Consider the following 141,097-nt stretch of genomic DNA (forward strand, 5'->3'; position numbering starts at 1 on the left):
AACACATTCATATTTATAGCTTATAGCTGATCTATCGATGAATTAATCACTGATACGGCCATTAGTTTATAAACCCTTTATAACGGCCGAAAGTGATAGAATAAACTTTATTGATCCCATGCAGGGCAGTGAAGCCTCACAGCAGCGTGAAAACTTCTACCGAACAGCCAAACTGCAGTGAAGTGAAGTGACTAACACACGTAGAGCACAAACAGCATGTCCTGAACACGACCTTACAGTGTCTCAGTGATAGTGGTTTTGTCCTTTTGTCCTGAGGTGTGCAGGTTTCAGTACATCTGCGCACCTGAAATGTCAGAGTAGCCACTATAGAGACACCTGCTGGGAACAGCTTTATGAGCTTCACTTAATTAATTTATGTGGCCAAAACTACGTGTTGCTCAGGTGGAGAGGGAGAGAGATCCCATGACAGCGTCCACCCAGACGACAGTTACATCGGTGACTCACTCGGTCATGAAATTAGATGTGACAGCAGCCGGTGGAGTCAAACTCAGAGAGCTGCTTCGTGTTTTAAACTTTAGATCACATTTGCTTGACAGCAGTACAGTAATGATGCTCATTAATCATGGTCTCATTTCACATCGATGACTTGTGAGACTCCAGATACAGCAATTAGTGATGAGTCACTACTGGAATTAACACCCGACCCTGATGGCGCTTTGCTGCAAGAGTTGGCTGGTATGCCATCTGATGACCAATCAAAAACCAGCGCTGAGAAGACATATTGGAGTGTGTGTGTGTGTGTGTGTGTGTGTGTGTGTGTGTGAGTGAGAGCTACAGAATAGCTGTGACGTGATCCTCTTATATCACCTCATCTTCCTTCTTTCCTTCCTCCCCTCCTCCTCGTCAAGGCTCCATTTGAGGTGTTTTCCGGAGAGGAGACGTTCTTTGCTAACAAGCCAGCTCGGCGGCAGTCGTATCGGAGTGTGTAATTAAGGCTGGGCTGTGCAGATAGATGCCCCGCTGAATGGAGTTTCCCCCCTCTGCCAGTCTGCCCTCTCTTTTCTTTCTGCTCATTCACTCTCTGCCCTTCCCTTGACATAAAACTCCCAATTTACGCAAAACAAGATCTCAAACTGCTTTTAGGGAACAAAAACAGAGGTAGACAGGGGAGTAATTACGCCTCTGGGATGGACTGCTGCAGCATAACAGAGGGGGAGATATTATATAATCAGAAAATATTCATATAAGGAAACAAATAATTACTCAAGCTGGACCGTAATCCTTGAAAAGCCCTTCCAGTCATTCTGCCACCTCTACCTCAACAAATTACTGCTGTGATGGAAAAATCCACCATCCCACCTACACTGTTTATGTTTTTTCTTCATTTCACGCAGAAGAAAAGCACAGCGGACAAGCCGAAAGCAAGCGGGCTATTTTTAGCTGCTGAAAAGTTGACATTTCGGAGATATGAGACCACAATACGAGGTTTTTATCTAAATGGTGGGACGCCATCGGGGAGCTGAAACATTTGTAAAGGTAGAAGAAGAGATTTTTAGAGCCCAGCGCTTTCCATTCAACACGGCAGAAGAATGCACAAACACAAACACACACACACACACACACACCTGATTCGATGCCTCTTTAACTAACAGCTATTGGACACACTGGAAACAGAGAACTCATTAGAATTGTTGTCAATTAATTGAGCAAGTCTAATAAATTTACAGGGCAGCGTTTTGACCTGATGGAGGAACCACAGAGTCCAATTTTCCACAGATTAAAGGAGAATAAACGGGTGAAGAAGCAGAAATGCAGACGCTTCCATGCAGGAAGTCCCTGCACGGTTCGCTCAGTGTAGAAATGAGGTGAGTCATGGTCTCAGCACAGTCCCACGGCAGGTTTTGAGCCACCGCCATCAGCAGAACAAAGAGCATTTGGGGATTCATGTTGGTTGTTAGTTAATTTGTCTCCCATCTGTATCTGAATTGATTATTTGTTTCTTTATTGTGAGGTATATTGATACCATGTCATAAATACCGGAAAGCACTGAGAGCACTTAACTCCTACAAGACCTCAGTGTTCAGATTTGGATCCAGATCTGTAAATAGGGACAGACAATTAAGGGATACATGTGGTTTAATACACGCATCAAGTCAATCAAGCCTTTACGGTCACTCAGTCCTTAGATTCCTTATATATTCCTTCCTTTTGTTATAAATCTTTTTTTATTGTCTATTTGTTCTATTTCTACCTCTCCTGTTCAATCCCTGCTGCTGTAACAAGTAAATTTCCCCAGCGAGTGATCCATTAAGTCTCACCTTATCTTATCTTACACCTTCTGTTTGAATAAGACAAAACATTTGATTAAGGAAAGAGGAAGAAATCTCACGTAGAGCTGCAGAGGAAGAGGACGGTCCCGCATCTGGACAGACAGATGTGCAGTAGATGTCGTGTATGCAGAGAAAATTAAAATGACCGTTACTCAATAGAGAAAAGGAATGACAGTAAACAAAGTGCAACCACACAGTAAATGAGGAACATGGATCTGTGAGTAGGTGCCATCAAAAGTATGAGCGGCTGACTTAAAGTGAATTTCTCTGCTGGGTGTTCACGACGTCGCCTCTCAGCTCAGCGTTACGCTCCTTCTCAACACATCTGTTATTGCTGTTTCTGCTTCCTGCTGTTTGCTGTCAACAGTAAATTCTCACCATCACCAGAGCAACAGGTGGGCTGCACCTGCTGTCAGGAGATAACTGAATCTGGCTCTGCACAGGGACACAGCCGACAGCCAAGAGGGCGAACCCAGCAAATATCCCTTCAGCTATCAGGTGTTATGAAATGACTATTTGTTTTAGCTACTTGCTGTCGAGCATGTAGCTGGAAGTTTTATCTCTTGTTGACATTTGGGCTTCATTATTTCAAGCTTTTTTCACGAGAATGGCCAGATCACAGCAGTTTCACACATAGTTTATCTTTCAGGTGTGTTTCCCAAAGTTCACAGATCAGACGGCTACATGGAAAATCTGGAAGGTTGCACTGTTGGCTGAGATATTTCCTGCAGCACAAAAGGATTTTTGGACATGGAAACTCTAAAAATATGAGTAGAATTCTGCAGTTCCTTTGAGCTCTTTTTGTCGTCTTTCAGCTCGTTGTTTTGGTTTTACTGCTCTGATCCACTCCCTTCACTCTCATCAGCCTCCTCGGTGATAAAAGCTCTGATGAACCTGCTGCACACTTCCTGTCCCACGCAGACAAAGCTGAGAACATGAGATGAAAGTTGAACATTGATATTTTTCTCAGGAGACCAAACAGAGCTACGAGGAGAGTGAATATTGGATTTAGATTCATCAGGCTGACAGAAACGCGACCTTAAATGAATGCTAATGTTACTGTGTGTCTGCCAGTTGAGTAAATATGGAACAGTTTGTTAGCACGTTAGCCGTAACATCTCGATAAGGTGATGATACATCAAGGTTACAGCTGATTCTGCTGCCTGCAAGTGGCCAAAAATTAGTGTTTGTTGGTTTAAAAGTAGAATTTGTTCTTCCTTACATTGATCTTTGTGCTTTAAAGTATGTCCTCAACATTACACTAAAAGCGGCCGAGAAGCAGGTCAGACCAGGGGAGAGTCTCCAGCTGAGCTGAGGCTTTGGCAGATGGTTGCTGGGGATTTGCTACGAAACCTAATGAACTCGTGGCTGTGAATGAAATCGCTTGGTTGTTGTGAATGAAATATCAAATTGGCGTCTCCGTCATTAAAAGTGGGGAGAGAGACACATGAGTCATGCAGCCTCGAGCACAATCAAAGCTTCCTGCTCCTCCATCTCCGTCTCTGCTGATGGCCACGAAACAGGCGGCTGTGAAACAAGCGATCAATGCGGCAGACCCGGATAACTCCGGCACAGGATTAAGAGAACAGGACGGCAGCAGTCAGCAGTTCATATTGTCTGTAAACATTCATCCTTTGCATTGTCACAGCGGGCTCAGTTGCATAAGCGGTAAAATGATATCATGGTGGCTGAGGGGTGCACATGTTTGATCAGTGGACGTGCTTTGTGTGCAGCTGATCATGCGTGTTTAGTCAAATCTGAGCGTTTACTCAGTGGAATATCAGAACGGTTTGCTTTGCAGTGTCTGTCTTCTCATTTCCTTCTGCTTCCATTTACAGAGTCATTTACGTCATTTATCCCTGATATGAAGTTCAAAGTAATTATTCCTTTAATTTGCAAAATAATTATGTATTAATTATGACACTATCACTGTTTAACTGCACCGACACAATTAATTACATTTTTTTAGCATTCAGCTTACTTTGTGTCATAAAACATTAGCATTTCCAAACTCTAAGTGAAACAATACTGTATAACAAGCCACTGTAAATATGGACAAATGTGACGCGTCTGTTTGTGGCTGATGAGAGGAGCTGCCACGCAAATGACTTTATCAAATCACCATTTCTCTCTCAATAACAGCTCGATCACAGCCGGCAGTCAAAGGTCAGTTCAGGCTTCGGGCCCTCGGTCCCCGTGTGTCACATGAAAGGTGAAGTCTGGAAGTTAAAAAGGCTTTCAATGTGAAAAAGCTGTAAAATCAGTGAAGTCAGTTTAAATCACAGCAGCCTGCTTTGGTTTGACGGAATCAAGAATAACAAGGCGTTCCACAGCAGCCCTGTTTGGTTTTCTTGATCATTTACAGCAGAAAGAAGTGACTGAGTCACCAAGTTTCAACGCAGCAGAGGCTGAAAATGCAATTCTGAGGTAATAATGGAAAGGTAATGTATTGCAAGTTACTGCTGATCCACATGGAATACTAAATGAAGCTCAGACTTACTGGGTGACTGAAGCGCATCATTGCTCTTATTTAAAGTGAAACTGATTCCTCGTGGCTGTAATCCAACAGAGATTTGCATTGAAGTGCCTGCAATCAATAAAAATTAGCCTGACAGTCACAAACACCAAACTGCAATTAGCCCACAGCCTCACTGTTTAACAAACTTAAGAGAGATGACGTCATCAGGGTTAAACCCTCCGAAGTCCGTCCGAGTAACGAGTAATCTAATCCATTACTTTGGGAGTAACGACCCCTCGCTGCGCTGCTGTTGTTGTTGACTTTTTGAGGCATATTTTGCCCAGCAACTTTTACGGGATGACTCACCCAAGGCGGCTGTTACGCATGACAAAAAGAAAAAATCAAAGGATAAGGTGGAGCGAGCAGATGGCAGGAGTCAGATAAAAAGGTGTTTGGCGCGGGGGAGCGACTATTTGAGACGGGAAAGGGCCACACGATGCCGCGCACCGGGACCATGCGGAGCTCCAGGCTGCTCAGCGGGGCGCTCCTCTGCGCACTGCTGCTCTCCAGCGTCCAAGCCCAAGTGCTGGACGCCGAGTCCGAGGAGGAGCTGAGCCCCAGAGCCCTGCGGGACTTCTACCCCAAAGGTCCGAACCTGACCAGCGAGAAGCAGCTGGTAAGACTGACATCTGCGGGCATGCAGCAACCAAGAGAAGTTTCATTATTTCACAGGATTATTTTGTGTATCTTTTGCATGTTGGTGTGAAATGTGTTAAAGACTAAATGTGGCCATCAAAGTCCAGTCTGTGACCACTTGAGAATAAACCAGATTCAATTCAGAAATGCATGAATTTAAGATTTTCCCTGTCATCTCTTCGCTTTGCGTCCTTTTAAACAGAATTGAAAGTCTTATATGTAACTACTTATCATCATCTAGCCTTTTTGCAATTATTTATTTTATTGTAGAATCATGTTGCAGCTCCGTTGATCAGCTCCTCATGTGACATTATTATTATTTTTTTCATTCTTTAAACTCGCTCTTCTTCATCCGCTTCCTGGCAGCTTGGAGCTCTCCAAGAAGTTCTTGAAAAGCTGCAGGCTAAACGGCTGCCTTTGTGGGAAAAGAAATTTGGCCAAGTCCCAACGGTACGGTAGCCTCACTCTTAAACATGTTGCATGATGGCTGCATGTGGCAGCGGGGAGAAATGAATGAAAGCTCTGCTCTTCTGCTTCTGTCTCAGTGTGATGTCGGGGAGCAGTGCGCCGTCAGGAAAGGCGCTCGGATCGGGAAGATGTGCGACTGTCCCCGGGGAGCTTTCTGCAACTTTTTCCTGCTGAAGTGCTTATGAGCCTCGCCGGATCTGAATGTAGCGTTGACATGCGGAGAAAAAAAAACTGTCACTCGATTCCTTTGTATGTACTGTCATATTTTTTATGATACAGCCGGGGAGCAGGTGCGGTGACCGCCCGACCCTTCCTATAAAGAACTACAGTACTTCTATGATAAGCATATATTTTAAAGTATATTATATCACAGAAAAAGTATGAGCCTCTGTCAGGATATTACGGTGACGGACAGGAGACGAGAACACCTTAAAGAACATAAAGTTCCTGTAAATATTCAGAACCAGTTTGTGTCTGTAGGAAACCCACAGGATCATTGTTGTGATGTGTAGGAGCTAAGAAATGACCCACAATGCACAATAAACTCACCCGAGGACCACGCGCACGCTGTGAAGTGTCAACAGCAATATAAAAGGGGCAAATCCGAACCTCGACCTCGTCTGTTTCAGATGGATGTTTGTGTGTGACTCATGGTAACACTAATAAACTGTGATCATCTGGTTTTGTAAAGCAGTGGAGTGGCCGCTCGTTCTTTCACATCTGCCCCGTCAGGGAAGCAGCGCGCGCGGGCTCCATTACATAAGGCGCGCGTGCCGTGACGATGATCAGGAGCTCAGTCAGTGTTTGAACAATGACGTGGTGGTGACGTCACACCCCCGGCGTCTCCATTGACACTCAATGCAGCTGCAGAGGAAGGCAGTCGGCGCGCCAACAGCCTCCCGTTCACTGTCAATGGAGCGCGGGGATGACGTCACGTGCCCGAGAGACGCTTCACCTGGTGCCAGTGAATTCAGATTTGGGGTGACGTGAGACTAAAGATTCACGGCACGTGCACAGGTAGACATGTTTACAGCTCTGCAGTGATGTGCGTGAAGGGTTTGACTGTTCACCTGCTGAAGAGGGAAAGTTTGTCTGAGCTCACCTGTACGACACGTGCAGGCCTGAGCATTCATTTTGAAACCAGGAGAGGAGACTTAAACCTCCAGCTTCAATATGTGACCTTGAGTTTAAGGTACAATGAAACAATGATTCTCCAGTAAATGTAAAAGAAAAATAAAGGAGCAAAGTAAAGATTTTTTTTTAATCATACATAAATAATCATTCAGAGTCATTTAAAGTATCTCAAAACACAGCTGAGGTGTGTTTGTTAGTTTGATCCGAGCACCATCTGATCATGAGTTCATGACGTATATCTTTTCTACAATACAAATGTATTGATGTATAAAAATAAAACTAAAAATCTGGTCCAGCTTCTTATAATGGACCAAAGTTAAACATGAATTGCTCCTCAGTGTATATATAGTAAATATAAGTACATTTACTTGCATTTCAGCTGTAATTATTTCCATTTTCTGCTACTTTTTGCTCCTTTATCTTTATCTGATGGCTGTAGCTCCTCAGCAGGTCAAGACCGAACATATGGTCAGTTTTTAAATCATAACTGCAGTGAATAAAGTCTTAAAATGAGCTCCGTCTCAACCAGCAGCAACATTAAAACGCACTTTCTGTACTTTTACCACAGTAAACTTCTGAGGCCGGACGTTAACGTGGTGTCACTAGTTTTACTAAAGTAACAGATCTGAAAACTCCTTCCATCACGTCTGTGTGTCCACATTATGTTTTTTACTTCTTGTCATGGAGTTTAATCATTTGTGGCACATGAAAAATGGACAAACTCTCCAAAAATGAAACTGAATGGAATTCTAATCAGTTCTATTCAACCGATAAACACTCAGCATCATCACGGATCATTAGCTCATTGAAGTCATTGCCTGAACCTTCCTCAAGTTATATTTTTCTGGACTCCTCACTGATTATAGTTTAGTTGGAACTCCTCAGCTTCCTCAGAGTCCTGTTTTCTTTTTTTTTCTTTTGTTTTTTTTGGCACCTGGGCAGCATCATCATGTTCCACATGTCTCTTATCCAACCTTCCTCTGTGCGTCAATAATGCAGAAGAAACAAGTACAAAATGCTAACTTAGTTCATCTTTGCTAGGCTGTGTGTGTGTGTGTGTGTGTGTGTGTGTGTGTGTGTGTGTGTGTGTGTGTGTGTGTGTGTGTGTGTGTGTGACCGTTTGGGACGTCGTCATGGACCTAAAGGCACACTGTGGTTTGTGCTGTCAATCAAACTGACAACACACTTCCTCCTGTTTGCCTTGTTATTTCCTGGAAAAGCGTCATTAATATTTCACAGACTGGTGGAGGGACTCTCAGAGACATGAAGGACAAACTCGCAGAGTTTTCTCTCCAATGTGAACAAATAACTTCGTACACAGACTGACTTTATTCTAAGTGACCATGTGTGAAACTGTCAAACCTCCTGGCTGCAGCTCAGGACTCAGGTTTGATCTGCAGCTCCTCCTGTCCTCATGTCTACGTGTCCTTGGGCAAGACTCTGAACCCCAAATAGCTCCCAATGGTTAGGCCAGTGTGTGTGTGTGTGTGTGTGTGTGTGTGTGTGTGTGTGTGAATGAGAGGCAAATTGTGAGGCACTTTGGAGTACAGGGTCATATAATAAAAGCAGTCATTTACCATTTAAGTCTCTCTGACAGCAAACAGCCGGACAGCTGAGATCACGTTCGTGCTCCACTGAGGAAGATCTTTCATCCTGAGGTGAAATTAGATTTGAGCTGTGGCTCCATGGACGGCAAAGTCCTCCAGACTTAAATATCTAAATATAGATACGGATGTATGAACAACTATGGGGTGGACTGACATGTTGAGATTTTGTCCCTCCTGGTGGTGCTCGAGGGCATTCAGGTCACATGATGCACCGAGTAGATGTTGGCTTTGTACATATATTAAATATCGACACACTCCATTACATCTGTACGACTATTATGTGCAATATTACATATTTTTTACTGTTATATATATTTTCTACCATTCAATAGTACATCCTTCACAAGGAAATATTATAGTTACATAGTGCACATATATAGTAGATTTTATTTCAAATCCTTTTCATTGTCTATTTGCTCTTTTTCAACGGTGTGGGATCAATAAAGTTTTATCTTATTTTACTGGATAAGTGACACTCTGACTGCAGGTGGCACTAGAGGAAAATTCAGGAGATCCTCAAAGTCAGGAAGATTCATCTCGTCATGCCATGAAAACATTCTTGTCCCTGTCACGATGAATCCTCACAACTTGGCTGTTTCTCTGATTTTCATCTGGCTCCACCATCAGGTCAAAAACCTAATTTGTCCAACACAAAACGAGTGCTAATTTACTGCTAATCACAAAATGTCAGCATGCTGACATGCAAAACATCAGCATGTTAGCATGGTCATTGTGCGGGACATACATGCTAACATTAGCATTTAGCTCAAAATCCAGCCTCACAGATTTCTGGCTGTAGATAAGGAAATCTTTTTGCTCTTGATATATATGTAAAAACAACTCTTGGTCCTTCCATGTTTTAAATGCACCTCAGCGACTGAATGCACATGTATAGACTGAGGAAACCATTTTGTCTCTCACACTATTAAAAACTACTGGACCAGCAGAGACATTGACGGTGGCTGAGCCGACAATAAGACGGTTAATCTTAGTTGCTGAGCAGCGACACTTTCTCCAGACAGCGAGGATTTGTTATCGATTCCTTGAGGAATTACCTCCAATTCCAGTAGAGATTGCACGTGTGGTTAAGCTTCTCTCCACATGTTGACACAGTTCAGGGCTGCAGCAATCAGCCATCGGGACACGTTTGTTTGTGTGAGATGATTTGACAGAGACGTAAAGGAAGACAGATAGCGGCGGCGGCGGAAACGCTGAGAAGCTGAGGGACAGAAAGAGGAAGAGGATGATTGAGCATGTGATGGATGAAGATACAGAACAGGTGACAAATGATACAGTGTGAAACAGAGACCGCTCTGAGAACGACGTTGTTGGCTCAATACGTCAACACCAGGCGATGCTTCAGGCATGAAGTTGATTTATAACACGTTAGAAAACCATGTGGCTCGGTAATTACTGGAGCCTCAACTGAGCAGAACTGCGTTTTTATGAATTCACCTTTCACCTGGTGTTGTCGTTCATTGGGGCAGAGTGTGGTACTACTTCACATGTTGTGTTACACTACACTGATAATTTCGGGTGTGATACTCTGACAACATGGTACTGCTGCAGTACTTTTAATGTTTCTTTGTGGGATCTTGTGATACTTAAAGTTCTCATTAGTCACGATAATCACTGAGGACAGGAGCAAAACATTTGAATCACCATCAGCATGGAGACTCTGCACTGACATAATGCATTCCTTAACCTTTACCTTTACCCTAAAACCAAGTATTAACCCTCAGAAAGCTGTCTGGACCCCCGGGGACCTCCATGGGGGCCTCACGGTGGTAGGAGGTCCCCACTGTGATATAAAACAACAAAACCACACACCAACATTTCTTTACCTCACTTGTGGGTTCATTAGATAAACTTACATTCATTAGTCCTGACCCTAACTTTAACCCAAGTCTCCACTATAAAACTGAATAATGTGGGTTATGGGATCCAGCATTTTGGTCCCCATAAAGTCCACCTTGAGTGGGCTTTTGCTGTTTGGACCCCACGAATATAGAAAATCAGGCAAACACACCACAGGGCAGGCAGTCCATCCTTAAAGTTTAAAATCACATATAAACACTGCTGCCCTCTAGTGGTGACACCTGACACCAACTATAACAAACACTGGAAATACATAAATGCCACAGTGGCAGGACAGAGTATTTTCACTCTGTGGTACTGCTATTTTTATTTGAGGTAAAGATCTGAATATTTCTGCCACCACTGCATAGCTGCGAAACGCAAACTGTCAACCTTTAGTTGAAACGAGCTTTTTACAGTTCCCACATTTCAGGTCTATAAGGAGGCTGGAATAAGCTGGAGCTCCAGTCTCTGCGCCTGCCTCCTGAGCTGGTGGAGCAGCTTATTTTCAGCATCAGCCACATTAGAGATCATATCAGTGCCTGAATTCAGACTGTCTAATGAAGTGAAGTGCACTGACGTGAATCCGGTGCGGTCAGCTGCGTTGATGAGGCCGACGGCGTCCTGCTGATATCAACAATAGCTCCGTTTCAGCCGTGAGGGGAGGTCAAGCATGAATGTCGCTCAAATCGCTGAGAGTTTCTAATTATCTGATGGGCTCTGCTCGCGTCTATTTAACCGTCTCTAATGAGGATCTGGGTCAGGCATCTCAGTTGTGCCTGAACTCGCCAATTACCATAAATGAGAGGCAGGAAGTGACACCGTTCAACGCGGCGCACTTCAAGGATCACGGTGTGTGTCACAATGTTTCCCTGTGTGACATCAGGTCGTTACGTTGGTGATACTATTAATGTCTGTCTTCAAAGGGCGGCTGCACACAACCATCAGGCCGCTATGAAAACGCTGTTTTCTGCAGGCAGAAACCAAATGAACTTTACTCAGTTAAATTATGTTTATTAAAAAATATAGAAACAGGACCACTGGTGTAAACATACAGAGACATGGAGCAGTGTGGACACTCACACTTCAATGCAACCCTGTTCACCTTCAAGCCAGAGTGAAAAAAACAAACTAAAAAAGCACATCACAGCAGCACGTTACCCTCAAACACATCAGAACTGTACACACCGGATCGAACCGTGTTCAAAGGAACGTATTCACCACCACACCTCGTTACTTTCAACATGTTGTGGGTCTCAGTGGTTTTTAGTCCGTGAGATTAAAAAATGAAAGAAAACATAAGCCGTCAGTACTTCTGTGTACAGTCTCACAGGTACTGCAGTTGGCAAAGTGTTTGAGAAGAACACAAAAGCCCAAACCTTTGAAGTGCACCTCGATTTTCCTTAAACCTGCTAACAGTAAGAAAAAACTTCCTCGTCACGTCTCCGGTCACCATCACACCAAGCATGTCTGGAGCAGTTTACAAAAACAGAGGAAATTTTACTACTTTACTTTTTCTGGATAAACAAGAAAAATGAGAATTAAACAGTCCTGCTCCAGAACAAGTGAAGTGTGGGTCGTTAGAAACTGCAAAGGTTAATGGGAACAGTTAGAAAAATAATTGATATCTGACATCCAACAGTCACTTATGGTTGAAAAAACTGAAATATCAAAATAATGTCTGGATTTATACAATACTTCATACTCAGACTAAAGGACAGTCATATTTCTGTAGTAGTTTTTACTGCATCCAGCTGCCAAACTCAAAACCGTCCAGAGAAAAGTTTCTGGTTTGTCCGCGTTTCTTTTGTTTCCCTTGCAAATGAGCAGTTTGAATCTAAAGCAATAGAGAAGCAAAGTCGGGTTATCGGCTAAAGTTTGGAGAAAATGAAACTAACTGTGGGTGTGACTGCACCCACTTACACTCGTTACTCCCCAGAATAAAACCTGTCACGCAGGAATGAACGAAGGGGAGAAATAAACACGTCATGGCCAAAACCTTTTTTTTCATTTTGCTGGGACAAATAATCACACCAACATAAAGCAACACGTTCTCCTCCCACCCTGAAGGAGGCATTTTGTTCTTCCTTTATTTTAACTCTCAAACTGTTTTCTGGAAGTTGAGCTTTCTGCCTGTTTATGGCTGTCTGACTTCTAAATGATGGCACATGCTCCAACTCCGCGCTCTGTCAGACTGTTTCCTGTCTGTAAAACCGAGCAGCTGAAAATGTTGTTAATACAGTAAAAGACTCATTCCTGCTGTTTTAGTGATATTTCCCAGACATTCGTTTAATGTCACCTGTGAGTGTTGTTGGAAAAGCATCGTGATTCCAAAGTCTGGTTATGATGTTCAGATGCAGAACGGTCTGGTCCCGACACAGCCTTGAATCTCTTCAGTAGCTCCATTAAGTAACCGTCACTTCTCCGTGCTCCCGACAGGCATCACAGCAGGCCGAATGTCACAAGCTGTCGGCTCTACGAAGACGCGTCTTCCAGCTGCTCGTCCTGAAAAGGGTAGCTGAGTGCAGGAGGAAAGCCCTGACTCCGAGGCTGTTCGTCCAACAACATCAAATCCTCCACGTCTTTGCCTTTGTACCTCCGTCGGCAGATCTTTACTGTCACTTTTCGCCCCTGAAAGACTTTTAGGGCCTCTTTGGAAGCCATGGCTTTGGCGGCGGACTCATCGCGCCCGTATCCTGTCCCCATGTAAACAGTCTGACAGCGGATCTCGCACACGTGGCCTTCCTTCTGAGTGCGACCCGCGGGGAGGCCCGTAATATCCTTCAGTGGCACAAACACACAGGCCAGGGTCTGTTTACACGACTCTACACAGCTACGAAGTATCTCAAAATGGTCCAAGTTGGGACCGAAGCCCCCTGCCGACACCAACTTCCAGGCCACCGCCTTGTAGAGGCGGTTGAAGAAGGGCTGGTGCTCTGCTGGAGCCTGCGGAGGAGGTCCTGATTTCTGACCCATGGGCCGCGTCGCGGTCCTCCCAGCAGGTCGACTGTCGAGCTCATTAGGCCCACATTTAGCTCTTTTCACAAAGCTGTCAGCATCGCCCTCTGGAAGTGATGACACAACAGGCAGGACAGTGATGACTGCACAAAGAAAGTGCATTTAATGAGGAGACAGACTGCAGCCTCGGGTGTGGGTGTGTGGAGGAAAAAAGAGCATGTAAGTAATAAAACTGAAACCATGCTCGAACAGAAAATAGCACGGGAACATGTCGGTGGTCCATAACAAGCTGTGGAGACGCTGTGAGGATGCACAGAGTCCTTCCTGCTGTCTAACTTACTCACAGCTTACAAATACTCACATTGTTTATGAGGACTAATCAAGAGGGTGATCAACAAAACAGCACTTCTTATGTCTGAATGTCAAAAAGACGACACATAAACGAAATTGAAAAAATGATGTGATGAAGTTGTCTTAGGGAAAACGTTTGAATATTTGCAAACAGAATACAATAATCAATAATACAAAAAAGTTATTCCTGTGTCCTGCAGGTTGTCCTTTATTGTAAGGACGTATACAGTGTTATGAAGAGTTAGGGATAAGCTATTTTAAATATATACACATATATCTTAAAGCAAACACCAAACATCAGTAAGATGACACCATGTTGTGGATGACCACCTCTGTCTTTATTTCAGTTTTTGTTGAGACTGAGAGGCGTTTGTTGACCTATTGTAACCTTATCTTGCGGTGGTTCTGCACGGCATCATGTTGAAACGTGCTTCCAATATTTTGTCAACCCACGTTTAAATATAAGAGGAAACAAAGAATAAGAAATAATGAAAGTAATGAAATTCAATGCAAAACCAACATTGGTGGTACAGTGCCATTTTCCTCAATTTTCCTGCCTCTGTGTATCCTAACAAGCTAAAATTAGAGAGTAATGACAGTGTGAAAACTGTGTGTGCTTAGTGAGCCTGTCCATAATTGTTACTGGTTAATTCAAACAATCCAGCCACATCAAACACTAACTGCAGTAGTGTGCTTTCTTTAAAATGTGCACCGTCTTACCAGTCGTGGCACTCCGCTTCCCTTTGGCCAGGGCTCCGTCCATTGTTGTTCTGTGAACTGGGGCATCTTCCACAACCATCCCCTCACTCATCTCCTTGATCTTGTCCATTACCGCCTGTGGATAGCTGAGGGATGAAGAGACAAATGGACTCACCATCTGTACGCCTTGATCTTAGTTTCCTGGGATCGTCATTCTGCTCTGTAGGTGTTTCTTACCTGCAGCCGAGGAAAACGTGATTGGCCCACACCATGGACAGAGACAACAGCCTGTCCAGACTGCTGCTGGGGACTCCTGGCTCCACCGTGGGGAAAGCCTCCATGTTCCTCAGGATGAACTCTCTCCGAGCTAACCACTGTTTGTTGGTCTCACAGTAGCCCCTCAAAGTGTCGACCCATTGGGCCAGCTGCGGGTTCTGGCCCAGGTATTCTGAAACTATGTCCTCTCCGCTCCTCTCCCCCGCCATCCCTGCAAAACAAACACAGTACATAAGAAGCATCGAACACACGTTAGTGGCACCTAAGTTAGCTAGCTTGAAACACGCTCATTGTACTAATGACATCTAACTTGATATAGCCGTGTACCTACTAGTTAGCGTTTTTAGACGGCATACAACTGGTGCTTCGCGGCTAACTTGGCTGATAATGGCGTTGTTAAGATAACAGTTACTGTTTCCCTGAGTGCCACTAACAAACTGCATGTAGCAATTAACGTTAACACAAACGGCTAGCCGACTCACAACAGCTCTGCTTGAAACCACGCTGATAAGAATATAACGTTACCAAGCTTAGAAAACAAATCGAGTAACGTGATATCCTTGGCTGAAACAAACGCGTGAAGTAATCAATTTAACTAGCTAGTAACTACGACATACCAAACTCTCTCCGTTGCGAGGTGTTCCTAGCTAGCTACATGACCGAATGATGACGCAAGACTGACGACGCTGCCTTTTAGCGGAAGGAACTACATTTCCCAGTAGCGCAGTGCTAGCCACAGGTTGCGACGCTTGCTTTTATTTACATCTCTCGCGGAGTTCATTTAGGACCTGAAGCAACTAATGTGACTTGCTGTCATCTTGTGGCACCAAAAAACCGACGAATGGTCACTGAACGAAAAGCAAACACGACTGAACGCAGCTTCCCGCCGGATAGCAACCGCTTCATGTCCCGTGATGCTTTGCGTTGTTACGTAAACAACCTGCGACAGCTCGGGCGGCAGTTTGTTTTGGGAGATAAATGGAAGCTCACAACTGCGTTTCTAATTCAATTCAATTCAGTATTCCTGTATTAGTCAAGCAAGGGGAGATTCCAGTTTACAGCAGCACTAATAAAGCGGATAGAGTAGTGTAGTAGTGTAACATTTTTAATCAATTTGTGTGAATCGACATGATTCATGAGCTGTTGTTGGCGTTGAGTGGATACCCGGGGGCGATTTTTACATGGAACAAACGAACAGGTTTGCAGGTAAAACTGAAACACGGTGCAGCTCTCTGGCGAAATAATGATGATAACGTTAACATGGTAGCTAAGACATTTTGTTATGCTAATCTTTTACAGGCCTGGCATATTGAAATTCTAACATGATCTCTGCTGGCACTCTACCGTTAGTTATACCGTTTGTGTTAGCATAAGTTGGTTTACAGTATTTGCTGTTTGCTGTTTGTAGCTTCATATATCACACAAACAGTCCCGAGCTAAAAAAAAATGTTTTCTGTTCCACTTTTCTGCCTCACAAAGTGTCTTTCAATATAAATGTATTGCTCATTTTCCTGTGCAGAACATCCAGGGCCATATGAAAAGGAATGAACATTTGAAGTGAAGCATTGCGATCAAGAAGTTTTACAACAAACATTTTTTATTTATATGTAATGCGGGACTACATACGGGACTGTTGATATGTTGATTGACAGGAACACTGACACTGGCGTTCTAAACCAGACTGGTCTATAGTCAGAGGAAAGAAGGTGTTGTGGCTTGTGCACCACATTAGAGGCTCACAGTGTTTCTTTTCACAGTTACAATTAGTCATTTGACAGACACTTTTATCCAAAGCGACGTACATATGAATTCACACACCGATGGCACAGCATCTGGGCAGTTTTTGGATTCAGTATCTTGCCCAAGGATACTTCGGCGTGTGGGCTGCCGAGGACAGGGATTGAACCGCCAGCCGCTCTACCTCCCGAGCCACAGCCCAAACATGGTGCACTTTGTTTCACCCACAGGTGTCCCAGGACCTGCCCTTCCTTCACCCCAGTGAGACCAGTGTCCTCAACCGGCTCTCTAAACTGGGCTCAGATTACATTCGCTTCACAGAGTTCATAGAGCAGCACACGGGTCATGTGCATCAACAAGTGAGTACAATCCTTTTAGACTTGACAACATTTTAGGTAAAAATTTCAATTCTAAAATAACAGTTTAGAGATTGACCTTTTTAGGAAGGCTCATCATTCAGTCAGTGTAGTCTTAACAAAAAACTAAAGCTGTATTTTTGTGGCTGATGTTTGGCTCCATCTGTAGTGTTGTTTTACGAACTAATACGTTAAGTCTGTTAAGAAGAATCGAACCCATCCCAATCTAAGACCGAGTTTCTCTGTTAATTACATGAATTCATTCCTATCAACGGTTTGTTCTTCAGGAGCATCACACCAACCAGCCCAGCCAGACCGGACTTCATGGAATTTACTTGCGGGCTTTCTGCACAGGCCTGGACTCTATGCTGCAGCCGTACCGACAGGCCCTGTTGGACCTTGAACAAGAGGTAAAATCATGACTCCGCCAACAAGAACAAAAGTCGAAGCATGTGACAGGATGCTCATCGAAGCTGTGTGTATGTTTCAGTTCCTTGGAGATCCACATCTGACAATATCACACGTGAACTATAAGCTTGATGAGGTAAAGCATTGATGAATCCTCTAAAGAGATCATTTTAACATTTTTGTCATTTAGTAAAAACTCACAGTGGAAAGTCTTTCTGCAGTTAAATATCTGTCTGTCTAACACTGTTCTTGTTCTTTGTGAAGTTCCAGCTGCTGTTTCCGTCTGTGATGGTGGTGGTGGAGACTATCAAATCACAGAAGGTAAGAGCTGCTTATGAAGGAGGTCACCAGGAAGTGTGAGCTCAGGGTGGAGCACAGTGCTGCCGATGTCGCCAATGATTAGGAAAGGATTAAATTATACAACTGGAAAACATTACAGGCTTCACCAGAGAGCCTCAGAAAATAAAGAACAAGATGTCGGGGTCGCCTGGAGCTGCAGCGTCTGTCGATGAAGTACACAGCAGCTTATTAAATACACAACAAGACACTGTCTCTGTGGATCAAGAGACCAAATGAATTTATTAAAAGTTGAGAGAAAACACACATTTGTTCGCAGGTGGAAAGCAGCGCTGGCGTGCCGTGATGTGTCAGTCACTGATGCTGGATTAATTCTGACTCTTTAGTCTGTTTGTATGAAGGTAGTTGACAGAAACACACACTGAGTCACGTGTTGTTTCTTTTTCATTTAATGTAAACACAATAAACAAAAGGCCTGACCGATACGTGACCGAACAGCTGAAGCAGCACTGTCGCCCTCCTTGAAGAGAACGTGTAGAAAACGTGATCTGCTGATCCAGACGAACGCCTGGAGAACAGAAGTGACCGTTCTTTTGTCTTGTGTGCGGATGCAGATCCACGGCTGTCAGATCCTGGAGACGGTCTACAAGCACAGCTGTGGGGGGCTTCCTCCTGTTCGCATGGCCTTAGAGAAGTAAGTCCATCCATGTTCTCCTGTGATATGTAACTGATTTAGAAACACAAAGAAACGCTGATTCAATAGATGTTTGGATGAAAGACGTTCAGTAAGAATTTGAATGTTTTCCATTTGATTTGCTACCATGAGACACGTCTGATCATCCTTCAGTCTGACACTTGATGCCTGTTTACCACTGGATGGTGTATGTGTGTTAAAATGACGCACTGTTTGACCTTTGAAGTGTGATTTTTTTTTTTTTTTTTTTTTAAACATCATTTCCATTCTGGTGTCGGACGTGATGATAGTGATTGACACACAGTGGAGCTGTGACACATTATTCCACTCCAAATGAGGGACGAGTTTCTGGGTTTAAGTGTTTGATTCCATTCCAGCTTTTAGTGAATTTACTTTGAACCTTTGTACGTCATGAACTCTGTACTGTCTTTAGCACATTTGATTTGTCACGTTAAGACTTGCGTTGTGTATTTTTAATGCATCCTGCAGGATTCTGGCTGTGTGCCACGGTGTCATGTACAAGCAGCTTGCGGCTTGGATGCTTCACGGGTTGCTGCTGGACCAAAGCGAGGAGTTTTTCGTGAAGCAGGGGCCCAGCGCAGGAGGAGCTGCTGCCAACCAGGAGGAGGAGGAGGAGGACCTGGGGCTGGGAGGTCTGAGCGGGAAACAGCTCAGAGAACTGCAGGACCTGGTGAGAGCTGCAGTCAGAAGCACATCCGACACCGGAGCAGAGGTCAGTGCGCGCTTTCAGGAGGCTTCATGATGTGCTGCTGTGTTCGCCGCAGAGGCTGATCGAGGAGGAGAACATGTTGGCTCCGTCTCTGCAGCAGTTCTCCCTGCGAACGGAGATGCTGCCCTCTTACATTCCCATCAGAGTGGCCGAGAAGATCCTCTTCGTCGGAGAATCTGTCCAGATGTTTGAAAACCACAACCACAGCCCATCGAGAGCTGGTAGTGCATTTTGCAGCAGCGTACGTTTGTCTTCATGTCAGTAAGCGAACCCCACACATCATCGCTTTGTTGGTTTCAGGCTCCATACTGAAGCACCAGGAGGACCTGTTTGCTGCAGAGCTGCACAGACTCAAGCAGCAGCCTCTTTTCAGCCTGGTGGATTTTGAAAATTTGATTGATCGCATCAGGAGCACAGTGGCAGAGGTGAGCTCACGTGCCGCTGCATCACTCTCTCAGCTGAACGACGTTCAGTGTGAGATACCAGTTCGCTCCGTGTGACAAAATTAAAGGGTCGCCGTCTTTCTGTCCGCAGCATCTCTGGACGTTGATGGTGGAGGAGTCAGATCTGCTCGGGCAGCTCAAGGTTTGGATTCACTCTGATTCTGGATCACAAATCGGTGCTTAATGAAAAGTGCTGACTTGCATCTCTTGCAGATTATTAAAGACTTCTACTTGCTGGGTCGCGGCGAGCTCTACCAGGTTTTTATTGACCTCGCACAGCACATGCTGAAGACGCCTCCAACAGCCGTCACTGAGCACGGTAAACTTCAGTATCCGAGTTCAACCAATCGTGCTTGCTCATGCTTGCTTGCAGGTTTTGTCAGGTGAAAATGAGGAAATGAACCTGAACTACGGAGAGTCAGACAGTGTTTTTACATTCAGGGCTCACTGACAGCGTGCAGTGACAGCTGCGATAAGACCTCCACGTATTTCACTGCCGTGTGTTTTCTGCTCCGCAGATGTAAACGTGGCCTTTCAGCAGGCGGCTCATAAGGTGCTGCTGGACGACGACAACCTGCTGCCGCTGCTGCACCTCACGGTCGACTACCAGGGCAAAGACAGCAAAGGTAAAGCTGACTGTTCACCGGCCAGGAGGCCATGAGGAGGGAGGGGGGGCACACAAATACAAACCTGTTTCCATTGAGAAGATGCTCTCCTTCATTTGGTCTTTAGCACCATCCAGTGGTTTTATGATGTAACTGACGTCACAGTCACACAGTTCATAGAGCAGCTCACGGGTTGAGGCACATGGACTCAGCATCAACATTCACTAAACTGCCTCCAAACCAAATGTGCTGAAACATCATTACAGCTTCTTGAACTTGAGGACTTGCTGCTTTTCTCTGATGTGTCTTTGGAAATTCACATATCTTTCTTTTTTTTTTTATTTTGGACTTTTGTTCAGACAACACACAGCGTGTAGATGTCACCTTAGACATGTGATGGGCCGTTTATGGACCAAATTATTGATTCGTTTTTAAAAAAGTGAGTCAGTTTGCATTTAACGATGAGTCAGCAGTCATGACAGGATCAAACCAAACCTTCAGGCAGTGAATCCTGAGTCTCGTTCTCCTGATCTCAGGTATTATCAGTGTTTTCAGCCTGGTTTGTCAGCAGAATTACAGAGAAACAACAGGCCCGATTTTCATGAAACTTGGTGTACAGGTGAAGCCTGGACCAAGGAACAAGCCAGCCGCACCCCTGTCAGAGTGGTACGTTCCACCTCCCTGCTGCAGTGCATGAAGAGGCCAGTTTGGAGTTTGTTTACTGAGCTCCAGCAGATGGTTGAGTGGTAACTCGGCTCCTCCTGCTTGTCTCCGCGTTGTGTGCTTCACTGGCTGTATTTCTGCCTATGCTTATCGGTTTTCTCAGAGGCGACGGGCCCCAGAGATGGAGCCACTCCTCCACAGGACTCCTCCCCTCGTGAGGTCCCGCCCACAGGCTGGGCAGCTCTGGGTCTCACCTACAAGGTTCAGTGGCCACTGCACATCCTCTTCACTCCTGCCGTGTTGGAGAAGTGCGTTCTCATTCAGCTCCTTATCGAAGCATTTCTTCAGTGGTGCGTTCAGTGCAGCCGGTCAGCATCCTCTCCTCCTGTTTCCTCCTCTGCTCTGTTCAGGTACAACGTTGTGTTCAGGTACCTGCTGAGTGTGCGGCGGGTGCAGTCGCAGCTGCAGCACTGCTGGGCTCTGCAGATGCAGAGGAAACACCTGAAGTCCAGCCAGACAGACGCTGTGAAGTGGAGGCTCCGCAACCACATGGCCTTCCTGATCGACAACCTGCAGTATTACTTACAGGTAACGTCACGATGGAAGAGTCACAGGAAAAGAGTGTGTATTCAGTTTTTTATGCGTCTGGCTGTGATTTGGCTTTGCTCCAAAGGTTGTGGTGCAGTGTGTGATGGCAGCTGAGCGATCGCTGAGGCCTTTTCCTGTCGTTTGTCTCCAGGTGGACGTGCTGGAGTCTCAGTTCTCTCAGCTGCTTCAGCAGATCAACTCCACCAGAGACTTCGAGAGCATCCGACTGGCCCACGACCACTTCCTCAGCAACCTGCTCGCTCAGTCCTTCATCCTGCTCAAGCCGGTATGAATAACTCGGCTCATAACGGCGTCTGATTCCTCACCGAGCGTCTGCTCAGTAAACGCTTCCGTCCTCAGGTGTTCCACTGCCTGAACGAGATCCTCGAGCTGTGCCATAACTTCTGCTCGCTGGTCAGCGTGGCGTCGCTGGACGAGCGGGGGACCGCCCAGCTGGACATCCTCGTCAAGGTGCGTTCACTGACCTCCTGCGTGTCTGATGCTGGAAAATGTAAAGATGTGTTTTGTAACAGCACCAAGTTCATATTTCAGGGCTTCAGGCGGCAGTCCTCCGTACTCTTTAAAATCCTGTCGAGTGTGAGGAACCATCAGATTAACTCTGATCTGGCTCAGCTGTTACTGCGATTGGACTACAACAAATACTACACGCAGGCTGGAGGGACCCTGGGCAGGTAGGCCAACGCCAACCATTAGCTTCTTAGCTTAAAAATGAATCTCATGAACTTCTAACCATCACATTTCATTAGGTAAAGTGTTCAGGTGAAGAAAATCCACGACACCTGACACTCGGTTAGAATTTACTAATCAAAGGGTTAATCCAAAAATTTTAATGTCTTTCATTTCAGTGTTTGAGAGCTCAGAGGATGAAGATCTGGATCCATCTCTGCTGAACTCACACTGAACAGACGCCCATCGGTCCTCTGTCCTGTTGATCTTTAAAGGGTCCGTTCACTCCATCTCATCATTCTCCTCACTCGCCTCCAGCGGCGTCTTCCCATGCAGACAGTTTTTTGGGATCAGACTAATTCAAGCCTGGTTCAAGGACTGTTCATGTATTTAATTAAGGGAACGGTTCAACATTTTGTGCCAAGTCATTTTCTTGCAGAGTTCCATGTAGACGGACGCTACTTTCACATCTGCCTGTGAAATATGAAGCTACAGAGGTCAAAACTCCAGCAAAGCATTTAATATAAACATCACATCTGTCAGGTCAGTGCATCCGAGCCACAGCCAGGCCCTTTGTGCTAAGCTAAGAGCTAACGATCATCTCCTAACTCTTTGCAAGAAAGCAAATAAGCACATTTCCCAAAATATGCTACTACTCCTGTAAAGTACTCAAATATTTGTACATATTTTGGAGTCTAAATGACTAAAGAGTCCAAAAAGTTTAGGATTTGGTCCAGTGGATCGCCTCAGACACCACGTCTGGATCTGAACAAACCCTCGGCTGCTCCTGGTTAAACGAAAAGGATCTTACCTGCGAAAACTCTTCTACTCCGCTGTCAGCTGAGGTCATCTACCGGACCAGTTCCAATTAGTCATTTAGACGCCAAATTATGTAAAAGTAGGTTTAAAAATTCAGCTCAGAGTGAAAATGCTTTTTGTGCTTTCTTTTGGACCCTTCGGCTCGAGCTCGCTGTCCTTGTATAAACTGTAAATATCAAAACCTCGTATGTTCCACCTGCTGTAGAGAAAATAAACTGAAATGTGTTAAAATGAAACAAGGGTCACAGTTTATTATCCCATAAAAACAGACAGGATAAAGTTATATACAGCAGAGGCATGCAACAGAACCGAAGCTGAACACTCAACGCGGCGTCTTGCGCACGCAGGCTCGGATTATGAGGAGTAGTCGTGGCGATACTGAGGCTTGCTGTGGAAACCCAGGCACTCCCCGAGGACGACGCTCTGGATGAGCCACTCGGGAGACACCAGCGGGACTTCCTGTGATGTCATATGTGTCTTTACCAATGGTGGACAGGCATGGTCTGTCACCACAACATCAAACTTGCCGGCAGGAACGTCTGCGGACGAAGGAAAGGGCAAACTGTCAGTATGTGTCCCCGCGCACGTCATTTGGACATCGCGTGGTGGCGTCCGTACCTGAACTGTCTTTGTCCATCTGGAACTGTCGTACAGAGGAGCCTCCGCCCATGGTGATCAGCTGCGCCCAGAGCTCCACCGGCTTCTCGAACACCAGCAGGACCCGCAGAGCCTTGAACGGGCTGCTGCGAGGATGCCTGATCGGAGAGGAAACAGTACAGACAGTGGATTTCTCTTTCTTAGCTCTGGGACGTGAGGACTCAAACAACCCTCGATACTCTGTCAGATCCATCCATCAAACCCAAACAAAGCTTCGTCGTACCATTCGACGATGGCGTCATCTGGGCCCACGCCGGCAGGCAGCAGGTAGTTCCTGTAGTTCAGCAGCTTGTTGTCTTTGCAGCAGTCTCGCACCCAGATGTGCGAGACACACGGCACGCCGCTGGCTAAACACAGCAGGTACTTCCGTGTACGACAGTGCTGGTCTGCAATCAGCAGGCTCTGGTAAGCAGCTTTACACTGAGGAGGAAAGCAAACAGAAGAAAACATGAAGTACAAACCTGCTTTATTCCCGTTCTGCAGCCTGAAGTTCTCCAGTATGTGTGCAGGTTTCAGAGGTGTGCTGTTTCCAGAGCTCACCTGTTCCTCGTTGAAGTCTGGCAGGACGAAGCCTCCACCTGCCTGCAGCTGCGACTCTGTGTAGGCTTTGTTATACGGCCCCGTCTCCACGTAGTCTGTAGAAAGAACAATTGAAAACAATGAGTGCAGCCATTAAAGGAAGCCGGCCAGTCGTCCTCATCTTGTCCTCGGCCGGCTCACCCTCCTCTTCGTCGCTGGTGAGCTTGTTGGTCAGCCGGTCGCTCTCGGACGAGGCCGTCAGCATGAAGGCGAAGCCCATGAAGAGGGACGCGTTCTGGGGCAGCGGGCCGTGAGTGTCGGCCACGTCACGAGGCCGAGGGGGGAGGTCGGTGCCGCTGCCGGAGGTGTTGCAGACGCCGACGCGCTGAGCTGGAGACGGAAAAACACGTTAAAGCAGAAAAGACTGCGAGAGCAGAGATCAGATAAACGACAGCTGGGACTCTGAAAGGTCTGTTCACCCGAATCACAACATTTTCTCTCTCACGTCAATTCTGTCTCTGCACGTTTCAGTGTTTTATCAGTCGATGTTTTGAGATTTGTGAAATTGTTCTCTTTAAAGCTGCTGCGTGACCTGAGGACGATCCAGAGAGGACAGTTTCAACCCCGCCCGAGGTACGCTGACAGAGAAGGCTCTGTTCTGTAACTTGGCTGAACCGACCTTTAGAGCTTCACATGAACACACTTCACAAATCCACCCGTGACTTTAGAGACACACACACACACACACACACACACGTCATCCTCCCTCCACCTGTGGACCCACACCGTCGGGATGCTGGTGCTTGTTGTTAGTTACCAAATCAGCCTCAGCGGCAGACGGCAGGCGGCAGCGGAGGGCGAACACACACCGCATGATGGAGGTGGAAATGTCTCAGATATCATTCAGTACAAAAAACACACATTACTGACTCCATAAGAACACCTGACAGATTCATCAAGTCGCTTCACTCATTCCTCTGAATTATGACAGAAAACAAGGATTTAAAATGTCAACAGGTTAAAAAACAACAGCTTCTAAAAACCATTAAAGTCACACTGACGTTACATTAAAATCCACTGACAGGAGAATAATTCATGATGTTTACAATCTAAAACGACACAAACTAAATAATGACACAGAAGCTTCAGTTTAGAGTCAAAAAAAAAAACAAAAAAAAAAAAACATCAAACTGATAAAAACTGAATTTGGTGTGTTTAAAAGCAGCCGCCGTCACGGTTTTTCGGCGAGCGGGTCTCCGTACCGGCTCTGGCGCCCCTGCGGCCTTTCTTGGCCGGCGTCCTGTCGTCCTCGGAGGCCATCAGCTTCCTCTTGCCGGAGGGGCCGGGGGTCCGGGGGCTGCTGGAGGAGCTGCGGTTGGGAGTGTTCTCGCCCCCGGGGGCTCCTCTGCGCCTCCTCTTCCCCTCCACCAGGTTATCTGACGACGAGAATGTCAACACCAGGTTTTTATTAACTGAACGCAGGAGACGAGTTGTCTTAAAGGCCCAGCTGCGGCGTCTCACCCAGGCTGATGTCGGAGGCCTTGGCCAGCGGGGTGGAGGGCTCGTAGGGGCCGAGGCTGTGCTGCTCCCTCAGCTTGTTTCCCTGCTCCAGAGACAGGATGACGGCGGTCCTGTTGTACCACTGCCTCTGGCCGTCCTTCTCCACGCTGTAGAACAGGTCCTGGCCCTCGGTCTTATGGCCCCGGACAACACCTGCAGAGACAGACAGGAGACAGACGATCAGCAGGACGTCTGCTCTGAGACTCAGTACAAGTATTCAGAGGAGGAACAGTGGATGCAGGGTCGTCTCTCTTCCAGACATTCGGGGTGCATTCAGAGGTTGGATGAACCTCCACCTCCTCCCCTCACCTATGCTGAAGTACTCGTCCTCCAGCAGAGCGGTGACCTCCGTCTCCAGCGGGATGGGATCACACAGCAGGATGTCCTTCCCCGCCACCTCGCACTCGTAGCCGTCGTCGAACCGCAGGCGGAATCTCCCCTCGCCGGCGTCTTTGATGATGCGGCCCGAGTAGAAGTAGCCGTTGGACGACCACTTGGCCACCACCCGCAGGCCGACGAAGCTGCTCCCGGCCGAGCTCGCCTCCTCCGGCGACGACCTGAGGGAGTCGGAGCGGCTGGGCTCCGCGTCTGTGGGGCTGATGGGGAGGCGCGGGGGGAGCATGCGGGTGTAGGGCTCGTCCTCTGAGGAGGACTGCGGCTGGCCGTGAGCGCCCAACCTCTGATGTGAGCCGACACCACCTCCCCTTAGAGGGACAAACAGAGTCTGTTCAGGCAACATCAGACGCTGACTTAAAGGCTTCCTGCTATCAGAATTCACCTTTTCCTCGACGTCTGTTCACGTATTTTTAGATTTAAACGGCTTCAATCTCAGGAAATGTGTCAGAATTGAAACATCCAATCAGGTCAGTGTGCAGCACCTGAGCTGGAGCCTCGATTCAGCAGCGTCATCAGAATGAGGAATTAAATAACTTCAACTGTCAACATCTGCCACGTAAAAACAATAATCCTCTGATCTGACGTGAAAAGCGCTGAATAACGAACAGAAACATGTTTGATCTTTCATGTCAAGCGACAGGTTAGCGCTCCAGCGTAGCGAGCTCACACACGTGCTCCTCTCCTCCATCTGAAAATCTTCAGTCATCAAACTGCTCTTTAAATGCTGCTGACGAGTGTGAAGCTGTGCACGTTAATAAATCACTAACGATGAGTTTCGTCTTTTTGGACAAACGAGAGGAGCAACGTTTAATCGACGGGTCGACGGATCGCACACGTCGCTGATGATGATCGATCGTTTTCACTGTTTTCTGACGTTCACAACAAACAAACAGAAAGTGTGTTAATCAATCAAGTGACAAAACAAACGAATCTCTGCTGACATAAATCATTAGTTGCAGCTGAGCGGGAGGGTTAGTGGAAAGAGGAAGGTGAGGCGTCGTTAGGTGACGGTGTAGGTGGTGTAGGCGGTGCTGCTTCATGCTGTTTGCCTCTCGTCATCGTCGCCTCCGCCGTGGTTTCTTTAAGTGCGGCGAGCCTCAGAGAGGACTCACCTGGACAGGGAGGAGCGGGACGGGGGCCGGCCCCTTCTAGCCCTTCCTCTGGGACTCAGCGGGACGAAGGCCCGGGGCCCCAGGGTGCCGTAGCCTCTGTCCATTGTGACCACTGACCCCGCCCTGTGACCCCTGTGACCCCTCTGTTGATGCCCGCCTCCCCTCCTGGGACTGCAGACACACAGAGGGGACGAACGCAGCCGGTCAGGTGGCACAGGCACTGATCTGGGGCCACTTTCAAAATCGACGGCACCCCACGGAACGAGGGCCGTCTAGCGGCCCCAGACTCGTGTCTGCTGGATCAGTGAGCCACTGAGACATTAGAGGGTTAGAAAGAAGGTGAAGGAGTGACAGCATGCAGCGAGTCCAGACACACAGCAGAGACACCATATTGACAGGAGCGAGGACAAAGTGACAGCTTGATTGGCGGCGTGGAGGCGGAGGCAGTACCTGATGGATCTGGCGCCTCTGCTGGGCGGCATGACGAAGTCCGGCCTGCCGAGGCTGCTGCTGGTTCCTCCGGAGCTGTGCTGCAGGCTGGACGCTTTGGACGACAGAGAGCTGATGTCGGCCAGGTCGCCAGAGGTCACGGAGCTGCTGCCCGTGCGGCACGGAGAGATGTCGCTGTCCAACACCTGGCAGTCCACCACGGGCTCCTCGCTCTCCTGGTGGCGTCAACAAAGAGCGGCGAGGCTCATTTTTAAGTTTCAACACATTAAAAAAGGCCAGAGGTGCTGATAATATTCACAAAGCTGAATTTGTGACTGCACCTCGGAGACCTTGCGCTCCACCTCTTTGCCGTCCTCGTAGTACACGTCTGTGATGATCCGCGTGATGGTGGTCCTCACTTCCTGGATGGTGCGCACGTGTCTGCGGTGGGAGGGGCCCGTGGCTCTCCTGTAGGACGGAGACTCTCGCTCCCCCTTTAAGACAGAGCACAGGAGCGTCAGCTGGGCGATACACACACACACGCACGCATGCACACACACCAGCAGAATTTTCCTTCTCCACATGCAGCTGAATCTGCGTACCCTGCCGGCTGGGGAGCGCAGCCCAGGCGCATCGAAGCTGGTCTGCTGGGAGACTGTCCGCTGACGGAGCTGAGACACACAGGACAGAGCGATCAGCACCACCATGACATGTGTGAGGACACCTTAACAGCCAGCCGGCGCTCACCAGTCCCAACAACAACCGTTCAGAAGAGCAGAACCTCAGCGCTGAACAGTGCAGCCGATGTTTTCAAAGGATTTTTAAAGCCTTTAAACTTATTAAAACTCAAAGATCAACTGAACGTGTTCAGACTTTTCACTTAAATCGGATAATGTGAGAAGCAGGTTGTGTTCTCAATCTCAAAACGAATGAATTAAAGTCTTTATGTTTGGTGTTTATCAGCCTTGACTTTAAATTCCCCTGCAGAATAAATCTGAAGTTAACTGTTAAATTTAAGATTTTACTGTAAGTTTCGTGTCATTGCCTGTGTTTTGTTATTTTTATATATTTTTTGTAAGTCCTGTCAGTGACATATTTTAATTTCGATACAACTCATCACGTCTGTCTTTATTCGGGGGCTCTGGTCCCATTTTCTCAATAAACTCAGATTTTTGTGTTCTCAGCACGTGTGCGAGTCTGAACAGTGAAATTCTGTATGAAGACGTCACTGAGCCACACGTAACATACCATAATACCCACGCTTGGTAACCATTCGGTGTGAACAAACACTGGTGCTGTGAATCCTCCTCACAATAACTGACGAACCTTGTTGGACGGGCTGGAGGTGATGATGCCGTCAAAGGTCTGCTGGGAGACCCTCTGTCTGGCGTCTGTCCTGACCGGGCTGGACGGCTCTGGGGCTCCGGGCGGTCCTCGCCTGTCCTCAGCCCGCTCGGCGGGGCCGGGAGCATCCTTCGGGGTCTCCTGCGCTGCTGCCAGCACTTCCTGTGGTGACGTGTCTGGCTGGCTGTTGAGGAGGCTGTTGCATCCCGGCGAGGACGCCTGGGAGCTCCTCTGTGGGGAGGCGAACAGCTCCCCTCTGCAAAGATGTTAAAGGGCACAAATAACACGTCAGGACACACCTTCAAGATTCAATCACTCATGCAAACAGCAGGGTCTCCAAACTGTTTGCTGCAAGAGTGAAGCGGACGAAAGAGAGAATTCAGCTGCAGACATTTTGTAAAACGACCTCACTGTCAGAGCGGAGGACAAAACCACACCTCACCGCTCCTCCTGTCCCCTGTGAGCATGCAGAAAATAACCATCGTCCCACCGCCAGGCTTACAAAGTAGGTCTCTCACACACTCACACACACACACACACACAGATCAGTAGCCAAAGTCCTATTTCTGTCTACTAAAATACATTACAACAGGGGAACACTATTCATACTTCCTGGGTCAAACGGACATGTGAGGCTCCTGCAGGTCAGATGGTGCCGATCTCAACTGAACGCGCACAAAATGAAAGTTGGAACTCCGAACTGCTCGGATGAAAACTGTACGAGCCGTTCAGCAGAGTCAGCACTTTAGAGATCCTACACAGGACGTCACAGATCTGAACTGAAAAGCTCAAAGAAGTGGAGCACCAGCAGGCCTCTCCCCCTGTGCGTTCAGTGTGTGTGTGTGTGTGTGTGTGTGTGTGTGTGTGTGTGTGTGTGTGTGTGTGAGACATCTGCAGCTTCCTGCAGATCTACGGTCACAACAGTGAAACACATTTAGCGTTACACGCATGAAACCCTGCGCTGTGACAGTGAGTGTGCTCACCTGACAGGTGTGGTGTCCTCCTCTGCGTCCTGCTGTCTGTGCACCTGCCTGACCCGACTGAACACCGACGGGCTGCTGGGACATAAAACATGGGTGCACTTCTCATCAGCCGGACCTTAACTTATCGTCCACACCTCTGACCGCTGACCCAGATCACGTGACAGCTGAACACCTTTGTAAATATCCGAATAGGTTACCTGTTTACAGCCTTGGCAATGGGGTTAACCTTGACCCCGGCTCCGTCCTCTTCTGATAGCGCTGGCTCTGGAGAAAGAAATGCATTAGTGAGCAGGTAATGAGAGCACGCAGCGCCGCCATGAATACCATCCTGTAACTCCTAAGAGGATGCACATGAAAGCGTGAGGGAGGCACGGCGCTCACTCTGCAGGCTGAAGCGCTCCGAGCTGCCCTCCTCCACAGGCGTCACCAGCTTCATCCTCAAACTCAGCTTCCCGCCTGCTTTCTCCGCCGTGTCCTCGCCGCTATCGCCCGACACGATGTCGCTGGCTGCCATGGCCACGTCCGCAGAGACATCGCCCACCACGTCTGACTTCTCAGAAAAGGAAGTGATCTCTGGAGGAAAAAGAAAACCACCGACGAAGCTCAGCATCAGATCCTGTTGTGCTATTTGACGTCCAGCAGACAGGTGAACGTGAACCCACCAATGGGAGTGCTGTGTCTCAAAGTCTGCTTCAGCTGGTTGATTAGAGGGGGCGTGGCACCCACAACAGGACCAATCAGTTCCCCTTCTTTAGGAAGCGTGAAGTGGAAGGAAATCTCTGTCGTAGAAAAGCAGAAATGGAATCAGAAAAGATCTTTTTCAGGGAACGTTTCCTGTCAAAGCTGAAAATCCTCGTGTGTCTGACACCTGAACACCACCTCACCTAAACCCTCCACCTCTAAAGAGGCTGCAGACCAAACATCACAGAGCAAGATGTCAACAAGCCTGAATCCCTGTAATCCACAGCATTCAAGGCAGAGTCGGACTTTTTATATCAAAAACAAAAAGCTCGAAATCCAAGAAATCCACAAAACACAAACACACACAGACACGTGACGGGACGCAGCTTTGTCCAAGTGTCCAATCAGGTTTCAAGGCCTGAAAGGATGCAGCTGAGTATTTCACAACGAAGAGGCAAAAATTATGGAAAAGACAGAAAAACCTGATGATCAGAATCTGTGGACCCACTCGATTCGCCTCACGACTCCCTGCAGGGGCCCGGCCCTCAGGTTGAACCCCTGCTTCTAACGAGCTGATGTTGCACATTGACTGCTTACCTCCTGAGCTGTCACTCAAGCTCTTGTCTTTGTGGCCCTCTGCTCCAGGCCCCGCCCTCTCAGTCTGGGAGAGCCTATCAGAAGCGGCGTGCACCGTCTTCGCCTCAGCCTGGGACTCGTGGCCGTTGGTGGAGACTGTCCCTCTGATTGGCTGGGAGCTGCTGGTCTTTGACTGCAGCGTCACGTCTTTCTGAGGAATCTGGGAGTCCCTCTCGCTGTCCGTCACGACGATGACGCTGTCCTCTCCTCTGTCTTCGCTGTCCTCCTCCATGGGCTCAGGAGACATCAGCTGGCTCTGAGACAGAGCCAGAGCCAATCCTGAAGCCCCACCTCCCACCGTGCTCTCCTCCCCCTCCTCCATCAGCACCTCCTCCTCTGCTGCTTCACCCTGCTCACACTCATCCATCACGTCTTTGACTGCTTGACTGTTACTGATGTTTCCACACGTCTGTGACAGAGATTGGACAGACTGACTCTTGGCAGTCCCTCCTCCTCTCAGGTCCACAGCGGACGTCTGACGAACAATGGACTGCGATGACAAACTGCAGGGCGTAGCGTCCGAAGGCGTCTCCTGCACGCAGCTGTTAACCGTCAGATCGGCCGAGTCAAACTTGGCCTGAGAGCAGGTCACCTGGTCGGCAGCGCTCGCCTCTTTGCCGTCACTTCTGTCTTTTACATTCACATTTGGTACATTCAAAGACGTCTTTTGGTGCGCGGCACACTTCTGAGACAGATTGGACTCGGACTGCTCGTTCTTGGCACGTTCGCTGTGATGCTTTGGTGACTCAGCAGAGGTGGAGGCTTTGGAGCTGGTGGCAGTTTGCGACTCCGCCGGGATGCCGTTGCTCTCGGCCCTCCGATCGCAGCGTGAAATGACGGCGTCGCTGGTGTCGACGCCGGGCGGCTCCTCCAGCTCCTCTATCTGCGTGGCCTGGCTGTCCTCCTCAGCGTGTTGCTGCTGAGGAGGGGGACAGCTCTCGGTGTTCTCAGAGAGCTGCAAAGGCAAAGCGAAAGAAGCCGACTCCGGATGCTGAGACGGTGCATCAGGAGGCGGCGACGCCGTCTTCTTGTCTGACTGCTGAGGGGCCTCCTGGCTCTGCGTGGGGACAAACACGTCCTGAGGAAACAGAGGAAGACACACAGAGAAGACAGTGAACCAGGACTGCAACTGAGATTATTTTGATTTCAGATTAACCTGTTTATTATTATTTACAATTAACTGATTCATCGCTTGTCAAAGAACACGACCAACACTCCAAAATCCACATACAGACGAGCAGAACATTCTCCTATTTTGAGAAGCTCTAACCAGCGAGTGTCCAGAACTTTTGTTTCATAAATGACTTAAATTATTACCAACCATTGAAATTGCTGACAATTATCTGTTGCATCTCAACCAAAAACAATGAAGCAGGACAAAAATGAACAGATCAGTGCTGAAAGAATAAGTCGATGAGGCAATTAGCTGAACAGAAACAAAACCAATTCATTATTGATTGAGTCAAATCTTCTCTTTGTGCAGCTCAGGAGGAGCTTTCCCTGATTTCCTGTGTTTCACATCACCGTTAACTGGACGTCTTTGGGTTTCTGAGTGTTGGTCGGACAAAACTACTCAGAAAATCATCAGGCTGATTGATTAAAAATGGGAAAAATCAAAGTGCATACATGAGAGAAGTCTGGCTGGGACGGTAAGGAGAGAGTTCGCTCTAACACGAAACCAGGGGAATTCTGGGATATGGGAGTAGAGGCGGATGGGTGTGGCTTCGAGGAGGCCTCCGTGTCCATTGGCTCCTCCTTTTCCCCCGCTCGGTCCTCCGGGGGCAGCGAAGTATCCATCGGCTCGTCAGCACCTGAGCAAGCAAATGAATTTTAGCTCTATTTACCAGCCTCTCAATCTAAACCCAGTCATTAAGGTCGGCCACGTCTTACCGTGCTCGTTCTCTGGTCCGGTGGGTGAGCTGGGGACAATTAAAGGGGTGTGGGTGAAGTTCTCTGGGGTGGGGGCAACGTAGTCAACAGAGCTCCTGCAAAAAGAGGCAAAGAGAGCAGAATATGAGGTCCCTTCGGAGGCTTTCTGGACGGTGTGTGGACTCTATCTGTTACCTGTCCTGTCACTTACTGTGACAGACTCTCCTGCACCAGCGTTCCCTGTCCAGACAGGTGCAGCAGTCGCAGGGTGCGGGCCGGTGTCGGGGAGGGGTCACCCTGCTGCTCCGGCTCAGACACTGTGCTGTCTACTGCAGCAGCTGAGGCGAGTCCACAGGAAACATACGAGACAGAGAAGAAGACAACAGTCTGACTTTCCTGTTCTGAATGTGCTTTTCTGGAGCCACTGGTGCTGTGTGTCACCATGCTCCACCATGGTCAGGATCCATGTGATTACAGCACAGTAAAATAACTTAGCGTGGGGCCTCTCTTTAAGTGGCCACGTGGGCCACATATGCGTGCATTTACCTGTCTTGTCGGTTTCAAACAGATCCTCCTGCGAGGACAGGATCTCACAGTCCTGCTGGTCCCGCTCACCAGAGGCCTGCGGGCCCTGCGAGTGCAGCAGAGCCTGGACGCTGAGCTGCCTGCCCGACTGACCCGGAGACTCCAGCGAGCTGCTGGAGCTCACCTCAGATCTGGAGGAGGAGGAAGGGGAAACAGCGGTGAAAGCAGAGCCGTATGTGAACTCTAATGAGCGCAGAGTTTAACCACCACGTGGAGCTCTACCTCACTGCTTTGTTGTCCTGACTCTCTGAAGTCCTGGGGCTGATCTTCTGCTCTGCTGGAGATGAGAAGAAGATATAAGTTAGACTGACTCTTTAAACCATTTGATGTCAGCACGAATGCTCTGATCAGATAATAAATAATTAACTGTTACAGTCAGCTGTCGAGCCACATCCAGCGGGATTAGGAGACTATTTCTGCTCTGACTCACACACACTGTGCATGTGTGCATTTCAGCAGCAGCAGCAGCACGAGGTGAGCCATGAAACGCCTTTAACGCTCAGCATAGTTCATCCATGCATCTTCAGCTGTAAACGCAACCAAGACGCTCTGGAGCCACAGACGAGTGACAAATGACAGAGCAACATGAAGGTGACTTTGACAGCCACAACATCTGACTCACATCGTCTTCATACTCGTTAAACCAGTGAGCGTATGGAAGCATCTTCATTTGTTGTTTCTCATTCGTTCAGGATTTTCCTTTTATTTGTCGCCCATCAGTCGATTCAAATTGAATTTCTTCAGTGACCCAGGTACCAGGCCTGACTGCAGCCTTTTAAATACGGAGTCATGTTCTCTGTATCAATTCAAAGGAGGCCCATTAAAGGCCTGAATGACAATGAAATACAAAGAGCATCTATAAATAAACGTCTTAAAACCTAATTTGGGGCGTCGCTCGCTGTTTGGCTGAGGTACGATGTCTTCGTCGTCTTCTTCCTCCCGACTGTTCGCCGCTTCACCGCACAGATCCTGACTCTGAGAAAGCTCGAGGAAGCCAAACTGAGACATTCCCTCTGAAACACAGACGCCATTACACTTACAAACACGAGGTAATATGTCATTCTTAAAAAGTGCTGCTCTTCCTTAACACAGGAGAAGGGCTCCTACCCTCAGACTGAACGCAGTGTGTGGTAGAGTCAGCTCCGGACTCCATGTCAGCGTCCTCCGAGGCACACCTGACCCAACAGAAAACAAGAGTCAGAGCAGGAAATCACCCTGAGCACCAATCAGCCGAACGTCCGGTCCACACATACTTCTTCTTGTTGTTCGGAGGAGGGCAAATGTTGAGAACTTGACTCTCCTCCTGGAAAGCCGAACTGGGATTGGCCGCCGTGAGAACGCCTGAATAAAGAAAACATGACTGGTTTTGCTGGATACGTGATGTATTTGTACACATCGTACCACGCTGTTAGAAAAGCACTGACCGGGTTCAGCCTGGTTGTTGCTCTGGGAGCTCTCTGATTGGCTGTCAGTCTGAGAGTGTCTGCTTCCAAGAGGGGACGATATCAGTTCCTGGAAAAGGACAAATATTCAATAGTTTCACAAAGAAACAAATTGACACGTCAAATTAATTCAAGCTTTTAAAAAGTAGCAAGAGTATTGGTGACTCAAAGTTCAGATTCGGTGAGTAACGCCGTACACATGTGTACTACACAGGCCTAACTAAATACTTATGCTCGAGTACTGTACTTAAGTGCAGTTATAATTACAGTTATTTCTGTTTCAGAAGAAAATACTGCACGTTTTTCTCCACTACAGGTATTTGAGTACTTTGACTTTCAGTACTTTTTTGCTGATAAGTACTTTTACTTACGTCAAATGAGGCTGGAGGAGTTTTACTTGTACTGGTGTATTTTTACTCTTTGGTATTGATACTTCTGCGTCAACAAAACACCTGGATACTTCCTCACCCACTGCTGTAAGATCAGATCTAAGTCCAGTTTTCAGCTCACCAGAACCGGACTGCGGGCGGTGGGCTGCAGGCTGGAGAGGCGGCGGGCCAGCAGAGCTCGGTAGCTGCTCTCCGGATCGTCCTCCAGAGCGACGCTGTCCGGCTGCGAATCCTCCACGATCAGACACGGGTTCTCAGGTTGAGGCAGGCTGGAGTCCAGTTCACTTCCGCCGGGATCCATGAGTTCAGTCCGGGGGCAGGAGGCGGGCTGCTGTCAGCTAGCCGAGCAGCAATAACACAACGAAGAGGGGCACGTGAAGCTAAGCCCGTGTATTGTTACCTGATGTTAGCTGTTAGCTAAAGTTAAAGGCTAACAGCTAACGTTGCTGCTCCGCCCAATAACAAAGCTCGAGGCTGCAGCTCAGAGGCGGAACCCCCGCAGACATGGAGCCGAGTGTCTCCGCCGAAAGTTACCAAACTCTCAATTCATAGCTGCTTTTTTCATTTTATTTTATTTCGCTATCAGCTCCTTTCTTTGCCAAACACTCACACCCCCCTCCGGTTCAGCTCCGCTCCTCGCGGCAAAACTCACCGGAAGTGATTTCATTGGTCAGTTGGCGCGATGACGTCACTCGAGAGCCCCGATTAGTTTTACGGTTGCAGGATGTTTTTGTTTGTTTTTTTGGCACCTTTTTCTTGGTAATTATTGCTTCATTTTAGCTCTAAATGCTTTATTTCGTGTTCTTGTATTTGACATGATTCGGAAAGATGAATGCACCTTCTGACCTGCTGCTGAATGATTGCTGACACATTTCTTTAAAAACTTACGAATCCTTGTATTTCATAATATTTTTGCTTTTTAATTCAATGAAATGTCAGTATACAGCCACTTATATATACACACACACTGTGTATACCATTAAAGCTTCCAGATACTATCAACAACACAATTATTGTAACTTGAAATAAATAAAATTGATTCTTATTTCTATTCTATTATGTTTTGTCCTTTTGCATCCACAGTGTTAACACCATCTTGACTATTGTACAGTTTCTTCTATCTTAAATGATAAAGATGCTTCCCGGTTTGCTGTGCTATACTACAGAGTTTTACACTCTGTAATGTTAAATCATGTGAAAGAGAGAAATCTAGGCCATTGTATCCCATAGTGGGATCTGAGACATTCAGAGGCCCTTGAAGGACTTTCAGGGACTCCAGCAAAATGAGATATAGGCTAACCTTCACAATCATTTACCTCAGCTAAGACTCACTGAGTTTGTCTGCATGTTTTTTCCACATATTCTTCCTCCCTGCTGTTATCTCCTCTGCTCCTGCTACCTAAGTCCACATTTCAATCGTCACTAAGGCAAGTTTTAAAGAGCAGGTATATCTACTCTGTTCATCCTTCACAGTTTTCTGTAGAAAACTCTCTTCTTATCCTCTGGAAAGTGGGACATGTTTGTCCATAAAACACAGAAATCTCTATCTGTGCGTGAGTGTGACTGAGATTAAAATAGTCAACAAGCGCAGGTTAGATCGGAGACATTTTGTCAGGAGCTTTTAATGGTGGGATGCTCACAATGCAGCAGATTAACAGGCGGCCTTTCAAATATTAACATCACTTTGTCATCATCATTTGACAGCCTCAGTTTCCATGGAGACACCACATTTCCTGTAACACCGCAGTCTATGCAAATGCAGATCACAGTGAAATTGGCATAAAGCAGCAATCACTGGATTGATTGAGAGCTGCAACAAACCCAAACCCGGCCGGACTAAGTCACGCTGAGACTTTGTTGGAAACGAAAATCACATGTTGGAGTGTCTCCTCACCTCAGTTCACATCTTCCTCAGGAGTGAAGAAGACCCTGATGAGGAGTCGTCACAAGCAAAATGCTCTAACTTACCAGTAAAGACCAACAGTTACCTAAGAGTGCGTGTTCGAAGGGCTTTTGAAGGATGCTTTAGCTGTAAAATGCCATCCTGTGAGGTGAGGTTAAACAACATGAAGCAGGACGGGGTCATCTGAATTCACCACAGACACACTAACTTCTTTTAGCAACATCAGAGTGATTTTCAGGGGATATAAAGACAAGAAGACAATTTTCTGCAGCTTTGTGCAGAATCTGACTGATTTCAGCTCACAGAGGCTCATCTGTGTGCAGCCTCATTTTGTGTTTCAAGCCTCTGGGTCTTTATCTGTTCTGCTCAGAGTCAGCTGAAGGTGTATCCTGGCAGACGGCAGCCAGGCCTGGTCACAGCTCTGCTTTAGGAAAGCAGCGGCAGCAGCAGCAGCAGCAGCAGGGATGTTACTAGCATTTCAATATGAGAACACAGAGGTGGAGACGTCCTCCTGGCTGGGAACAATGCAATAATGAATACCTCATGCTGCTAAATGAGCAGATATGCAGCTCACAGCGCGTCTGCTCATGACAACAAAAGATGAGGATAAATCATTTCCAGCTCCAGCTGGATGCAGGCGGGCATCAGCCGCCTGCAGACAGCCTTGCCGGGTGGCACCGCAAAGTTCAGCGTTACGTCGTCATTTCTGCAGGTCGGGCTGACATCCACATTAAGAAATGCGCAGCCACTACCCAAAATGTCTAATCTTAGCCACCTCTGCCGGAGCTGACAGACACTGAAACACACTGGAAGCATATGCTGCCGCGCGTCCTCGTCTCATCTCCATTTAGCGCTTTTTCACCTCAATGCCAAAGAGAAACATAAAGAGCTTTACCTTAGAAATCAATATGTCAGCTCTTGGGTCTCCAATTTGTTTCACCGTCCCGTCGGTTGCAATAATAACGCGTCCAACATCGCTCAGTCCTTCCTTGCCTCTGTTTTGCTGAGAGTCAGGGTGTGGAATACACACGCATGGCACGTAAAGATGCAAAGGCATTTTTAAATGTAGATACCATGCTCATTTCCTCTGGAGTCACACACAGCAGCTGCACACAGATGATGAAGATGATGATCAGCCTCACATTCGTTCAGAAACGTAAAAATGAAGCGTATCGTTTCATAAGGAAGCTTACTTCAAAATAACTTTTGAAAAGAGAGCCGATAAAATGACTTTAATGTGCTCTCAGTGTTCAGAAATGTTTGCTGTGTTCATTTGTGGCACATTTGCACGGATCTCTCAGTTTCGTTAAATCAGTGTCAGCAGCTCGTCTGTGTTATTTCTGCGGTTAAATCAAAGTGGGAGTTTTGGCAGATGCAGTGTTTTGAATTATTTCTGCTGTGTTGGAAACGTAAGTGTGTGAAAATAAAGACGGACTGGAGGAAATAAAGTGTGCTGGGACTCCAACCAACTGAGGACGGTCAAATGAAACTTGGAGTTTCTAAAAGTCCTGATCTGATAGAAGAAAACTGAGTTTCTGTTCTGAACATTTATGTTTTCAGCTCCAGCAGTTAAGAAAAACACAAGGTCTGTTTATTCAAGTCAGTTCATTATTCATTATTTTTAACTAAACTATCACCGTGAAACATGATTAAATGTTAGTGATGATGAACATGAGTGCAACATTAAAGGACAGGATATTTAATGCATTTGTTGTTTGTCCTTCATATTTTCACTTTTCGTTTTTTTTTTCTTTGTTTTTTTTAATCTCACTCTCATTTCCTTGGATCTATAATTCCTCCCTTATATGCTTTTAAAACAAAAGTTCTTACAAAACTATATATTCTTTCATCTCTGACAATATTTCTTCACAGTTTCTTTGCAGCTAAATGGTTTGAAATGATTTACCTGTAACTGGGTTTTTGGGTCGTGAACGCTGGAGCTGGATCGGGGATGAAAAGCTGCTGCTGTAGTTCCCTCTCCTCCCAGCAGAGGTCACTAGACCCTCTGGAGTGTCTGGCAGTGTAGTGCTGACTCACTGCTGCTCACACACATCTTCTTGAGGGGAGATTTACAGAGACAAGGGGCGAATTAAAGCCCACAGTGATCCATCACCACCGCAGGAGATGTCACACCAGCAGCACCGCCGCCTCTGTTCTGGAACATACCGAGAAACCAGCGCTGACAGGGACGGAGGGGATTACAGAGACCAGAACGAGACTAAAACATGAGAATACAACACCTGCCTTCACATTTCAGTGAGAAACAAACAGTTCGGGCTGGTTTTCTTTCCTCAGCTCAGTCAGCAATAACATTTCCTTTAACAAATCACACATAAACCAGGCTGAACCTCATGTAGTCCAACAGTCCTGCAACAAGTCCTCCCTTGAGGTGTTTCTATCATTTTGTCCACCCCTCTTAATAACAGAAGCAGCTCCAGGTGTGATGACAGACAGGAGGTTTCACACGGTAACGAGGAACATGTCGTCCGGCGTAACGACGTCGTTCATGATGCGTTTGAACAACAGTGCAGCTCTGTGGCACAGAGGAAGAAGACATGTCCGGCTTTAACTGCACACAGCACACAGATCACGGTCGTGTTTGCTGTATTTTGCTGATTTTGCTCTTTTCAGTGTCACCTTCCTTCAGCCTAAATACTGTTATATGTGTAATATTAGTACAAACTAAAACTCAGTGGGTTAGAAAGTGACCCAGCGTGGGTCAGTATGGCACCAGTACTTCAGCACCAGCCGGGTGTTACGGGTTGTTTTGAACCAGTAACCAACAGTCATGCAAAGATAGCACCGACACTGGGTCAAGCGAGCCCGCTGCTGCCTGGGAAAGTCAGCCCAGCGTCGAGTCAGTGCTAAATGGACCCACGCTGGGTCACTTTCTACGCCACTGAGTTTTAGTGGGCTTTTCATTCCACTTGCACCACCGCTGTCAATACAATGGCAGCTTGCAACCTTTGTGCTGAAGAACGAGCTTATTCAAATGTCTGATTGGGCCTAAAATAAAGTATTTTCTGTGCTGTTGTCAGTGTTGCTCTCTGCACAGCTAAACCCTTGTTGTGCTCGCGGTGGGAACAAAGACGCGTCCGTTAAATAACCAAAGCACATTGCCTGGTACTTGCAGTGACGCTGGTATAAATAGAAGCTTTGTGTTCCACAAACGCCTTGTTTTCAGCCTCTTCTGTCTCCCAGAGTTTAACAAAAGAAGAACGACACGAGGGTCACTGTCAGTGGCATTGATCCCACTCAATACCCCACAATAATGATGTTTAAAGACGATTATTTGGGCTCACTGAGGTTTTAGAAATGTTTTCTGTGCATGTACGTTCATTCTGGAGTTTTTCTTTTTCTTTTCTTTCTTGGGAAATGATGTAGCTCCCAGTCCTGCATGAAATAATATCCTCATCTTCATTGACAGCGGGCTTCAGCGGTGTCATACTGGAAATATGATGAACATAAATTCTCATATCCCTCTTCCTCTATCGTCCAATCATGTGCTGTGACATCAAATAGCCACATAACCTGCGCTCCAATCAAATACCCACCGTCCACAGAGCCACGCCCACCGGTCCTCCCACCTCGTCCTGCACTGTCATGGTGCTTGCTCCGGATGCAGTTGTCATGGAGATGGAAAAGGGCTCAGCGTCCACCGGTGGCACTGTTACCATGGAAATCCCCATCGCAGCAGCGGCTCCAGCGGAGCGCGCAGAGCCGGAGGAGTCTGTTCAGCACCATGGACAGCAGCACGCCGGCGCCGCGTCCCAGCACAGAAACTACCGCATGCTGATTGTGATCGGAGAGGTTTCCGCCAGCCATCACCTGGACGCCGCCAGGACGCAGATCACACAAGGTAAGCCAAAGAGGTCAGAGCACCTGCTGCTGAGGTGAGGCGGCGTCTGGGCGTGAGCCTCGAGACGCTGCAGCTGGAGTCACCTCAGCGCTCTGTTACCCTGTTTTCCTTCATCTTCATCTGGAGGCGAACAAGCAGCCAGTCACTCAGTCTTTGTAAAACGTGAAGGATAAAATCCCTGAAAGTCTCATATTGCCTGTGAAAAGCTTCAGTTTCTTATTGGCTGTCTGGTAGTTGAGATATTCTCAGCCTTTACTTAAGTAAAGGTACAAATACTGTGATCTTAAAACACTCCAGTAAAAGTCCTGAATTCAAATGTTAATCAAGTAAAAGTTAAGCATCAGCAAAATATACTTTAAGTAAAAGAACTCATCATGCAGAAACGGCTCATTTCAGTTTTACATCAGACTGTTTATTATTCCTGATCAATACATGTAAGCAGCATTCCATCAATGTGGGTACTTATACACTACTGAGTATTTCAATGATAGTACTGCCTCATATTTCATCATATGCTTTGCATGTCAAAATCTTAATCTGAAAAGTAACTAGAAAAACAAGTTTCTGATAAATGCAAAGGAGTATAAAGTAGAATATTTCCCTCTGCAATACGCTTGAGTAAGAATATGAAGTATAAAATTAAAATAGTACCACAAATTTACAGTACAGTGTCTGAGTAAAAGTACCTACTTTCCTCTGCAGCCACATTCACATCACGTCTTTGTTTATCTGTAAAGATGATTTTAAACTGCAGTAAATCCTTCAGTATTTGTGTTTTGATACTAACCAACAGTTTGAACTTCTTCTTATCTTTGAAACAAACTTCAGATACTGTGCGGTCAGTGTTTGGTTTAAAGGCTGAAACTCCCGTCTCAGATCCAGTGCAGCTGAATACTGCATGAACCCTGCAGTCACAAACTTCAACCACTGCAGCCACGAGAGAAAAGAGCAAATCAGTGAATGTGGTGTTTTCCTTCAGAGTGCAGCTAAGTGTTCTGTTTTCAGGCCGTAGCTGTTGGCTGTTGGCGTCCGGTTCTTCAGTGGAACATCGTGTATGTCCTTCGGCGCTCATGCTGCTCTCTCCTCCACAGGTTTGCGTTCCTGGAACGTTGATCTGACCGTTTGTGACCTGAACAAGGAGCTGCAGCTGTTTGAGAGCAAACACACCGCTCAGTTTTCTTCACAGGTCAAAGGTCAGTCTGAGTTCACTGAATCAATCTGCAGCAGTGACTGTATTTTACAAGATGTCTGCGTGCCTTTGCCAGCTCTGAGGTGTGATGTTAACAGCAGCTGGAGGGATTCATGCGTTGCCAGTCTGCAGCCGTGGATGCAGCTCACATTGACTCTGTCTCAGATCGACAACATGTCCTTTCATCTCTGCATCTCCTCTGTCCTCTGTCTCCTCGTGCATGAGACAGTCCAGGAGATGCAGAGGTGGTGCGGCCTGTACTGATCAGGCTCAGTCTGCAGACTGTATGTCAGAGTGTGTGTGTGTGTGTGTGTGTGTGTGTGTGGTGAATGGAGTCAGTGTGAGTGTTACCTCTGTGAATGTGACTGCTCTCTGGCTCACTGCGTCGTATTTACAAAAAAAACACTCGCATTCATAATCACTCTTCAGCATTTACCGTAGCTGAGTGGGGTCAAAGCAGCAGCTCAGGCGACGCCGTGCATCGGCCGAATGAATGGAAGTGAGCGCTCGCTCAGCAGGGATTTTAAAAAGGAGCAGTTCGCTCTTGGTGTACGTTCCTCCGCCCACACAGCTCTTTGGCTGGTGGTGTTACGTAAAGAGTGGAAATAAGCACATCTGCTGGTAATATAAGTATTACAAATAAGAAACAGGATGTAACCATTTTAGAACCAATCAGCTGTTGATGGAAATCCATCTTAAAGCTATAATCCAGTCGCTCAGTGGGTCTGCACCATTACCACGCCGGCGTACGCCTGCGGTGCGCCGAGCAGGTGGAGTCTGCACGCCATTTTCCTACTGTAGCTGGCAGATGTGCCCGATACGCTGCTAAACGTTAGCAGGGAGAGAGGCGTTCACGTCTCCACAACCACATGGCCCACACAAACACCTGAAGGGAGGATGATGAGACGGAGAACTGCTGCATCACATGTTCATGCTGGCGGTTATTTGTGAATCTTAAATCTCTACTGAATCTTAAATCTCCCATAATGCAACCAGTTCAATTTCAGAGCCATGGAGGATAATATACAAGTGTTTTCAGAGGCTGAGTAGATCAGAGTGCATCAAAGTGAGCTTGATAAGTCATTAAGGTCAAGTGGAGACGAGGTTTGAATGACACTGATGCTTATTACTGAGAAATGTGAGCATTACTGGTGTTGATAATATAACACTGAGAATTCAAAGGAGTAGTTCTCTCATGTCATCGCATTAGAGCTGCAGTAACTGAATTTTTGGCCGCTTGTGGGCAGCAGAAACACATCCAGCACTCACAGAGCAGCATTATCTTTGAGCCATGTTTGCGTTCAGCTGGTGAATTAGCTCCGTTTTTGGTCTCCACCAACCCCTGAGGGGGATATCTGGTTCTTTAGCTGCTCAGTGCTGCACGATGTTCACCAGCTGGTCTCTAACTGTGCCTGTCTGCAGTTTGCTGCTGAGCAGGTTGCGTAAAGTGAGTTTTTAGAGCTTATTTTCTGAGAACAGCTGCCTGCTGTGGTGGAAAATGGCACTATGACAGCGATGAGAGTGAGCCAGAAGAGTTAAACAGTGATCATACAGCTGAAAAATGAGCTGACAGACACTGTAAAGCTCCATAAAACCAGAGTGAGCTGCAGATTGACCTGAAAATTAATCTGCAGGTTCGTCACTATGAGTGACACCTTTCACATCATCATTTGATAAATTGCTAACAGCTTTAGGCGTGAAGCTTGAGCTGAGATGAGATAACCTTAGCTTGACTGGAAGCGTATAGAAACAGCCAGCGAAGCTCTCCACAGATTAAAAATCTGCCTACCAGCACCTCGAACATTAATTAACACAGACTGATCCTGGTGCAGGAGGCGTGAGTGTCAGCCTTGACAATAAGAGGAGAAATGCTGAACCTGGTAAACCCAACGTGAATCACATGTTGTCTCACCTAATTCTGACTGATAGATTAAAAAAATGTTGAAATGCTCCTTTAAACTTGACCTATGTAGTCATTAAGAATCTGCATTTGACTAATTGAATTTTAAATGTGAACTTCAACCTTTAATGTTTGGTCAGAGGTCAAACGAGTTATTTGATGCTCCTTTGATCGACCCAGCTCTGCATAATTTTACATTACGTCATTGTCTCACTCTCATAATCCACTCAGGACACACAAATCCACAGCCTCCCCTGGACCTCATGTTTCTGTTACCCTCACACAGCAGCAGCACAGGTTGTCAGTTTTCTCAGCCGTTAGAGCGTGTCTCTCTCGCCTCTCATTGTCCTCTGTTCAAGCTTTCCTGGCAGCGTATCCTTTGCTTTCTTCTGCCTCACCTCTGTCACAGACTCATCCCTCCCCTCTCGCAGTCAGCACACTCTTTTCCTTATCTCTGGCCTCGTCCTGCTGTATTTCTCTCCCTCCTGAGGTGGTGGTTTTACTGAAGCGCAGGCAGAGGCTCAGTGCTGCTGGAGAATCAGAGATGGCTGACAGGGAGCATCATCGGGGCTCCGGCCTGAGCAGACATGCTGAAAGGCAGAATATTTCTCCTGGTTGTGGAGTTAACCCTGCAGTTACCAGGATCAAGCTTACTCCCAGCCTTACAGTCATGTGTTTAGATGTGTTTGTAATCCTGTGCAACAGACATGTAGAGGCTACAACTTCCCATAACAGGAATCTGACTGGCTGCAACAAGTAACAATATAAAATGGTTTGGGCAAAAAATTATAATTTTTGCATTTCTGTAGTCATTTGCATGCATGTGCTGCTTGGCTGTAGTTGTAATTTCCATACATCAGTATCACTTCTTGACAAACTACCTTAAAAGAGTCAAATTCTGTGTGTGCTTCAGCTTCTTATACAGCTAATAAAATAGTTTAACGTCTGAGCCAACACTAACGTTCAAAGCACACACGCTCTGTAGTAACGTGGTTCCTGCTGGCTGTTTGCAGTAATGTGATTTAATGAACGTCATAGAAGTCTGTTATCTGTAAATGGAAGTAGAGATTATTGTAAGAGAATTTCTGCAGAGAGGACGGATTTCTTGGCCACGTACAGGTAGATTTCTAATGAGGTCTTACATGCATGTATTTGCATGACAAGGACGTTAAAGAGGTAAAGTACAGCTGTGACAGCAGTGTGGTGAAACGAGAGGAATAATCTTTACTCATGGGAGGTAACAGAGAAATGGACAATGAGCTCAGCTGACACAGCTGAACAGAAGGCTGTTTGTAAAATTCAGGCACGGATGTGAGAGAAGCCACAGTCTGTCGCTACAGAGCCTCAAAACAAAACCTAAAAACTCCCAAACTCGAAGGCAGCATCAAAATAATGTACATGGAAAATAAATATTCAAAGAATCTGATGGGCTGCTGTGTGTGCTTTTCAGTAATCAGGTTATTGCAGCTCACAGAAACTAATTGATTTCCTGCTTTAATCTGATTTGTTGGGCTTTTGCGTGCATGGAAATCATTTCTAGTGCAGAAAGAGAGAAACTCTGTCGCACAGCTGCTATCTGCACAAACTGTATGACGAGCTGCTTGAGCACAGCCTCACAGACGCTGTTGATGATTACTGTCTGTCTCTTTGTCTCTGACTGTTGGTGGACAAGTGTCCACGCTGCCTCGCTGCTCACACAGACTGAAATCTGTCCACATACAGTCTTTGAACCCACTGCAGGGAACCATGCGGGTAAACACAGAGAGGGAAGCATCACATCAACATATAGAGATGTGTGTGCAGCAGCCTAAAGCAAACACAGTACAGTATGTCCTGCAACACACACACACAGACACACACACACACACACACACACACACAAACACAGCTACAGGATTGTATTTCAGTAATGAGCAGGATTAGACGCTGCAGACAAGCAGAGAGAATATCAACCTGTCCAGATTCTCATATTAAAGAAATTTAATATGATGTCAGAGATGATTCTTGCATTTCAGTGTTCCAGAAAATTGCATTAGACCACATCATAGAATCCACTCCGCACTGCCTTTGTTCAGGTATTGTTATCATGTCGTATTAGCAGTTATTTTCAACTAATTCCTGCCTACGAGGTGTTTTCTTACCAGCGGTGGAAAGAAATAAAACACGTTCTAACCTAAGCGTGCACATCCTTACCATTCCCTGTCCTGATAAACTGGAGGATGGAGGGACGAGTACAGCTCACAGTGATGAGAGCAGCTCAGAGACGACGCACTTAAAACAAATGCTCACAGTGACACTGCTGGCATTCTGATGTTTAGCATGTTCATCATCTTAGCTAAGCGCGTTAGCATGCTAATATTTGCTAGTTAGTACTACAAAGGTAGTCACATGTGATAAAGGTTTGGAGGAATCTTCATGTCTTTGGGGATGCTGCTTCCAATCAGGCTCACACCAGAGCAGCTACAGTAACACTTCAGTTTGAGCGAGTCTCACTGTGACTGAATTTGAGAAAAGGATTGAAAAGCTGCTGCGTAATTTCCCCTGAGTGCACGCAGGTTTTTTTTTTTTTTTTAAGTCAGTAGTCTTCTTTTCTCTCTAAAAACAGGCAGAATTTTAATAACAGACACACAGAAACAAGAAAAATGTCTTATGGAAGAAGAGAAGAGCAGATTTTTCCAGGTGAAAACAGCTGGACGCTGCAGCTTTCATCAAATTTTGATTAATCAGGAGGAAATAGAGCATTTGTTGGGGACTATTTTCAGCGGTGGATGGATCCACATTTGTGCTTTAGTGAGTGTTTGTGGCAGCAGGAGGGTGTGTGTGTGTGTGTGTGTGTGTGTGTGTGTGACTGACTCAGAATAAACTACAGTGTGTGTGTCCATGGTGATGGAGGAACGACAGTGAGGCTCACTGATGTGTTTTTAATAGTTTTTGGACGGAGCTCCGTGGATCAGAGGGCATCAGGATGTGGAAACACACACAATGCTTGTTAGTTAGGATCAATTCATTACATCAAGAGATAACAGCAGCACAGAACATCACCAGCCTTTTCCTTCAAACTGAGAAGAAATTAGAGGATCTTTAAGAATCAGTAGATGGCAGGAGGCGATTTAATTTAATCAGTTTGAATAAAAACGAGTGAACCGAGACAGTAATCAATTTTCTTGCGGGGGTGGGGTGGGGTGGGTGGGGGTGTATGAGATACAGTGAGGGTAATAGCTCAGAAAGTATTGACGTAAAGGCGCCATGAGAAGCTGTGAGAGACTGCGCGGCCATGAAAGGATGCTTATCTCTATTATTAAAACATTTCATCCTGCTCTTCCAAGAAATAACATGTTTCATGATGGGCTGGCTTCTCTGTCGCACACGAGCCTGACGGGAGCTCGATTAAGTCGGCGGGGGTTCACAGTTCAGCTGCCGGAGCACGAGGTGGGATGACACATCAGTGTTCTGCGTGGCTTGCCGGCGTGCAAAGGTCACATTGGAAAATTGATCAGATCCGAGCTGTAAAAATGTCCATTCAGAAGTGGGTGCACCCTGAAATTGAAGGTCAGTCCTTTTGAGCACTCCTCCAGTGGCTCTTTTCATAGCAGTGATGCTCAGAGGGTTTAGAGACTCACTGCTGATCATTATTTACTTTTCAGGAAAACCTCTCACAGCAGCCACAAGGCGTTTACAGGATTGGCCTCCCTGCCTGTAATACTATGGCTCCTCCTTGTCTGTGCCTCGAATACTAATACGCAGTCGGTGGAGGAGCGCACAGTCATCATGGCTGACAGGCTCACACAAAGACAAGACGATGCAACCGAGACGGCAGGATGGCTTTTGAGATCAAACGGGACCAGCCGGCTTCCACTTACAGCAGAGGGCGTAATCAGGAGGAAGACGTGCAGTTTATCAGCGTTTGGAAAAGCATCGTGGTTATTAATCGATGATGTTTGCTTATAAATCTGAATCTGCACGTAGATCTTAAAATCTGTCAAGCTCATCAGCAGAGGGACGGATTCAGATGCAGGACAGACAATGATCAGTCTTCATGTCATCAGTCCCACTAAGAAAGCTTTCCTGGAACGGCCGTGTCACTGCCTTCAAGCTCAATTGTTTTTTAAGCCGCGGGGACATTTTTCATCAACATCTCACTCGAGTAAAAATGTGTGAACCTCCAGACTCGAGCCCTCTGACGCCGGCGAGAAAGAGCTCAGGCAGCCAAAATGGCAGTGACCTCCCTGGTGGGTGGCATATGTGCTGAAGGACAGCCAGTGCCCTCGAGTCTCGCAGCCTTCCTGAAGGCCCTGCTCCGCCTGCCTGAGCCAGTGTGGACATACACACTCGAGTCTGCCTTAACACACAGCACAGACAGCAAGACACTCAAAGCAAGGCGACTCAGACGGGGGGTTAAGGAGATGAGACGCGGGGGCTGATGTTGTCTGGCTGAGGGGAAGTGTGAAGACAACAGTGGTTAAAGAAAACACCCACCAGATTGTGACCATGTGACAGGAAATGTTTAAGCAATGTAAGGCAACAACAATAAAGGCCGTTTCAAGCCCTCAGAATCAAAGATCGTCTTTATTTCTAAATCATCCATTAATAATCTGCTGCAAACACATCAGCACGAAATAGATGAGATATCAATGAGCCCGTAAGACACAATGGATTTTAGTGAATTCTTAATGGGTTCTGTTTCGGTCATGTGACGTTAGATTCAGACGGAGGGCAGGATGTGAAAAACACAATGATCGAGATGAAGGAAAGTTCTTACTGGGCGTGTTTCGCTGCTCCTTGAGACGTCGTTCTGCTCTCGATAACAAATGCTCCGGGATGACTGTCGTTTGGTTTTTTCAAGGGTGTGTAGCTTTTATTGTCGATTGTATTGATTAAGCGAGCAGCAAATGTTCAGCGCCGCGGTGCTGATTGTTGCTGTTTTACGTTGCGGTTGTTTGCTAAGTTAACGACTTGCAAAGGTCTGCTGAAACACCACTAAAGACGTGGATCGTCTCAAAACAGTTCTCCATCTGCTCACAACTAAAGAGCGATGTGACGTCATGTGCAAACCACTTTGATTTGTCCTGATTGAGAGACCCCTAGTGGCAGAAAAGACATACTGCGTGCTTTGACACAGGGACGTCTCCGGTCACTGATAACGGTGAATCTTTTTACAGTGCAGCCAAACAAATGGCGGGCTGTCAGACGTCATCACATCATGTTATTTGAATAGAATCATGTCCTCTGCATCACTTTCGTGAATTATACAGGTCACATAAAATCTTGTCTTCTCTTCCTGTCAGTTTAAAACCCACCATGGCCTCTTTTTAGCCTCCTGAAGACGCTCACAGACTCCCAGAGGAGCCATGCACGTTGACGTACTCTTTTGTGTGTTGCGTCATGATGAAATGGATACAGTATGACACATACAGTAGGTAATCAGCGCATCCATCACTGTACCTCCATTAGTGTCTCAGTCTGCAGCATCTCCCCTGTAACAGCAGACCATTTCCTGATTGACCGATGAGGCGCTGGGACAGTCTGGCAACATGAAAGATCACGTTTCATCCCAGGAGAGGAGGAGGAGGGTGGCAGTAATGTCTCCATGAAGGCAGCTGTCGCCCACATGGTGCAATTAATAAAGACTCAGTGGACCTACGCTGCAGACGGATAGCTGATAAACACAACCCGGTGCCTCAGGAAACCCTCAGGGGACACGTGGTCAATAGCAGGCAGTGGAGCTCAGAGGCAATAATTCAGTATTATTGTTTATTGTCTTGCACTGGAATCATATTAGAAGGTGACCGCATTGTGTTGGCACTTTAATTTGTAATTAAAAGTAATAAAATCAGTTGTGTGATGTAATGCAGAAAACTCCTTATTGAACTTCAGTTTGATTATTGTCTCTGATACATTTCATGATAGATAGTGATATTGAAATAAATAGTTTCATTAATATGATACATACACTTATATAGGACCAATTAGCAACAGCTAATAACGTTTTGTAGGAAACTTAATGCCAGCTGAATGACCTTTTCTATTACATAATGAGGAAATGTTGTTAACTGAAGTTGAGCTTTTTTATGGTTATGTCCAGGCACTGAGAGCACTTGGCTAACATAAGGGAAAGATTATGGTCAGTTTTAACGCAGAAAAAGTCACCAGCAATCAAGAGCTAAGAGTCTAAACCTGATCACAGTCTGGATGTGAATCCTGGTTCACACCCAGAAACCTTCGAGTCTCACAGTCCTGCATATAAAACCACCCTGTGACTCCGGCGCGTTACATAAAATCGTTCATTCACTCAAACAAACATTGACTCTGAACATCATCCAGGTAGCAATTATGCTTGTCAGCACAACATAATCATGAACACAAATTAGCTGCATATAAGGGTAATTTCTAGGAGACGTGGTTGTGGGATGGTGTTTTCATCCATCTCACCCAGCCCTACTAACTGAATGCAATATGTTAGGAGCTAACAACCGAGGAGCTAAAAGGAGCTATTAGAAACTAACCTTTTTTCTTCAATTTCACTGTTTTCTTTCATGTTGTTTCCACTTTTGTTGATGCAAATGTTAAAATAAAAATGGGAAATGTCCCGTAAATGTCAATATACTCCTGTCGAGCTACCTTCAAACTAGTGATTAGCAGTGTTCAGTTTCTTGTAGCTCATTAATCTGAACCTGAATTCAGGGGCTCTGGTTCAGTTCTCAGTCTGTAATCCAGCCTGCAGTCATGGAATCAAAAAACCTCCAGTTTTCTCACTCAACATCAAAAAATTGTCAACAACCATGTTAGCAGCTCTGGGCTGCACTAACTGCTTTGAGCTAAATGCTAACTTTAGCATGCTAACATGCTCAAAATGACAATGATGACAATGATGTTTAGCAGGTTAACCATCTTCGTTTAACATATTAGCATGCTAACATTTGCTAATTAGCACTAAACACAGCACAGGCTGATGGGAATGTCATTAGTTTCACTGCTATTTAGTCATAAATCATAATGTCAGGCAAATTGAAATTAATGATGATGATGATGGTGCTGCTCAAGGAAAAGTCAGAGGTTCCTGTGGGGGACATGAATGTCTGAAGCAAATTTTATTGCAATCCACCTGCAAGTTGTTAAGATATTTCATTTTTTTTATTTGTCTGGACCAAAGCATTGGACAGGCCGACATTGCCATCCCATAAGCTTAGCCTGAATAAATAAATAAAAGACTCATTTATGCTCTCCAGCAGCTTATGAATAAAGCGAGTGTCAACAACACGAGTGACATATTACTTGATTTTCCCACAAACCCACAGCTAAAGGCTGAGCGGGTGTTCACAGAGCGTGACGGACGTAACAGCAGGCCGAAGCTGACAGGCAGATGAGTGATGGCTGCAACAGAAAAGAGGCTGTCAGGAAGCTGAGCAGCAATATTAAAGACCCTTCACACACACACACGCACACACACACAGGCACACACAGGCACGGACACACAGGTATAATGTTATCCACTGCTGGATTCCCCTCACGTCCACACAACAGACATGCTGGCAGGGAGACAGAAGGGAAAAAGGGCAGAGCAAACAGCATCCACGGTAATGCTGGAAGATGCATCATGAGTGGGCAGTCGTGCAGTGCTGCAGTGTCAGCAGGTGTAGTTCCTGTGTGTCACAACTGCTTTACTACATTATTAACTACACTTACAACTCGTGTAATGTCATTTTGTTGTTCTCTCCTCTTAGCTCTTTAAAAGTTTTTCCCTCTTTGGGGATTTCGTTAACGATGCTGAACCAACAGAAGGGCCGGTTATGAGTTTCTCTTCCACACTGCACATGCTCGGCTTACAGTAATCTGCTTCTCCATTGATTTCTGCCCGTGAAGGCCTCAAATATACAGCAAATCACAGAGATGTGCTTTGAGGGGCAATACGTGCAGGTCACACCAATGAACAGGGAGCTGACTGACACGGTTCAGAGAATAACCTGCAGGGACGGCGTGCAATCTGTGTCATCGTCAGTTATCTAACGAGCGGTTAAAATTTTAACGACGCGCCTTAAAAATTGCCAGCATTTGTTCTGGGTGCAGTTTAGGAGAACGTGTGCTGGTTAATAATTCAGCAGCTAATATTGATCTGTCCCACAGCTCCTCTGCAGTCAGGGCTGTACATCAAGAAGGAGGGTCCCCTGATCCAGAGCCTTTCATCTGGACCTGACAGCACCCACGTGTACGTGTGTGAGTGCACGCACGTACACTGAAAGAGGTGAATGACAGGGAAATCACTGGAAGGAGAGCTGCACGGTGAAAGAAGAGAGCCTGTAGGGATGCGTGTAATGTCTTTGGGTGGAGGACGGACACTGGGAGTTAGCAGCTCTTTAGGTGCATCTGTACAATCTGCTGCAACCTGCTACAGAAGCACTGCAGCAAAACCATCATCGAGAAGCTTATAATGTTCAGTTATAAGCCAAATCTGGTCAGGGTGGTGTTTGGAGGATGTAGTTAGTGGTGGTGCTGTACTGGAAAACATGATGCAAAATGGTATTTGTAATATTCTGCCCACATGACAGGATAAGTAATCACTGCTGATTTATTCTTATTTGGGCTGCAACTAATTTTCATTTTCATTACTTATTTAAATTATCAATCATTTGGTCTATAAAATGTAATAAAACAAAAAGTCCAAAACCTGGACCTAATCAATTAAAAATGATTTAAAACAACAACAATAACAACAAAAAGAAAAACACTAAAAGGTTGAACATGTGAATGTTTTGGATTTTTGCACGACAAGTGACTTGAATGGTTAATTCATTCTAAAAATTGATGTTCATTATTTTCCTGTCAATTAATTGACTTTTTGTTTCAGTGCTATGTTTTGTGGGGGGTTTCTTCAGTCCAGCATCCATCCATCAGTCTGGGGAAGTTTTGACAATAAGCAGCAGTAATTGGCCTGCAGGGAGCTGACGGTTGATGCATTAGGTTTAGACGAACATTAGTTTAATGAAAGCAACTGATGTCCTCACATGCATTTTAACAGGCATGGTCTGAAGCTAGAGTGGACTATTTATTGGATAGTAAGACTGTTTTCAATGTAATGCAAAGGGACAGAAAGAGGTGAGATTAGCTGCTTCTTTGTCATAACACATCTAAACATCATCTGCTGACAAAAGCTGCCGCGTGTGTCTAAATCAGTTTGGCTAAATGGGGAATTAAAGGAGTCTTGTGGAGTTTTCGATCACTAGTCGGACTATGGAACAGATTTTTTTTACAAGTGGATCCCATTTTGTTTATACTGTACATGCCTCTGGTTTCACTGTTTGGCCACAGATGGCAGTAATGTGCAAAGAAACACATCGTAATGCACCAACAAAGGCAACGAAGACGACTGCAAGCTAGGAAACATGAAAACGATGCATGATTTAAAATACCTGAAACGTCCGCTTTGCAAATGTTTGTACACACTCAATATAAAGATATCTTTGTTACCTTTCTTCCCAGAAAACGCCACAGGGCACCCTTCGAGGTTAGCCATGTTAGCAGCTCTGTGAGGCTGTGCATCGGCACAGCAGTACTTTGAGCTAAATGCTAAAGCTAACGTACTAAGTTAAAAATTCATTATATCACAGTTCTTTGTGAGGGGAGAATAAATATCTGTATATTCATTCATTCAATCCATCCAATGCAAAATTACAAACGTGAGCCACATGGTGACGCTATAGAGGAATAAAGGATCTCATTAGGACACACCCTCTGAGAACAATGAACGCTTTACAAAATGTACTTGTTGAGACATTTCAGTCTGGACCAAAGTGGGGGAACGCTCAGTTTTCAGGATAATTTGATTGGTTGGATTAGTGTTCGCTTTGCATTAATCAGCCTTGACTGGTGAAAGTCGACTGAAACTGGCCTTTGCCATAAACGTGTGAGACGTACAGTATTTACATGTGTCTCTGACCTTGGGTTATGTTACCACACTTGCTCAGAGACGTATCTAACAGCTCAGGCTGCTGCCTTTTAGACAAACTGCTTCACGCAGGCCACAGAAAATAGAGTCGCTCGAGTTGAAAGCACACAGTCATGGTGGCAGTACTTCTTCTGAGAAACACATTAGTCTACAAATACTGAAAAACCATGTGACCTTGACCAGCTGCTGTGTGTGCGCCTTTCCATGTGCGAGAGGATTGAGAGTGATGTAAGGAGCAGAGGAGGGAGGAGAGGAGGGCTGGAAGAGCCGAGACAGTCGGGGGAAAACAGCACGTCTGGAGAGAAGGGCGCGGCAGGCCGGCCATCCGAGCTGGACGGCGAACAGCTGTCTGACATTTAGAGGAGATGGCCGGTTATATGAGATGATGCTGCATCAGTGCTGCCTCAACAGAGTGGATATGATGCACTTGAGTTTCACTAACAGGCTTTTTAGAGAGGAGGTTAAAATACTGTAACCGCAGGCTCCTTTCAAAGAGCTTTTATGATCAGGAGGAGACTGAAGGGTGAAACTTCTCCTTCCTGCATCTTAAAGTTGACGAGTGACTCATCGCATTTAAGTTTGTTTTTTCTGCTTTGTGAGCTATTTCTGCATCAAAGTAAATTATTTTCTGTGTGATCCAAAAAAAGTTATAAAGGGACAAAATGATGGATGTCTTGTGACAAGGCTGGTAAGCAGTGACATCCATCTCTGTGAATCAGCATCAGTCTCTCTCTGTTAGTGAAACGCTGTGATTCATGGTTTAAAGCCGGTCAGGTTGGCAGAGCTAAGAGCCTATTTTAGTTTCTGTCCCACCCAGCAGCTGCTGTTTGAGTCACAACTGTTTGAAAAGCCCCTTCCCAGAACAGACAATCCACTCGCTTCCCACTAAAAATTAATATCTAACTTTAGTTGTCAACATGAACATCGTCCACCTCCACAGTAAAGTTGGTGTTTGGGATTAAGTTAAAGAAAAGGAGATTAACGTCAGCACAGTGTTACATACATGTGGGTTAAAACACGTTTTGCCCATTTACTTTTTCCCAGTTATGTAGCCTCAGTACTGCTGCACAGCACTGACCATGATCCATACAGCACACAGTGATGGGCTCATTTCATTTCTGCTGTTTCATTTGAGGGATTAATCAAAGGGTTGTTTCAGCTCAGTTTCAGCCTCACTGATGAAGGCAGGCAGCTGTTTTCGATAAAAAGGCCCCGATAAACCCACCATGCACGACACCAAGCTATCAAGTCGACATCGTCTGTGCAGAGACCCTCGACTCAGATAATGAACTCTTCCCCCCCAAAAAATGAGAAAAATGGGAGAAACCTGAAGAGGAGCGACAGAAGAGGGACAGACAGGAAGTAGATGTCACATGTGCAGATAAGATAAACAACAAAAACGAGCTGGTGAAGAAAGAGGAGCTCCAGAGTCAGATAATGTTGGATTCTGATCAGATGGACACAAACACATCTCTGATGTGATGCTGGAGCCGTTAGCTGTGTGCTAACATGTTAGCCACGACAGCTTAAAGGTGATAAGAAATCAGGCCTGCGTCTGTTGTTCTGCCAAATCCCAGTTTCTCTTTGACTCGTCTCCGTCGTCCGAGCTGAAAATTAAACTGCATTAAATCCAAACCACCCGAGAGGGCGAGGACGAATTAGCTAAACGGCTGGAGTTTCCCTCTACAATTAAGAACACATAATGGCCATTTCATAAGCTGATTAGTGGACCTATTTTTAGACACGATGAAAAAAAAAATCTGATTATTTTCAGGGCAAAACAGCTTCAGTGTTTCTCCCTATGAACCGTCTTCAAGTGTCATCTGCCTGTTTTTAAAACCTTGACAGGAAAGAATTCAAATGTTTTGATGCTTTTTCTGAGGGGAGAAAGTCGATGCATCGATAAAACAAAATGAGACAAAGGGAATAAATCATAATGTACCCTACATGTCGCTTTAACATCCACTGATGTTACTGGGAAAACATCAGATCTGTGTGCAGCGATGAGGAGGCTGTAACCTTCCTCACGTTAATACATGAAACGAAGCTAAAGTCATATTTCCATCATGTTTTCCACATTGTTTTGACTGGAGCTTTTTAAATCACTTACTCTTACACTGGTTTCATGGCACCTTTATTTGTTATGATGAAATGTTCGACAGTGGATGGAAAAGCATTCATTTGCATTTTCTCATGCAGATTTTAAAATTAAAAGTTCGTGCTACATTTGGATGGAAAACTGGCATCATTTAGAGCTTCATGTTGGAAAACAAGCCCCAATTTCATAAAAAGGTGAAGCCTAATTTAACATTTCAGACATTAAATAGGAAAAATCAGGGTAAGATTTGGTGAGTGGTGTGTTCAGGGGACTCATGGTCTCAGTATTTCTAGTATCCTGGCTATGGCCCTGGATTAAAGCTCATCATTTGCACAATCACCAGAAACTCGCCATCTTCTCCTCCTCACGAGAAGACGACTCGAGCTGGGAATTTTCTGATTCACGTGAACGCAGCAGCACCACTTCGCGTCTGACACTGGAGCGTACGACGGGTTCGTGAACGCAGCACGAGCCAGCGGAGTGTAGGTGTCGATCTGAAGCAGGCCGACCCTGCCTCCATCTCCCTCCGCAGCCCAGCAGCAGCAGCAGCAGCAGCAGCAGCAGCACCGCCCCTCCCTCCGCTCCATCCTCTCTGACGGACGTTTAGACCTCGTTCACCGCTTCTCCTCACGCGCGAGGCGGTGCAGCGCCGCTTCTCCTCCGCTTCGCCTCCGATGTGTCAGACGCGTCGAAGCAGGCGCGCAGAGGCTCGGGGACTGGCCGGACTGGCGCTCTGATCAGGTGGCTGGTTTTATAACGCCGCAGCGTTCGTCTGGAGCGTCACCCTGCATGCAGATGGCCGCAGTCACTGAAGGCATCTGATGCGTGAAGACGGAACATTTTGACACTGACGGAGGCTTGATGCTTTCAGAGGCCGTGGACGGAATATAATGTGAGTAACATGATGATAATCCGTTTCAGTGCATATGGCTGTTTATGCTGTCACCACAGCATTCGGTCTAATTTAGCCCTAAAATTTACCCACAGTGTCTTCTAAACGTCCAGATGCTGCGTTTTAGTCACATTATGTACTTTCTGGTCAGAAACACTGAGGTCATGAGTCCCGATTCCTCCCAGCTCAACCTCAGGTGACTATATCCTCCAGAACAGACAGAAATTTAGCATTTTTGAACATTTAAAGGTGAAAATCTGTTTTCTGTAAATGTTATCTCCTTGTGTGATGGTCGAAGTGAGCTTTCTCACAATGTCAGGGACATCACTTTTATTTTATCCTTTTATTTTATGGTTTTTTCTTTCACATTCAGCCTAAAAACAGTCAATTAAAAGAATACTGGGTCACTAATCAGCCTTAAATGTGTAATGTTTGTGTGACTGTAGGATGCAAAGTCGTCCTCAGGTTGTCAAAACCCACAGATGAGCAGGAATCATGCAGAGATCAGGACCTCTGCGCTCTGCCCTCTCTGGGCTTTGCTCATTTCTCCTCCGACCAAACGGGATGATGGTGCAGTTTGTAGTTCTGCTGTGAGCCGTGCAGGCCTCCAGCCTCTCCTCCGTGTAAACAGCCTCTCTGACTCATGTTCTCGTCTTAACTCACAGTTTATGCTCATTTGTCGCTGCTGTTAGCTGCTCTCAATTCAGATGAGTAAATCTGGGTGACCTGATTTTAAAGGTGGGAAAAAAAGCATCTTCTGGCCTGAAGGCAGCAGCTGAGGCTCTGCTGGTCAGCAGCTCCTTCCATCATCTGAAACCTGTTCGGATTAGACTTCGCTCTCCGAATAACCCCAAACTTACGCAACCGACCAGACAAAAATGTCCAAAAATAGAAAGCAACACACAGACGACTGACAGCTGTTTTAATCCCAACACACGCGAGGCGGATTATTTCTGTACAGGATGGAGATGTGATACTCCTCTGAAGTACAGATGATTCATGAGGCAATTCATCAATTAGCTCCATTAAGATAATCAATGACACATTTCATCGTAGACTTAAGCGTTTAAGTAATTTCGGTGTTTTGAGTTTTAGTTGCAATTTTTTACAATTTTTTATAACCAATGAATTGTTTTCCTGATTGATCATCATCATCTGACCATTATTTTTACAATTAATTAATTGTTTACTGTACAAAATGTCAGAAAATAGTGAAAAATCCCGTCACAGTATTCCAGAAACAATTCATCGATTGATCGGCTATCTGATCGAGGGAATGAATATTTGGAAATCTTTTCATAATCTGTGTTTTCCTGTTTTTTATCATCATAAACTGAACATCTTTGAGTTTTGGACTTCTGTTCAGACAAAACAAACGAGCTGAAGACAAACAGTTTTATTCATTATTGATGATTGTTTTCTTGATCAATCGTTTAGGCGATAAGTGTGAGCAGTGAAAGACGCCCGTCACAGGTTAAAGACCAACTGTCCAAAACTCAGAGACATTTACTGACATTTATTCACGAGAGACGAAGCAAAGCAGATGCTCAAAAAACGTTTGACATTTTCATTTAAAAAATGACTACAACGATTAATCGATTATCAGATAGTTGGAGATTTTCTGTTGTCTCTGTTTAGCTTTAAATGGGACAAACGATGTGAAGACGTCACCTTGTCCTCTGAGGACATTTTTTTTACCATTTTCAGACATTTTAAAATGCAAATCAAGTGACGAATCAAAACATATAAATAATGTTAGTCGCAGCTCTGTTTGCATTGTTATCCAGGCGGCGGTTTATTATCAAAACCTGGACTGGACGTTGTCTTTGAAAAGTCCTTGAGGCGTCTTCATCGTCCTCGCAGGCTGAAGCGGACGGAGCAGGACGAGTCGTTCGGGTCAGCTGTGATCAGGTTTTCTGTTTCATAACATCTGAAGCGACTGAATTACATCAGATATTCTATTCTTTGTATGATGATTGGATTCTCCTGCACACACACACACACACACACACACACACACAGACCACCCCGTAGTGTGCTCTGTGAACTCCCATAATGCCTCTGGGTGGGTGAGGCAGAGTGCTGAGCTCAGCAGGATCAGGCAGGGTGGAGCGTGGTGCGATACAGGAAGGCAGCACAGACTCAAAAACAGACGAACCGGCGGCGCTTCTCCCGTTTCTGCTGCTGTTTTGAGCGTCTCAGCGACACAAAAAACAACAGTCACCTTTAGTCGTTGCTGCCTTTATCATCACTGAAGGCCTGAACGTTTAGAAGAACTGTGTTTAAAGGATTACAGCCGGTGATTTTCTGTGTTGTACTGAAAAGACCAGAACCAGCAGTGAACGCTAACGGCTAACGGCTAACAGTCCTGTGTTCGTATCACAGCTGATCGATCTTCTTCCTCTGAGCTCCACTAAAAACACCTCAGTGAGCCTCACTGCTGTTCCTTCACCACCATGAACACACACACTGTAGTTTATTCTGACTCACTCACACACACACACACACACACACACACACACACACACACACACACACACTGTCCTGCTGCCACAAACACTCATTACAGCAACTAACGTGGATTCATCCACCGCTGAAAATAGTCCCAACAAATGCAGCATTTCCAACTGCTCATTTGATAAAAACTACAGTGAGCAGCTGTTTGAGGAAACTCCTGAAGCTTTTTCAAGAATGAACGGTGTGTGTGCGCTGCTTTTAAAGGTTTATGTCCTCATTCGGAGCAGATGGACTTCAGACTGTGTGTCACAAAGGTTCAGGAAGTCAGGAAGCATTGAGAGACGGCCTGAAGCGCTGTCAGTTTGGCGATCATGAGATTTGCTAACTGTGAAATCGTTTTGTGTCAGCGGTGCTGATTGGCGTCTGATGCTGCTAACAAGATCTTTTCTGTTACGGTTCTGTTACCTTTGTGTTTTTGATGGGGGGAAGAAGTGAAATGCTCGTCTTCCAGTGACACGGTGAGACATTTTGAGATGTGTCACCGTGACGTCTTAGGATAAGGTTGAGGTGTCAGTGAAATCCAGGCTGTATTTGAAGCTTTCGTAGGGACCAGCTCGGTTTGTGCTTCCTCATGCTGTGAGCTGTAATTACACTCTGTCTTTCCATCTTAACGTCTCACACAGGACATCTCTTGATGGATCACCTTGAAACTGTCCTGAGTGCATCTTTCTAACGAAGAGCAGCGTCTGTGCTCATTTAATCAGCCACGTCTGTGCTCGGGTCGGTCTTTTTGTGTATGTACATACGCACATGGGTACATGGACTCAGGGACACTTCAGGAAACTGCTGTCAGGAAACAGTTTGACTGGAAATGATCGATTCTGGTTTATCTATGTTTCACAGAGTCTAGGCTTCGTTGGTATCAGGGTTGTTGATGCTTCATTCGACAGTAAAAACCTGACATCTTCTGTTTGCGTCTTCTGTCCAACCGGCAGTCCAAAACCCAAAGACTCTTCATTCAGGATCATGAATGACAAAGAAAAGCAGCAAATCCAGACCTTTAAAGAGCAGAACCAGCAGATGTTTGCATGAAAAATGACAGCGCTCGACTCTGATTAGTTGCCAGCCGCAGCTTCTCTGATCCAAATGTGATAAATTAGCTGTAACGTTGAGGCTTTTCAGTCAAAAAATTTGTATGAATTTGCATGAATTAGCTAAAGACGGCCAATCAGGAGTCAGTCCAGCTTTGACGCTGCTCTTGAGTTTGAAAAAGATGAGAATTAATGATGTTTTGGAACACGGATCACATCTGCATAGATCATATCTCTGTGTGTTGGAGCGCCATAAGAAGGAGCCTGTATGTGCAGCAGCTGGTTGCAGCAGCCACAGGCAGCGTCTGATGAAGGGAAGGCCGCCGCTGCGCCGCAGGCTCTGATTCAGCCCTTTGATTATTTCCCTCAAGGCTCACCTGAGAGCTGCATCAGTGTTAACACACCTGCAGGTGAAAGCAGCAGGTGCAAACACCTGCGTGCCACAGTCACGTCCCTCTGAGGACACGGACACCTCGATGCACGAACTCCGTCCGTGTTGCCGGGAGACATGATTCACTTTGATGCTTCATCTCCTTCAGTGCTGGTTTATGTTCTGCTCAGTCTGAGGGACGAGGAGGTGATTGACGAATCGGGGCCGAGCAGCGATTTACTGATGTCCCAATCGATCCTGATCGCCGCACAGAGGACGCATCACCTCTGCTTCAGCTGTGTCCACTCTGTCAGCGATGAAGGTTACTCTTCAAACCGAGAACTGTCCGAACTTGATGGAGCGATTCTTGACTGGAATTATTCTTTCATGTCCGCCGTTGGCCAAGATTTCACCCCCTGCGATCAGCTGTGTGTTACAGGAATATCTGGGAAGACAAACAACTGCTTCTTCATCATCATCATCTTCCTCTTCTTCATTATCATCATCATCTTCCTCTTCTTCATTATGATCTTTCTCTTCTTCATTATCATCATCATCTTCTTCATTATCATCATCTACCTCTTCTTTATTACCATCGTCATCTTCTTCTTCTTCGTCATCATCTTCTTCATTATCATCATCTTTTTCTTCATTATCATCATGTTCTTCATCTTCTTCTTCATTATATCATGGTCTTCTTCATTATCATCATCATCATCTTCTTCTTCATTATCATCATCTTCTCCATTATCATCATCATCTTCTTCAGTATCATCATCACCTTCTTCTTCTTCATTATCATCATCTTCTTCTTCATTATAATCGTGTTTTTCTTCTTCTTCTTCTTCTTCTTCATTATCATCATCTTCTTCTTGTTCATCTTCATCTTCTTCATCTTCTTCATCATCATCTTCTTCTTCTTCTGGTTTTGTAGCAGAGGCAGCTGATTGTTCTCTATGTATTTGGTAAAGGTGTACACTGTGATGGAAACAGCCTCTGTGTCAGAGTCCCTCTAACAAACAGTGACTGTTAGCACCTTTAATGGGTTTTGATTAGAGCGCGGCCAAAGAGCGTCAGCACCTCCGCTCACTGTATTCACATCCAGCTTCCCCTGCTGTCACTAATGACCCTCTCAATGACTCCATAACGAGGGCAGCTTCATGCTTCTGTAATGAAGGTGCGGTGCCATTTATCATGCCACCACTCCAAATGAACCAGCTCGTAGGTTATAAACAAAAGCGTCCGCCAGCTGGAAACCAAACGAGCAGCGAGCTGCCAGATAGAGTAAGAAGGACGTAATTAGTTTGTTCCTGAGAGCCAGAAAGTGTCTTTGATAGCTCGACTCATTGTGCTGCTGCAGGCGGGCTTTGAACTCATAGATCTAAACTGAGGAATGCGTCGCAGTCGGCTGAGATGTGAGGCGAAAACAATGAGTTTAAAATATGGCTGCATGCGTCCGGAGTGGCTGCTGCTTTGTGACGTCTCAGCGGTGGAAACGCTGAACCGGCGTGGGCCGCACTTTCCTGCTGTATTTTTACCCAGCGGGAGAATCACGCCGCATGGACTCACACAGACCGACATATATGGGACATGGTCTACTTTCACCACGAGGCCCACAAATAAACACCCTCCCTCGTCGCTTTAGGCGCTTTTGGTGATGAGTAGGCAGAAAATGTGTCGCCGCCGCCTCGGACAGTAGCGACCACAAAACTGCTTCCCATCATGCACCACAGGCAGGAGTGTGTAGGCTCGCTCTGCTTTTGATTTGTTCCTTAATGCTGCAAACACCCACTCACTATTAGACTTCTCTCTCTGTTCAAGAGAAGAAGGAAGCTTTTCTTCTGCACCATCTTATTTAGTGAAGCTCAGTGAAACAAGACAAAGTGTGTGTTTAAACGTGGTAAAATAAGACTGTAAACGTGAATCACAATCCAAACATTATGATTCATGGAACAGGAAAGGAGCAACTAAAGACTGGGAAAGATGTGGAACGCTCCAGAAACACCTGGTTGGAACACTCCACAGGTGAACAGGCTCTTTGGTAACAGGTGAGAGGATCATGATTTGGTATGAAAGGGGGAACCTGGAAAGGCTCAGTCGCTCACAGAGGATGGAGTGAGGTTCACCACTTAGTGAACACATGAAGGATGAAGGAGATGAACACGTGGACTCAGAGACACTTCAGGAACCTGCTGTCAGCAAACACAGATTGTCTGGAAATGATTGAGTCCAGACTTTTTTGCGATCTCGTAATACTGAGATCTTTATTTGTAAGTATGAGACCATAAGTCATAGCTACAAATCACAACGGAGACATTAGCTGTGTCCCAAATCAGGGTCTGCATCCTTCGGAGGATGGATTTGAAGGCCGCTTACGTCATAACGCTGCGCGAAGGCTGTCCCAATTCGTCCAAATTCGAAGGATCCTCCAAATGCAGCCGACAAATGCGTCCTCCTTTTCCCTGTATTTGGAGGATGCGTCGCTACTATCCTTCACAGCCTCCCATATCCCAAGATGCTTTGCGCACCGATTGTTTTTTTTTTAATAATGGCGACCTGTTGATATGAGGAGCTCAGTTAACTGTTAGCCTTATTAAAACTCTTCACTTACAAATGTTACAAGCTCGCATGTCAACTAATATCTTATTTTGGGTGAATACTCGATTGTGATTGGTTGCAGGGTCTCCGTTAAAAAGTGTTGTAGGACAACTATAAAAAAGTTCCGGTCAAATAGCCTGATTGTTCTAAATTTTTGCGCTGGCTCAAACGCTAGTTGGTAACCGTGGCAACAGAAACTCAGAACATACGTTATTTCACAGTTTATTTAACACAACGGCAAGACAGTAGAAAACATGAGTGATTTTATAGTTTCCTTTAACCACATTTAATGATCAGAGTGAATGGTGGATAATATTTCTTGCAATAAAATGATTTAGGAAACTATCTGTGGACTTTGAGTCGTTGAAACAAAATTTGGCATCATCCTCTGGACACACACAAGCGGTAAGAGGTGCACTTGTCCTCTGAAATGATACTTTGTATCACGTAACATAACGTTAAGCAATCATGTCACTTCCCTCCACTGATTAGGTCTAATATAACAGCTGCGCCGACCGAGCTGCAGGTTCTGTGGCCAGAGCCGGTTACCTTGGCAACGCGTCACAAGGAGCGATATTAAATAGTCCACTCAGCCGCGTCTTGTGAAAAACTAACGATGTTAACGGTAAAAAAACAACATTAACGTATTAATAATTGATTTCATATTTATTTCTTTCATAAGTGACCATGGTAAAAGCGGGATAATGCCCTTCGAGGTGTCCATTATCAGAAATGAATGGACGACGCGCGACGTCGTCCACGCGAAGCTGTGAAGATATTCACATCAGGTGAATTTGTAAGTTGTATAATAGGCTACATTTCGCGCCTCTTACAAGGGATAGGAGCTGTACGGGCGCATCTCTGCACCCCGTACGTGTGTTTTTCCCGGGTTAGGAGGGAAGAAGTTATGACGTCGTGACGCAATCAGGACACGCTCCGAAGGCTAGACCGTCTCATTTACCGATAGTTGATGCGGCCGACGGAGGATCCTCCGCAGGACCCAGCCTCCAGAGACCGCGTAGGCTGGGTCCTCCGAAGGATGCAGCCGCTGAATTGGGACACACCTATTAACTTTTCTTAATATCATCGAGGCTAAAACTAGTTCCTAAAATCAGAACAGCTGCTGAGCCCACATCAGAGCCATCTTCATGACAGCTCAGCAAAATTCAGCTGATGAAGACGATGTGACAGCTGAGAGCCAGTGAGTGGACCCTCAGGTGGGATCATGTGACTCTTTTGGGTTTAATGTAGTACACTTGGCTGTAGTAGTGTGCTAGATCACATTTTTACAGGTGACATCCTCCATCGCCCACGCTGACCAGTCATTATCCAGCTGTTGTACTGGTCTAATGCACCGACCATAACCCGATGTGTGGTGCTGGAGTCACTTTGTCCCTCAGAGCCAGCAGGGCTGACAAAGGGTCACAGCTCTCCTACAGCAGCATCAATCCTCCTCATCCCTCCGTTATTAGTCTGTGCCGTTCAGCTGGATGAGAGGCTCGAGCCGCAGAGGCCCAGACTGCATTTGTCGAGCATTTGTTTCCATGATAACAGTCTGAATGAGGAGTGGGCACACGAGTGGCTTTACAGGAGATTGTCCTTGGACGCTTTAATAACTGGAAATGGGAAAGAGGAGCAAGGCAGTTAATGGGCTCCTCAGACATGCAGAGCATTAGTTGGAGGGAGAGGCAGTGTTTCATCACAGGGGAGCAGCAATTCATGACCGCCTTCTTCACCTTCTTCTTCTTCTTCTTCATCTACATGCAAACTTCACCCGTCACAGCTTTCACTCAAACGCTCGTATTCATCGACGAACCCGCAGCTTCGTCTTAGTTTGCAGAACTTCAGCATTTTCTGAGCGCTGACAGAAATGTGTCGACTATCAAAGATTCTGTGTCAGCTTTTAGTGATTCTGTGATCAGATATGGCCTGACCCCAATCAGGAACAGAGCTACAATCAGCTGATTAATCAATTAGCTGATCAACAGAAAAGAAATGTGCAACAATTAATAATCCTTTAAGACATTTTTCAACTATTTCAGCTTCTCATTTGCTCCTTTTCTGTTTTATATCTCTGTAAAGATCTTTAACTTTTGGATGCTGGTTGGATGAAACAGTAACATTAAGACTTCAGAGGGTTTTTGGAAGATGTCATTCTACAGTCCAAGCAATAAATTGTTCAGTTGAGAAGATAATCACTAAGATGAAACAGTAAGCAAATGAATCGTTAGCTGTGGCTTTAATGAAGTCACTGCTGTGTGTGGGTACGTCTGCCTCTTTGACTCAAAGTTTTCATCCTGCTCACGCAGTTTGTGTCAGACATCAGCAGCTCAGCCTGCTTTGTTTGCTTTTTGTTGATTTTAAGCCAACCTAGTATCAAAACCAAAGACCGGAACAAAAGATCCACAAAACAAAAAGAGAGTTTTAGACCCTGACGAGCTGTTTGAACCGAGACATCAAGCACCGAGTACAGAGTGTCAGTCCACTCCAGGTTACCTTATCTAGAAGAAATGCTCATACCTGTCCTCCATTCTTGTGGTACGATCTCAAGGTCGTAGCTCTGACTCTGTCCTTCAGACGCCTCTCCTCACACGAATGTGATGTCGTAACAGTTAACAGCTCTACAAGAGACAAAGGTGAAGCTGCATGCAGGTGATGCGAGGCGGCCTGTGGTCAGTGAGCAGAATCAGGAGAAGTAAAAGCCACACATACATGAACAAACTTAAGCTGGAGACTCGTGTTATGACTGTTGAGTCCATGAGTGACTGATGGAGCCACACTGGACCTGGTCTGTTCCAGTCTGGGTCAGTTGATGATCACAGCCAGCAGATAAAACCATGGTGTGATGTGTGAAGACTCAGATCTGTTCACTGTCACTCGCTCATGATAAGATTTTTTAAACGTGTTTGACGGATGTCGTCACTACAGAAATCAGTAAAGAAAAGAAGAACAGGCTCAAAGGTTTGTGGTGTTTGAGTGCGCTGAACCCCTGAAACAGAGGATGTTACACTTTTTCCTCCTTTGGCCTTTTTAACACAAACGCTGCTGCATATAAACAGATCAAGCTGCTGCTGCCTGTTTGTTTTGGTGCATGAACGCCTGACAGCTGGCGTTCTCTCGGGAATTGAGGGATTTTCTCCTGCCAGAGCTCCAGCACTCACTGACCAGTGCTTCATGGTGTTGTCTAGCATATTTACTCAGTTGTAAGTTAATTCTCCTTCCATACAGCAGTGGAGCTAAATATTTCACGTTCACATCAGTGAAACATGTTCATCGTCCACAATCTCAAAGCAGGGAACGAGCTTCTGGTCTTCATTAACATACTGAGAGGAACATAAAAACCTCAATGTCACTGTTGGTCTTTTTATTTTCTCCCAGCACCATTAAACCAAATTGATTTTCTTTTTATCACATACTGTATCTCCCAACCATGACAAGCTGCTATTAATGATATTTTAGAGTTTCCATTTCCTGGAAATCTAATTTTGCGTCCAATGAAACACTTTGTTTTTATTGTTATGATGCAGCGGGAGTGTTTTTAGGGGTCGGGCCACACTCATTACTCTACAAAAACGCAGATTTTCTCACTGGGTGAAACTGGATCATATTTTGTGGAGAAAGTATTTTCTGGTTTTCCCTCAGATGCCCTCCGGCTGCTCTGCCTCAACTCGCAGTGATTTGTGGAGTTTCCTGATGGACAGATACGGCAGCTTTACTCGATGCTAAATTAACGGCTAACTGCTGCTAACTGTAGCAGTTGCACTTTTAGCGCTATTAGCTACTGTAAACAACCAGTCAGTTTCTGGGATACTTCCCTTCCTGTTTTTTCAGGAAACGTGATTATTGTGAAGCAAACAGCACTTTAAAGTATTCAAAGTACAATGCTCATGCTGCACGCGTGCTGTTATTTTTACATCCTAACAGTCTCTTGGGTTCATTAATAAACAACCATCACTTCTTCTCTGCTTGTTTGATCAGCAGAGGAGGGTGTGACAGTGAAACAGCAGCATCTGTAAACTGGGCCACGGTGTGTTTACTCACTGAACACGCTGCTGAGCCGATGTTGGCCGTTACTTTGCACAAATTGGCTCGTAGTTGTGGCCTGATACGTTCCCCCAGATGCTGGTAAGACATGCAGAGCGACTCCAGTGTCTCATGCATCTATGAGGTGAATGTAAAGTTCTGACCTCACGTCTAACCCCTGAATATTACAGCATGGCATTTCTCTGAAGTGCTGAATGAATGTTTTCACCCCTCTTTGCCCTTGCCTCCTCCTTCAGCAGGCAGAGGAGAGATAGATGTGACAGCTCCTTGACATTTTTGAGGTGGAGGAAGAGCGAGCAGCATCTTTCATGCTAAATATAGATCCCCTGATGAAGCGCCTGCATGCTTTCAAAGCTGCTGCTGCTGCTTTGCCGCTCGCCTTCACCTCCCGTGCTATGCGATGCTGTGTGCATACTCCCATGCAGTACGAGCCTCCCCTCCCTCTCGCAGAAATGCTGCAATGCGTCTCCCTCAGCCAAGACTGGGTCAGTGTAACTCAGCCAGCAGCAACAGCCACAGAAGCATCCCCATAGAAACAGCCAGCGAGGCTCGTGGCTGAGGGATTAATTTTGGTGTTATTGTTGTGATTGTATATGAAAAGAGAGTATTTCCAGGATTAAACCCATCAGGGGGCTTTAGCTTAGTGCCAGTGGAGATACAAGATGGCATGTGAGCTAAGAGGAGGCGGGGCGGGGTTGAGGATGCACAGCCATATGTGCGGAGTGATTGTGTTGGCAGATGCTGGAAAACAGGGCGTTGTATTGTCAGTAAATGACCCTGATCCCACAGGATCTTCATACTGGGAAATGTTGCTGTTCTTTTGATTTTACCTGCCAGCAGGCACCGTTTTTGCTCCTGAATGCTCCTGAAAAGCAGCTTCACGGCTCAGGAAGCGAGCAGAAAGAGATCGGAGTATTGTGCTGTTTACATCTTTCTGTGTTTAACCTCATTAGCTTTCCCCTTTCCAGCCATGCTAGGAGAGAGGGAACACCTTGATTCAGACTCAGTCGCAACAAATTTTGGGTGGGTTGTCACGAGGTCAAAATTATTATGTTTTAACACATTGGTTTATTTATAATCCAGTACCTACGAGACTAATGTCGTTCCCACCAGCCTCAGCTGCACTTTGTGTTATTGCTAATTAGTAAATATTAGCATGCTAACTCGCTCAAGTTCAAGTCTGAACATGGAAAACATACCAGCAAAAGTCAGTAATTTAGCATTATCATTGTGAGTGTGTTAGCATGCTGATGCTAACACTACCCTAAAGTTCGACCCTCTCATCTAACTTTCAGCAAGAAAATGAAGCTTGTTTCCCAAAATGTTCCTTCAAACTGTATTTTTTCATCTCGTAGGGATTGTGTGATTGTATCCTACCGATGACTTTTTAAATGTTGTGGGTTTTTCCTGTAATAAGAGCGACAAACAGCTATTTGCCACATCAGAAGAAGGCCTCTGGACCTCACTCATGTTTTGTTTTTTATTCCTTGCCTGACATTATTTGGCCTTGGTGTAGTCATAAAGTTGTTGTTTTTTTAAATCTCTGCTTGCTGTAGGCCAGCGGGTTCTCCAGTATCAGAGTGATGTACTGGAGACAGTGGTGTTGGTGAACCCATCGGAGGAGACTGCTGCCTCAGAGGTGAGTCACACCCGGACAACGCGGACAAAACACCGCAGGGTGATGATGACCACGTGCTCTGACTCTGACACTGACACTTGAAAAACATTCTGTGTTTATTCAAATCACGCCGTCAAGTTTCAGGCCAAAGTGTTTAGTCTGAGTTCATTTATGAAGAAGGCAGCAGCACCTGCTGTTCACCATTTAGCCCCAGTGGGAGGTCCGTGTCTCTCCTGCTAGTGATCGTCACTTCTTGATTAACAGGAAAACACTCTCAGTCACTGTCACTCAGCTGAAGCCCGACAGCAGGAGACAGACACTGCTTTGATATTCTTCTATAAAAAACACACTCAGATTTGTTTGAGTGTCAGTGTGAAAATTAGTCAGCTAGCTTAGCCTGTGACTGCTGCTGAGGTGAGAAAAAAATTGATTTATGGTAGTTATGATTGTTGTCTGGTGTATGATGGTGAGAAGTCAGGTAATGGTTAAACCTACATCACTGAAAGAGTTCATCTGTAATATACCTGATCCTGAACCTGCCAAGAAACCTTGTTTATTAGGAAATACACTGTGCTGAGCTTCTGCATTTAACAGTGTGTGTCCAAAATAAGTGGCAGCTCTGTTTAATATGCGGACATTAGGAGGAATTTCACCTTTTCGTTTTGGGTGTGGACTGGAGAGATTGCTTTTGAACAGAAACTGACTGAAACTATTCAACTCTTTGGACTAATTTTAGACAGACTTGAATGTTTGGCCTTTTCTGTCATATCCATTGATGCAATTTCTACTTTGATTTCTTTAAATGTCTACTTTTCTTTAGTTTCCATTCATCACTCGTGTGTTATTATCTCCTAGTGGCTCTATGTTGCCTGGGTGTCATCAATTCTGGGAAACATTGAGCAGCTCTCAAACTCAACAGCACTCAAATCAAAGTGCAACTCAGTATATTCATGAGATGGTCATATTAGATGATGCAGACACTTTGCTCTTTGGGGAAGCAGCCTATTAACCAACTAATTTTTTTGCATTTGGTCACTCACATTATTCATCTTTCCAGTGCAGATCCACTTAGCTTTGATCTTGATGAGTTGTGGAAGATTTTATTACAGAGCATTAATGTTAGCAATTCTTAAAATGCTATTCTTGACTCTACCCAGATTCGCTCTCTGATCACTGACCTTTCTGGGAATAAGTTGCTGATACTGAGCGGCCAGAGCTCTGAGCAGGGAGGTGACATCCTACTTCAAGGTGGAGCCTTCACCTGGCAACACTTCTCTGACATCATTTCCAACCCTCAAGTAAGCCGAATTTGCTTCTTTACAGTGTACATGTATGGATCAACTTGTGTTTCTAAAGCTTATGTAGGCACATAATTTCAGGTTATTTGTCACTGTAACTGTGTTTCCAGGTGATTGAGCTCCTGTCCAGGGCCTCCTCAGAGCAGCCGTCCAGGCTTACTGTTTCCTGTCAGGGAGACGGGGGCTGGAGCTCCCTTGGCCAAAGCCAGGAGCAGCAGTCACTCCAAAATCTTCTGGATTACCGTCTGAACCCCGAACCCCACCTCCCCGACATGGACGGAGTCACAGAGTTTACCGAGTATGTGTCAGAGACAGTGGATGTGCCGTCGTCCTTTGACCTTCTGGAGCCCCCAACCTCTGGAGGTTTCCTGAAGCTGTCCAAACCCTGCTGCTACATCTTCCCTGGTGGCAGGGGGGATTCTGCTCTGTTTGCCGTTAATGGATTCAACATCCTGGTGGATGGAGGATCTGATCGGAAGTCTTGCTTCTGGAAGCTGGTTCGCCACCTGGACAGGATCGACTCTGTGCTGCTCACTCATATTGGTGCGGACAACCTGCCTGGCATCAATGGCTTGTTCCAGAGAAAGATTGCAGAGCAAGAGGAGGAGCGTAACCAAGGATCCGGCTCCAGCAGCAATGGTGACTGGATGAAGAACCTGATCTCTCCTGAGCTCGGAATCGTGTTTTTCAATGTCCCAGAGAAGCTTCGGATGCCAGAGTCCACACTGAAAGTGAAGCGAAGCATTGAGGAAGCATCTCTTACATTGCAGTACCTCAACAAGCTTGGTATCACACCAGAGCCTCTTCACAGGGTAGTCAGCAACACCATTGAACCCATCACACTATTCCACAAACTTGGTGTGGGAAAGTTAGACATGTATGTTTTAAACCCTGTAAAAGAAAGCAAAGAGATGCAGTTCCTTATGCAGAAATGGGCTGGAAACAGCAAAGCTAAGACAGGAATTATGATGCCCAATGGAAAAGAAGGAGAAATATCTGTCCCCTATTTGACATCAGTTACGGCTCTCATTGTTTGGATTCCTCACCGTCCAACAGAAAAGATAGTCAGGGTGCTCTTCCCTGGAAATGCACCACAGAATAAAATCTTTGAGGGCCTTGAGAAACTGAAACATCTGGACTACCTGCGATACCCAGTGGCTACCCAAAAAGAGATATCATCTGGTGCACCTCCTCCCATCATCAAACAGACTAAAATAAGATCTAGGACTGACAGCAAAGAGAGTCTCAAATCTTCACCCAAACCACACTCCAAGACCACAAAGAAAGAAGTGAGTGGGCAGGAGGAAGAGTCCAAGATTGACATCACCAAAGAGAATAAAGTAGAAAAGAAAGAAGAGAAGAAGCTCAAAAGTGAAAGTCTAAAAGCCACCAAACAACAGAAAAACAGTGAGGTGACAGACAAAAAGTCAGAGAAAAAGAAAATATCAAAGGAAAAAACTGCCAAGCAAGAGAAAGCATCAAAGATGGATGAAAAGAAAGACAATGAGAAAAAAGAAATTAAGAAAGAGAAACGTGAAGTAAAGAAAGATGAAAATATAAGAAAAGAAGAGAAAAAAGAAAGCAAAGCCAAGGAGGATAAAAAGAAGGACCCAAGTAAACCGGAGCTGAGAAAAATCACCAAACCTGACCTGAAGCCGTTCACTCCTGAAGTGAGAAAAACTCTGCATAAGGCTAAGACTCAGGCTAAGCCCAAGACAGACAAGAATAAAGCCGTTAAAGAGGAAGCAAATGAGAAAAAGCCTGTCCCGAAAAACATCCCTGAAGAGGTAGCAGCTGCAGCTTTGGCTGACAGGTCCATCTTGTCCTCACCAGAGGACCTCACTGAGGACTTTGAGGCTCTGAAGCAAGAAGAGCTGTCCAAAGTCAAGAGTGTGCCTATCCAGAATGATGTGATGTCTGGACATTCATTGTACACAGATACCAAGGTTTCTTCCTTAGTTTTCCCTGATGAGAAAGTCACATCTGCAGCCACTGAGAAAAAATCTGCTTCACCCAAATCCCCTGTCAAACAGGAAGAAGACAACAAAGGCAAGGGTGCATCAGAACAGGTTGTAGCCACTGAAAAGAAGGAAGCAAGTGATGGCTTTGACAAGAAGTATGAAGAGGAGAAAATGGAGAAATATGACATGTACCCTGCAAAGGACAACATAAAAGACAGATCAAAGAAGAGTGACAGCTCAGAGGAGGAGGGTGATGTAATTGAAAAAGCTGAACTTGAAGGAACAGAAGACGAAGAGGTCCTGAAATACAAAACAGAAGAGGCAAAAAAGGAAAAACCCGGAAAGGAGTGGGACACCAAGCCAACAGAGCAAAAACCTTTATCAACCACAGCCCTGTCTGGGCAGGTAGCCGCCACTGCCTCGGAGCAATTCTCCTACATCCAAGACGAGACCATCCCAGGTTACTCCGAGACTGAACAGACCATCTCTGATGAGGAGATCCATGAGGAAACGGAAGACAGGATTCCACAGCTGCGCTATGATGTGGGCTCCTATGACATCTCTGTCCCTGACGTCCCTGGTACCTTTGACTCCATGCAGGGTATAAAAGAGATGAAGACCTCCGCCGTGTCTGATGCTGCAAATGTCAAATCCAAAGCCTTCATCGGAGGTCAGGAGCCTGAGCTTGCACCTTATCCTGCCATCATTGCCGCTCCTCTTGCAGAGGAGGAGCACATCTCCTCAGCAACATCCATCACAGACTATGACAAACTGTCGTCCTTTGCCACGTCTGTAGCTGAGGACCAGTCGATAGCCTCTGTGACAGCACCTCAGACCGAGGAAGCTGGGAGGAACTCGCTCCTGCTTGACACCATTAACAGTATCCCGTCACGTCCTGAGGCCATCCACGGGAAGGACTATCTTCACTCCGCAGGAACCATCTCCCCCACCTCCTCTCTGGAGGACGACAAGTGCTTTAAGTCTCCTTCCTCTGATGAATACCAGCCCAACATTCCTGAGATGGAGGGTGATGCAAAGATCAAATCAACCCATGAAGAAGATGATGATGAGGAAGACGAGGATGAGGACCAGACTCCGAACGTTGACATCCCTCTAGGTAAACTCCAGGAGGGCTATGAACACGCAGCCTCCATCATGCTCCAGGAGAAGGAGAAATCTCCCTCTGCCACTTTCTCTCCTTCTCCCTTCTCTACCACTCAATACTCTCCCACACAAGCTGTCAAAGAAAACCAGACTCTCTTAAGCACAGAGGGATTTAAAACTGGTGCTGATATAAAGCCTGTTTCACCCCCTTCATCTTTCTTCCCTGGGTTAGAGTCCCACTCCAGGCAGGAGAGTGAGGAAAGATGTCTAAGTCCAGATGACAGCACCATGAAACTGGCCTCACCCACACAGTCTGTGCCTACAAGCAGTGGCTACTCTCCGACAGAAGAGAAACCCTTTAAGACAGAAGACAGAGATGAGGCAGTGACCGATGTTAAAGCTGACTCCCAGAGAACAGATAAATCAGTCACTATCTTAGACAATACCTCCTTTATCAGCCGCGTAGGTGATAAGACAGCACCTGAAGACTCTGATGGATCTGCTGAAGACAATGAGGATGAAGATTATGGTTACACCAAGAAGGATCTACAGCCTACTGTTAAGGCTAAGCTCATGGAGGCAAAAGAGGGGTGTTTCTTGGATGACGACTTCACCTTCGAATCAAAATCCGCAAAGATAGAAACAGAAGTCAAGGACAAGACACAGGTTTCTTTTAGCACACAGGAGAAACCAAAGCCTCAAGTGATGTACTCAGATGAAGACGAAGATGAAGATGAAGATGAGAAAGATGATGATTTCCCAAGTGGTGTAGGGCCCAAAGTCTTATCAGCTGACTTAAAAAATGAAAGTGCAGCAGAAACAGATATCACTTTTAAAGAACCTGAGAAAAGTGTTCATTTCAGTCTGTATGATTTTCCGGAGAAGGAGAGCAAAGAAAAGGCCGTGTATATAAGACAAGACACGCCCTATGTGCATGGCAAAACATTCTCTTACGGTGATGTTTATGACAGTAAAACAAGCTCAGTGGATTCTGATTCATATCATCAAGAGTCCTTAGATAAGACAGAGAAGGACATTGCAAAGGGTGAAGTGGATTTGCAGAAACACGAGCCTCCATCCCTGCTAACAGCCTCAGACAAGATGTCAGAGAAGGAGGGATTTACCGTCTCTTATGGACAAGAGTCGTCCAGCTCATCGTGGCTTGACTCCAAGAGCACTTCTGCTTTACCTCCATTTGAAAAAGAGGTCAAAGGGAAGGTGACATTTGAATACAGCACAGGAAGCCGATTCCCTTCAGTGGCTGATAGACCCGAGGCCTCGTCAACTTCTTTAACATCAGAAAAAGACCCCCCTTCTAAAAGCCAGACTGACGGCACAAAACCCCAGACGTACTCATCAATGACGGCGTTCGATGTAGAGAAACCTGCTGCCACAGGCTACAGTGAGAAAGGAGCATGTTTGGAGGTTGATATGAGAAAACTAACAGCAAGAGATGAGGAGGACTATGATGATGATGAAGTTCCCGATGAAGATGATGATGAGGAGGAGGATGAAGAAGAGGAGGAGGACGACGACGACGACGTTGACGAAGGTGCTGTTGATTATGATATGGAGAAAGGTGCCAAAGATAAGTCTGAGAAGGAAGTAAAAAGTCCAATGAGTGAAATGTTTGGCTCAAACAGGCCTGAATTTATGGTTTCTATGGCTGGATACGGCTTTAACAGTCAGGGGAAGCCAAGTATGAAGGAAAGCAGCTCTGGCTCACTCGCAAAGGCTGAAGACGAGGCTAAGACCGACTCCTCAGCTTTCAGTGGAAAGCCAATGGATTTAGGGGCCACGGGTTTCTCTGGCTACTCCTCAGGGTTTGAGTACTCGTATGGAAGTGGTGAGAAAGACTCATTTTTATCAAGTCAGACCACAGACAAAACTAAAGAGGATTTCACTTTGAAATCAGCAGATGACAGTTACTACCAGAATGACAGAGCTGATCCTGATTTTGAGAAACAAAAGACACCAGATCTTCTGAGTAAGAGATCACTGGACACAAGCTTTCAGTACACAACTACTGCTGCCCCCGGGTACTCCTCCTCTTCAGCCTACAGCTACTCCTCCTCCACCTCGGGCTCCCTCTCCACCAGCCGTCAGTTTGGAGAGGAGCTGGAGACGCCCGCAGAGCCTATCTTTGAGTACTCCTCCTTTAAAGATGAACACTCACTGGTCATGGATTCTCCCTTCTCCAGCTCTGCTGCTGCCAAAGACGACTATCTAGAAGTGTCTGAAAAACAGATCACCGCTACAACCACGGCTGAGTCCACCTCCAGTTTAGCCCGCTTCTCACCCCTTAGCCCATTTGAGGAAGTCAAATCCTTCCCCTCGCTCTCAGCCACTACCTTTGCTGAGGATAAGAAGGAGCATACAACTTCATTAGCTGCAGTTACAGACAAAGGTCCTCAGTCGGATTGCTTCTATAAGCCTGAATGGTCTGAGGGGTCCAAGCTGGATACAGCTGTTGGGTTTGGAGCCTCAGCAGGACTCTTCTCTCAACCTGTAGACTTCTCCAAGGACAAAGAAGCGGCCAGCGCCGCTCTTTTTGGTGTCACTTCCTCACCACGCCCAGACATAGAAGGCAAGCATTACTTTGAGGAGACTGACAGCAGTGAAGAAGAGGATGAGGAGGCTTACATGCGTGAGATGACTCGGAGGTCACCTTCCAGCGGCCTGGCTGGTAGCCTCTCGTTTTCTGAGAAGCCTGTTGCTCCAGCTGCCAGTGACAAGACAGGTGGTGCACTCCCTGATGTTCTTGGTTCCTACACCTCACCTATCCAGGTCAGCAAGCCAGACACAGCCAATGGTCCCACAGAGGTCAGCTCAAGCTCCAGCCTCCTTGCTGGAGCAGCAGCCAGTAGTGCTTCTTCAGTCCCAGCCAAGGTGGAGCCTAGAGAGGGAGCAGCAGGCTACAGGAGCTCTTATGAATGGGAGATGCCAAAGCCCCAGATGGGTATGGTACCCGGAGACTCTCCTCCCCATTACCGTCATGATGATGAATTTGAAGAAGAGTGTGAGATGGAGCCAGAGCACCCTGCCCGCCCGCTTTCACTCTCTTCAACCGATCAGCCATTTCGCTCACCGTTCTATGCTGAGGAGTGCAGCCGAGGAGGGCAGGATGACGACGATGACAGCGATCAGGATATTGCTGGTCATGTGTCCATGGGAGCCACCTCATCTTATACTAGCCGCACCTCTCCTGGATATTCCTCCTCCGAGTGCAGGCAGCGCAAAGAGGACCTCTCACCTTCCTTCATCAACCCATGCATGCAGCAGTTATCCAGCGATGAGGATGATGAGGAGCAAGGACGCCGTAGTGACCAATCACAGGGCGATGAGCACGATCTGTCGGTGAAGAGAAGGGCTCACAAACAGCCCCATCATCACCAGTCCCACAGCAGGGACAGCAGCTCTCTGCACCAAGCTGGTGGCATGTCAGCAGGGCTGGGTCTGGCCACAGAGGACACACCGCCCACCTCTGTCAGTGAGTCTTTAGCCTCTCAGTCAGACTCTGATGTGCTTCCAGGCACTGAGGAATACCCCTCGGTCACTGGTGAAGGCAACATGGACTCAGATGAGGATGCAGACTACATGCCTGTAGATAAATTATCTGCCACAGGAGGAAGCAGCCATCATTTCTCTAGGAGGAGCCATGACCCTCCTCCTGCTCCCCTCATGGACCCCTACCCTCACCCCCCACGCCCTGATGTTTGCATGGTGGATCCTGAGTCTTTGGATAATGGCTCAGTTAAGAAAGAGCCAAAAGCAAAGGGCTTAAAGAAAACTTCGGGGAAAACCAAATCAGCATCGCCAGCCAGGCGCAAGAGATCTCCCATGCCTGTCAAACAGACGCCGTCTCCTCGCAGTGCCTTGCTGAAGAAGAAGGAGACAGACAAGAGCTCACGTATGTCTCGCCTGTCAGATGGACAGGGCTCCAAAGAGGACGACCTGTCCAGGTCGAGCTACAACCCTGGCAAGGGGCTCACTAATGGTGTCAAGAGCAGCTCAGGTGAGCAAAATTAATTAAAAAGATAATTCTCAAAGCTTTTCAGATATAAATGACATTTGAGCCTACAGTGATTTTGTACGTGGTGACAGTTTGGTTTTGTTCTCTCTCCTAGGTTCTCAGAAGTCTGGCTCTGCAGCTGCTCCTGGCCTTCCTATTTATGTGGACTTGGCCTACATTCCCAACCACTGCAGTGCCAAGAACGTGGACCAGGAGTTTTTCAAACGCATTCGCTCTGCGTACTATGTGGTGAGCGGTAACGACGCAGCAAGTGGTGAACCAAGCCGAGGAGTTCTTGATGCACTGTTGGATGGCAAAGCTCAGTGGGGGTCAAACCTGCAGGTAACATCTACAACCCCACTAAGTTTCTATGCTTTTTGAAGACGATGTTTGTTTGTTTGTTTTTACTGTTGCTGCCAAACAGTTAATCAGTTAACCAATGAACACAATGATTTTTCACACCCTTGTCCTACAAATGTTAAAGTTCACAGTCATGTAAAAGAGAGAGCTGCTCAAAGAAATGGATATACTGTAATTAAATGACATTGTGTGGAGAGAATCCGTTATATTTTCAAAATAAAACACCCTGTGCAGACTCCTGATAGCACATCCACCCAGTTCACTGCTTCACTAGAAGCACGGATATCAAGGAAAAATAACCGAACAACAAACAGGAAACCAGTTTTTCTATTCTGTCGCCTACAACCTTTCCTGACCTCTTGCCTCCCTCTCAGGTGACGCTGATCCCCACCCACGACACAGAGGTGACCCGTGACTGGTACCAGCAGACACATGAGAAGCAGCAGGAGCTCAACATCATGGTCCTGGCCTCCAGCAGCACCGTTGTCATGCAGGACGAGTCTTTCCCCGCCTGCAAGATCGAGTTTTAAGATCCTGGTTTCCTCTCTCCCTCCCCCCGGCCTCCACAGTGTAGATCTGTTTTTAATTGCTCTTCTCTATAGCCTGATATGTAGATCTGTCTCTGCTGGGGCTGTTGACCGAAAGCAGGAACAGATCTGGATAACGGCCGATTTTTTTCTAGATTTCTATTCATTTCTAAGCTTGTCGGGGCTATCACCATTTGTATTACAAAGGTAGTTTTCTGACAACTCTGTCCTCCACTACATTATTATTGCTTTTTTTTCTGTTCTTTAACTCGTCTTTTCTCCAAACCCTGTGAGACAGTGGGGTCTTTGTTTACTGGCTGAGACAATATTCCCATTGTATTCTAAAAAACGCTGTCCAATAGGAAACAATAGAAAATCAGGTTGTTCGGTTGCTTGTCTTCTAATTGGCCTAAATCAAAGCACAAGTTTGCGCACCTTAAAGCCAGCAACAAACTCTAAAGTGATTTTCTTCCATGAATCCCACACATCAAGCCTCTCACGTTATAGGCGAACAATTTGCTGATCGAAAATCATCATTACAGGTTAGCTGTGATCAGTTTTGCTTTCCTCTGTTTTTCCTCTCTTTCTACTAAAACAATGACAGTCCCGGTGTTGAACTTTGTTCCTCCTACTCACGTAGTGAGTTAAAAAATGTACACGTGGACCCCAGCGGCCCCTTCGGTATGTCTTTTGAGTATATTTGCCGTAGCATAGGGAAGACCATATACAAGAATCTGTATTGTAGTGAATTATGATATTTCTACGGTTATCTCAAAGTGAAATCAATCGTTACAGTGAGGATTTCTCAGTGGCTGTTTTTTCTTACGGTGAACTTTCTCTCTATTATTGTTTCTGTAGTCTTTGATGTATTTTTTCAGTGTGTTTCCGGTTAACATATCGTTGCAGAGGATCATGAGGACAGCTGAAGGCAGAGGTGGTGATAGCGGTACTTTGGATTCTGCCTGTTTGTATCTTTACACACAGAACAGGGGCCTCCTTTATAAAAGTTCTTAGATTCATAATTGAACTTAGTCTGAGGATAGTGTCCTGAGTGAGCTCACGGACTAAGAACCCCGTTTGTAACTTATGCACCTGTGATCAGTAAATCTGGGATCAGCTTAAAAGCTGGCGGCACCTGCTTTTTGATTTCCGGAGATCACAGCGATAATGGAGGAGATTGAAGCCAACATGTTACTCGCTGGACTCAATCGTGGGTTGACAAACAAAGCCAGACGCTCAGCTTGATGCAGTGAACGAGGTGGGACAGAAAGACAGAACTGTGGCTGATTCTAAAAAGAAATGCTCTGACTTTAAACTACAAGGGAAGAAAAGCAGATTTCAGTCATTGATGTGGTGCGTCTGACGGTGAAGAGTGCAGGTCTGATCGTTCCTCTACGACCAGCAGGGAAACCACTAACATCAAGTCTAGACTTTTCTTAGAGATCCTAAGTCCCTTTTATAAATCAGGCCCCGGTGTTCAAAGCTCGTTCGAGGAAAGAAGACAAACCTCATGTCAGCTGCTGCGTCTTTATACAAAAGCTGTGTTAAAGAATGAAGAATGTATTCCACTACAACGACAGGAACATGTGGTTGCGAGGGCAGATCGTGTTTGCCTGGTGAACAAAGACGTGGGCGGGTCGATCGAGGTCGAGGTTAGACTGTCACCCACATGTGCCTTTCTGTCCCGCTGTGCTGGAGGGGAAGCGTTGTAGAGACCGAAGGCGTGCGGCGGAGGCTTCGGCCCGCCGGCCTCCTCCGCTGCCGCTCTGAGTTCTGTCGGTGAGGACGTCAGTGCACAAGAAGGTCGAGTTGTACATATTGAGCATTAAATGGCACTTTTAAAGCACCAACTCAGTATTTCAGCGTTTTAGATTTCCTGGAGCTGCCACTCAAAGAAGCACAAATAGTAACCAGTGTGCAAAACTTGAAGCAGTTTTTACTGTTTTTGGTCAAATTTAGCAACTTAAAATGTAAAATTACAGCCTTCACATTGAAAACTTGTGCCACTTTTTCCAAATACCTTTAATTAATGCAGAAAATCTAGTTTGTCTTGCAGATTTGTTTTTAGTCACTATCACCTCAAGATGTTGCATCATGTTTTTAAATTCTATCATTTGACAGCAACTTTTCTTTCCTTTCAGTGTTCAATCAGTGGATGTTTATAAGTAACACTTTATGAACTTAATATTATGTGTAGATGTGTTTTAGTTTGATATTGATGATTTTATATTTTGATAAGTTTTGAGTAATTTAATAGATTTTAACCAGGAACAAAACCAACTATCCAACAAACGACAGGACCAACACGCCTCACCAGGGTTGCTATTTTATGATCCGCAGTGTAAAAAAAAAAAAAAAAAAAAAAAATCCTCTGTGTGATATTTTACTCCCTCGGCTCAGTTAGTGATGCATGAACAACAGACGCATGTTCCTGAAGGCGATGCCTTTTTAAAAAGCACAGGGCTGCAGGGAGCGGAGCCCGGAGCTCGGCGGCTCCAGCTGAATGTGAAGATGCAGATTACCTTTACGTTCTCCGTGGAGGACTTTGATCTCCTGGTTGCCTTGGTTAATGTGCATCATGTGGTACACCTGACTTCCCGGCTGTGTGCAGGGAGGAGAACTGTGTGTGCAGATGAAATCCACCGGTTTCTTTCTTCGGATAACAGGAAACGATTTGTATCTGCAGATGAAAATGTTGTTAGCATGATGAAGAAGTGACAGTCTGCCACACTGAGGTTCACATTTCCTGCTGATTTACAAAATCCACCAACAGCTTCTTTTTGATGAAACAGGGTTAACCGTGATGTCAGCGTTTTCCTGTTAGCCCGCTGTGCTGCCCAGTCAGTCCATGACACCGTAATCTGCATTCCTGTTTAATACTGCATCACTTTAAAGGCTAATGATAAGAAAACCAACACAACTCACATACGAGCAGACCACTTAACTCAGACTGCCAGACTCGAGGGACTCAGCTCACTCTTGTCAATACATTTTTATCTATAGAGGATTTCCTATTAATCACACTTTTTCCAGATGAAGCTTAGTTCACACACAAACTCACACATAACCGCTGCGTTTTCGTATTGTGCAACAAAAAAAAAAAGAAAAGAGAAAATATCTGTGGCATCAGACTCATCCGCTGTGAAACAAATCATCATAAAGACCGTTGGTTTTCAGTGAGCCCTGCTTGTACGTGCATGTGTACCTTTTGAGTTCTCCTGTATTGTAATAGCTGAAGAAAAACTGACTTATCATAGAAATGCTATTTTAAAAGATGTACATTTAAGAAGCTAAGCTGTCCGGTCCTGAGGAGGCACATGTAACCTGGCTGTGCTGTGCTGTAAAGAAAGCCTCGTGATCGTTTTCTCCTCCTTTCTGCTTCATGGTTCTACTTTCATCTCTTGTTTTAAGTGCAATATTCTCTTTATCTCTTAAAATGCTTAAAAAGGTCAAATAGAAAACAGATTTATTGTGAAAAGGGAAAAAGTGTGGTGAAGACCAATAAAAACGTCATTTACTGAAGAAAAATGTCTCCCTCGTCTTTGCTTTGGGTATCTTTCCATCACATCAATGATTTCTACAGCGTTTCAGACACAAAACGAGTCCACGGCCTTAAAATCATTCTGTGAGGTTACACCTGGACGCAGCAGCGCTCTCAGCTAATGCTAACATCCTCATGCTAACATGATGTTTAGCAGGTAACAGGACAAACACTTTGAGCTGTCCTGTAACGGCTCCATTCCAGGTGTCCCTGTAAACAAGCCTGGAACTGACTCAGCTAAATGGTATGCAGCCATCATCATGGTATTAATTACACTCGTGCTGTTTACTACGTTGACGATCTTAGCGTGTTAGCAGGCTAACAGTTGTTGATTAGCACAAAAATCAAAGTGCAGCAGAGGCTCATGGGAATGTTGTAGTTTTGCAGCGGACTCATGAAGGTTTTGACCTGACGGTGGTGTTACGGGTCCCAAGGCTGGTCCCACCGTAACAAATGATTTTTTTTTTTTCTTTTTCTTTTTAAGCTGGATGTCAAACCTGCAATCACAGATGAAAGTTTTCGAGTGGAACGAAGAGCCGAACCACCTGCTTTCTTCCTGAATTTCCTCTGGCGGGAGAACGGAGGTGCCCACCGTAGGAAACCGGCCACAACGCCACTCAAACTTTTTTTTTTTGGTTCCGCTCCCCGAAACCCCCATCTCACAGTGCCTGTGATATTAATTACTTTGGGTCTAAACCCGCAACACTGCAATATTATTTGCTTATCAAAAATAATAATAACAAAAAAAATAAAGTGCTCCCAAATAATTACAATAATAATATGTAAATAATAATTTTACACAAAAGTGGTTGCACCTTTTGGTGTATCACAGTGGCGCTAATCGAAAAGTCAGAGGATCACCAAAGTTACTACAGTTCATCCTGAAGGGAACATGAACGTCTTCATAAAATTTAATGGTCATACATCCAACATTTATCAAAATACTTCACTCAAAAATGTCCATCTGTCAGCGGTGCTGGGGAAAAGTCAGGTGCTCATTAGGATTCATCCTCTGGGAACCGTGAACGTAAAGAACGATCCAGTCCATCCTGGAGTCTGACCTGCTGGCAGCAGATGAGGAAAAGTCAGTGGATCATTACACTCACTTGGCTTCATCCTTCAAAAACCAGAAATGTGACGTAGCATACTGCAAAATGCATCCCTTTAACGGTTTCATACTGCATAATACTACAATATATACAACATATGTACTACACACTGCATACTGTGCTCCTCAGTGGTGCGTAGTGGGCGGTTCTGAACACAGCTTCCTCCTCTGAGCTCGACCCCTCAGATTTATCCTCCGACCCTTTGAGGGGTCGCGGCCCGCAGGCTGGGAACCAATGATCTGGGCCTCGTAGGCAGCAGCGCTCCTTCCTTGCCGCCTCAGAGCGGGAGGATGATGTAATCCAGCGGGGGCTGAACCCCACAGAGACGTCCAGACACAGAACAGTGTGAGCTTTGTTCTGACTCTGTCAAACCCCCTTTCAGCAGCCCGAGTCCACAGATCTGCAGGGCGAAAGCACGAGGCCCGAGGGGCCGATGGGAGCTGTTTGTCATGCAAAACGAGCAGAGGCAGCAGCGACTGGTGGAGTTCGTGGAGTTGGGACACTGTTGGGTCTTTGTGAAGCTGAGAGTGTGCTGGAGGAAGGAGCAGGCTGGAAGCTGGAGGACAATCCCTGCTGTGAGGAGCTGCTGAATGGACGCTGCAGTGACATCACCTCCTGGGTCACATGATCAGGGTGGAGACCAGAAGGAGCAGCAGGGTGGGGTACGGGTATCGGGGTCAGTGGTACTTTAGTCAGTACTGTACTTTGAGCCATGGTGGAATGTAACTAAGTACATTCACTAAAGGACGGAACACGAGGACAACTTTGAGGTACTTCTACTTGTATTTAAATGATATGCTATGATGATATGGTTTGTCCTTTAAGATAAAACTACCCAGTAAAACTGCAGCAAGATCTTTACAAATAATAGTTTTTTTTTTAATACTTTCATCTGAATACTTCTTCCATCTGGAGGAACATTTTACAAAAACCCTTTTTTCATGTAACCAAAGGAACATTTTTCCTATGTGAAATGTCAAAACACAGGTCGATGAAGACGAGTAGAACTTTGCCTAAATAGTGGGAAATTGGCAAAACTCTAATTTTGATTAATCTGATCAAAAAATAAGTCATCAATATTACAAATCTGAGCAGCCATCTGATACCAAAGCTCAGCATGTGCCAGATGTGATGTTTCCCCGCAGATGTTCCAGAGACATCAGGCTGACAGAGGAACAGATGGACGGACGACCTGAAGACACGACGCCTCCAGCCACAGCCAGAATAAACAAACACAAACCTTCTATAATCAAACTGCTGTCAATTTTCCACATTCAGCGCCATCTAGTGGTGTTCTGTGACATGATGAATTCATCCACATCTTCATTTACCTCCCCTCAGTTCGCCTCTTCTGCTGGAAAGACCACCTGGATGACGGCCTGCAAAAAACGTCTTCATCACCACAAACGTCTTCAGCGTTCAGGAAAGTTAACCTGAAATGTTCTTGATTATTTTATTGGTTTATTTTGAACAGAAACCACATCACTAAACCAAACAACAAAGCAGACCCACATATGGAATTTACATTCCTATCGCTGTATTTTGTAACATTGTTGGAAGTTTTACAGTATGTTGTGCATGTTCAAACCAAAGTAAGTCCACACAGACAGATCGATGAAGAACAGCAGACAGAGAACATCGTTCCGCTCGTACAGTCGACACAGGCCGGAGGAAGACACCGCGGATGTGAAGCGGCGCTCAGCATCGAGCAGGTCCAAACATCACACATGAAACACGAGAGCGCTTCAGCTCACAAAGCGTTCAGAAGCTCAGCGGGAGCGTTACTGGATGACAGAGCGTTCATCCTCAGGTGGGTCTTTAAAGGGTCGCTTCACCAAATCACACAAAGACTTCCCCTCTGAGGGGATCTCCAGTTTGATCTGTGCAGCTCACAGCTCTGAATGTCTGCGTGTGATGAATTTTCACGTCTGGAAATTATTTTTCATGTGAGCAGAGAGCAAACAGGAAGTCGCACACAGGAAGTCTCGAACACGAACGCTCTCAGCCGGCCTGTGTGGAGGACCGACGCTCCGGCTGTGTGGACCTGCACAGGTCCACAGGCCACGTGCACGGCGGCCAATCAGTAACACTCATTCAAAGCTTCCTCGACACCTGGATTTTTGCTAACGTCCAGTTAGCAAAAATCCGGAGGGATGTAAAAACATTTAAAGACGTTCAGCCTGGCGTTCAGTCGCTCTTCACGTACAGAATTTTAGATATTTTGAACACATGCAGACAGAAAATATCAGTCAGGCATCTCAAAACCTGAAAGAATAAAACTTTAACTAAATCCAGTCGGGCTCAGAGACCAAATGTTGGGGGTCTCTTTGTAATTTGAGTGACTGACCCTTTAAACAAACACCTGCTGCTCTGAAGCAAACAGCACGATGATCTACAGACCAGAGATCAGCTGATTTCACCTCTACAGTACAAACACGACGCAACACGAATCCCACTGACTGAACACAGAACTGCACCTCCACGCACTTCTCTTCAAGCATGCCCCCCCCCCCATTCACACACATCCACACCTGCTACATGACTGCTCGCCACAATAAAAGCACATTTAAGGTAAAATGCCCCTCCTGTTTGTTCAGTGATAAAATGAGAGATCAGCTTTCAGATTTTCCCACATCATGAGGTGATTTACAAAACATATACAACAGCTATGGTACAATTAAATATCTGATGTGGGTATCAAAAATACCAGACTTTTTTTCTTTTCAAGATGCAATTTCAAAATAAATATTATTTTGATTTCCTCTATCGATTCCTACTGATTATATTAAATCTTCAATGAGGCTTAAGGACTTTGGCAGTAAGCAGTGCACACACGGTTTGACCTGCAGGTTAAACACTCGCTGGCAGTAATGAAGATTCAGCTGCTGTCACTCAGCCTTTGTTTCATAGAAGCAGGTTTTAGAAGCTCAGCACAGGACAGACGCTGGCGTATGATGAAGAGCAGAGGAGCTGCAGATAGTATTTTTCTGTTTCGTACGTTAAGTCTCTGAATCACGTAACAAACGAAGAAAACAGAAAAGTTTGTGCTTCTATGGCGGTGATAAACTGCTGCCTCAATGCCAGGACGTGCGCCCGGTTACCTGTCACCTGACCGCCATGGACGATACGACACCTTTAAACGTGAAGGCTAAAACTTCACTACTGCAGCTGTTGAGGGTAAGAGGACGAGAGACAGACGTAACGTGAATTAAAGCTCCATTAATCGGCTTCTTTATGGTCACAACGGATCAAACACTTCCTGTTTGGTTAAGACTCAACGCTCTGAGCAAACCCCGATGAAGCCACTGTCCACCGCCTGCCCGGCACAAACTGGCAGACAGACGATGTTAGCGGGCAGCTGGGGAACACGGCGGAACATCTAGCAGTTAAATGCCAGATGTTTTCCTCACCAGTGAGAAAGCGAGAGAACACTGGACTTCTATACTGGGAGCGATGAGTTCGTTCAGGCTTCACTCTAAGAGCTCAGGGCTGTGGATCGCTGCCCCCTAGTGGCCAAAAACGGATCAATGCAGCTTTAAGGAAGGAGTTTGTGCAACAGCGACAGTAACAGAGAGCTGTTCAGTTTAAACTTGACAATAAAGCTTCAGCTTACGACAAGTGGCTTCCCACATCTTTACAGTGGACTGTCAGAGGAGGCTCAGTGGTGTCACTGGTGGTTTTTAAAAGCAATGAACAGCATGTGAGGCATTGCCATGATTTTCCAACACAGAGCCCAGTGTGAGGATCAGCTGCCTCTTCATCATTTTTCAACACACAGTCATCAAGCTGGAGGAGATGGGAGGCCGCTGGGCTGCAGTCACAATGCCTCACTGCTCATGATTGACCAAGAGATGATGCTCGTGAAGTTACAGATGTAACCACAGTAGTTTCTGACAGATCTGAGGCCTGTTGTTGTGCAGGTCTCCAGGCCCTGTGGCACTAAGGCTCGGCTGTTTGAGTGGCTCCGATCTCTAGAGGCGTCTCAGGACGGGGGAGGCTTTCTGAACTGTCCTTCCACAAGTCCATCGACTCCTGAGTGTCAAAGAACTCGTCGGGTCCCTCAGGAGACTGAGGCGTCTGGGAGCTGGAGCCCGCCTCGCTGCTGCTCTCTCTGAGCTCCAGCAGCACAGGCAGGGAGCCCGGGAGGCAGTAACCCTCCATCCGACCCAGAGCCAGCTCAGCTAACGCAGAGCAGGGCGGTCTCAGGCCAGGATCTGACACCGCACCGCTGGCAGCGTCCTCGGCTGCAGGAGGCACCTCAAGCGCTTCCTGTGAGCATTCAGGATTATCAGGCTGGTGGCCGGTAACAGCACAGAGCTCGGCATCATCCTCTGGCGAATTATTTGGAGTCAGAGGGACTTCACCGGGGTTTGAGACAGCAGGGCAAGTTGGGTCAAGGGCTTGTGACCCGACGGCGGGCAGCGGCTGAGCGGAAATGTTTTGAGAGGAGTGAGTCTCCTCGCTGCTCTGAGGGGTGAGCGAGATCTTATCGCTGAAGCTGAAGCGTGGGGAAGTGTCGGCTGTAGTGGGAGAGGACGGTCCAGCGCTGGACACTGTGCTGGATGGACCGCTGCTGTCTGCAGGGACAGAAAAGACAACACAGAAAAAAAAATCAAACAGAACAAAGAAACAAAACTTCATAAGGTTTCAATTGCGAGGAAAGAGGTGTGTGCTGGTTCACTGGGTCTGCGGAGATGACAGACAGCAGCGACACAGACTAAAGTGTGAGGCTGTAATAGACGACTTGTGTTCCATAAATAATCCACAGACGTCTGAGGGAGGCTAACCTAGAAATGTCAAATCTCAGCGTGAACAAGGAGCCGCTGCGATACTCACACCAAGGAGGTCTGTCAGAACGAGATCTGAGAGAGATGGAGGATGAGAGGACTCTCTGAGGGATGTACGAGTCCACCGACGGCTGGTTGTGTGAGTCAAACATGGCTGACAGAGCTGCGGGGACAAAACAAGGGCCGCAGGTCAAGTTAAGTGATCATGATGGTGATAATAACAACACCAATGTGCGTTTGTTTCTCACCTCTGGTGGTCCTCGTGTGCGGATCCCCGGCGCTCTCGCACACGCCGGCGAGGAACTCGTTGACCTGCTTCAGTGACAGCGAGTTGTGCAGCGTTTCCAGAGGGTAGATGGAGGGCACCATGGAGCAGCCTTCGAAGCCTGCGGCAGAGGAGAGACATGACGCCCGCAGGCACATCAGCCCTCGGTTAGACCGGGCAGTCAGAAGAGGAGCAGGCAGAACCACTTCAGCTGTCACCCGACACCACCGCCCCGATGCCACCCCTACGCTACACCTCAACACTCTGCTGCTCTGAAATCCTGCTCCTGTTTCTGAACGGGCCCAAAACCCCCTGTGAGCTCCTGCCAGCCTCTACGGGTCAATTCCACACAGGCAAGTTGCAAAAACCATGCTGGACGCCAAGACAACATGACACCATATCAAACGGCAACAAGTCTACGCATCTCAAACGTCTCGCTGTATTTGCAAAAGCAAGCACATCTCAAAAACATCACGACGGCCTTTCCGGTCAGTCCAAACACGCACAAGCTGCAGCTCTAACAGCAGCACACAGAGGTCAAAGCTGTCCGGACTGCAGCTCAGGTCCACCACGTTATCAAAGGCGGTTCATCCACTGTTAGTTCACAACAAGCTGCATCTCACCAGAGCCGCTCACGATCACAAAGCGTCAGACCGCAGCTCGCCTCGACCGTCTGAAGCCTCAGAGCCGGACGCTTTCACTGCGCTCGCCTGCACACGGCGAGAGGACGCCGCAAGTATAGCAAACAAGCAGGAATCACATGCTGGTTAAGATCAGGTGGGAGAGCAACTGGCATTCAAGTCGAATTCAAACAGAGCAGCCGAGTCGAATGCAGAGCCGAAGGTGATGTCTGGATCTTTAGGAAAGATGGAGGTTCAGGCTGGTGACGGCAGATTATCTGTTCAGAGCTGGAAGAATAAAACCATCTTGACTCTCGATGCCAAGACGCAGCCATCTGTTTCTGTGTCACCTCAACATGTAAACATTCATATATTACGTAGTCAATATGATGCTCTGTGAAACATGTTGATTTACATCCAGTTTGTGGAGAATGTGCACGTTTCTGCTCGCTGTGAGCTGTGGAGAGGCGGGTATACCCAGAGTTTGAGGAACGTAAACACGTTCTTACTTCATGTGAAACTTGTCAGTGTTTGACTTTGTTAAAACTCGAGCAGCAGGAGTTTGCCTGAATAAAACAGCCTAAAATTAGCAAAGTCTCCTGATTTAGATCAGGAAGAATCTGATCAAAGAAAAAGCAAACGAGACTAAGAATACGACCAAAGATTCGAGGAGGACTTCTGACACCTGATATTTTCAGTCTGCACTCAGACGCATCGAGGTCTGGTGTCGAGCCTCCATGTGCCAGATGTTGGCCTTGCGATGGAAACATCAGGGGGTGGTGGTGAGGGCGAACACTCTGCTCCCATTTCCTTTGCAGCTTCATTATTGAGCTTGTTTGTCATTTCGTGAACTAATAATTGTCCCTTGTCTGTTGCTGCTGTGATGATTACGTTTCCTGCCAAGATAAATAAAGGGCGGTTTCTTTCTCATCTAGGTGGTCTCAGCCTTCAACCAGCTGGAGTGACAGTGGAAATGAGATGCTGTGCGTTTGTTTTACTGTAATTACAACAGCAAAGCCAGTTTGTCTGGTGTTGGTATATTAGACAGAACTGTTTCCTGTAAATTCACAGAGCACGAGCCGCCGATGAGCTTAGTACTGAGTTTGGTACTTTTGTAACAGAGTGAGAGGAGGAAAGAAAGTAGGATAGACCAGAACACGGAGTCTGAAATTAGAATGTGTGAAGCATCAAATGTTGGTAAAATGTGTGTTTGAAGTGTGAGTGCCAGTCATCACACCTTTTTAATCTGACATTTAAAAGCACAGTTTTTGGTATTTTGTTGCTTTCAGACTTTCCTTCAAAATGTCAACAGATTAAAACCATGATTTGTTGTATTTAAAGAAAAGTTACCGTACAAAATACTACAGAAATTAAGTGAAAGGTTTCTCCAGTTCTCTATTTTTGACACTAAAATGATTTTTGACATAGAGAAACAGTCACTCAATTAATTGTTCAAGTTAATTTTCTGCAAAACTACCAAAAATCGAAAAAATGGCTCAAATGAGAATATTTACTGTTCTTTTGAGTCTTCTATGACATCTTTAGGCTGTGGGTGAGTTAAAGGGCAAACAATGAATAGACTGACAGTGAAGGAAATTATTGGATAATGAGTATGGTTGGTAGTTGAAGCCTTACTTTCATATATTGTTTTGCTTAAATTCTAAAAAATGTGGCTTCAATTTTGTTTCATGTGGTTTAAGATTCTCTGATCCTTCATAAAATAAGTAAAAACACTCGACTTACAAACTCTGAGCGCCTACAGGCTGGAGAAAAGAGGGGGAAGCAACTGACACCACAGCAGAGGGGGAGGATATTAGTCGCAAAAACGGCCCAAAAACCCCAAACAGCTCACACCACTCCAGCTTGCAATCTGCATAACCACAGAAACAGGCAAGCATGCAGAAACATCAAGAGGCAAAGCATGAGAGTCAACCACAGAACAGGCACAGTCCCAACTAAACCGTGAGCAGTGGTTGAACAGGGTGTGAGGCTGGGGGTATGGAGGGCGGGGCCAGGGGCTGACCGTGGAGGTACTCTAGGGGGTCTTGGCCGGAGATGAGCCAGTTTCGGAAGAGGCGGAGGTGGTAGGAGCACTGGTGGAGGTGGTGGGCCAGCGCCCCATCCAGAGAGAGGTGGCGGCCCAGGCTGAGGTCGGTGGAGAAACGCCTCAACAACTGGGCCACATGGTGCTCCTCCAAGGGCTCTGAGGAAGAAGAGGGAGAGCGAAGAAGGACAGAGCAGTGGAGGAGGAGGAGGAGCAGTACAACAGGCATGAAACGATAGGATATGAGTGAGGAGGAAGGAGGAGAGAGGACTGAGGTGCGATACAGGTGAGAGGGGAAACGAGTTTGGAGAGAGAGGGAGGAGGGAGGAGAGGTGGAGTGTGTGTGTGTGTGTGTGTGTGTGTGTGTGTGTGTGTGTGTGTGTGAAGGCAACAGGCAGCCAACAGCTTCTCCTGACCGCCAACAGCCAAAGATCAGAAAAGCAGCAACTCATACCAAGCAACTCCATAAACATCATCCAGCGCTTCAGCAAAGCCCAGAACAAGACAGTGAAAAGAAAAACGTCATGTTGCTCCTCTGCAGACACTCAGAAACGTTTATACTGTTAAATTATACCGAAAACAACCCTGATCCAATTCAAGAGAACCCACCAAGGAGCAAGTGACACTCGGTACATTTCCAGGAAGAGGCGGTGCTCTGCAGCCACCTCTCCAAAGAAACTCTGCAGAAGCTGCTGAGCAGACCAATCTTGCGTCCGCATTAACAAACACGTTGGACAGCTGAAGCCATCCTCCGACGCTGCTCAGACAAAGCTGCAGCCGGACTTTGGGTCCGGCACATCGCATCGCTGGGCGCCGCTGTACCTTTGCCAGTGCACCAGAGAGATGGAGCCACTGCTACGGTGGATGTGTCATCTTGTGTTCCTGCGGTGAATGATATGTATCAGAGAAAAACATGCTAATATCGTGTGTGGAGGTTGCACTCGATGTGATTTGAGTTTTCACACGTCGCTGCTCTGGTTGACGGGTCGCCTCTCACAGAAACTTGCCAGCGAAACACCGCAAAGACAGAAAATTCTTCATGTGCATACAAAGCAATCCAACTTGGGTATTCAACCCAGAAACAGAGAAGATAAACACAGTCCAGACTGACCAAAATGTGCCTGTTGAATGCGTCTAAAGCAGTCCTGAGCGGACGGACAGGAAAGCCAGCTGAGCTGCAGAGGTTCACAACCACAACGTTAATATCTTACTGTCTATGCTTCCCCGCTGTCTGACCGTCAGTACTCAAGAAAATGATCCAAAATCAATAAAAGTGGAGACGTTCATTACACTTCTTCATTAATAATTGAAAATTTGCCCTTTTTCAAGTCTGGAACACACTGGACAACCACTGAAGACACTCAGAGGCACACGTGAGCCCGTGAATCCAAACAAACGGACTGACGCTTCAGTCAGAACAGACACAGGAGATGGGATGAACGATGCTTTAACCCTTCCCCTGTTTGCCAATAAGAGCTGATCCTGGTTCAATCAGCTGCGATTGACCCGTGTCGTCCTTCGATCCACATCGTTCAGGCAGCTAACAGGTTAGCATCACTGAGGGGGGGCATGAAGCTGAGGTCAGAGGAAGGGTTAAACATTCAGTGTGCTGTTGGTGGCAGTTCAACAATGAGCTCAGTTCACATCCTCTACAATGATGGCAACAGGTGTGTGTTTCCTGTAATTACTGTGTTCACATGCACACACACACACCCACACCCACACACATCTATCCACTGGGAAAAAAACGGAATTATTGGGTAATGGTGATCAATTCACAAACTGTATGCAGGATGTTAAACAGGGTTCCCACCCTTTATTCACTATGAATTTCCATCATTCGGCTCTTTGCTTTGTTACGCTGCTTTTTAAACATGAAACCATGAGGAGGGATGACGCTTTCAGAGTTTAAATGAAGGAATGAGACCCCCAGGGTTCACTCATTATTGAAGAATATCGCTTTTCTAAAATAAAAAGGGATTTGAACTGAGTTTTCTAAGTTGGTTTATTGGTCACAGGAGCCTCTTCGCAGCCTGTGGAAACAGTTGTCTGATGCCGTCTGTCTTGCAAACTATGAGTATGTTCACCAGTGAGGGAGGATCAGACGAAGACTCTACTGAGCTGCGTTTGACGTGGACGATCTGCTGCTGTTGGACTAAAAGTCTGAACCTTCTTTGTCTCTTGCAAGTCCTCAAACTTCATGAACGTGCAACACGAATTTAAAGTGGCCCTTCACAAACCAAAACACACAAACCAAAATGTGCTGGTCTCACAATGAAGTTACTCTTTATACTACAAGTGTTGCTTAAGGTTTGACCTTTAAGGACTATTCATTCTGCAAACAAGGAGACACGAAGCCAAGAGAAATTCCTCCAGTAATGACTCCTGTTTATGACATGATGCACTCTGTCCGCCATTTTATTTGAGTGTCCAATTCTGAGTGTGTATATTTGTCCTCGCCAATTCCACAGAGGAAGGAAAGAAGCAGTGTCCATGGCGTGCACACAATCCTGCATTTTAAAGATGAGAAACTCGCCGTTGTGACTACGCCTGGCAGTGATGAAACAAAACCATGATGATTAGTACGAGTCAACTGTTCAGTTTATCATTTAACCACAGAAACCACTGCGCACCACGTGAACAGCAGGTCTACAGAACAGCTCACTGTCACAGCTGCAATGATGCACTGGGAGACGATAAACTAACTAAGCTAAGCTAGTTAGCCAAAATGAAGTCAGATTCAGCCTGGATGTACAAGAGATATACAATCGTTTAATACTGTTTTGTTGATTTGACGGGGACATGAGGGTCTGTCTGTTAGCTTGTATCTCTAATAGAAACCAGCTTTCTCCCGTACAAGGTGATCAATGAATCAAAACACTGCAGTGACTGTAAACACACTTATTGATCCAGGCTGGTTTGATCCTACAAACTGCAGAAAACATGAAGGGAAGTAAACCATCTGATCTAAACTGGACTCAGGTGGAAATTAGGGAACTGTCAGACAATTACATGACTGACATAACAGGACAAACTGAGTCCAGTCACAATGTTAAATGTAGGTTTTGCTTTGAATGTTTATTAAATGCTGACTGCAGTTTGAACAGGAGGTAAGAAAAATGCTGCTATTGGCTGTTAAGTGGACATTATTCCCTTTAATCCCTGCTGAAATCTGGTGCTTTTTGTGATCAGTGTGAGGACACACTATGAGGTCTTTGTGAGAGCGTGCTGACATTCCCTGTCTCCTAATTTCTTGATATTTCACAAATTCAATGACCAGTGGGAACCCTGATTAGAAAGAGAATGTCAGGTAGTGTTAGAAAAGAGTCCAAAGCATATGGGTAAACAAAAAAAGAAATAAATTAAACCATTAGAAAAAAAAATAAAATAACGGAAACCTGGAATGCTGGAGGGCCATGTGGAAAAAACCCAAGGTCAAAAAACAAAAGTTTGAAGACATGCAAGACAAAGGGAGGTGAAGTGGAAAAATACTTGAAAGAAGCAGACGTACCATTAGTCGGATGCTTTGCAAACGACACAGAAAATCGTTTTACTGCCGGCATAGACAACAACTCTGAGGAAATAAAAAAAAAAATTCACTAGTGTTACTTTGAGCCACAGTAACTTGAATATCATGTTTTGTCCTTTCCCTGATCTTTTCTAATGTGGACGCAGCAGTGGACAGAAGAGTGGTCTAAGAATCAGAGCTAGCTGATCCGCTTTGTGAGGAAGGCCTGGCTGAAGGTTCTGTTAACACACATCTGATGTTTGAAGATGTCTGAAGATGGCTGTGGGGCAACACGTGATGGAACATCTTCTGATGACAACGTGGGATGAAATGTTTTAACTGAAGGAGTGAAGAGTACACACCAAGAAACAGAAACCCTCCACAAACAAGGCCGATACCCAGGTCTGACGGTGCTTTCCCTCCCTCGTCCTGCTTGAGCTCTGACCATCACGACATAAACCACAAACCCGTCAATGTTCAAATGCCGTTCAGCCTGTCTGTCACGAACACTGAAACCTACCGACTGGTGAACCTGACCAGGTTGAGATGCTTCAGCATGGAAAAAATAATTGAAAAAGACACCGACACTGCACTCACAGAGGAGCATGCACTGAGACGGCTCGCTTTGTATTTGACTGCATCCGGGCTGGAAAGCTTCCTTTGATTCCTGAAACTGAGGTGTAACAAGATGGATGACAAAGACCAACAGCAAGGCTACATGTGAGACAACCAGGAGGATGGCAGCTGAGAGGACACTGAGAGTCTGTACAGTACCACAGTGACACCTACTGGACGACATGACGACAGACATCAATGTCAGCTACACGATCGGAGCAAAGCACGACGGCCATGCTGCCTCGCTGATTTCACATGGACTGTTTAACATAAAGTATTATTCAAAAAAATTTTTGAATAATATCTTCACACAGGTAGGCCCTGGCTTTCTAACTCCATCAACATATTCAGATTTATGTTCAAAAACAATGACTGATGAGGACGTTAAACTGCTGTTTGACTTCTGCTACTGAGTCACAAGAGACATCAGATTATCATGTTTCTCTTGGGAGCATCTTGTATGTTTATGTCAGCGTGTTGGCTCTTTAACTGAGTTTATCTTCAGTGTGTAAATGTGGGAAAATCGGACACTGAACAGACTGTATTAGGACGTCACTGCAGCCATGGATCATGCAAAAACAGAACAAAAAAACATGGAGAGGTCATGATTTCTGAGGATGAGGGGCAGTTAGCGGACACGTACTGATGATCAGTTGCTTCATACATGCAGTAGATCTAGAAAAATCAAGTAAAATCATACTGTGTGCTACTGAAAAATATCAAGCTGTCAGTAACACCTCAAACTAACAAACTCTCAGAACACTCATTAACGTCTGAAGACGGCAACTGTGATCTCTGCACACTTAATGCTGCAGCTGACAAAAGAACACAATCAGACAAAAGAACATGACTCCACCAGTGTATACTGACTGTCCTCCACTAAACTCAACACGCCTGCATACTGCCTTTGATAAAGCTGCTGAGGCGTGCTCCTCTTGGTAAAGCTCATCAGTTTGCCACATTTCCTTTTATCGTCTTCACACAAACATCTAAAGTCTCGACTAAGCTGGGCCTGAGGCAGCATGTATACAAACTGCTAAAAAGAAATACACCAATTTTACTCAAAGCGGTGTGAAGAAAAATAAAAAGATGGAAAAATCCAGTGGGTTTGGTGGCTACAATGAATATGGAGTCTAAAAATGCAGAAATTACTCAAAACATAACTATAAAATCGATGTATGAGCATACATACAGTATCTACTGCTTCTCACAGAGCACGTTCTGTAATCCTCTACTGCTGCTATTTCACATGTTCTAGTTGTACTACCACTACTTCTTCGTACTAAACCTACCTACAGTACACGTTTGTGCCCAGTTTTCCCACAAGGCATGGCTGAGGATGTCAAACTAACAATGCTTCACATTTGAGAGGACAGGTGTGAGACACTGATCTGCTGTTGCCCTGTGCAGGTTAGTGAAGGAGCGCCGTCTCAAGCACGTACCGTCTTTGTAGGACAGACTGCCAGTGGAGAATTTTTTGCGATGTGCGCGTGCGTAGTCCTGCAGGTTAGGGGCGCTAGAGGACCCACCTAGGACAGTGGTGCTGAAGAGCCCGGCGCACTGAGAGCCTGCGAGGGGGGCGGGGGGGTTAGTTACCGCTACATATCATGCTGTTACTCAAACAACTATCCAGAGAGAGACAGAAAGAGAGAAAAAGAGACAGAGACACAGAGAAAACCAGACAGGCAGACAGACACAATGACCCAGAGGAGACCATGCATCCTGTACCAACACCGCTCTCCATCCCCCCAACAGGAGAAGCTTTACGAGTTTAGCCACTATGTCAGAGTACGAGGCCAAAAGGAAAAATCCACCCGGAAATCCTGTTCTTCTCATCAGTTTGTGATACGTTCAAGTGCGATTTTGTTTGAGCAGTTCAAACAAAGAGCACAAGAGAGCAGCACAGAAAGAAAAAACAGAGGCAGAAGCAACAGAATGAAATCGCTCTTTGTGACTTTTCTCTGAGAAATTTTCTTCCTGTGTGACTGTTGAACAGCGAAAAGCAGCAGCTGCTCGTTAAATCTGAGGCACTGACGCCAAATCTGGATGTTTGTCGCTGGTGTTTGGACAGCAGAGCTACGTGTGTTCGCATCATATGCCTCAACACACACCCTGCGACAGCGACGAGAAAAACTGACCAGCAAACAACAAAATGGACACAGAAATGCAACTTGGGTGGATTTTTCTTTTATCAGCCACTACGTCAGTCATTCTTTCAGGATTACGCTGAAGGGGGAAAGTGGCTCACTGCGATGGAGAGAGGTTAATCTGTATGGAGCTACGTAAAGGTGAACACTTAAACGCCTCAGTGGAGGACGTGAACATGCCTCTGGTACAAATATTTGATGGTTTTCATCACATTTAGTTCACGTGAATGGAAAAACAGCTGTACACTGAGAGCATTTTAAAACCACTGGGCTCATCTTCCATGCAAACATTTACAGTGCTGGAATCAAAAGGGGATTCTCCATGCAAAACAGACTCTGTTCCAGGAGGAGGGTCGTCTCTGACCTGGAAACTGGACTAGTTTTAGTCGCTGCTCCTGCCTTTGAATTTCACATCACAGTTACTAAACTGGACGATCGTTGGATGCAAAATGTTTCATGAAGAATGACTTAGATCCCAAAACGGGTTGAAAATGCAGCCGCCATTTTCTCATTAGTCTTGTATTTGGGAGTAGTTTTCTTCACAAACAAGTGGATGTGTTAAACACACGAACTGTGTTTGACATGTACATCTCCACCAGGAGGAACGAGCTGCCTGCATGCGTCTCCACACACAGCCCTCACAATGCAGTACTTCCATTACCGTCCTCCCAGGAAAAAAGTCGTCAAATGAAGCCCGTCCCGCCCGTCCCGCCCACTCCAAATGCCACACGTCATCGATACGCACAGTTGCCATGGAGACGGGGCAGTATGACACCTACCTAATCCACTTTGTTTCATCTCGGGAGACTGACGTGAGCAGAGCGAGAAGAGACGATAACTGCCCACTTTGGAGGATGATGTCTCTGACAGAACCTGGTGGAAAATAAACACACACACACACACACACACACACACGTCAGACAGTGGTAGCTTGGTGTATCTGATATCATGCAGCAGTCTCCATTGCTGGCTGCTACTTTGCAGAGTGAAATATGACCTTTGGCAGGAGGAGAGGCCAAAACCACAGCAGAGCAGCTCTGGGTCAGTAAAACACGCTCGTTATATAACCATCTAAAAGGGATAACCCACCTCTGTGGAGGCTAAACAGACCAGTGATGTGATTTTTGACAGTGCTTCACAGACAAATCTAGCTCTTTGGATTACTCACCTCCATGGATCCAGTCTTATGATTGCGTATGAGCGGGGACCTCCTCTGAATGGTGATTGGCTCAGACAGCGGCACGGCGCGGTCGGTCTCATCTCGAGAGAGGTCCTCCAGGCTCCCGGGGTCCGTCTGTTTCTGCCCGTTCTGAGTGAGCAGAGAAGAAGAGGGAATGCACATGCTGCTCCCTGCAGGAGAAAAGCATGGTGGAAACGCTCGGATGTGATCCTACCTGCCGCGCTACCTCCGCCGACGCGGGCCTGAAGCCAAAGCCGGTTGGCGCGTTCTCCTCCTCCTCGACGCCCTTCACACCAGGGCTGAAGTGAAGCTCCACGTGGAAACGTTCCTCTGAGGAGAGGTCCTATAGGGAGAGCAACCAAGACCATGAGACAATCTCCAACGTGAAGCTGAATGAAGCCTGTACAGATAAATAAACAAAAAAACAAACCAACACTACCTTATTGTTGTCCTCATACAGCATGATGACTATCTGAGTCATGTAGTTGAGTTCAGAGACGGCACTGAGGTAATCCATGGCACGCTTCCACTGCTGGTCCTTCTCCTCCTGTCAGGAAACACACACACACACACACACACACACACACACACACACACACACACACACACACACAGAGAAAACCTCAGTTTCAACTTTCAGCCTCACCTGAGAAACATTCAAAGTTGTGCAGGACTGATGTTCGGCTGCTTACATCCAGCAAACCTCCATAACGGAAAATGCTGAGCAGGGAGTGGACGTGGCTCTCACTGGTGAAATACAAACGTGTCCTGACGTGGCGCCCAGGAGACATCACTCCACGAGAGTACCTGCAAACAAGACACCCCTGTTCTAGATGCTCTGAAATACCCTCAGTGAATCAAATCTTCTCCTGGGACTCACAGAGGGTGCAGCTTGTTGACCGACTCGTCCTCATGTGTCCTCTGCAGGTCAAGCTGGATCTTTCTGACCAGTGGGAGGCAGTAAGCATATGCTATGTCCAACTTCTCCACTTTATTTATGCCGTATTCCTGCAAAAACAGAAAAACGTGCTAAAAACACTGCAGAAGCTCTGAATTGGTGATTCCTCTGACAACTTTTGAGTGTTAATTACTTTTTCACAGTATGTTAAAACAGGTCATTGGTCTCAAAGAAGTTTTAATCACAAGGTGAAGGAGAAGAAAGTGAAGTTAAATCAGCAACAAAACTTTATCTTAAGGGGAACAGGAACTGTTCACATCTATCAGCCCTTCCAGGTGTTTCACTGTAAATACATGTGACTTTTTCCAGTGCTTTCCTCACGGCTCTCTGAGCTTATCTTAAATTCTCATCAGAAAACAGAAAATCTGGAAGCATCCTCAGACACAGAAAGCTCAAGAGGAAGTTTCACTGCAGCGGTCCAGGTGCATCACCTCCTCTCTGCCCTGCTACTCCTCCTCTCGCTCTCACCTGCGGGATGACGATGTCAGCCAAAGCTCGAGACAGTCTGAACAGCTCCAGCGTGTCCTCCAGGCCCAGGGTGGCGTTGTGGATGACATCGTACTTCACGCAGTCGTAAATGTCCGGTATTTTACTGATGTCGTAGCGGCCGTTCTTCATGCGGAAGTCTCGCTCAAGCTTGGACCAGCGCTGCAGCATCAGCTCCAGCGTCTCGCTGTGGTACAGCTGCAGGTCTGGTGACAGGTGAGAAGATTCATTCAAGATTTTCACTGGATGAATAACTGATCAATGTGATAGAAATTAGCTCCAGTACAAGCTGTCGCAAAGTACGATGATACTGATTCTTTCAAAGGTCACTTCTCAATGCTTTGAAAGCCACAAATGAATATCCATTCATCTATTAGAGACAAATAAATCCTTAAATCTTAAAATCTGCGCACATCAAACCAAAACACCCACATGGCTGAATACCTCAGGCTGTAAGAGAAATCTGTCCTTTTATTTTCAGGGTCATCAAACCTGAAAGCCGGAAACCTTGAGATCTTTCTAAAGCTCACCAGCTGACTTGGGGTCCTCCATCCTTTTGCGGATCTGGGAGGTGAGGCTCTGAATGAGGGCGTAGACCTGGTCACATGTGGCCACTGGGTTCTGGACGATCTTCATTGAATTCACCAAAGAGGCACTACAGGTCGGGGCCAGCTGTCACACACACGAAAAGAAAAAGCACAAAGTACTGTCATTAAAAATCAGCTGCACAGAACAAATGAATACCGACTGCAGACCTGAAAAGCCTGAGAGTGCTAAAGCACACAAATTAGTGTAATTTTGCCATTTAACAGAACAAGATGAAGAAATATAATTAATCTGCAAACAGTTAGCTCGAGAAATACAATCCTTTCTGCTTTCATTAGGACAGCTTAGTAATCCTCTGAATGATCAAAGGAGATACGGCCACAGACTGTTGGGCACCCGGGTGGAAAGGTTACCCCTTGTCTGGACACATCAACCTCTCAGTCAAACAATACTGTGGGAAACAGTAAAAAATCTCATTTAATTTGTAGATTATGCTCAGACGTGTGAATATATGACTATTTCAGCTGCAGTCTGTGAGGAGTAGCTGCAGTGGTACGATGTCAAACACGCAGTGTTCACACAGTCGGCTTCTCACCCTGTCGAAGTCTTCGTCGGTGAAGTCCCGGTCCTTCTGCAGAATCTCATGCAGCCGGGCCTTGACGCGGTGCTGGCAGCTGCTCAGCGAGTCGCTGTCGTTGTCCAGCAGCCCGTTCATGTTGGCGCTTTTCACCATCTGCACCAGGATGGGCGTCAGCTCGCCCTCCAGAGCCAGCAAACCCTGCTCGCACCGACGCACAAACAAAACGAAGAGCGAACCTGTGACTTGTTACTGATGCAGAGAAATAATCACCATACAAGTACGCTGTGAGCACAGTTTACCACATAACACGGCGACAGTTTAGTTTCAGTTAATACATATCAGCAGCTGACAGTGCTGGAACTCACTCAGTAGCTCTTCAGTAAAGCTAAAGAAGCTGCTCTGAAAGGCAGGTACCAACTCTGTCAAGGATGTTTTCCTCTTCAGAACACCTGCTTTCCTCCAAAACACACCTGACTTTCCTGCCATTTGAGACTCTGCAGGTGGTGCTCTTTTCTTTCTATTCAGCCTGTTTTAACTACACAGTATTTTCTTTAAACTGACATTTGACATTCACATTTGTAAAGATAAAGATTTACCTCTAGTAAACGAAATAAGTAACTGCTTACTGATGTTTACAACAAAGCTCAAAGCTTTCAACTGGCCACAGACTGAAAGCTGAACAGAGCAGCTCAGAGGATGTCAGAATAGTGCAAACCTTAGCGAAGGCTGCAGCTGTCATCTGCACTCGGCCTTCATCAGACGCGTATATCTTCAGGTCATGCCTGTAGGTGCTGTGTAGCCGCAGTAACCCACAGCCTGGAAAGCCAGCATAGTCTCCTACAAAAACACAGTGGCAACACAAACAACAGTGATTACAGACACACACCTTGCTGGTATAAAATGTCACTGAAAACTGTATCTGGACAAATGGCCGTTTTTGTGCATAACAAGCAGTTTGTGATCTCTTTGGTATTAAATCTCATCCATCTGAACTCTTTGCACCCCAGCTGCAGCTCTGCGACTCCTCTGCACCTGGACCAAAGTGCTTGCCTTGCTTTAATGCGAGTGTCACTTTCCCTGTCCAGGATTTCTTTGTTTATATCATCTCATGTTCTCTTGCAAAGAGCTTCAACAACCTTTATGTCTCATAGAACTTTTTATCTTTTAAATCCTGATTCCTGTTAATCCATCCACGCCTTTGCTCTTATATCCCTTCTGTTTGCACAAGGATTTGATTCTATTACAGCAGCATCTTGTTTCATTTGTCACTTCAATATGTGCATGTTGTGCTTTAACTCAACTTTTCAACACCTCCTTAACAAACACTGATCAAAGATCTGTGACGTTTATTTTCCATCACCTGGTGGTTACTAAGGTTTTTTTTTAATAACAGCTAGTTAATCAACAGCTACAGCAAAGGAATACTCCATGACTTTTGTCATTATGAAAACTGTGTTTCTCACCTTGTCCTCCAGGGTACATACAGCGAAAGGCTCTTCCCAGCTCCTCAGCCTGCACTCTGCCAGCAGGAGTCAGCTCTCCTCCCCACTTCAGCACCAGCAGCAGAGACGGACCTTCCTTACGCGTGTCTGAAAACGAATCCAGAGCAGCTCACAGTCACAGCTTGAGCTCAGCAACAAACTACTTTAAATAGGAAGTAAAAATTCTGTTAACGTCTTCCTACCTTCTTCCTCACTTGAGGTTTTGGGCTGCCCATGGGGCAGGTACGTTAGTTGCACTTTTCTGTTGATCCCAGAGAAGTGGCCATACCTTTATTAGCAAGAAAATGGAAAAAAAAAATCTGGATTCAATAAAAGCTATTTATGGAAAACCATGGTTTTATGCCTTCTTCCACTTCTGGTCACAAGCTGGGGGGCTGCCAACAACAATATGGTGACTAGTGTAAAAACAGGACCAGGAATGTAGTTCCATGCTAGTAATCCCAAAATCCAACAACCTGTCATTCTCAGCTGTGAACACAGATATCCGTAGAGTCTTTAGGAACACATGATTTAAGTTGTGCTCCATTGTCTTAGTTTCTCTGCGTACAGGAAATAAACAGCAGCTCATCAAATGCTCTTGGAGTCGTGTTTGGCTGAAATGACCTAGAAATGATTGAACTGACTGAGATCGGGGGCTGGTGGTTAATGACGTGACCCAGTTTACTCGTAACTCACATTTCCAGAACAGTCTTCAGCTGCTCCAGTTTGGACTTCTTCTCTTCTATCTCACAGTCATTGTGCTGTCCTAGTTCTGCTAACAGCTGCCGTGTGATGTCCAGCACCTCCTGTTGAGGTTCAGAGCAACAAGCTGTCAGAGATCTAACAGACAAAGTCAATCACACTCAGGCTGGGAGACGCAGTGTCAGAGCTACATGTTACCTGCAGTTGTTTTGGCTTCTTCAGCTTTAATTTCCCTGTTTTGTATCCGCCATATTTTTCAAACAGATCAAAGAACCTGGATGAAACAAAGACAAGCTGTGAATGAATCAAAACTCTAAACGATCACTGCAGTGAACAGGAAGGCAGTAACAGATGACCTACATGGGGTTACGAACTTCCATCTTCATCTTCTGTTTGGGTGTTCGGTCTCCATGTCGGATGACAGCGATGACACAGCGGAGCTCCATCCTGAGTGTGAGAGTGAGGTTAACATCAGTTATTTCACCTCTGCTGAACACAGAAACTTCAAACAACTGTACAGAACATTTACAAACAGGGTCTGTTGTGAGAGGACAACCTAAAGACACAGAGGACGGACACAACACAAAGCACTCCCAGACTAACTAGACTCTTTGTGTTGGTTTGTCTCCTGGAGACTGTAATGTCTACAGCAGTTAAACTGAAGTCATCTGCTTTAGAAGACGTCAACAGGTACAAACAGTTCACAGACACATCAACCTGTGACACCATTCGGACTGCCGTTGACTCACATGGTCCCTGACGTGGTGGGAACAATGGGGATGTCCTCTGCCTCAGTAGGGATGGACCAAGGAATCTGAAACTGAGGAGCCAGCTCACGCATCACGATGTTCCTGAAGAGACACAAATTTAATCAGAGCGAACTCGGGAGAAAACAGCCCGGCGGATGAGGAACGACACAAAGATAGGCACGGTACCCGAGGATCTTGGCACAGTCGTCATAGTACTTCATTGAGTTCTTCACAAAGCTGAAACCGTTGACGTCACACACGTAAGAGTGTCCATTGGCTCGGAGAAGATCGAAGCCGCACACAGTTTGCTGCAGCGAGACAATAACAAATGCCACAGTATCAGTACGCACCCCCACAGTGAAGCCATGAGTAAACCGGGATGAACCAGACCTCATCACCAGCGCCTGTGCTTACCTTGAACGCGAGGCAGACCTTACGGGCCACCAGTTTCTCCATGGCTGAGAGCATGACGGGGTAGCGGACCTCCTTCCCCTCACTGTCTCTTTCCACCTTCCCGTCCAGAGCAGGGGACTTCCGGGCCTCAGCGTGAGCATAGTCTGGCCCCACGGTGTACACCTGAGGTCACATGAAAGACCCACAAACACGACCGTTCACTCAGCGTTGATCCAACAGGCGACGCTGAATGAAATCACTATTGTCCCACAGCACAAAAAAAACATGCATTACAATATCAGTTTTTTCTTTAAACAACATCCACACAAAAACCAACTTACAATCAGTAAGTTTATGATATGACGACTACCTTAAATTATTTCAGCTTTGTTTCTAAGAGGATCTGCATGGTAGACGGCCTTAAAAACTACCATACTAATGAGCCTCGGGCGCCGTCGCCATGGAGAAGAGGCCATTCAGAGGTGGAAATCAGAGCAGTAACACATTCAACAGACGTCATCTGTGCAGCTGAGAACAAAACATGCTGCCACAGTTGCTGAATTCATTCAAAATCGACCTTGAAATCAGGAGTGAATTGAGCTTTTTTCAGTTTTCTCAACACCGAAATCTAAAGCTTCCACCTGGGACCTTCATTTCCAGAATCAGGGTGCCTGAAATAGCCCCTCTAAGGTCTTTACTCCTCTATCTGCTAAAAAGTAATATGTGTCAATAAGTACTCGACTGTCTCATCTTCCACCTCGGTACTGTGTCCGTACTCTACCTTCACATCGGTGCCGTCTGTTGGCATGAACTCTTCGTAGATGTACGAGCCCGTCTTCCTCACGCTGCTCTCTGGTGAGTACACACTGCTCCGGCTCCCGATCTGATCAAATCACACAATGAGTGAAGAATGATGTGATTCTGTCTGGTACAGCTGTTCCACTGCAGTCTGTATAACATCCATCACAGCCTGAGTTAAAGGCCGCAGCTCCATGTTTGACAGAGTGCATCTGATTTATGATGCTGCTCTTTCTCTGGCGGGGCAATGGACCCACGTATAATTACAAGAGAAGCTATTAAGCTGTGCAGGTCAGTGCCTGGTGTGTTCTAGTCTGTTCAACTGATTAACAGTCGCCGTTAATACTAAACAGAAAATGTCAAGACCAGCCACAGGCCAGTAGCACTTTTCCAAATATAACTCTGAGAGAAGAAGAGGGTTCGAGTCTGACGAGAAACCTGACGAGTCAAAACCATAAATGAGAGCAAAAAGATGCTCCGGTGTGTCACTGGAGCTCACTGGGAGAGAAACTGGTCGCTCTGTTTGAGCCACAATATAAACAGCACAGTATGAATGTAATGGTCGTTTAAAGTGGCCATCATGACAACAGAAAACTGGTGCTGAGCCGATGTTACAACTCTTTTGTGATTAGCCTTTCAGCTGACTTTATAGACTGAAAAATAAGCCATGACGGCCAAAGTCAAGAGACCTTTCTGAAGAGTCGCTGGCTGCCACCTCCAGCAGAGGTGGGGTAGTAGATGTAGACGTTATGGTCCTCAGCGCAGACGGGCTTCTCAACGAAAGGCTTCTGGAATATCTCCCCGTTCACCTCCACATGGTCCTCTCCCTCCACCAGGTTACACTCTGAGACACACACGCAGACAGCAAATGTTTCTGTGTGCCAGGACACCCTTTCATTACCCCTCCAATATACACAGATGACACGCGCCCCCTGAGTGTTTACTCTGGAGCCCTGTGAAGCAGCTCTGCACTTTGAATCATGTGATGTTCATCGGTGGTTACAAAAAGAGTCTTCACCGTCCAACATCTGATGGCTCATCCGTCCAGGGACAGAGGACCCGGCTGACAGTCCCATCATATCACAGAGCTTAAGTATGGTACACTTGCAACTGCTTCACATTTGATACTATATTTATCCACAAGCTGAAATAAAACCAATGCAGTGTTAAATGAATGGCCTCAGGATGCTGCAGTGCTCTGTCAGGACGAGCAAAAGGCTTTATGAGTTAAACCAAAGTGGAGAGAATATCACCAGCTTTCTACTGAGTTTCCCCATGTGATGGTAACTGCAGTACAGTAAAATATATATATGAATAAGTAGCACAGCAAGTATTAGTAGTGAGCTGGCAGACTGACCATCTGGTTTATCTGGGTCACGGTTCAGCACAGCATAACGTGGTAGATCTATCCCCTCCTCCTGTAGGATGCGATACACCTCCCTCCTGTTAGAGAATACATACGAACACATCGTATATCAAGCCTCACTTTGATTTGCATCCTGGAACTATACAGTTAGGTATGCAGAAGTACCTGTCCTGAATGTAGTACTGCATGTTCAGGTCATTGATGAGCAGACGGTTTCTCAGTTTGGCGTAGCTCACTGCTTTATCCAGCGGGAATCCTGGTTCACGTGAGGAGAAATGACGACATAAATACACGTGAGAGATGATACAATGAAGGAAAACAAGATCAGAGTCGTAACGGCTGAGACACTGAGACGTTGTACGACAAGACAGGCTCTCTGTTTAGTGTGTAAATGGACGGGCAGTTGAGCCTGTGTGATCATACAGACAGTACACACAACATGTGATGTGATCGTGTGTGCAGATTTATTTGACTTTGTTCGACGCAACTTTTAAACCAAGACTACTGATATGACTACGGCAGGAAACATAATTCATATAGACCACATAAAAATGTTTTTGTGTGTGTGTGTGTGTGTGTGTGTGTGTGTGTGTGTGTGTGTGTTTGTGGGGTACCCTTGGAGTGGAAGGAGATGAGGCAGTCACACAGAGGCCATTTTTCCACAGGCTCGTTGAGTATGGCGTCCTCTGGGAAGATGACCACAGTGATGTACTCGAACCTGCAGAGCCTCTCCAGAATCTGGGTCATTGGCTTCGACTTGGACTTCTTCATCATGCAGCAGATCCCCACCACAATCTGTCGCTCCGGGGGCTGGACGAGAGAGAGGAGAGGAACGTTTCAATGAGCTGCCCGAGGAAGCAACACAGACAATGGCAGCTTTGTCCCATGAATCTCCAACAAACCTCATATGGAAGAACAGACTGTACATGAAAATGGCTCCACATACGAACAGCTGAGGTCCACTGCTCATGTCCCCTCTTCTAAGACATTCAATGAAAACTCCAATTTACCAGTGAGACCAAATTTAACAACCGCAGCCTCTAACTGTTGTTTTGTTTCGTCTGCATATCCACCATGTCTGTGGTGTTTCATCTGTGGAGACTCCAGTCTGTTGGCTACGACCCAGCTGACTAATTCAGCAAAGCAACCAATGCTAATGCTAACGTGTGACTACTACAATAACCACATAACTTCAGGGCATGTAAACCCACTCTGCAAAACCTGGTTCCTCTAAAGACCTTCGTCACTTAAGAGCAAGCGTAAACACATTTGAGCTCTTGTGAGAAAACCACGCTGTGTTTATGAAATTCTTCTTCACCTGTCCACCTGACCTGCTCTGGAGGAGGTTCTGTTCAGTTTCAGATCTACATTCTCTGAGTGAGACAGACTCTCAGCTGAGGGGACATGTTGTATATGCAAACTTACTGAAGCGTGCGTGAGTAATGTCACTGAACGAAGACGTGTAATTACAGCAGCACAAACTGAACTGCTGCACTGTGGTTTTCTGCCACAGGAGCCGACATGTATTCAGCTTGTGAGGCAGAAAATCCTGTTTACTTCAGTTAATTTTAACACTAAACTAAAGTTGGCGGCACATGATGAGTCCATTTTGTGTGAAGCCTGACGAAGAAAACCTGTGTTAACAAAGAAAGCTGATGTGACACCCCAGCTAACAGCGAGAGTTAACTGAAGGAACAGAGGTTGTGCAGTTTGAATACATCTCTCACCGAGTCTGTGTCTTCGTCGTCCTCATATAGCTCCATGTCTGTCCTCATGCTGTCTTCCAGGACCTCGCTCTCATCGTCCTCGCAGCCCACGAAGAATCTGGGAGCGCCACGCCGGCTCTCGCCCGGGCTGTAGGGGTCTGACATCACAGTCCCCCGCGGCAGCCCTCAGCGTCCCACCGCGCCATCGTACACCAACACACCGCCAGAGCGGGCCGCCGATGGGGGGGCGCGAGGCCTGGGGAGGGGGACGGGTCCACTCTGCCTGGGCTGGACAGCAGAGCTGGGAGATGAAGGTGTGCGAGGTAGAGGAGCAGAATGACACTGAATGAGCGCCGCTCAAACGTAGAAGGTTTAGTGAGAAACGATGGAGCTCGTCAGTCCTCGGCCATGAAGTTACTCCACTTTCTCATTCTTTGGTCAGTAAAGTCACATCTCATAGGACGGGTTTGGGTTTCTCAAGAGGCATCAGCAACCAGGAGGCTGCAGCTCCAGTTACCTGATGACAGTCCTTTCCTCCATGTGTATGCAAGACAGACGATCCTGCAAGAGAAACACAACATTACACATTATTACTGCAATTTTGGTTTGTGGTGTTGAGGAATATTAATTTGCATGTCCTTTAATCATACTCATCATGACAGTAGCCGTATTCTAAAACATACAGCACACTCTCATCCTGGCTTGTTTACACATGAGCAGATAACGGAGCATTTCACCAAACAGGACAACAAGGGCAACACATAACGTCATTGAAAATAATATTACAAGCATGAAATGTTACAATCTTTGAAGCCATAAAGGCAGAATTAGAAGGAGCCTCCACCTCCATGAAATATGATGGTTTGCAAAAATGATTAATCATCTTTCACAGCCTCTATTTTGGATAATGATAGTCAGACTCAGGCTGCAACTTGCAGGTCCAGAAATATGGTGAATTATTGTCAAGGCTACTGTTTTCTTCTGATTTAATTCAAATTTTGCAGTCGCTTTGTGTACAAAGAGATTCACCACTGAGACAAATGAATTCTGCACCAAATATTTCATCAAAAAGGGACAGAGAGTTAAATTCCAGTGCTCATCTTTGTTTGAGGATATCCGGTGGTGTCTTTCCAAAACAGTCTCATTACGCCAAGCTCTGTGGGTAATTTAAGTCTTTAAACTGCACAGTAAAAAAGGAACACCACGTCTGGCACTGCAAATCCCAACCAATACACCATCACCATAAGCAGAAATGGCCGTGTGCTCGAGCAATAATTACCTTTAGCACTTACTCGGTTGTTATGCATTTAACCCTGACGCTGCAGTCTGGTGCTGCAAAACAGCAGGGCATCAGCTCTGATCTGCATTTCCATCACCACTAAACATTAGCCAGTCATGGAGACAGGACGGGCAGCGGACCACATGTCATACTGTAGACAAACCACAACTGCTCATTACGCTGTAGCACGCTACAAGACGCCCATCTGAACAACAAACCGCTTCACCATGAGGCACAGTCACTCAGAGGTCAACACCGACCGTATACAGTGGAAAATACTGTTATTAGAACAAGCAGCTGTTCAGGGGTCCCAATGAGAACATAAACAAGCAGTCCAAAGCCTTGGGGATCTCAAACTGAGGGAACACAAATAAGACTGTCAAAAGTGCTTTCTACAGAATCTGCTGATTTAGTTGAGGGTCCCTCCCTGTGACCTAACAGACGCAGCACTCGGCCAATCATCAGCATGGACCGTATGCAGCATTCACTGTTCACTGGCTGTCTTTGTCTTCTCTGATAGTAAGTCGGTTTTTGGGCTTTTGGTTTTTAAATCTTTAATTTAAATCTTTGAACTCGGGAAACTGTGATGTCATGTTTTAGAGTTTTTGGATATTTTATAGATGACTGATTAAGAAAATACTACACAGATTAACAGATAATAAAAGAGATCGGTGAACATTAAGCAAATATCAGGTCAAAGAGTGACTGCAGAAAATGTAAGTCCTTCTTGGTTAAGTGTCACTGAAAAGGAGAAAGTAGATGTGTAGCAGACAGTAGGTGTTGTATTTGATAAATGTCTTTGTGAGGACGTTATATTTCTATTTAAAGACAGAGATGACTAAATGTCATGCCTTCATGTTGGTTACATACATGCACGCACATTTAAAGCAAAGGAAATAAGAAAGCAGGTCATTCCGGTCGAGTCAGTGGCTGTTAATTTTAAGTATGTCATAAATGTTTAACTGCTGCCTGGTACACACATCCAGAAACTCAGCCTTTCTCCCTTTTTGGCACCAAGTTGATTTAAAATAAACTCTTTAAATGCCTAAGTGGATTAGTGTTTCAGAGCTTGAGCATAACAGTTAATCTCTTTCATTACACCTGCTCACTCAGGCTACGAGCGAGGCCATAGCTCCCCCGAGGACACTGAGGTCACGTCCTCTTTATTTTTTAATGGGACTTTGGGGGTTTGGGGGGGCGACCCCGGTGCAGTTTACACTCTACAGTTTCATGCTACACACAGCTGTAGTGGTGTGAAAACCTTGCGTTCCAGTCATGTCAACTTTTCAGGAGTTTAGAAAGACAAATACTGTTTTGACCTTGAGCGAAATACATTTTTGACACTCACAGTCACAGACTTTGTCAATCCAAAGAGCAGAAAATAATCTATCAACTGATCTGACAACATAACGGACAATTAGATTTTCCATATTGATTAATCTGCCAGTTATTTCCTGGATCAACTGATTTATTGTTTAGTCAATGAAAACTCAATAAAACATCAGAAAATAGCAAAAATAAATTGTGTGGTAAACACCAGAGGCCCTGGTGTTGCCTTTAAATGTCGTTCCTCTGTCCACCTAACAGTGCAAAACCCAAAGATATCACATTTACAATGATATAAAAACAGAAAAAGGGCAAGCCTTTCAACTTGAGAAGCTGGAACCACAGAATGTTTGACGTTTTTTGCCATTAAATTATCATCAAAGTCGGTGTTGTTTCCTTCTCTGTCCATATTAATCAATTAATAAACTAATCATTTAGCTCTAAAACCAAAAAAGTTGGAGATACAGCTGGACAGTAACAGCATGCTGGTTTTTCTGAATGCTGATACCACAACACTACCAGCACCAATTCCCACGTTTACTTTCAGCATTCAGCCATGAGCCAAGGTGACCACCGTCTTCCCTTTCCTTTGACCTCTAACCTCATCTCATACATGCAATCACTGCCCGCGGCCCTGAATCTCTGCTGCACGGCTTTCCATTAATTAACATGCTTTCTCGTCTCACAGTCTCGCACCTCGACCACAGCTTGAACCGGATGACTCGGGACTCCTTGCTGGGGCAGGCTCAGACGCCTCCTGCGGAGCGCTGTGCCAGGATCTCCTCCAGCCTGGCCCGGAGCACCTGAGTCTGCGCCACAATCTGTTTCGATAAAACTTTTTCATCTCACTTGTGGGTTGTTTACTAAAAGTTTATGAAGGAGACACATTTCAAATATATCTCACCTGACTGTCTGTGTGGGCGGTAATTGCCAAATCTCTATGTCAAGTTACCACGTGCCTTTAGTGACGTGCACATATGATTAAAAATGGCGTTACGTTCTCTATCATCAACTACTCAACTAGTCATCTAATCCTTCAAGATCTAATTCAGCAAATTTGAGCACGAGCTTCAATTTGATCGCATTTGGTGTCCATTCAAAAATGTCTTTCTGTAGCTCTGCAGGAGAGAGGAGGAGGAGGAGGAGGAGTGAGGTTTGGACTAACGACCTCAGTGTTTCTAAAACCCTCGCTACCAGCCGGCAATGAGGCGCAGTGACTGTGGCCATTTCCTTTCACGACTTATTGTAAAATAAACACTAAAACAGTGTCTGCAGATGCTTCGACATATCTGGATGGACTGAAAAACACAGCTCAATTACACAAATGCGCAATTAGACTGTGAAATTCAATGTCCTTTCTGTGCAACAGTATTTCTCAAGTGCAATACAACATATGACATTAGTAGTTTTTCTCATAAGAATATGGGCAATAGTATTTCTATAGGCAGTAGTAATTTTAAGGCATTTAGTATTTTTGTTTTTATATTCTGTATCCTGTAAACTTTTTAAATCTTGACCCTTCTGTGCCTCTGTTTTTGCTTTTTGTAATACTTGCTGGCTGTAACGACTTAATTTCCCCAGTGTGATCTATTAAGTCTTATTTTTATCTTAACTTATCTTACCTGGAGAAATACATGAACCGTACAGCTGCACCTGATGTCTCAGCTTGTAGAGGGCCTGACTAATAATAATCCCACTGTAACCAGGCGGGTTGGTCAACGTTAACCTGCACCGCAGACTGATGGCTGATGCTGCCGTTACGTCGTTACGTTACGGTAACGAGTTCTTAACGTTGAGTACAGTTTGTACGTTACAGCAAACGGATGATAGAAGACGAGGACGCAGATAACGTGAAACGTTTACCAAAATGGTAAAACCATTCAACTGTAACAACAGCGTGAAAAACGAAGACCAACTGCCCAACACAGTCAGAATTCAAGGATATTTGTCGAATACATTTCCTTTAGCTATCGTTTATTTTAGCGGCGCATAACACATTTAGCTAACGTTAGCTAATGTTAGCATGCAGCTAAGGTTAGTAACCCGGCTGGTTCGGCAATGTAAACAAGTCTTCCACTGCCATTTTGTCTGCATTTGATGAAATTACCAAATGTAAGTGCCATTATTAATCTTCACGCTTACGACTGGAAGCTTGTCGATGATATTTACATTATAAGCGAGGGACTAAATTATGAACTTACAGTGTGGCTGGAAGCTTTACACCGCTGCCTTCAGCTCGCTTCCTTTACGCTTGACAGTTTGCATGTGAAACCAATCTTGATTTTTCAGTTTGACGCACGGATGTCGGAGCCGAAAACAACCAATGAGAACGGACAACCATGTCAAGAAGGCGTGACACATAAACCACATGAGCCAATAAACAACGACAAAGCAAATGGTGTGCAAAATGAGATCCCGTGGGGAGAAGAGCGTTGGCGGCCTCTCGCGTTGAAAATGAGAGTAGCGGGCAAACGTCACCGTGATCAGCTGCATTAAAATGCTGCTTTCACAGAAATGCATCGTCGTAACAGCATCACACTGACACAGAAAGGGGCCAGAATGTAGAAAAATGTCCATTTAAATGTACATTTTTGTGATAAAACATGAGCTCTTTTACTGAAAGTCATTCTGTCATTGTTGTATTTCAACTGCTTCATACTTTTATGCTTTTACTGAAGTAAAATTTTGAATGCAGGATTTGTAACAGTATTTCTACACTTTGACACTGCTACTTTTACTCAGGTAAAACATGTGAGTACTTGCTCCAACAATGTGTCACAGCACTACCCACACAGCACCAAGGAGCAAGCATCAGTGTTGCTAAAAAGCCACCACAGCAGCAGCTATTAGCCGTATGCTGCTGGAGCACTTCAATGGTGCATTAATGCAACATGAAGTTCTGTGGTGGGCTCTCCTACACAAACTCATTGCTCTTAAAAGGTGACCTTTCCCTCCATCAGTAGAGCCAGCAGAGTAAACCGCCTGCCTGCTGTTGATGTTTAAGAGCCAACACTGATGTCAGCGTGTTTCTGAGCAGAGTCTGTTTGACCACCACGCCACCCTGCCTGCTACGTACCTGTGTGCAGGCCAGCTGAGGCTGCTGCTGCTGTGAACCTGGTGGGCAGCTTTGCTGCTAAAGAAAAAAGCATTTCATAAACACCGGGGTGAACAGGGTGTAAACAAGGCATTTAAACTCAGCTGCGGTGTTTGTTTGTACTTGAAACAGAGGATTGTCAGATTTGGAGTCAGATTTATCTCAATGATCCCTGTCTTCTCCTTCACTGCCTACAGCTCCTGTCACAAAGACCCTCTGTGAGGAGGCCCTCCACCCTCATATGGCTTCCATTTGCCAAAGTCAAGGGTGTTACACTCTCTGTAACTTACAGCAACAGGTCAGACTGGGACAAGGAGGCTCATTATGAATGCAGCTCCAGGCTCAGTACCTTTCTGCTAAAGCTGCCGGTTGCTCTGGTCTCTGGGCCCCTGCAGGAGCTGGTGGGCTTCCAGTGTTTGTAAATGCTATCAGCCACTTATCGCACCTCTGGCTGCTAATACAACCATGATGTTCCTCAAACTGCCTGACAGATAAATGTGGCCGGCAGCCGATGAGACGACCGTCAGCTCGTAGGTTAGGGTGTGGCATGTGGAAATTTCCACAGAAGGATCATGAAAGTACAATTCCTTTAACACTTGTTTACCAGTTCATGAGCTTTTCTGATATTAACGGATATTTTTTTATATATTCAATATGCCACAAAAAGACCAAACCAACAATGATGCCATCCCACTGAGAGGTGTCTTCTGTGTATCCAGATCCAGATGAATCTGATTCACTGAGTCACTGTTGTCCAAAAACTAACACTTTAATGAGCCGCACTGTTGCTGCGACATGTTTCTGAATACGACTGCTGATTATCTTGAGTCACGTCGCCACCAGCAAACAGTCCCAAACAAGAGCTGTATGTACTACTGTTTGCTAAAATCAATGGTGGTCAGCTGCTTTTGGACATTATTTAGCCTTTACCCAGAGCTTAGTTTCCCAAAGTGTGGCCCGCGGGCCAGTGGCGACCCTCAGAAACATCCTGTCATTGCTGTCAGCTGAGCAGTGCATGCTGTTAGCTAAAGTTAGCGATTTCCTCGGACAACTCGACAGTTTGATGTGGAAGTGAGATGAAAAACCACCACAAACAAAGGTGTTGGGGAAAATGGATCAACTCTCTCTGCATCAGACCTGCAAACGGGCGAATCAGAATTTAATACAGAACGCTGTGATGAGACCACACAAACAGGTTTCCTGTGTTGCCCTCCAGCAGACGCTGGCTCCATAAATGTTCATTCAATCATTAAAAACCTTGAGAAGGCCTGATTCAGAGTCTGTGTTTGTTCACGTCTCATCAGATGACTGTTTTGTTGTTTGCCAACAAAAACGAAAGATTATTATTATTTTCCTTTTGTTCTCCCGTCTCAGAGTGAACAAAGAGCTTATCAAACAGCATCTCTTCAGATTTATTCATATTAGTGTGGAAATGACGCAGAGAAATAGACTTTTTTCACAAACATGGTAGAGCGTCCACTGAACCCCAGCAGGTAAAGATCACTGTGTGATCAGATGTATTGAAACATAAAATAAGCAATAACACACAGGATTGGAAATGATTCATTTTCAGGGTCGACGCTTTTATAGACGCACAATCAGACTCAGATCTTTGCTTTTTCTCATCACATATTATCCCACACAAATGTATTATCTTCATATATTAATAATGTATTGTCTCCTGAAGTTCTTTAACTTCATATTTCTGTCTCACAGTTTTCACTTCTCCAACCAGAGAATCCGCGTGTTATCATGAAACTCCAAAGCACTTTAATCTCTACAAACTAAACCACCCACAGAGGGTGTAAATTATAACAGTGACTCAAAAAAGTCCATTTATCAAGGAGCTACAGTGGCTGTAAGTTATTTTAACACTACATGTGAACATGTCCTGTTGGAGCCAGCACAGGCCGTATGGTGTCAGGAAGCCATATAAAACATGTACAAGACCTCTTTCAGAGGGGGAAGCACGTGTCACAGCAGCCAGGCGGCGGTTAACGACCGAGGGTGTCGAGTAAACGCAGGCTGGCAGTGGTCTGGTCGTCGGCGGACGTCGTCTTTTATCGGCTGTGTTTTCCAGCTCAGCGAGAAGAAAGTCGGCTCTGTTCTCTGTCAGAAACACACTGAACGAGTCTCTAAGCATTCATTCTCATTCTGACAGAGAGCAGCCAACGTGCACGAAGACGCAGACGTGAACTGAACATGTCGCGGTCAGGAAAGCTGTAACTGTACATTCAGGGCTCATACGAAGGACAACAGGAGCCCAGAGGATCTTCAGACCAGCGAAGCTCTAATATAAAGATGATGCATCATGTAAACCTCAAACTGTCTGCGGTTCAGGCTTCTCTGCACTCGAAGAAACGCTGCTGTGAACGTACACCAGACAGCAAATTAAGTTTCCCTCCAAAAGACCTTTGTAAAATGAATTAGCTGCATATAAACGTAATTTCTAGCAGACAGTGTGGAATTTGTTGTGTCAATATGGTGGAGGCTGAAAGGTAAATATGACCTTTAATGACTTCAGCACCAAAGCTGTCACAGTTCATCTCAACATGAATATGTGCAGCTCATTTCATGGAACTTTATCCAATATCTGTCAAGAAACGTCACTGCGGAGCACAGCTGTGCAGCAGTCGACTATCCGACACTGCAGGGCCTGAAGCTACGCAGCTAATGTTGCTGAAATGTGAACTTTTCTCAGATACAGAACACAACGCTTCACTTGTACTGCAGATCTTCAATGTGGTTGCATTTTTCCTGAAATAGAGTTTTTTGATTACTGCTTAAAGTTTGCGTCCTTGAGGGCTAAAATCAACTCAGTCAAAGTAAATATATGTATTTGTTTTTCCAGTTAACTCTGATCCCGTGAAATCCAAGATGCCTCCACCTCTAAAAGATCTGTTTTCTGACAGAAGCTCGTTTTATTTGTCCTGTTTGATGTTGAGACTCGTTCACGTGCAGCAGGAGTCGGGATCTCCTGTTCGAGGACGAAGCTTCACGCTCACTTCTGTTCCGCACACAGCAGCTATTCATATGTACAAGGCCAGAGAAAATAAACGCACTCTGCTTTCAACATATTTTCTCCTCAGAGGTTTCTAACAAAATCCTTTCAGAGAGCAGACGTCCCGGCCGCGGGGATCTTCTCCTGTCTGAAAAGCTTCACTGGAAGTTACTTTAAGGCAAGTAAACATCAGCAGAGCACAACGAGCGCCGACTCACCTCCAGGTCAGATGATGTAACGCGGAGGACAGGTGAGCTTCTCCTCAGCATGACAAACAGAACCAAACAGTTCTCTCCAGCTCTGAGCTTCAGCGGCTCAGGATGATGAAGGCTTACTTGTCAGAAAACACAAGCGAACAATTGCACCAAATATTGACGATATCGTGTCCAACACACGTTTTTATTTACATTTTTGAACTGACAAAAATGAGAATTTCTACTGCGTTTTTGCGTTTTTTGCATGTCTATTAAAAGATTTGTGAAATGTTAAGAGAAGACTGACACAACTCTCATGTTTGTATGATCAGTGCAGAACTGGAACCACGGCACAGTTTAAGTTTAGCATGAAGACTGGAAGCAACAGCTAGCATGACCCCAACCAAAGCTCAAACATCCGCCTGTACTGACGCCTCTACGATCTGTAATCAACACATCGTTTGTTTAAACTGTACACAAACAGACAGACTGGGGTTTCAGAGGGAGATCTTTACGCTACGCTAAGCTAATCGTCTTCCAGACGACGTCTCAGCTGCTTTGCTTTTATATGATGATGTTTTACTTTTGTGCCGAAAAAGAGGAAGTAATGATTGAGTAATAAGAGTCTTTGAACAGTTTTGTGCCGCTCAGATTCAGAGTTAATCAGCGACTCCTGAAGAAAGAGTTCAATATGTTGATCCACTGACATTTATGAACTAATCATTACCGACTGATTCATCAATATGACATCTCCACTCCATTTTCTGCTATTTTAAGTCCTTAATTCAGATTAACGATTAATTAATTATCAGGTCGTTCCTGATTGGTCCATCACTTGTTCCTTAGTAACTATTCATAGTTCTGAAAGCTCAACAAATTGTACGGTGGCGTCTCACAAAGACTCACTGAAGCCAAAGCAAACAACAGGCGTCAGTGTTCATCACTGTTCTGCTCGTCCAGCAGCTCTCAGGCCTCAGAAAGAGGCCTTTGCTCTGAAAGGAGCTTATGAATAAAGTTAAATGTCTGCTGATCCCCGAGGATCTAACTGACTGTCATTGATCCATCGCTGTGGGTCACCTCAGCTCCGCCTGAGTGGATCGACGCTGTGACTGATGAAAACTGCAGAATATAATCAGCCTCAAACGGCCTCAGACACAGGAGTGACTCACAGTTTGCCGTTATTATATACAGTATCCCGTTATGTCAGCGCAGAACAGCTTTGCTTTGTCGACAGGTTGCAGAGGTGGAACTTGAGTGAGAAGTTGTTCAGTTAGTCGGACGTTTCAGTCATTTCACCCGACCCTGCAGTCTGTGGGCACACCCTGACCCAAAATCTCAGGACAAACATCCCAAAAATGGAAAAGTCTAAACATCGCAGAGGAAATATGGCACAATTGCTGACACAATGCCACCATCCAGGAACAGCGAGCTCAGCCAGACCCCACCCTCTCTGAAGGCCGGTCCAGGTGCTTCAGTTACTGCACACTATTCAGATTTAAATCCAGCCGGCCGACCCACAGAGAACAAGTCCAACTCTATGCTTCTCAGCATTCTCCCCATTCCTGCATCCTCCAGCCTCGCATCAAAGTGTTCACGTAGAGCCGGAGCGACGATACAGAGGGAAATGTGCCTACAGCTGAGAGATGGAAGCCCAGTATTCATGTTAAATGACGCTTTGAACTTCTCAAGGTCCTGCAGAGGTGTTATCAGGCTGAGTCGTCATAAATCTACTCATCAGCTCCACTAGTCTTACCAACAGTTAGTTCTTACATCAGAAAACTTTTCACACCATTTTCTGCCCTAAAGCACCTGTAGAGCGTCCTTGAATCCAGTCCTACAGCAGACACTCTTTGCTCAGCAGCGTGGGTCCACTTTCTAATGCGAGAGCTAATCATTCTCTCCACTTTACCTCTGAAACAGGTACATCACAGTCAGACCCCACAGGTTCTGCCTCACGCCACAAGGCCCATCTCCAACTGCTGCTGCGCTGCAGTGAACTCTGCTGCTGAGAAACACACCTGAAAGTCCTGAAAATATTCCCTCACTTGCCCTTTGACTGCGTTACTGGTGCTTTGAAGTGCTTCTCACAGTAAACTATGTGCAAAAGAACCAAATGCATTTGCTAAGTCAAAAAACACCACATCCAGACTGAAGTTTTATGCCGGATCATGCTTGTGTTGCTCCAAACATCCAGACCTCAAATTCAGGCTTTCTGCGCTGAGGTGTCGATTAGCTTATTCCTTTCTAGGCAAGAAGACGACATTTGAGGCGCTACGCTCAAGACAATCGTACCCTCTGCACAGAGGAGACAGACCTGAACTGTCCCACATCAACAGGCTTTCTCCTCAGGAATGAAGGTCCTTCCTGGCCTTCACCAGGACGGAGCAATAATCTGACTTCCACCTCTTTCAAAGGAATCAGTCAGCATTCAAACAATCAGGCTGAGCCTCCCTCGTGATTTACTCTGATTCACTAAAAAAGTACAGAGGGTTGAGGAGGACGGAGGTTGTGTAACATCAGAGCATAAAGAGCTAAATGGAACATGTTCCGCTGCTGGACCGTGTTACTGTCATTATGTGCCACTTAAACTAAACCTACACTGCCATCATAAGCTAAGTGGGTTCATTTGTATCCACAGCAACGGCGTTTTCAGGCGTGTGAATACACATGCTGCTGTTTCCTGCCTGTGAGCTCTCAGTGGTGCCTGACTGAAAGAGCAGCTTTGTCTCCAGTTCGAGGCTCTTTTTCCTTTTTCTTTTCAGGGTTGAAAGCGAGCGGGTGGAGAGACGTTAAAGGGACGAGGTGTGATACTCTCAAATGCTGCAGGAGCCCGTTAAAGAGCCCAAAGGTGACGGCGGGACAGCAGAGCAGAGGATCATGGGAAATCTGTGCTGATGTTTTCATCCAAAGTCTGGTCTTGTGTCAGAAAAAAATGGGGATCGGTTAAGCTGTAAAAATACTACTCAGAGCAATTAAGGTATCATAACTGTAACAGTTTAGCTGTAGTCTGAGCCGCTTCAGGAAAACAGAAGTTTAGTGAAAACCGATTTAACGTCTGATTATTTAAAAGACGACATTAGCCCGATCAGACAGGTAGGTGGAACAGAACACACCCTCCCAACTCCACCCCCGTTTCCTCCTTCACCCCCATCAGATAAGTCAAGTGTGCCAGGCAGCCCCAGTTATGTTTCCTTCAAAATAAAAGCCTTTGCTGGGTTTGAAAATATGTAAAAGAATGACAGACCATAGAAAACAGGCAACAACAATAACACTGATTCTTCTAAAACTACTGCTGCTATGATTACTGCTGGTACTAACACCACCACCACCAAAGACAACAACAACAAAATAATAATCACCATCATCATAATGCTCAACAATAATATTCAGACATCATGTACACATTAATAGAGTTCTTTCAAAATCCAAGTCACAAAGTGCTCCACACAAGACAGCGACAATCACGAAAACGAATAGAAAACTAATCAAATGGGCAACTTCTATTTAAAAAGAAGACACCAACCAGCCCAGAATAACAGAAGTGAAAACAATTCCAGTCAAATAAGTCCAAGTCCAGAACAGGCTTTTAGAGTCATTAATAAAAGTAATCAGGATAAGCTCCCCAATAAAAGACATTGATGAAATTTTGATACTAACTCTGAACCTTTTTCCTCAGGAAAGTTTTGGAAATTTTGGAAACTTTTTACAACAGAAATCCATTTAAAAACGTGTGAACGAGATTCTGCTCTTCAGTAGATCTGAGGTCGACATTTTACTATGAACAGAACTACTGAACAGAGGAAAAGTGGGACATTTTATGGGTCATTTAGGCTGAAGGTTTCTCTGACGGTGTCCTGAAAGTGTGTCAGTACTTTTCCTTGTGTCAGTATTTCCAGATAAAAGGGTCAAAATGAATCAGTGTGTGAGTAAAATGAATTTGCACGCTTGATTTGAAATTCCTATCGAGCTGAACGCTTCCCATAAAACAGTCTAGCTTCGTCCCACATTACGTGAACAGCTACAGAAATGCTTTTATTCTGAAAGCAGAAACCAGCGCTCCTCAGGCCTCGCTGCCAGCAGCTTGACGTTGGTGTTTCCCTCTGAGGTTTGAAGCCTGACCTGGTCCCAGTCTCTTTCCTCTGCACACAGCCGAGCATCCTGAGCTCTCTGCTGCTCTCTGGGACCTTTAAACTCAAAACCTGGAGCTCAGCTCACTGAAGGAGAGTCTGACTTCGATAGCACTGAAGGTATTTCTCCAACAGGTGAGTTAAACACTTTGTTTTGTTCTGGCAAGTTTTCTGAATGGATGTGTGAGAGGACCAGGCCTTCATCTGACAGATCAGCATTAGCATGTGTGCTTTATTAAAACTGAATATTCACAAAATATTTAGGAAATTTATTTCCTTAATATATCTTATTATGATACTACTGTAGTACATCTGCGCCCCCTCTCTCAAGGGTCAGTATGAATTTTCTTTACTGAAAGAGGAACAGTTCTTTAAAAAGGGCATTAAGGGACTGCGTTTGTGGTTTTCACCTGAAACACAACATTTTTACCTTAGTATCATATTTGTTGAATTTCAGAACAAAATCATTAGAAAAAAAGTTCATTTAGCAACAGCCAAAAACTGACATAAATAAAACCAACTAAAACCAAAGTTCATTTTACTTGATTCTAGATACAAATCACTCTTAAATAGATCTTAAACATCGTTATCATAGTACATTTTTTGTCTTCCACATGAGAAAAAGTACAGTACAAAACATCAGTCAGTCAGTATAAATCTAGAAAATCTGTCCACAGCAGGTCACCAGCAGATGTCAAACTGCTGTAAGAGTCTTATAGGAACATTATAGTGACTTGTTTCCGTCATGGAGGAGGGTCTACAGTATTTCTGTAATGTGAATCATCAAACTTGATGTTTTTAAACCTGACTGAGAAATGTTCCTCATGTGGAGAACAAGCTTTAAAAAACATGAGGAAACAGGTGAGGATCAAAGCCCCGGTGCGACCGCACCTTTGGCCTTCCACTCCTCCCATCATGTCTCACTTTTCCAAGTCTCCCGCCTGAATGTCGGCAGTGTTGAGACGTGATGGAAAGGCAGGAGCTGGAATACACGGCGGGCTGTTTACATAGGCCCTGTCGTCAGAGCTGCCATAATGCGGGCTTCAGGGGGAACAGATCTGGTCTTATAGGCCCCGGTCTCTCTGGGAGTGGACCTCAGCGGCGGCTGAATGAGCTCAGTGTGGAGCCGACCACCGGCACGGCTCACACACAGCTCAGCTGCTAATCAACTGTCACTCAGTCCAAACAGCGCGGCTCAGTCCGGAGGAGGCACTCCCTCAAAGGGAAGTCTGAAGAAAGTTAGCCCTTCTCCGACACATCTGAACGACAAACACGTATTTTAGAAATGATGTGCCGTTAGCAGGAGGAGGAAACAGAAATGTGGGTGATGTGCGTCACTGTTCACCCAGCGGTGCACAAAAGCTAAACGTGTACACCAAGGCAGAAGAAGCCAGCCAGCCAGCAGCGGTGGTAGATGTACTGAGATGTTTTACATGAGTGAAAGGAACAACAGCACAGTTATACTCCGTTACATGTACACACAGTACATGTAATGAGTAAATGAGTAAAAGTAGGAAGCAATGAAGTACCTCAAAAGAACATCTTAAAAGAACATGCATGTTCTCTTTCCCATCATGAACATGTACGTTAGGTTCATTCTTCTGTCAGTGCCTTGAAGACGGCACTGCTCCTTATGTTTAGGACGAGTTAAAAGCAGAGAACAAACCTCCCTACGAGGATGAATACAGGATAACTTTGCAGCCCCCACACAGACGCTTCTTCCCTAAAGTCTTCCAGGCATTCACCCTGTGCTGCATCTCTGGCCATAATTGAGAAATGTGTTCAGGTCGTACAAAGCGTGTTGGATTTCTGCAGCTCAGAAAAGTTTGCAGGAGCTTGTTGAATCTGTGGTGAGAGCCGGAGCTGCATTTCAACCCGACCACGAGCCCAGAGACAGTCTGTCCAAGAGTTTCTGAGCTGTTTCCTTCATGTTTCAGTGCTTCTAAAACTGTTTTACAGTTGTGTCTGTGTTCTTCACTATCAGAGATAAGACACTGTGGTGGTCTCGTTATCTTACATGCAGTGGTGGAAGAAGCCTCTTTCTGAGTATAGAGCTCCAACATGAACGCACTATTTTCTGGCGAACTTTCTGACAGTTTGGGTTTTACTTCATGAGAGATTTCTGTATTTGTGTTTCTGTCTGTGGTCAGTTGTTGTGTTGCCACAGGTGCCAATCAGTGTGATCAAACCACACCCACACAGTCCTGATGAGGCAGACTTTTACAGACTTTAGAGTCAGTATGTGACTCTACATGTAATTTCCTAACTCAAAAAAGTGGATTTAGTGCTAAATAACTCTTAAAATACTCACCTTCATTAGGCCTGTGTGGGTGACAGCAGCTGTCATCAGCCTCTGAATCAAATGTTGATGAATCCTGATTGGTACCCAGATGGCTGTGGCATCACCTTTAGGCCCACACAAATCCAGAAATTTCTCCTGTGAAACACTGACAAGTGTTTTAACTTTGGGAGAAAATAGTTTGTTCATGATGGACCCCAAAGATTTGAAACCAAGGGCCTTTAAAAGCAGCAAATGGCAAAGAGAAAGGAAAATTACTCCTAAAAGTCCTGCATTTCTAATTAAACTCGAGTAAACCGCTCTTAGCAATAAGATCTAGGTGACTCAAGTATCTAAAAAAACCTGCACAAAACTGAACACACACAGTAAAAACTACTAAAGACAAAGTTCGTACATGGCAGAATCTCAATACCAGTGACAACATATACAGCCTCCAATACATCCTCAGACCTGAACAACAGAACAGGTGGGAAACGGTGGCAGTTTGGTCAGATTTCGGTAGTAAAACTACTTGGTTAGGTTTGCAGATCATAGTTTGAGTCAAAATAAGTTTGTTACACATAATTTAAACTTACGTATGTGATGTGAGTATGTTGCTTAGCTAACTACTAACTAATGCACTTTACTGACAATACCAGTAAAAGATGTAAAAAAAAATACGACCTGCACCAGAAACTAGTAACTTGTTCACTGACCCGTAATCAGACTGGACTTGAGACTGAAAGAATTTGATGACGCACGTTTGTGGTCACGTATGAAAAATGTTTGACGTGTGCTCGTGTCACTTCTGATGCACATGCACATGGAAATGTCCAAACTGAATCTGGGAAAAGTCTCAGTCCTTCACTGTAGAAGGAGGGAGGAGCAGGAAGTGTCTCTCAGATGGAATAACAGCAAATATTTACTTTTGAAAGAACTGGAGCTCCTTGTTTTCCTGTGAGAAAATAAGAGGCGGTTGTTAGAGAGAGAGAGTAATCACTCAGCCGGCACATGAACGTTACAGAGATGTGCGGTTGTGAGTTATTCCTTTGGGAAAAGAAGCTGCTGTGGAGCTTCTGTGGAGGAAAACTGGAATCAAGTTTGGGTGTGTCAGACATTAAAGGTGGAGGTGTGGACTCCAACAGTCAAAGGAGAAGAATCAAACAACATGGGTGAATTTTGACTTGAACATAAATGACTCATAGTTTCATTTGGATCTGAGTGTTATGACATCAGTAACACGAGCTGGCTTCTTCCAGCCCAAACAAACCAGACATTCAGCGTTCAAACTGCAGCATCACTGGAAGCTCAGCATCATGTGTTTCCAATGACTGTTCAGTGTGCGTCTTTAGAGAAGTTACTGGTTTTGGTGTAAGTCAATGGATCCTTTTAAGACCTCTCAGTAAATACAAACTATTTTTATATGCAGCAGTGATGGAAATGAGAACAACAATTTTTCTTCTTCATATTTCAGGTAAAACATGATAAGGTGGATTGTGTTGCTGTCTGTGTGTCTACATGTCATCTCAGCATCATTTGATTACATTTATGAGGAGCACTCCTTTATGGGTAAGAACACATATTTATGATAAATAATGTCATGAATTTACTGGATGTGAAGAGAGAGACCACATGTTCAAAATGTCGGCAATATAATCATCTTCTCTTCAGTATATGTCATTGTCATTACAACACCTGTTGAAATTGACCAGAAAACTCTCGATCTCCTTCACAGACCCGGAGGATGTGCTGAGTGTGAGCATTCCTCTGGAGGAACCACAGCGTCCTCTACTGGGAGGAACATTGGTTCTACCGTGTTACTTTGAGGTGTGTAATTATAAGCGTTTATTACGTCAGTTAGTTTTGAAGACCAGTATATTCTCTGCTGAATTTGATACAGAATATTTACAACTGAATCAAATCGCTGCATTAAATCTGAAAGGGGTTGTTTGTAATGACAAATCCAGAGAATTATCACTGAACTCTGCAGCACTGTGGAGTTTTTTGAGCCACCGGACACCATGTGCCCAGCACAAAATGGAGGACAGACCCACTTAATGACTAGCCGGTGAAGAAACTGGCTGAAGAGTCAGATATTTACTCAGGAGTTGTGGACACCAAGACAGAGCTAAAGGAGAGTTATTATTGGATTTAAATTCATCAAGAGGACAAAAACACAACTCAAAATGAATGGTGATGTTGTTCTGAGTCTGCTTGATGTGTAAACAGCCGACTGCCTGTTCAGATTAGTTTGAGTGCTATTAAAGTTAGTTTTTGTTGTCATTGTGTACCTTTCTATTTTCTAATGCTACCTTTAATTAACTTCAGACCGTTGTTTTTATTCAGCAAACTGGTGGTGAATGAATTTTTGTTTCCCATGTAGGACCACACTGTCCCAGACCCCGGAGCTCCCACCATCGCTCCTCTTTCTCATCGTATCAAATGGAGCCTTGTTACCAAAGAAAAAGTCACAACTATTCTAGTGGCCTTGGAAGGGCAGGTGCGTATCAGCGAGAGCTACCTGGACAGAGTTCATCTGGTGGGCTACCCCATGACTCCTACAGATGGTAGCATCAAGATATCTGAGATGCGGTCCAGTGACTCAGGGGTCTACCGTTGTGAGGTTCAGCATGGAATCGAGGACAACCACGACATCGTCCATGTGCAGGTTCAAGGTATGCAAATGAGCTGTCAAAGAAGTGTCACATCACTTACACATAATGTCAGTGAGGAACAAATCTGAACATCCAGTAAAACGTTATTTGCTTGTTTTGTAATGTTCCACACAGTTTTCCTGGTTGTCATTTCCTGTAGGCATGCCCGATGTGACGTAAACTGCCATAACTCTTGAATTTACTTGGCAAATGCGACCAAATATACACACACATTTGAAATTTCACATCTTAATTTCGAGGAATTCGTTTGCAGAGGTTTTCTGTGTACTATCCAGTTTTACTGTATTGATTATTAAAAAATTTAACTGAATTCATTCTCCATTAAAGCACTTGTTTTTATCTCTAGGTATCGTGTTTCACTACCGTGCCATCATGGGTCGCTACAGTCTGACTTTTGAAAAGGCGAAAGCAGCGTGCACCCAGAACAGTGCGGTCATGGCTTCTCCTGAACAGCTCCAAGCAGCCTTCGACGATGGATTCCACCAGTGTGACGCTGGCTGGCTCTCTGACCAAACAGTCAGGTTGGTTTGTCACTTGATGGACAACAACATATTGTAAAAAGGAAAAGGTGAATTTTGTAGTTTTAAGGTTGTAGAGAAGCAAATGTAAGATATCAGCATGTGTTTGAGAGGACCAACTTTTCCAAAATCATCCGTTTGCAAGTTTTTGTCCTTTTTAATACTGAAGACATACAGTATTTCATATTGAAGACAGCAAAACTTATTTTCATTTAACTCAAGGTACCCAATCCACGATCCTCGTGTGAACTGCTACGGTGACAAAGAAGAACTGCCTGGGGTCAGAACATATGGAGTGAGAGACCTCAATGAGACTTATGATGTTTACTGCTTCTCTGAAAAGATGACAGGTACACTGAGATGAACAATGCAATATCTCTACTTGGGACTGGTGTGAGAATTTTCTTAGGTTCTTTCCCCATTTTACTCTTAACTTAACTTAAATGAACTTCTCTTAACTAATACAGGCAGAGTTTTCTACACCACCTCTGCAGAAAAGTTCACCTTCTCTGAGGCTGTGGTGGCATGCTCTAATCAGGGAGCTCAGTTGGCCACTACAGGGCAGCTTTACCTGGCCTGGCAAGGTGGGATGGATGTGTGTAATGCCGGCTGGCTGGGAGACAGAAGTGTCCGCTACCCCATCAACATTCGTCGGCCACAGTGCGGAGGAGGTCTTCTGGGGGTGCGAACTGTTTATCTACACACAAACCAAACAGGATACCCACTTCCTGAGTCCCGCTACGACGCCTTCTGTTACACAGGTAGGCCATCATTCAGGCAAAGAGTGGAGATACTGAGAGCACTGTTACCATACGCCGATAATTTCACTAGTCAGAGATTCTTATGCCAAGAGATTGACCCCCATTGATGACCTTTGATCATAAAAGGTTACCCAGGGAAAGATTATGCTCTTCAAGGGAGCTCTCAGCAGCAACAAGGATTCTGCTGGGAGACCTAATTGCCATGTAAAACAAATACATGCATGAACACTGAATCACCGAACACTGAGTCAACAATACCAAATGCTTGGGGTGATGGAATTGTGGAAGCAATTAGGTATCAGCAAAGTAATATGGAGTCAATTTGTGCTGGTTTAAACCTTGTGAGGTTAGACATTTTACATGACTGGAGAGGCCAGGCTTGTTAGAAACTCAACATTATTGGATGGGAAAATTTCAGCACTTTCTTACTAATCTCTCTCCCCGGTCACCTCCAGAGTCCCCTGACGAGGAAGGTTCAGGCATCGTAGAAGAGGGCAGTGGTGTGCTGAGTGTTACGACAGTGACACGAAGCCCAGAGGTATTCTTCAGGAGAACGACCACAGAGAGTGAGGCAGTCGGAGAGGTGGAGACTCAACAGCCTACCATTGTGGACTTCACCTTCACAGACAGCACTACTGAGTTGCCGCTGCCTCAGCCACCAAATATCACGGAGTTTGTCACTGACCTGATAGAGCCGGCCACTGCCCCACCACAAGGCAGGGAGCCCGGCAAAGGCTTTGTGATGCCTCAAAATGGTAAGTGACAAAACTGCTGATGCATGTTACTGTATGATAATTATAACGTCACATATGAAGACCAGCCCTAATACTAATGTTGCTATTATGTCAAAAATGGTTCCACCACATGAGAATTCCCCGTGTTTCTCTGTGCAGGCGTGGTCTTCCATTATCGCTCAGGCTCCAGTCGTTATGCCTTCACCTTTGTTGAAGCCCAACTTGCCTGCCAGAGTGTCGGAGCATCCATTGCCACCCCAGAGCAGCTGCAGGCAGCATATGAAGCTGGGTATCACCAGTGTGATGCAGGATGGTTACTAGACCAGACTGTAAGGTAAATCTGAAATGTATTTTCATTTTCAGAGGAGAGAGATTCTTGTCCAAAACATCACATCATTACAATTGATCTTCTCTAGGTATCCTATTGTTTTCCCTCGAGATAAATGCGCTGGTGATCTGGGGGATCAAGCTGGAGTTCGGTCTTACGGTTTGAGGCAAGCAGATGAGAGATATGATGTGTACTGCTATATTGATGGACTCAAAGGTAAGAAAACACTTTTTGTCTTGTAAAAAAAAAAAAAAAAAAAAAAACAACAAAAAAACACCCCTTTAACTTAAAAGAGACTTTTGTGCAACTCAATTTTACCATACACGCAATTACAGGGTGAATCAACATCAGACTAACCATCATTATCCCACTTTTTACACAGCTATCAAAAGACATTGTGAGACAAAAGTTAGTTGTTTAAAGTCATTATTTATCACCTTCTTGACATCTCCTCATCTGCTCCACAGGTGAGGTTTTCCATGTGGGCTCTGCTGAGGGTTTCACCTATGATGAAGCTGCTTTTAGCTGTCAAGAGCAAAATGCTGTACTGGCCTCCACCGGAGAGCTCTATGCAGCCTGGAAGATGGGTTTTGACAAGTGCCGTGCTGGCTGGCTAGTGGATCGTAGCGTCCGGTATCCCATCAACAACCCCCGCACTGAGTGTGGAGCAGGGAAATCAGGAGTGCACACTGTTTACGCTCACCCCAACCAGACAAGCTTTCCGGAACTCGACGCCAGATTTGATGCATATTGTTTTAGAGGTGAATGTTTGACTATTATTTAATGGGCTAATTATTATATATTTTTTTAAATTTCATTATCATTAATTATTGTGTCATTATTACAGCGGACCTTCTACTTATTGCAAATGAAACTGGACTGAACATCACAGATATCCAGGAGGCCCTACTTAACCTAACATCAGTTACTGATCTGTTGAGGCCTGGTAAGATTTAAATCATGAATAAATGACTTGTGAAAATGTACCTTTTATTTCCCATGTCTCACACTGATTTTTTCTCTATGTCCCTTTAGCTGTTCCATCCATCGTCACTCCCATCCCTGTGGAAACTTCAGGCTCTGGCTCAGGCTCAGCAGACTTCAGCTCAGGGTCTGCCTCTGGGGGTCCCTCTGGCGACTTGTCTGGCTCAGGTGACCTGGCTGGTTCTGGAGACCATGTAATCTCTGGAGAGCTGTCTGGTTCTGGAGACCTGTCTGGTTCTGGAGACCATGTAATCTCTGGGGATCTGTCTGGATCTGGAGACCTGACAGGTTCTGGAGATCAGGTCACCTCCGGAGATATGTCTGGTTCTGGAGACCTGTCTGCATCTGGAGATTTCTCTGGATCTGGAGAACTGTCTGCCTCTGGAGATTTGTCTGGTTCTGGAGAGCTGACCAGCAGTGGAAGTTCTGAGCTGGCCAGTGGAGCATCAGGTTTCAGCAGTACAGATGCTTCTGGATCAGCTCTCAGTGGAGAAGGATCTGGTATCACTGTTGTTTTTTCGGGCATCGACAGCATTATCTCTGGAGAGGGCTCAGTTTCAGGAGAACTCCAAGAAGCTGGAGAGGGAAGCACAGAGGTCCTTATCTTCCCGTCATCTGAAGCAGGCTCTGGAGTGCTCAGTGGTAGTGGTGAGCTGTCTGGATCTGGCAGTGGATCTGGTTTAAGCTCGGCGGAGAGTGGCTCTTCAATGGAAATCTCTGGGGAAAGTGGACAGTTCTCTGGCATGTCATCGGGTTTCTTCACCAGCCAGGACTTTTCTGGGTTTAGTGGTTTCCCATCAGGATTCTCCTCTGGAAGTGCTAGTGGACAGTCAGGAGAAGCTTCGGGAAGTGGAGATGCTCAGATCTTACTGATTGATGGTGAACTGATCGATGTGTCCACCCATACTACCCACAAGGAGTATGAGCTTGGTGGAGGCCTATTGGCGTTCAGTGGCTCTGGAGACATGTCTGGATCTGGGATTCTCAGTGGTGATCTCAGTGGCTCGGCCTCTGGAAGTGGCTCTGGGTTCTTCTCAGGTGTGACCTTTGTAGGGTCAGGGTTCACTGAACTTACAGTGTCATCCTCTGGAGAGCAGGAGGCCTCAGGGTTTTTACTCTACAGCTCTGGGCAGGGAAGTGGTGAACACTTATCTGGATTTGGAGGCTTGAGCTTTGTCTCTGGGTCTGGATCAGGAATGTCTGGATCAGGGATGTCAGGATCTGAGTCCTCAACTAGCGGGGAAGAAGGCAGTGTCACATTCTTGACAGGGGATTTTATGACAGAGGTGTCAGGAGACACCACACATTCTATGGAGCTTGGACAGGGGTCACTGATGTACAGTGCAGAAGGAAGCAGCAGTGGCTTTTACTCTGGCAGTGGAGATGACCGCTTGTTCACAACCAGTGGCATTTCTTCAGGAGCTTCCTCTGAAGTTCTGCCACAGGTGGTGCTGCCCTCTCCATCCAGTGAATGGACAATGACAGAGAGAACTACAGGACCAGAGGAGGCCCTTAGTGCGACTGAACTGTCACAGACCCTTGGTGAATTCTATGGAACTCAGGGCCCGGTGCTTGCACCCGCAGGACTGGCTGCTCCTCCAACTTCAGCTAAACCAGCCTCTGTGCAGACACCTGGCATTGTTGAAGAAACTGGTTCAGTGGAGGGTAGGTCAAACATTTCTTTCTGTGACAAATCTGTATTTTCTATCACTGATTGTACAATAACATGACATTTCTGATCCTGTATTTTGGTAAAATCGTGGGATAGAGTGTGTCAGGGTATGGAGATCAGTGTTTGTTCAAACTCATCCCCGAACAGGAGCTTGGGCAAGGTACTGAACCCTCCCAAAAACTGCTCCCTATGCTGTGCCATTGGTGTGTGAATTCATATGTATGTCACTTTGGATAAAAGCGTCTGCCAAATGACTAACTGTAATTGTGAAAAAAAATGTTTTTAAAGAGCCATAAAAGCCAAAGAACAGACTGAATCAATGCTGTAAATCACTGCTCCAACCAAATGACAACTGCACTTCAAGATATCTATAGTGCACTGTCCTGCATCTAGTCCCCCCGATATGGATAAAGTCAGCCATTATACCACAAAGAGCTGCTTTGACTTCCCTCATTATGCAATGTTTTGGAAAAACTGATGAAATGTGAATTACCACATCATAGTGTGCATTGATTTTCATCAGGATTAACATGATTGATACATCAATTTTAGCAGAGAGGTTTGGTCTTAGTGTTAATTGCTTTGTATTAATGTCTGATTTAATAGCCTCTTTCAGTAGCTCTTTTCAGGACTGCAACCTGTCCAGTTTTATTCACAGAACAACCGTGGAAGGAGAATTTGTTCAGGTGCTGCAATGCAGCATTTGCAAACATGACACTGATGAAGTCAAGTTTTCAACTTTTTTCAACTTGAGTAAATGAAAACCCGGATGACTGATGCACAGTACTTCTTTTAAAAGTAATACTAGTGTATGTCATGTTTGAATCACTTCACCTGTTTTTCTAGGTGGTTTCAACCCTTGTGAACCCAACCCATGTGGTGCTGCTCCATGCACAGCAGAGGATGGGGTTGCTGTCTGCCATGGTGAGTCCCAGAACAGCAGCAAGCAGCAATTTTAACTCTCTCCTTTCTCTTTTAAAGCTACTGAATTCAATATTGTGTGATGATGTTTTGGTTTACCTGACTTTGCCAGCAGTGTTTCTCTGTATGTCTGTTATCGAAGAGTCTGCATGTTTTATATTGTTGGTCTGCATTCTGTTTATTAATCAGCTTGTCAGTTATATTTTCATATAAACACTGAACTGATTGTGATTATATTGACTGTTTATGAGTAAGAATTAATAGACTTAACAAAATCATTTATCTCTCCCTGCTGTTCTATCCTGGTGTGTTTTGCATCATATTTTTGCTATGTTTTGTGTTCCTTTGGTTCTCTTTTATTCATTTTGTCTGTGTCTGGCTATGGTTCTCTGCATTTGTGTGGCAGATTGAATGTTAGGGTGCTTGTCAAATAAGTATCAGCTCTGCTCTGAGGTTGTACAGCCTCTGTGTCACACGTGTTATTAAAACTGTCTTCAGCCTGTATGTTGTTTTTGGTCTGCTGTGCCAGAATGCCGCCTCTGCTTTGCTGTATGCATGCTGAACATATGTGCTTTCTGGCATCATATGAGTGCTCTCAACCTGCTGAATTTCAATACTCATCTTCTGCTGCAACCAACCACAGATTCAAACACAAACTTACTGCACATATTACAATAATCAGTTGTTTTCTTCACAGAAATAAAGACAGATTTGTTATATTTAAAATATATCATTTATGATAATAATTTGGTTACCTGAAACACCTCAAATAATGCGATTTTAGATGATGACTCAGTGTGCAGGAAGTCTAATCTGGATCAGAGGTTGCAGCAGCTACAGTATTGTTCATTAACTTCTCAGTCCTGAGGTGTGATAGTCCTTCTATCACAGCTTCACCTCCCTCACCTTGCTGGCCAACCTCCCACCCCACCCCACGCTGAAACAGTAGTGTCACCCGCCCCCTTTTTTGCAGAGGTAGATGTCTGCCATTCCAACCCTTGTGCCAATGGAGCCACCTGTGTGGAGAGTGCAGACTCTTACAAATGCTTATGCCTGCCCAGCTACGGAGGGGAACGCTGTGAGATCGGTATGAGATCAGCTTCAGCTAATAAATACTAACAACAGCCTCTCGAAAACAACTGAGGAAAGAGATGCTAAACATCACCACCCAATAGCATCACTGCTCGCTGTGACTCTGTGAAAATACAAAGTCATGAGGAGTCGCGGTGGTCCAGCAGTCGAAGATGTACGACATGTTGCTGTGATGTCCCTGGTTTGGAATGAGACCCTGTTTTAAAAAAGGTCATAAAAGTAACTAAAGGGTCAGTTCACCCCAATCCTTGCTTCCCAGGAATAGCATCCAGTGAGGCAGTCATTGTTCAGCGTTTTACTGCTCAAAACACTGAACATTTGACCCTTAATTAAAACCTATATGGAGTCTTTCCATGTTTCCAGAGTGATGTGCAGATGTGCATGGGGTACGAGCAAGAGCAACACTCAGCATCCAAAGAGTCTGGATGATGCTTTTTTCTTTTGTTTGTTTTGTTTTGTTTTGTTTTCTTTCCCAAAACCCAAACCACAACAGCACAAGTCAAAGGAATAAAATAAACAATGCATTTGTCTGCTCTTAGGAAAGCTGCTAATGTTAGCATGCCTGGCTAACTAGCTCTCTACCTACTCTGGATACAAAGTCTTAAGACAGCAGCATATTATTAGCTAGAAACATTATTTCAGGTTACATTTGAAACAGCCAGTTCAGCTGTGTTATTCAAGGGATTCTACTGTAACTGAAGCATCCCATTATTCAAAAATTGCTGCTGAGTGGCAAATCTGCAACCACTATCAATGTTAACTGCGTAAGTGCCACGTTAGAATGCAAAGCTTGACAGGCATGGTGACAGTGACTAAGGGGGGAGGAGTTAGAGAACCTCAAAAACCCAAGTGCAGGATGTGTTTTCACAAAAAACATCCCAACCAGGATTAAACACTAAGCACACTAAACAATTTTCATAAAGACAGTTTATTTGAAATGATTGATAATCCAATTTCTAAGGTGTGTCAGGCAGAAAGCAAAGTGTCTTTCAGGTGGGATCCTTTCAAGAGCAGCAGAGATCAGATCTTAGGATTTTAAATGGTGGATGGTGCAGACTCCTAGACATTTCCACAGGCCAAACGCATAAAGGAGTGTTAGGGATACTTCTGGAGGTCCTTAATGAGTCACAGTGTACATCCTGTTCTTAGAGTAAGAGGTTCATCATCCTTTCTTTGTACCCATATATTGTACAATGACACCGGAGCCAATTCCATTTGCTGATGCAGACAGTGAGATTCAGTTTAAAGTGCTGCAAAGTTCGTGGACCTTGAGCTAAGATAATGTCAAGCGTACTGATCCCAAGGCCCATGTCTGTGGATCATCCTGTGTAACAGGGACATTGTCTCTTGAAGGACTTGTTGTGAAAGGCATGACACTGACAGCATGTCAGAAATCTTAGAGGTGGACATCACGCACGACAAATAAAGCCAGCACCATTTGGGGTACATAGGAAAATATGAAAATACTTCTATGTAATTTGGGTGGACTGACCCTTTAAGTTCAAATTATTAAGGAGGAGCAAGAGAATGAATGAAGCCTTTGAGTGTTACAGTAAGAGGAAAAAACTGAAACGCACAATTACATTACTGTTGGGCAGGGCTCTCCCAGCTGAAGTGAAGCATTATGTTTAATTTTCCAGTCTGTACTGGGACGTTTGTTTTGTATGTCAGGGTGGAAACACTGTCCATTGTCAGATTTGTACTGGATTCCAGAAAGACTGAGGGCATTGCAGAAGGAAAAACGCTCCTCACCGACTCACAAGACAAGTACTGAACAGGCAAAACTGAAACACTACATGGGTTGTGAACAATATCAAGCACTTTATCAGCTGCTCAAACACTAATACTACACAGACAGCAGAGAGAATGATCAGAATACAGAATGGCTTCTCATCATCAGATGCTGTGCTTTAGTTTCCCAACCCATTTGTAGTTGTGGATGAGAAAGAAGATTTAATTAGAGTGTATCTGAGTCTCAGAGCCCTAAAAATGAAAAACACTTGTGCATATTTAGGTGAAAGTGCAGTCAGAGTGCCATACACTGAATGAACGTTGACTCTTTGGTGTTGTGGCTGCAGATGAGCAGCAGTGTGAGGACGGTTGGACTAAGTTTCAGGGGAACTGCTACCTACACTTCTCTGACAGAGAGATGTGGCTGGACGCAGAGCAGCGCTGCCGGGACCTGAACGCCCACCTGGTCAGCATCATCACCCCGGAGGAGCAACACTTCGTCAACTGTGAGTGGAAAATGTGGTGTGTGTTCGTGTCAACAGAGATGAAGACAGAGAGGAACGAAAAATAAAGTCTAAGCACTTCTTTGTCCACAGCAAACGCACAGGACTACCAGTGGATCGGACTGAATGACAAGACAGTAGAGAATGACTTCCGCTGGACAGATGGCACTCCGCTGGTGAGTGAGGACGTTACACTGTTGTGTTTCTCCTATTACAGGCAGAGTATAGTTAAGTTTGGTTGCATGGCCTAGTGCAGCAGTTTTTTTTATTTATAACCCCTTAAAGAGACACAAAACAACCAAAAAGAGACTAAAGTGACCACAAAGACACCCAAAATTCCAACAAAGAGACTCAAAACAATCACAAAGACATGCAAAATGCCTCCAAGGACAACATTCAAAACAACTGTAACTGCAAACAAGGTCAATTATGACTCTTTGTTTATACCTGATGCCTCATCAGAGCTAACCTATAAATCTAACCCAATACAAATCATGCTTTCACTGCATTAATAGTTCTATATTGGGTTTCATTTAACTTTGCACTTTGCATAAGTTTTTTTGTGATTTTGACTTGCGTATCTCTGGTATCTAAAGAGGAAAGAGGTTGTCTGAGCAAGCAAATTCAATGCGATGCCTTAACAAGATCCAAAATAGCTCTGCGCCATCTGATCTGTATAAACACGACCTCAGCTGCACCACTCCACCCACCTCAACACAAGTGGGTTTATTGAAAGGCAAAGAACAGGTGCAACACAAAAAAACTGCCTTCGTTAAAGGGAGTTTGGATTGAGAACAGCGTGTTTGAAAAACATGGCTGTGTTGGTGGAAGCTGATTGCTTCATGTACTGGTGAGATGATACTCTGTTTGAGGATCAGAATAATGAGTTTGAGGGCTTTTCAGAAGCCAATACGCTGCACAGTGTCCTACTGGGATGCACAGATTACACTACGAGACATCAACTCTGGAAAGGTGCCCTTCAAAACTTGAGCCAGGCTTTACTTTGTTGTTGGAAGACTTCACATTTCTAGCTGGAGCCCTTTGTATCAGGACCCCTGTAGCACTTTAAATGACTGATGGGGCTGCATTTTTGGATGGGGTATCCTAAAACAAACTGCTTCGTACAAAGTGTTGTCTGATCACACTGAAGGGCAAAAGAGGTTATACCTGTTCTGAATGTCCACATTCGAAGACGGAGCAGGACGTGCCTCGTCGTTGTTCTCTGAGTCTAGGTTTACATTTTAGTCAAGTAAATTTCTACTTTCTCCTCTTCCACAGCAATACGAGAACTGGAGGCCAAACCAGCCAGATAATTACTTCAACTCCGGGGAAGACTGTGTGGTGATGATCTGGCATGAGAACGGCCAGTGGAACGACGTGCCCTGCAACTACCACCTGCCGTTTACCTGCAAGAAAGGCCCAGGTGTGTTGGTTCAGACCTAAAGTCTGCTGCTGCTGGTTTGTTAGCCTACGATGAGATAATGATGTAAAATCAAACTAAAGCGCTGAAAGAGGCTAGAAAGCTGCAGAGCTGCAAGATAATTCTCCACAGGAGTTTCAACAGCACAGCGAGGGAGCCCCCTTTCAGACGGAGCCATTAGATTTGATGATATACTCGCAAATGTGTTATAAGTGCACTGGTAAGTTCACTAGCTTGGTTGCAGCCAGTAGGTGATTTGAGGGGAGATGCTATCTTCCTTGTTAGCAAAATGACCAGAATGCATCCCCCTTGTTAAGGTGCCTCCCCCTCCCCTAGTAGCAGAGAGATCCTTAAGCCTTTATCAGACTGAGGTTTGTGTAAGTAGAGTGTATGACCCCAACCATGACAGAAACATCAGCAGCCTAAGAGCGAGAGGATCATAGAGACACACTGCAGCCCAGCATTCCTGTAAAATTCCCATAATATCTCTATGATCATTCAGTAGCATCTGAGCAGCCATTTACTTAAAAAACATGTAAGTGGACACCTGGTTTGGTAAAGTGCCCTGTGGTCTCTGGTTCTCTCCTCAGTGTCCTGTGGTGCCCCGCCAGAAGTGGAGAATGCCCACATGTTTGGTAACAGGAGGGAGGAATACCCTGTCAACGCCATCATCCGGTATCAGTGCAACCCGGGTTTTACACAACGCCACCCTCCGGTGGTTCGCTGTAAAGTGGACGGGCAGTGGGAGAAACCCCAGGTGGAATGTACTGATGGTGAGGGCGCTTTGCACCAATACCTGTCACTCATCCTGGGACTGCTTTGTAGGAAAGAAGCGTGTTGTTTCTTAACAATAACTCACTGTTGTGTTTTTGTCCCGCCGCAGTGAAAGCCAGAAGAAGAATACATCGGAGGAGCAGCAGGAGCGCAGCAGCCAGCAGGAGGCTCCACTAAAGGAAGAGGAGGACTTTGTTATTTTAAAGAACATTTGCAGCACACAAAAGGCCATTTTCCATTTTAGTGAAGAGGAACTGAAGGGTTAAACTGTTGGAAGGCCCACATGAAGGGTGTCCCAGCATGGTGATGTGATGTCTGTCTGTCCTGTCCCCTGACCCTCACAATAGATTTGAATTCTATATAATAACTTTATTGCTCTGAGTTTATTTTTATCGTGTGTATTGTAATATAATTTTGTTTGGCGAAATCATTGCTGGGATACTTTGTTCAACGAGTTTTACATTTACAGAAGGCAGCATTATGTCTGGTTCGCGGTTGACACGTTGCTATAAAACTGGTTTATGGCGTGAGGTCCCAAAAATGACGTTTGTGTCCCCATAAGGTGCAGCTTATTGTATATCTGGAGGAAGAGAAAGGCAGCAATCAATTATTCAAGTGCCCCGACAGCTTCTGTCCTTCAGGCTGGTTTCTGCACTCAGTCAGTGTATCTGAAGGTTTCACTGTCAGAAGAAAGCCATTCACCGCCGTCCCTTTCTATTGTACAGCATGAAATCTACTTCCACAGAGTGAGAAATCATTCCAGGAAAGGCGGTCAGAGGCGGCACCTGAGGACCACCGAGTATAACTGCACTGGTTAGACGGTTTAATTTGATCTGTGTACGTTGGCGTGAATCATCCAGGGTGGAAGAGGTGTCAAACCGGTCACCTGACAAACATGTCAGTCAACATGTTCAACAGCTGGAAGGGATGTTTCATTTCAACTCAGGTCTGACACAAGCAGCTCCTAATTTAAACTGTCAGCAGGAGTACTGAGAAATGTCAGAAATGTATTGGAAATGTTATTCAGGATTATTGGATTATTTCACATCTCTAAAGTGGATTTATTGGACATATCTCCTTAAAATGACCCCCTTCATGAGTGGAAACAAGAAGAGAACATTAAACAGGTGACAATCAGACTAAACTTAAATCCAACACGCTGAACAGTCGGCTGTAGTATCTTGCAGTGTAAAGCAGAGAGTTTAGGTCAATGTGAAAACACAACCTTTTATTTATTGATTTCACACAGCGACAGAGTCTCTGCTGGACTGAGCCGGTGAGTGATAAACGAGAGAGACTCAGTGCGACACGCCGTCAGCAGGAATCAAGCGTTCATGTTTAATCTGCAGAGGATGAAGAGAAACTGCTCGTTTCTCCACAGGTTGTCATGTTGGCTGGTTTGAGCCTTTTGTTTTCTGTGTGTTTTAGTTGTCATCATCTCCCACAAGGCTGTGCAGTGCGTAGTGTCTGTGTGGAGCAAGTGTCAGTAAAATGAACCTGTTATCTATTTCATGTTTGTAACCTCAGAGGAAATAACCTCGCTGTAAGCATTACAGGGTGAATTGCCTGTTGTTGTGTTTATCAGACTGACTGCTTTCATTTATGCACTTGTTTTGTGTCCTTGTTGCTGTATTTGGAGGCTGTGCCTCCTTCACACATCCTGTCACCTGCTTCATGAGAAACCAAAGACTGAGAGTTACACGTCAAAGCTTTTATTCACTAATTTAAAGGATACGTCTGTCAATATTTTCTATTTTCTTACTGTCAACAAATCACATTAAAAGACCAAAACCAACAATGAATCTTACTGACAAGTTCTGTCTGTGTGTCCAAAGCCTGATTTATCTTCTTCCTCTGTGCCACAGAGCTCCAGTACTGCTCAAAAACTATTAAAAACACATCAATGAGCCACACGGTTTCACTGGCTGACATGTTCCTTCATCACCATGAACACACCGCGGATGCATCAGAAGAACCTGACGCTGGGATGCCAAGCGCACATCAGCAAGATCAACTGAACCAAAGAGTAATAATCAACCACATCTGCAGGTACACATGTCCTGTCAGAAGCTTCACAGGTGTCTTTTTTTCTGATGGTAGCTGAAGGACAAAACGTTTTTCAAGCCGCAGGGGATTTTTTGGTTGCAGTGACGCAAGAGACTCCTGGAACAAACTGGCAGCGAGGCTTTTTCAAAACACAACACACACACACTGCAGTTTATTTTAAGTCAGTCTTACACACACACACACACACACACACACACACACACACACACACACACACACACACACACACACACACACACGGCCCCCGACAAATTCTTTGAGCAACATTTTGTACAAACTACAGCGAGCAGCTGTTTAAAGAAATGACAGATTATTCTTTAAGAGTGAAAATATGCGTGTGTGACCTGTTTTTAAAGATGAGCATCTTCAGTGCCACAGGCAGGGTCAGACGGCGCTGAGAAACAAGCTAACACGCTGTTGGTTTTGGTTTTTTGCTGCATTTGTTGACACGAAAGTTTCAGTTCAGTTATGACACACTGGCTCTTTGCACGGAGCAGATAAACGAACTGATATAAATACATGAAATACAATTTAAGAGAAATACATTCGGTCTGTTTGCCTCATCCTCATCTTCATCTAACAGTCTCTTTTGACTTCTTGTTTATTAAACCAAAGTGGTGCAGAGTGAACCCACATGTCTGAATGTTTTATGTTTAATGCGTTACATTAACGCTACATTAACGCTCAACTTGGACTTCTTTCTGAAAAACAGAACTGTGTTTCTAACAATAACAGACTTGTGTATATATATTTAAATTGTTATTTTTTATGCTCTTATTTTAGTAGATGTGTCATATTTTAGTAGATGTGTCATGCACCAATTTCACCAGAAAAAATTCCTCGTATGTGTAAAAGCATTCTTGGCAATAAAGCTTTTTCTGATTCTGATTCTTTCTGATTCTGGTTTGTACTCACACTGATCGACACCAAATAAAAACACTTTGCTTATCAACGTCTGTGATGGATTCAGGTTCCTCTCATGACTGTATGTTTCTCATCTCTGTTCATGCATCGCAGCTACATTAAGACATTAAGTTTACAAGTGTGAAGCTTATATAATAAGGAAGCTGCAGAGGTCAGTTTGTGCTCCGGTGCTCCAGGAGGGTCACCGCCCAGATATTCCAGGTACAGACGACAAACACGTCTTTCACCTTGCGTCTGCCTCTCAGTGAGCTCAGTGTTTCTGTGGCAGCAGCTGAGGCAAACAGGACACAGCACTGACTCACAGGAATAACAAAAGGACGGTAAATTTGTATTTGCCCAACAGGTTGGGTTGAACATGGCGTCAGCGTTCCCTTGTGACTGAATAGGGTCTTTTAAGGATCCTCTGCACTCCACCCTCCACACACACCGGTTCACCTCTCCGCCCTGCGCCTCCAGATGAATCGTTTC

General features: G+C 45.5%; 7 protein-coding genes across 22 annotated transcripts; 4 read left to right on the forward strand and 3 right to left on the reverse strand.

Annotated features, from left to right (window-relative positions):
• The first annotated feature begins 5,213 nt into the window (after nt 1-5,213).
• cart3 (cocaine- and amphetamine-regulated transcript 3) lies at nt 5,214-6,606 on the forward strand. Its single transcript, XM_076734437.1, has 3 exons — nt 5,214-5,425; nt 5,812-5,895; nt 5,991-6,606. Exons 1-3 carry the CDS (start codon nt 5,246-5,248, stop codon nt 6,096-6,098), a joined length of 372 nt encoding a protein of 123 aa, XP_076590552.1. The 5' UTR covers nt 5,214-5,245; the 3' UTR covers nt 6,099-6,606.
• A 4,904-nt stretch (nt 6,607-11,510) lies between these two features.
• Nucleotides 11,511-15,464, reverse strand: cdkn2aip (CDKN2A interacting protein). Of its 4 annotated transcripts, none has more exons than XM_076734454.1 (4): nt 15,413-15,464; nt 14,757-15,006; nt 14,541-14,665; nt 11,511-13,576 (listed from the first exon to the last, which is right to left on the reverse strand). In XM_076734454.1, exons 2-4 carry the CDS (start codon nt 15,002-15,004, stop codon nt 12,987-12,989), a joined length of 963 nt encoding a protein of 320 aa, XP_076590569.1. In that variant the 5' UTR covers nt 15,005-15,006; nt 15,413-15,464; the 3' UTR covers nt 11,511-12,986. The 4 variants fall into 4 exon arrangements, with proteins under 4 accessions (XP_076590569.1, XP_076590579.1, XP_076590589.1 ...); XM_076734464.1 differs by having other exon boundaries at nt 15,278-15,434; XM_076734474.1 differs by lacking the exon at nt 15,413-15,464 and adding an exon at nt 15,321-15,394.
• A 257-nt stretch (nt 15,465-15,721) lies between these two features.
• Nucleotides 15,722-23,061, forward strand: tubgcp4 (tubulin gamma complex component 4). The gene is made up of 18 exons (XM_076734555.1): nt 15,722-16,001; nt 16,763-16,891; nt 17,176-17,298; nt 17,379-17,432; nt 17,561-17,617; nt 18,208-18,287; nt 18,777-18,978; nt 19,073-19,238; nt 19,318-19,442; nt 19,552-19,602; nt 19,674-19,779; nt 19,979-20,086; nt 20,892-21,036; nt 21,139-21,316; nt 21,468-21,602; nt 21,677-21,787; nt 21,869-22,008; nt 22,183-23,061. The coding sequence occupies exons 1-18, from the start codon at nt 15,924-15,926 to the stop codon at nt 22,187-22,189; spliced, it is 1,995 nt and encodes a 664-aa protein (XP_076590670.1). The 5' UTR covers nt 15,722-15,923; the 3' UTR covers nt 22,190-23,061.
• On the reverse strand, nt 23,048-38,346 carry tp53bp1 (tumor protein p53 binding protein, 1). Of its 7 annotated transcripts, none has more exons than XM_076734514.1 (29): nt 38,223-38,346; nt 35,546-35,762; nt 35,018-35,105; nt 34,847-34,934; nt 34,701-34,768; nt 34,472-34,606; nt 33,816-33,867; nt 33,555-33,724; nt 33,220-33,346; nt 33,030-33,124; nt 32,766-32,950; nt 31,101-32,217; nt 30,485-30,601; nt 30,204-30,395; nt 30,020-30,086; nt 29,823-29,897; nt 28,822-29,095; nt 28,098-28,166; nt 27,837-27,989; nt 27,517-27,731; nt 27,067-27,237; nt 25,868-26,262; nt 25,520-25,711; nt 25,261-25,434; nt 24,200-24,388; nt 24,020-24,114; nt 23,703-23,899; nt 23,441-23,577; nt 23,048-23,361 (listed from the first exon to the last, which is right to left on the reverse strand). In XM_076734514.1, exons 2-29 carry the CDS (start codon nt 35,723-35,725, stop codon nt 23,177-23,179), a joined length of 5,202 nt encoding a protein of 1,733 aa, XP_076590629.1. In that variant the 5' UTR covers nt 35,726-35,762; nt 38,223-38,346; the 3' UTR covers nt 23,048-23,176. The 7 variants fall into 7 exon arrangements, with proteins under 7 accessions (XP_076590629.1, XP_076590620.1, XP_076590610.1 ...); XM_076734505.1 differs by having other exon boundaries at nt 29,823-29,894; nt 33,816-33,870; XM_076734495.1 differs by having other exon boundaries at nt 33,816-33,870.
• A 2,577-nt stretch (nt 38,347-40,923) lies between these two features.
• On the forward strand, nt 40,924-82,173 carry map1aa (microtubule-associated protein 1Aa). Of its 2 annotated transcripts, XM_076734590.1 has the most exons (7): nt 40,924-41,186; nt 42,278-42,379; nt 69,322-69,404; nt 70,541-70,681; nt 70,792-77,761; nt 77,874-78,100; nt 78,493-82,173. In XM_076734590.1, exons 1-7 carry the CDS (start codon nt 40,931-40,933, stop codon nt 78,646-78,648), a joined length of 7,935 nt encoding a protein of 2,644 aa, XP_076590705.1. In that variant the 5' UTR covers nt 40,924-40,930; the 3' UTR covers nt 78,649-82,173. The 2 variants fall into 2 exon arrangements, with proteins under 2 accessions (XP_076590705.1, XP_076590714.1); XM_076734599.1 differs by lacking the exons at nt 40,924-41,186; nt 42,278-42,379 and adding an exon at nt 56,735-57,205.
• A 2,561-nt stretch (nt 82,174-84,734) lies between these two features.
• Nucleotides 84,735-113,092, reverse strand: ppip5k1a (diphosphoinositol pentakisphosphate kinase 1a). Of its 5 annotated transcripts, XM_076734608.1 has the most exons (31): nt 113,033-113,082; nt 108,248-108,787; nt 107,135-107,330; nt 106,686-106,776; nt 106,512-106,597; nt 105,844-105,998; nt 105,138-105,239; nt 104,378-104,539; nt 104,150-104,271; nt 103,964-104,065; nt 103,575-103,661; nt 103,413-103,488; nt 103,209-103,318; nt 102,716-102,801; nt 102,495-102,620; nt 101,747-101,868; nt 101,047-101,229; nt 100,436-100,577; nt 99,888-100,111; nt 99,342-99,469; nt 99,154-99,268; nt 98,901-99,008; nt 98,676-98,804; nt 98,450-98,590; nt 98,061-98,154; nt 96,577-96,702; nt 94,523-94,585; nt 90,991-91,170; nt 88,331-88,468; nt 88,132-88,245; nt 84,735-87,872 (listed from the first exon to the last, which is right to left on the reverse strand). In XM_076734608.1, the coding sequence occupies exons 2-31, from the start codon at nt 108,389-108,391 to the stop codon at nt 87,235-87,237; spliced, it is 4,290 nt and encodes a 1,429-aa protein (XP_076590723.1). In that variant the 5' UTR covers nt 108,392-108,787; nt 113,033-113,082; the 3' UTR covers nt 84,735-87,234. The 5 variants fall into 5 exon arrangements, with proteins under 5 accessions (XP_076590723.1, XP_076590733.1, XP_076590743.1 ...); XM_076734618.1 differs by lacking the exon at nt 90,991-91,170 and having other exon boundaries at nt 113,033-113,087; XM_076734628.1 differs by lacking the exons at nt 90,991-91,170; nt 94,523-94,585 and having other exon boundaries at nt 113,033-113,092.
• An 8,172-nt stretch (nt 113,093-121,264) lies between these two features.
• Nucleotides 121,265-140,171, forward strand: LOC143323022 (aggrecan core protein-like). 2 transcript variants are annotated; one of them, XM_076734568.1, is made up of 20 exons: nt 121,265-121,382; nt 125,000-125,094; nt 125,261-125,352; nt 125,909-126,200; nt 126,547-126,721; nt 126,941-127,068; nt 127,186-127,479; nt 127,935-128,234; nt 128,373-128,547; nt 128,630-128,757; nt 129,009-129,302; nt 129,389-129,487; nt 129,577-131,190; nt 132,044-132,121; nt 133,092-133,205; nt 135,289-135,447; nt 135,538-135,620; nt 136,723-136,867; nt 137,455-137,637; nt 137,748-140,171. In XM_076734568.1, the coding sequence occupies exons 2-20, from the start codon at nt 125,007-125,009 to the stop codon at nt 137,813-137,815; spliced, it is 4,509 nt and encodes a 1,502-aa protein (XP_076590683.1). In that variant the 5' UTR covers nt 121,265-121,382; nt 125,000-125,006; the 3' UTR covers nt 137,816-140,171. The 2 variants fall into 2 exon arrangements, with proteins under 2 accessions (XP_076590683.1, XP_076590691.1); XM_076734576.1 differs by lacking the exon at nt 133,092-133,205.
• Nucleotides 140,172-141,097: the final 926 nt, after the last annotated feature.

The sequence above is a fragment of the Chaetodon auriga genome, chromosome 1, assembly GCF_051107435.1.
Source record: "Chaetodon auriga isolate fChaAug3 chromosome 1, fChaAug3.hap1, whole genome shotgun sequence".
Lineage (NCBI taxonomy): Eukaryota > Metazoa > Chordata > Actinopteri > Chaetodontiformes > Chaetodontidae > Chaetodon > Chaetodon auriga.

Excerpts from the sequence above, each read along its gene's own strand:
- cdkn2aip (XM_076734447.1), bottom strand. The coding sequence starts at position 15,238 with ATGCAGTTTGTTAGTGGCACTCAGGGAAACAGTAACTGTTATCTTAAC. Across the intron at positions 14,666-14,756 it reads CACGTTTTCCTCGGCTGCAG|CTATCCACAGGCGGTAATGG; the intron begins GTAAGAAACACC and ends TTCATCCCTCAG. Across the intron at positions 13,577-14,540 it reads GAAGCGGAGTGCCACGACTG|AGGGCGATGCTGACAGCTTT; the intron begins GTAAGACGGTGC and ends CATCACTTCCAG.
- map1aa (XM_076734590.1), top strand. The coding sequence starts at position 40,931 with ATGGTGCTTGCTCCGGATGCAGTTGTCATGGAGATGGAAAAGGGCTCA. Across the intron at positions 42,380-69,321 it reads GTTTTCTTCACAGGTCAAAG|GCCAGCGGGTTCTCCAGTAT; the intron begins GTCAGTCTGAGT and ends TGCTTGCTGTAG. Across the intron at positions 70,682-70,791 it reads ACATCATTTCCAACCCTCAA|GTGATTGAGCTCCTGTCCAG; the intron begins GTAAGCCGAATT and ends CTGTGTTTCCAG.
- LOC143323022 (XM_076734568.1), top strand. The coding sequence starts at position 125,007 with ATGATAAGGTGGATTGTGTTGCTGTCTGTGTGTCTACATGTCATCTCA. Across the intron at positions 131,191-132,043 it reads AGAAACTGGTTCAGTGGAGG|GTGGTTTCAACCCTTGTGAA; the intron begins GTAGGTCAAACA and ends CTGTTTTTCTAG. Across the intron at positions 132,122-133,091 it reads TGGGGTTGCTGTCTGCCATG|AGGTAGATGTCTGCCATTCC; the intron begins GTGAGTCCCAGA and ends CCTTTTTTGCAG.
- cart3 (XM_076734437.1), top strand. The coding sequence starts at position 5,246 with ATGCCGCGCACCGGGACCATGCGGAGCTCCAGGCTGCTCAGCGGGGCG. Across the intron at positions 5,426-5,811 it reads TGACCAGCGAGAAGCAGCTG|CTTGGAGCTCTCCAAGAAGT; the intron begins GTAAGACTGACA and ends GCTTCCTGGCAG. Across the intron at positions 5,896-5,990 it reads AATTTGGCCAAGTCCCAACG|TGTGATGTCGGGGAGCAGTG; the intron begins GTACGGTAGCCT and ends CTTCTGTCTCAG.
- ppip5k1a (XM_076734608.1), bottom strand. The coding sequence starts at position 108,391 with ATGTCAGACCCCTACAGCCCGGGCGAGAGCCGGCGTGGCGCTCCCAGA. Across the intron at positions 105,999-106,511 it reads TGACCCAGATAAACCAGATG|AGTGTAACCTGGTGGAGGGA; the intron begins GTCAGTCTGCCA and ends TGTGTGTCTCAG. Across the intron at positions 104,540-105,137 it reads CAGACGGCACCGATGTGAAG|GTGTACACCGTGGGGCCAGA; the intron begins GTAGAGTACGGA and ends ATGTGACCTCAG.
- tp53bp1 (XM_076734495.1), bottom strand. The coding sequence starts at position 35,725 with ATGGATCCCGGCGGAAGTGAACTGGACTCCAGCCTGCCTCAACCTGAG. Across the intron at positions 32,951-33,029 it reads CGGACCAGAGAACGAGCACG|GTGCTGACGAGCCGATGGAT; the intron begins GTAAGACGTGGC and ends TTGCTTGCTCAG. Across the intron at positions 30,396-30,484 it reads GAGACACAGCACTCCCATTG|AGATCACTTCCTTTTCTGAG; the intron begins GTGGGTTCACGT and ends TTTTTCCTCCAG.
- tubgcp4 (XM_076734555.1), top strand. The coding sequence starts at position 15,924 with ATGATTCATGAGCTGTTGTTGGCGTTGAGTGGATACCCGGGGGCGATT. Across the intron at positions 16,892-17,175 it reads CGGGTCATGTGCATCAACAA|GAGCATCACACCAACCAGCC; the intron begins GTGAGTACAATC and ends TTTGTTCTTCAG. Across the intron at positions 21,788-21,868 it reads AGCTGGACATCCTCGTCAAG|GGCTTCAGGCGGCAGTCCTC; the intron begins GTGCGTTCACTG and ends TTCATATTTCAG.